This window comes from Triticum urartu, chromosome 2 (assembly GCF_003073215.2).
Source record: "Triticum urartu cultivar G1812 chromosome 2, Tu2.1, whole genome shotgun sequence".
NCBI classification, from domain to species: domain Eukaryota; kingdom Viridiplantae; phylum Streptophyta; class Magnoliopsida; order Poales; family Poaceae; genus Triticum; species Triticum urartu.
The window spans coordinates 569,299,210-569,443,388 of NC_053023.1; positions in this window are offsets into that span (position 1 = coordinate 569,299,210).

The following is a 144,179-nucleotide window of genomic DNA, read 5'->3' on the forward strand; positions in this document are numbered from 1 at the left end:
ACAAATTTACCCAGGCGCGACAATACTCCAACCCGTGCGCGGGAATCACCTGGTTGTGTATGTGTCTGTCAGGGCCTGGTGTGTGCGCGTGCACGTGTAGGTTAAGCACTTGAGCGTGAGAGTGTGTGTTGGTCATGTGCTTGTGAGTGTTGCGTGCGTGCGTGGCTGCGTGTGTACGTGTGAGTGTTGCGTGCGTGCGTGGCTGCGTGTGTACGTGTGAGTGTTGCGTGCATGCAGTTCGTGTGCATGCGTGCGTGTGTGTATAATCACCACACCAGCTCCTGTGTGTTAAAACAGATGGCTTAGCATACCAATACAAGGCCACCTTGTCCGCCGTGCCCGCGGTCATGACTTCGAACCACCGTCCAATATTTTTTTGTCGTTTGTTTTCATTCTTACTAGCAAGATGCCCGTGCGTTGCACGTAACATCAAGATGCATTTTTATGACTAGTTTATCTTGTCAGAGAAAAGGATGAACGAGGGAAGGCCTTATTTGCAAATGTCGAGAGGTGTGTGGGTACCCCGACCCCGACCCGTAGTAGCTCCGAAATTTAAGAGGGGGTAAAGTTTGTACTTTCCCCAAATTTCAAACAAGTGCGTCCCATATGTTCAAAAAAGCCAAAAACAAGTGCATCCCAGACCGAAACATGGTTCTCCCTTAGCTCCCCCCGCGCCCCGTCTGATTCCCCATTCGTACTCCATGGGCGCCAAAACTACCTCTCCACCAGCCGCGAAACGCCAGCGTCCTCCGTCCGCCACCCCATCCCACCCATCAACCGCCGCCCTCCTCCATCACGCTGGAGCCGATACCCCGACGTCGTCGTCCACCGCAACCTCAACCGCAACGCCCTCCACGGCTAGTAGTTGAAGCTGAGGCCGAGCCGTCCGTAGCCGAGCCAGTTCAACCATGCCGTCATGCGCCTCACCGCTGCCGCTCCAACTTCGCCACCGTCCACCGCACCGGAGCTGTTCCTGCTATGCCGTCCTTCACCACCTCGGATCTGCTTCCCCTCCCCCGACATATGGCCACATCAACACAGTCAACAATTTGGCCATGGGTTCGTCCAAGCCTGCACCCTCCCCCAGGACATCGGTTTCCCCGGCAAAAAGAAGAAGATCGGTTTGACATGTGGAGGCGACCACACCGGCAACCAAAAATGGTACTCCTCTTCGCTTATTCGTGCAAATCTTATGTGTCTGCTTGCATGGTATTCATCCCACAAAAGACACTAGTTTACCGCTTCTTCTTGATACTAGATGTTCCTAGTTACTCGTGATGCACAAGGTTTCTCCTTGTATACTATTTCACCTTAGCTAGAGGTTCGTCGCCCCCTGGATTTCAATTCCTGGTCAGTTGATTCCCAATTAACGGAAGCATTCCCCGGCATAACAGGTGCTAGTCTGCCTATTACACCGGGGAAGCAGCGCCTCGGTGTTTATCTTAGGGGCGTGTGGGGCCTAGAGCTGCTGGTGCCTGATCTAGAGGTCGGCCGAGATTAAAGGGATGGCCTGGGGGCGCTGCCAAGCACGGCGGTGGTGTGAGGTCGAGGGGAGGGCGGGGCGGCGGAGGCAGGGGTCTGGGCCGGTGGTCGCTGGCGGTTCGAGAAAGATCGTTAATAGTGACTGGCCGGGGGTAGATGAAGGCCCTCTGCCTGTTCCTTATAGATTGGACGGTTCATTAAAAATCGACTGTCCTATTTATTTTGAGTCGACTGTTATCTTGATAGGACCACATGTGGTGGTGTGCTGGAGGAGTACCTGCATTTCCTGTGCTCATATATTACAAAATCATACGGAGTAGAATCTAATTTTCTTTGCCATGCAATGTTGTAGAGCTATCATATGTCTCCTGTCATTTGTTTTTCAGCCACCTGCTATCTGCTACTTTTACAGTGCACTAGTTCTGCACACTTCACCCATACTCTCACTATTGTGTTTTTATGCAAGGGTATTTCAGACCCTGCCTTGAAGAAGCAGAAAAGATAAGAGAGAAGTCGCTCTAGCGTGGTACGCGGCTAAGTCAGACATGTTTCAAGACTTTAAAGGGTGTAGTGTCAGCAGATGGAGACGGGGAACGTAGCTCTAGAGTTGATGATCTCGCTCGCCGTGAACCACCATCCCAGGTGCTTGCTTTAACTTCCCGGTGTCATATGTGGTTGCATGTTGCATATGGTGTCTAGCTTGTATTCGAAAGCCCGAAGTCGGTCTTTATCAAGATAAGGAAAGATATTTTTTACATGAACCACCATCCCGGGAGCACCAGAAGACAAATAGCTAGTCAGGGCACTGGCCGAGCCAGTGACAAGCCTAGCACAGACATGCATCACCTGGAAGCCAACTAAAAAGCCATGATGGTGGCGAAGCAGCCCGCCTCCCACCAGGCTCTCAGGTCCTAGATGATCATGCTCACCACTCCAGCCGGATGTCTAGCTTGTATTGCTTCCAATTTGGTTAAATTGCATCTGCTTAGCTTACACACTATACCTTTGAATATGACACGCCTTCCTGTTTTTGGTACATACTAGTACATCTGTCTATTAACCATGTTCTTACATCAAACTAATGTTCTTGTGTATCCCTCATCAATCACTTATGATGAGGCAGTCAGGCAAGTGGACTACTGTGAGAAAATATCCTCATTTAAAGAATGCAGCGTCAGCCTCCCCACATGATTCTCAAGAAACAACAAGGCTAGATGAAGATAGTGAACGTAGCTCTATAGTTGATTACCGCATTTCCCCTACACTAGCATCACAGGTGCTTGCTCTAATTTGGCAGCATGATATGTGGTTGCATGTTGCATATGGTGTCTAGATTGTAATTCTTCTAATCTAGTTAGGGTACGAACTCGACCCCTTTGTGCGTTCTTTCATTCTGATTCTTGCACAAAGATCATTGCCATTATTCTTACCACAAACGAGATCAATCTATCCACCGATAAGTTCCCTTAGAATAGATTTGATGCAAAACTTAGGGTTAGGTTTCCGCCGAACTCATCTCGGACCGACCGATATGAGGATCTCGGTCTCACCAGTTTGGCTCAGGCCATTGCACAAGTACAACTCGGTCTGACCGAAGCATACTAATCGGTGTGACCGAAATCACTTACTCTGTAAAATCCTAGCATCTCGGAGTCACCGAAGTACATTTCGGTCTGACCGAAATTGCATGTTTAGATTTTGTTAATGCTTCAGTGTCACCGAGTTTGTCATATCGGTAGCTCCGAAATGCTTTCTGCAGAAAACTAAAGTTAAGTTTTTGTCTCAATGTTTTTTGCAAAATAGATGTGCTTTGTGATGCTCATCCACTCTACCTATACCTATCTATTCACAGGGTCGGTTTCAGAGATGTCAGAGGGCAGTGACAGTCAGAGCAGGTCAGAGGAGCAGGTGAATCTTAGTGAGGGCACTAGTCCCTCCAACATCAGCTATGATGAAGGTAGCAGAAGTACACCAAGCAACTTGCCAAAGGCAGCAACAAGGACAAGAAAGAAGAGAACCTCATAATATGAAGATGAGGACTTTGTTGTTGATCACGAAGTGACCTAAAAGAAAAAGGTGCTCAAGAAGGAGTATGTGGTTGCTGCTCCAACCAAGCCTGGTATGCAAAAGAAGGCCCCTGCAAGGAGGAAGCCTATGTCCAAAGTCAGAGCCTCCACTCAAGAAACTATGAAGTTCACTTTGGAACAATCTGATGATGATGAGGCTGCTGGCAAGAAGAAGAAGAGGGCAAGAACAACTACTGCCAAGGTTCTTGGAAGACCTACCATGATGGAAAATGTAGAAGAAGAGGAGGAGGAAGAGCCAGCTGCACCACCTCCAAAGTATCATAAGCTCATGGGGGATGCCATAAAGTTTGGGGCTGCTCCATCTAAGCCCATGACAACCCCCAAGCCTCGAACTCAAGCTTAAGCTCCAAAACCTTCTGCACCCAAGAGATCCACTAGGAACATTTCCGCTTCTGAGAAGAACAAGGCCCAGTGCCTGAAGTTCAAGAGGATGAAGAGCAACAAGTGCTCAGAAAGTTGAAGACAAAGATTCCTGATCATAATGATGATCATCCTGTTGTTGAGAACATGAAGGAAAGGAAGGATGCAGGTCTCAGATTGTGGAGACAGACTGATCCCTATGCCACTAGGAGAAGGACTGGTGTAGATTATCGTTTCCACACCAAGGAACAACAGGTTCTATGAAACTGTCTTGCTAGGCAAGAAGCCTATTGTCAGTGATATGAGATGGGTTGATTGGACATACATCAATGACAATGAGGACTACTTACTAGGTGTGCATGAGAGCTTCAGGATGAATGGATTCGATAAGTTTGTTGGTCAAAATTTGACAAAATGGAATGATGAAATGATTATGCAATTCTACTCCATTGCTCATTTCTATCCAGATGGCAAGATAGTCTGGATGACAGAAGGAACCAGATATCAATCTTCAATTGTTGAATGGGCCAAGTTGATCAATGTCCCCGAGGAAGATGAAAATGACACGGATGTATATGCCAAGCCAATGAAGGATCACAACTCCATGGCAAACATGTACAAGACCATTCCAGAGGATGCCTTGGAGACTCACAAGCTTGGGCCCATGTACTATCTGCTAGCAGGTTTGACCACCATCAACACCATCTTGAGGCACACTATTGCCCAAGTCAGGAGATCATAGGATGATCTGTGGTCACTCCATCAACTTGCTCCATATGTTTGATGTGCCAGAGAAGTTCAAAGTGATGAGCTTAATAGTTGAAATAGTAAAGAGAAATGCAGCTGATTAGAAGAGATCATGTGGATATGCCCCTCACATACAGATGCTAATCAACTCCAAGATGGGGGCAGGGATATATCTTCTTGATAAAGAGCATCTTCCTGTGAGGCCAGGATTTGAGGACAATGAGATTCTCGTGGATGAATCTCATCCAACCAGTGCAAAAGCCTAGGAGAAGAGAGAGAGAGATAGAGAGAGAGGAAAGGCTGCTAAAGCAGCAAGGGCAGCTAGTGTACCAGATGTTTCACAAGTGATGCTCAAGACCAAGCAAGATCAACTTAGTTATCTGCTTGAGGCTACTGTGAGGATTGAGAAGGGCTTGGACACCCTAACTCGGAATCAAGAAAGTCTTGAGAGGACCATTGAGACCAAATTCCATGATCTAGATGTGAAGGTTACAGAGATCTAGACTACTGTGGAGAAGCTCCAGGAAGAAGTTGAGGATAGGAGTGACAGACCAACCACTGATGCTTTCAAGCGAGTGCCAAGGGCACAAAGGTCTACAGCTGGGCCAGTTGTCAGTGACATGAGGACTACACTCTCAGCACCTGCAGCAACTGCCACTTTTGTACCTCCAGTTTCAACTCCTCTAGCTCCACACATGTCAGCTGAAGCTTTTGCAGACGGACTCCTCTCCACGCCATCTACGCACACCGGAGCAACCAGCCAGAAGACCACTTCAGGAGCTCCCAGAGATCGTGCCTAGAGTGCCGCATAACACTATGCATTTTAGAGCTTTTTGGTAACTTGTTGCCAAAGGGGGAGAAAGTGTATACATCATTAGGATTCGAGAGAGAGTGTGTGTTTTGCCTTTTGTTGCCTCTCTTGCTACTTTGATCATTTGCTTTGCTCGTTTTCTCCTTTGCTTCCTATGCTACAATATATGTGCTTGTTTGTGAGATACCCTTGTGATCATGTGTTTGATCATATTATACTTTAATGTGTGCTTGCATGATGATATCTTGATATTTCTGTATTCCCTTGGTGATGAATGCATGTTCTTTATATCTTATCATTTTGAGCGCTCCACCTAGATGTATGTGACATGGAGGAGTGACCCATGATCCTAATCGATTGTGCATTTGCATTCAAAAGAAAATTTTAAATAATGAACAAATTTAGGGGGAGCTCTTGCTTATCACATACTTCTCAAAGCGACGATGTATTTCATTCATATTATCATTTATCGAAGCTTTGATCTATATGTTGTCATCAATTACCAAAAAGGGGAAGATTGAAAGTGCAACTAATCCCTAGGTGGTTTTGGTAATTCATAACAACATATAGCTCATTGAACTAATATCCATTCAAGCTAAATATTTCAGAAATTTCAATGATTGGCATGGCATGGACTAGAGATGTGGACCCCTCAAAAATGGTAAGGACAAAGATTGGCAAAGGCTCAAGACTCTTCATTTTCATTTTAGTGATCCAAGATCACATTGAGTCCATAGGAAAGCCAATACTATTAAAAGGTGACGAGGTGTTGCTTAATGATCTACTTGCTCAAAGTACTTAGTGATATTGCTCCAAAACCCTCAGCCACTTTCTCATTTCCACATATGTCCAAAACCTAAAGTCAAACTCGGCCCCACCGATTTGATCTATCTGGTGCCTAATGTCTAATACGCAACTTTATTCTTGTAGACACATGTTGGGCCTCCAAGCGCAGAGTTTTGTAGGACAGTATCAATTTTCCCTCAAGTGGATGACCTAAGTTTTATCAATCCGTGGGAGGCGTAGGATGAAGATGGTCTCTCTCAAACAACCCTGGAACCAAATAATAAAAAGTCTCTTGTGTCCCCAACACACCAAATACAATGGTAATTTGTATAGGTGCAATAGTTCAGCGAAGAGATGGTCATACAAGTGTAATATGGATAGTAGATATTAATGTTTGTAATAAGAACAATAAAAAACAGCAAGGTAGCAATTGATAAAATGGAGCACAAATGGTACTGCAATGCTTGAAAATGTAGCCTAGGGTACGTACTTTCGCTAGTGCAATCTCTCGACTATGCTAATATAATTGGAACACATAACCATCGCTCAACGTGCGATGAAGAATCACTCCAAAGTTCCTATCTAGCGGAGAACATAAGAAGAAATCATTTGTAGGGTACGAAACCACCTCGAAGCTATTCTTTCTGATCGATCAATCCAAGAGTTCGTACTAAAATAGCAACAAATAATTTCAGATTCATAATACTTAATCAAACAGAAAGAACCTCAAAGAGTGCCCCAAGATTTCTACCGAGAAACAAAGACAAGAACGTGCATCAACCCCTATGCGTAGATTACCCCAATGTCACCTCGGGAATCCGCGAGTTGAGTGCCAAAACACATATCAAGTGAATCAATATGATTCCCCATTGTCATCACGAGTATTCATATGCAAGACATATATCAAGTGTTCTTAAATCCATAAAAGTATTCAATCCGATAAACCGAAATCTCAAAGGGAAAACTCAATTCATCACAACAAGATAGAGAGGGGAAAACACCATATGATCCGATTATATTAACAAAGCCCGCGATACAACAAGATCGTGACATCTCAAGAAAACAAGAGAGAGAGAGAGATTAAACACATAGCTACTGGTACAAACCCTCAGCCCCGGGGGTGGACTACTCCCTCCTCATCATGGTGGCCGCCGGGATGATGAATATGGCCACCGTCGATGAACTCCCCCTCCGGCGGAGTGCCAAAACGGGGTCTAGATTGGTTTCTCGTGGCTACAGCGGCTTGCGGTGGTGGAACTTCTGATCTAGGGTTACCCCGAGGGTTTTTGGAATATTTGGGAATTTATAGGGTGAAGAGGCGGTGTGGGAGGCCACGGAGGTGGGCATAACCCACCTGGGCCCCCAGGCGCGCCCTGGTGGGTTGTGCTCTCTGTGGAGCTCCCCTCTGGTACTTCATTGGCCCACCGGGTGTCTTCTGGTCCATAAAAATCTCCAAAAAGTTTTGCTGCGTTTGGACTCCGTTTGGTATTGACTTTCTGTGATGTAAAAAAAGCAAAAAACTGCAATTGGCACTGGGCACTATGTCAATAGGTTAGTCCCAAAAAATGATATAAATTTGCTATAAGATGATTGTAAACATCCAAGAATGATAATATAATGGCATGAATACTTTATAAATTATAGATACGTTGGAGATGTATCAACGCCACCGAGTTCTTTTGACATAGGCACTGCTAGAAACCCTAGACAACTCGGTCTCACCGATACGGATCTCGCTCTCACTGAGATGGCATTGCAAACTCTTTGTGTCCCTTCGTAATGTTTGAGTCTTATCGAAATGAGCAATCGGTCCCACCGAGTTCGCGTTGCAAACTCTCTGTTTCCCTTCGTAATGTTTTAGTCTTACCAAAATGAGCGATCGGTCCCACCGAGTTTGCCTAACTAACCCTCTGTTAACTCATTGCTGAAATCGATCTCACCGAGTTCATGCAATCGGTCACACCGAGTTGAGGTTTTTCCCTAGACCTAGCACATCGGTCCCACCGAGTTGATCATGTCGGTCCCACCGAGATTCCTAACGTTCACATTTTGAACTGAATCGGTCTCACCGAGTTCTTCTATTCGGTCTGACCGAGTTGGATCAAATGTGTGTAACAGTTGGATTTTTGTCGAGGCTATATATACCCATCCACCCCCTTCTCCATTTGAGAGAGAGCCATCAGAACGTGCCTACACTTCCACTACTCATTTTCTGAGAGAGAACCACCTACTCATGTGTTGAGACCAAGACATTCCAATCCAACTACAAGAATCTTGATCTCTAGCCTTCCCCAAGTTTCTTTCCACTCAAATCATCTTTCCACCATAGCCAAATCTGTGAGAGAGAGTTGAGTGTTGGGGAGACTATCATTTGAAGCACAAGAGCAAGGAGTTCAACATCATCACACCATCTATTACCTTTTGGAGAGTGGTGTCGCTTTCATTATCGCAGTAGAGTGGCAAATGCTTCATGTTGATGCCATAGTCCTTGAGAGCTTGCTTCATCCAGAGAAGCTAAGCGCAGCAAGATCCAGCAGCAATGTATTCGGACTCAGCAGTGAAGAGTGATACATGTCTCAGATTGTGGAGACAGACTGATCCCTATGCCACTAGGAGAAGGACTGGTGTAGATTATCGTTTCCACACCAAGGAACAACAGGTTCTATGAAACTATCTTGCTAGGCAAGAAGCCTATTGTCAGTGATATGAGATGGGTTGATTGGACATACATCAATGACAATGAGGGCTACTTACTAGGTGTGCATGAGAGCTTCAGGATGAATGGATTCGATAAGTTTGTTGGTCAAAAGTTGACAAAATGGAATGATGAAATGATTATGCAATTCTACTCCACTGCTCATTTCTATCCAGATGGCAAGATAGTCTGGATGATAGAAGGAACCAGATATCAATCTTCAGTTGTTGAATGGGCCAAGTTGATCAATGTCCCCGAGGAAGATGAAAATGACACGGATGTATATGCCAAGCCAAGGAAGGATCACAACTCCATGGCAAACATGTACAAGACCATTCCAGAGGATGCCTTGGAGACTCACAAGCTTGGGCCCATATACTATCTGCTAGCAGGTTTGACCACCATCAACACCATCTTGAGGCACACTATGTTGCCCAAGTCAGGAGATCATAGGATGATCTGTGGTCACTCCATCAACTTGCTCCATATGTTTGATGTGCCAGAGAAGTTCAAAGTGATGAGCTTAATAGTTGAAATAGTAAAGAGAAATGCAGCTGATTAGAAGAGATCATGTGGATATGCCCCTCACATACAGATTGCTAATCAACTCCAAGATGGGGGCAGGGATATATCTTCTTGATAAAGAGCATCTTCCTGTGAGGCCAGGATTTGAGGACAATGAGATTCTCGTGGATGAATCTCATCCAACCAGTGCAAAAGCCTAGGAGAAGAGAGAGAGAGATAGAGAGAGAGGAAAGTCTGCTAAAGCAGCAAGGGCAGCTAGTGTACCAGATGTTTCACAAGTGATGCTCAAGACCAAGCAAGATCAACTTAGTTATCTGCTTGAGGCTACTGTGAGGATTGAGAAGGGCTTGGACACCCTAACTCAGAATCAAGAAAGTCTTGAGAGGACCATTGAGACCAAATTCCATGATCTAGATGTGAAGGTTACAGAGATCTAGACTACTGTGGAGAAGCTCCAGGAAGAAGTTGAGGATAGGAGTGACAGACCAACCACTGATGCTTTCAAGCGAGTGCCAAGGGCACAAAGGTCTACAGCTGGGCCAGTTGTCAGTGACATGAGGACTACACTCTCAGCACCTGCAGCAACTGCCACTTTTGTACCTCCAGTTTCAACTCCTCTAGCTCCACACATGTCAGCTGAAGCTTTTGCAGACGGACTCCTCTCCACGCCATCTACGCACACCGGAGCAACCAGCCAGAAGACCACTTCAGGAGCTCCCAGAGATCGTGCCTAGAGTGCCGCATAACACTATGCATTTTAGAGCTTTTTGGTAACTTGTTGCCAAAGGGGGAGAAAGTGTATACATCATTAGGATTCGAGAGAGAGTGTGTGTTTTGCCTTTTGTTGCCTCTCTTGCTACTTTGATCATTTGCTTTGCTCGTTTTCTCCTTTGATTCCTATGCTACAATATATGTGCTTGTGTGTGAGATACCCTTGTGATCATGTGTTTGATCATATTATACTTTAATGTGTGCTTGCATGATGATATCTTGATATTTCTGTATTCCCTTGGTGATGAATGCATGTTCTTTATATCTTATCATTTTGAGCGCTCCACCTAGATGTATGTGACATGGAGGAGTGACCCATGATCCTAATCGATTGTGCATTTGCATTCAAAAGAAAATTTTAAATAATGAACAAATTTAGGGGGAGCTCTTGGTTATCACATACTTTCTCAAAGCGACGATGTATTTCATTCATATTATTCATTTATCGAAGCTTTGATCTATATGTTGGTACGTACTTTCGCTAGTGCAATCTCTCGACTATGCTAATAATAATTGGAACACATATCCATCGTTCAACGTGCGATGAAGAATCACTCCAAAGTTCCTATCTAGCGGAGAACATAAGAAGAAATTGTTTGTAGGGTACGAAAACACCTTGAAGCTATTCTTTCCGATCGATCAATCCAAGAGTTCGTACTAAAATAGCACCAAATAATGTCAGATTCATAATACTCAATCCAACGGAAATAACCTCAAAGAGTGCCCCAAGATTTCTACCGGAGAAACAAAGACAAGAACGTGCATCAACCCCTATGCGTAGATTACCCCAATGTCACCTCGGGAATCTGCGAGTTGAGTGCCAAAACACATATCAAGTGAATCAATATGATTCCCCATTGTCATCACGAGTATTCATATGCAAGACATATATCAAGTGTTCTTAAATCCATAAAAGTATTCAATCCGATAAACCGAAATCTCAAAGGGAAAACTCAATTCATCACAACAAGATAGAGAGGGGAAAACACCATATGATCCGATTATATTAACAAAGCCCGCGATACAACAAGATCGTGACATCTCAAGAAAACAAGAGAGAGAGAGAGAGAGATTAAACACATAGCTACTGGTACAAACCCTCAGCCCCAGGGGTGGACTACTCCCTCCTCATCGTGGTGGCCGCCGGGATGATGAAGATGGCCACCGTCGCTAGTGCAATCTCTCGACTATGCTAATATAATTGGAACACATAACCATCGCTCAACGTGCGATGAAGAATCACTCCAAAGTTCCTATCTAGTGGAGAACATAAGAAGAAATTGTTTGCAGGGTACGAAAACACCTTGAAGCTATTCTTTCCGATCGATCAATCCAAGAGTTCGTACTAAAATGAGCGATCGGTCCCACCGAGTTTGCCTGACTAACTCTCTATTAACTCATTGCTGAAATCGATCTCACCGAGTTCATGCAATTGGTCACACCGAGATGAGGTTTTGCCCTAGACCTAGCACATCGGTCCCACCGAGTTGATCATGTCGGTCCCACCGAGATTCCTAACGTTCACATTTTGAACTGAATCGGTCTCACCGAGTTCTTCTATTCGGTCTCACCGAGTTGGGTCAAATGTGTGTAACAGTTGGATTTTGTGTGGAGGCTATATATACCCATCCACCCCCTTCTCCATTTGAGAGAGAGCCATCAAAATGTGCCTACACTTCCACTACTCATTTTCTGAGAGAGAACCACCTACTCATGTGTTGAGACCAAGACATTCCAATCCAACTACAAGAATCTTGATCTCTAGCCTTCCCCAAGTTGCTTTCCACTCAAATCATCTTTCCACCATAGCCAAATCTGTGAGAGAGAGTTGAGTGTTGGGGAGACTATCATTTGAAGCACAAGAGCAAGGAGTTCAACATCATCACACCATCTATTACCTTTTGGAGAGTGGTGTCGCTTTCATTGTCGCAGTAGAGTGGAACATGCTTCATGTTGATGCCATAGTCCTTGAGAGATTGCTTCATCCAGAGAAGCTGAGCGCAGCAATGTATTCGGATTCAGCAGTGGAGAGTGATACACAATTCTGCTTCTTTGAAGACGAACAAACAAGAGATCGTTCAAGAAAGTGACATGTGCTTGATGTGGACTTGCGATCAACCTTCTCACCAGCATAATCAGCATCTGAGAATCCAACTAGATCAAACTCTGAACCCTTTGGATACCATAATCCTAGTGTTGGGGTGTGAGCGAAATATCAAAGAATTCGCTTCACAGCTAAGTGATGTGATTCCTTTGGTGCCGCTTGGAATCGGGCACACATGCAAACGCAAAGAATTATATCAGGCCTAGATGCACATAAGTAGAGTAAAGAACCAATCATGGAGCGGTATACCTTTTGATCGAACTCTTTACCATTGTCGTCGGGGCCCAATTGGCCTTTGGTTGGCATTGGCGTCGTGTACCCTTTGTAGTCTTGCATTCCAAACTTCTTCAGGCAATCTTTGAGGTGCTTCTCTTGAGATATGAAGATGCCATTTCTCTGCTGACGAATTTGAAGACCAAGGAAGAACTTCAGCTCACCCATCATGGACATCTGATATTGCTCTTGCATCATATGCCCAAACTCATCACTATATCTCTTGTCAGTGCAGCCGAAGATAATGTCATCCACATACATTTGGCATACAAACAGTTCACCATCATATGTCTTCGTGAAGAGAGTGGGATCTAGAGAACCAGCTTTGAAGGCTTTGCTCTTCAAGAAGTCTTTGAGTGTGTCATACCAAGCGTGAGGTTCTTGTTTGAGGCCATAGAGTGCCTTGTTGAGCTTGTATACGATGTCAGGACGCTTTGGGTCTTCAAAACCAGGTGGTTGTGCCACATACAGTTCTTCTTCAATTTTGCTATTGAGGAAGGCACTCTTTACATCCATTTGGTATAGAAGAATGTTGTGGTTGTTGGCATAGGCTAGCAGTATGCGAATGGCTTCAAGCCTAGCCACATGAGCAAAGGTTTCATCGAAGTCAATCCCTTCAACTTCTGTGTAACCTTGAGCAATGAGACGACCTTGTTTCTGACAACTTGACCATGCTCATCTTGTTTGTTGCGATACATCCATTTGGTGCCGATGATATTATGCTTGCGAGGATCAGGACGCTTTACTAGCTCCCATACATTATTCATCTCAAACTATTGAAGCTCTTCTTGCATAGTTTGAATCCATTCAAGTTCCATGAAGGCTTCATCAACTTTCTTGGGTTCAGATATAGAGACAAATGCAAAGTGCCCACAGAAATTTGCTACCTGTGTTGCTCTTGAACGAGTGAGTGGACCAGGTGCATTGATGCTATCGATTATCTTCTCAATCTGGACTTCATTTGCAACGCGAGGATGTACTAGACAAAGATTTTTCCCTTGCTGATCATTGTCTTCATCTTCAGCATTGGCTTCCGGCTGAGCAATGTCTTCATGCTGATTAGGTGCAGAAATGATGATTTCCTCTTCAGCCTGTTCCTCTGTAGGTATGATTTCTCAAGTACCCATCAGCTTAATAGATTCACTTGGTGTAGCTTCATCTAGCACATTTGGCAGGTGCTCTCTTTGCGAGCCGTTAGTCTCATCGAACCGCACATCCATAGTTTCAACCACTTTGTAGTGAAAGAGGTTGAAGACTCTGTAGGAGTGTGAATCCTTTCTGTAACCAAGCATAAAACCTTCATGTGCTTTCGGTGCAAATTTTGACGTGTGATGCGGATCCTTGATCCAGCACCTAGCACCAAAGACTCTGAAATAGCTGACATTTGGCTTCTTACCAGTCAGGAGCTCATATGATGTCTTCTTTAGGAAATTGTGAAGATAAACACGATTGATGATGTGGCAAGCAGTATCAATGGCTTCAGGCCAGGATTTCCTTGGAGTCTTGTACTCATCAAGCACCGTACGTGCCATCTCAATGAGGGTTATGTTCTTGCGCTCCATGATGCCATTTTGCTGAGGTGTGTATGGAGCAAAGAACTCATGTGTGATGCCCAATGTATCAAGATAAGGGTCGAGGCTGGTGTTCTTGAAGTATGTGCCATTGTCACTTCAGATGTGCTTGATCTTGATGCCATAGTTGGTCATGGCACGATTGGCGAATCGTCTGAAGACATCCTGCACTTCAGTCTTGTAGAGAATTATGTGCACCCATGTATATCTTGAGTAATCATCAACAATGATGAAGCCATAGAGGCATGTAGTGGTAGTAAGGGTAGAGTAGTGATGTAACACCCCGTATGTAACTTGCCATATTTGTATTCCAACTCTTGCCATTTCTGGCACTAAGTTATGTTATTTCCTCGTTGTCGGGTTTTTGTCTTCATGTGCTTTTGTCTTTGTCATGCATCTCATATCATGTCATCATGTGCACCACATTTGCATACATGTTCCTCTCATGCATTCGAGCATTTTCCCTGTTGTCCGTTTTGCATTCCGGTGCTCCTATGTCCTCCGGTGTCCCTTTCTACCTCTTTTCGTGTGCGGGTATTAAACGTTCTCGGATTGGACCGAGACTTGCCAAGCGGCCTTGGTTTACTACCGGTAGACCGCCTGTCAACTTTCGTGCCATTTGTACTTTGTTTGATACTCCAACGGTTAACCGAGGAACCGAGAAGGCCTCGTGTGTGTTGCAGCCCAACACCTCTCCAAAGTGGCCCAAAACCCACCTAAACCCCTTCCATCATCTAGGTCGTTCCATCACGATCGCGTGGCAGAAAACCATGCTCAATTTGGAGCCTCCTAGCTCCTCATATCTATAAAAGGCCCTCCCCTTCCAAATCCCGGGTCATTTCGCACCCTAATCCTTGGTCTCCACCGCCGCCCGCAGCGCCCGCGGCCGCCTCTTCTCCTCCGCCGTTGCGCTCTTCCCCTCGCTGGTCGCCGCGCCTCCCCGACGCGTGCGACCACCGCCGTCGTCCCTGGCTCGTCGCACCGCCGACCTCCTCCGCGCCGGTGCCACCACGTCCGCCTCGTTGCTCCCCGCGCCGCGGTTGCCGCCCTCCACTGTCCCGTTGCCGGCCTCCTTCGCCCGCGCCGGATCCGGTCTCCCCTGCCCTCCGGCGTACGGCTTCCTCGACTCCGGCACAACTCCGACGAGCGCCTCGAAATTCGTGCCCCGATCCGGATCCAGATCTGGAAACCCTAACCTCAGTTGACTTTTTGCCTCCGTTTCAGTAACTTTTCGCATATTTCATCGCATCATAACTCTGCAACCGTGGCTCCATTTTGGGCGTGTAGCATATCCAATTGTTCGTCTCGACGAGTACTTCATTTCATCTCATTGCATCATGTTCATTTCAGCTCATGCTGATGCCCTAAATGCTGTTGCAAGAGTGCTAGTTTATATTAGTTTCAGGTTCTTATCAGCAATTGGACTTTTGTCATTTTTGCCATGATTGATGTGTGACTCCTATGAACTTGAGCCCTACATGAGTTTTAAAGTATGTCATGCCATCTTTACAGGGGTGTATGCGATGTATTTTTGTGACATCTGTGGTGACTGTCGGCGTTCTGGGAACGGGGGTCCCCAGACTTGCCTGCTTGCGGCCTGCGGCGTGGCTCAAAGGGGGGCCCAGCACGGCCCATCTTCATCAACACAGACCCAAGACCCTCGCAAGGGGCCAAGCCTCGTGGGGCGGATGACACGGAGCTTCCTCAGGCATGGCCTCATCAGGCTGGCTCGCGATGAGGCGGAGAGATCAAGGCGGGGTACCTCACGAGGTGCCCGTGACACAAGCCATGATGACCAAAGGCGCCAGGCGGGCGCCAGCCCGCGCAGTGTCCTCCTTTTCCTCTTTGGTGCAAAGGGGGCAAGCGCAGCCGCGGAGTACCGAGGCATCAGGCAAAGGTTGCCATTTTGGTGCAACAAGACCAAGACCAGGAGGACTGCAAGACGGAGGTCATCGTGCAGCCCAAGACGGCGTCACCACCAGAGCTTTGTGCAGGTGAAGACTACTTTTGTCAGGATAGCTAGTACTAGCTGTCCCCCTTCAAATTAGCCCGCCATTGTTGGCTCCCTTCCCGCTCGATATTTGGGAAGAGGACCAGGGCCTCTATAAATAGGACCAGCCACCCACAAGGTAGAGGTAGAAGGAGAGGGGAGGACGAAGAAGAGAAGATCGAGATCCGAGAGAGAGAGAAGGGTGACTGAACTCCCCCTAGCAGTTCGTCCCCCCAGCCAAGAACAGACCCTCGCGAGGCTGTTCTTCCTTGTATTGTTCATCATCATCAGCCCAAGAGGCAATCCACCACACCACACACTGGAGTAGGGTATTACACCACAATGGTGGCCCGAACTAGTATAAATCCTGTGTCTCTTGTGTCGTTCTTCCCATAGCTTAGATCTTAGCGAGGCGGAGGGGTGCAGGTAGGTAGGAGGCGAAATCTCCACGCGCACCCCAGTGTTCGAACCTCAAGGGTCAGCAGGAACCCGAAATCCGACATTTGGCGCGCCAGGTAGGGGTGCGCCGGCATCCACCTTCTACCGCTTCGCGCCCCGTCACGTCGTCATCATCATGTCCGGCGACCAGGCGGGCAACCTAGATCCATGGGCGGCGTGGCCCGCCCGCGGAGAGCCGCTCGCCTCGGGTGACCCCGTGCCCTAGGCAGCTCGCGGTCCGCAGGGCGCTGCGGGCTGCGGGCGACGCGGACAGGCTTCGACAGCTCTCACACCGCGCCAGGCGCGTCGGCAGCAAGGGCCTCCAATCACGCCGCGATGACGACACCGTACACCCACCGGGAGCAGGCGAACTCGAGGGCCGCACTCACGGTGGCCCGAGAGCTGCTGCAGTGCAGGCTGCTGGAGGGCGGCCGCGATGTGCTGCTGGAGCGGGTGGCAGAGCTCCTGGGCTTCGCCGCCTCGGGGGCTCACCCCTTCTGCACCCAGCTCCCATCTCAAGCCCAGGGCGGCACGCGCGGGGGCTCCGCACGCGCCCGCGGGCTCCAAGGCTACTCGAATGCCAGCGAAGCTGTCAGTACCAGACCGGCGGCGGCGCTGCCCCCGCTCCCGGTCCGGGAAGAAGGAGGGCGCGACGCGACCCACGGCCGCAGTGGACAGCTGCGCTACCACCCCACGGTGAGCGCGTCAAGCAGAGCTGCGTGGCTCACGGAGCACCACGGCACGGCCTTCGGGATGACGGCACCAGAAGTATACGTGCCCCTCATGATGGACCAAGGACACCCTCACGAGGGCGAACAAGGCTCGCCCCTCAGCCCAAGCTGGGGGGACGAGGCGCCAGAAGTTGAGCCCTTCCAGGAGTCCCGGGACGGTCCCACTGGGCACGCTGGAGGCAACGATTATCGGGTACCGCTAATTCTTCAGGAGCAGGCATACGCTAACCATGGATCACAGGAGGTGCAGGTCGCCACAGTGAGCAGCTTCCCCGCTCCCACAGTCTCCTACCCCTCGGGAGGAGGGCGCAGGGGGCTGCAGGAGAGGGGCCGAGATCCGACATCACCACCGCGGCGTTCGGAGCAAGGTGTTCTCAGGGGTAGGCCCTCCGCTGGGGAGGTGCCTCAGGGCCTGCCCCTGGGGGAGGACCCGTGGTCGTCGGGGGAACCGCTGGCTACCGCTCTACCCCATCGTCGGCGTCCTGGTTTCCGGTCGTCATTGATGGCACTAGAGTGTGGCGCAAGGCAGGGCCCTCGTCTGGCGATATGAAGCAAGGCCGGTACCTGTGAAGAAGGCCCAGTGCCTGTGAAGCTCGCCGCCCCGTGACACTCTCACGTAATAATGAGTGGGGCTGTACACGACCCAGAGTCTCAGGGGTGCCGACCTCAGGCCCTGGGGCTCCCTCCCACGCCCAGTGGCAGCACTTAGCTCCGCGCTGGTGAGAAGACGTCCAAGACTAGATTAGGTGCCGGATGCGGCCTTTTGTCTGCTTTCATTGCTCTTCCCTTTGGTTGTCGCTTTCCCCCGCTGGATTCAAGTTGGATTCAAATTTGAGATTTGCGTGTGTTCGGGGAAGGGGTGCTTAGTCTTGTTCAAGCAATTTCTCGCGTTTTGGTTACCACTTCGCCTCAGCTGCCTCCCCGCGTGAGCCCCTCGCGAGCCGGGTCAGGCCTAGCTTGCGCGCAGCCCAGACTGCCGCCGCCGCGTCCTCTCAGGAGGGTGTTTTACTGCAGACCCTATGGGTTCAATCAGGGAACACTCAGGACACCGCAGCCTCCCACGGGCTACCTCAGGGCCAGCACGGGACAAAGGTAAACTAGCCGACCAGCGCGTCGCTTAAGCCAACCACTTGGCGTGGGCGCATGGGCAATGTAGCGTCTACTAATACGATGAACACAAGTTTTACATAAGGGGCTCCCCCTCCAAAATGCTCTCACCGCCATCAGCCCAAAACCTGAGTTCTATTCATGCAGGGTAAGGAAGTAGGAACGATGCACAATCAGTCGGATAAATCCCCCAATGCGTCCTCTGGAGCACCACCCGAGCCGTTGCTGGCATAGCTGAACTCGCCATCGCTGTCCGCGTCGCCGCCAGCAGCGTCAGGGCCGTTCAACACACCGCCCTCGTCGGCAGCCACGATCACGCTGTCGTTTTCTGAAGCGAAGGCCCTGATAAGAGCATCCACATTGTCTTCCACCCAGTGCGCCAGATCGTCTCGGACGGCCTGGGGGACTGGGGCGATGGCGGCGTCGAAATCGAAGTGGGGATCCATGTTCTGGAGATGGCTGAAGACGCGAGAAAAGGCGCGCCCGAGCAGGGCGCGGCTCCTCTCTTCCACCAACCGGTCAGCCCTAACTGACCGCGCCTCTAGCTGCGTCACCACGTCAGTGAAGAACTGAAGATTGCCGGCGTAGTTGAATGCATGCGGCTCGCCAACAGCCGCCTCGCAGATGTTGCCCAAGGCTGCGTGGGCTCTCTCCCAGAGCATGGTGAGCATGGGGCCGTGCTCATGCTCCAGGATCCGCCGCTGACGTATCTCGTCCGCATTCTGGCGCGCAACGACCTCAGCCTCCTCCACCCGCTGGTGGAGAAGGAGCACCTCGGCCTGGGAGGTGGTTAACTCACCTTGCGCCACCTCAAGGGCGGCCCGGAAAGCATCGGCCCGCCACGTCGCCTCCTCCAGCTTGGCCCTCAAGGCAGCAGTCCTGCCTTCAGCCTTGGCCCGAATCAACCCCAGCTTCTCTTCAAACTCTTGCTCGAGGTTCAAATGCGCCATCGCCACCCGATGTCCGACCTCCTCCAGGACACGGGCTTCCTGTGCAGCGACATCATCCTCCGCCTACGTCACCAAGCGCTCCCTCGTCTCCAGACGCTCGTACTCACGGGTACGTTCGGCGGCTTCCAGCATCAGCGCCTCCTCACGCTTCTAGAGCTCTGCTGAGTCGCCAGAGGCCACCTTCATCGACGCGAGGGCTGCCTCGCGCAGCTCCACCTGCTCCTCCAGTGAGTGGCACGAGGCCAGGAGCTCCCGAGCCCGCTCCTCCGCCGCCGTTCGCCGCCGGTCAGCTTCCCGGGCCTCCTCGGCGGCCCAAGATCGGGCCTCCCAAGAGGCCACCAGCGACGCCTTGGCCTCTGCGTCATCAAGATCGCGCTGACGGCGCGCAAGGGCGATGGCACCCTCCAGCTCGCGCCTCTCTACAGCTAGGCGCAGGCCCTCGGCCTCAAGGCGCGCGTCTTCATTAGCAAGCTCCTCGCGAAGCAGGCTTACCTCGTCAGCCGCCCTTCGAAGGAATCCTTGGCGGAGAGCGCGACGCTCCCGAGCGTGCTCGAGCACATCTTCCACACCATCATCTGCCCCAAGCAAGCACCGGGGGCCACGAATCAGCACTCCCCCTTCGGGCAGGGGGCTGGCACCCTCGCGACGGTCGGGCACGCCACGCCAGAAGCCTGGCCTGGAGCCAGCCCATCCCCAGGTGAAGAGCGCAGGGAGCGCCTCAGCCAATCACAGTCCACGACCAGGCGAGAAGCCCACGGCAGGCTGGCTATGCCACGAGAAGGCCCGCGAAGGAGGATCGCGAGGTGCGCAGGGCCACAATGCGCCTTGAGACGGTTCGCCTCTCCGATCGCCCTCACCAAAAGGCCTCTGCTGCTAGGAGCGCTTGAGGAAGGTGGAGGGGCGAAGCCAAGGGGGATGGCACCTTAGCCGTCTCCGCGAGCTCGGCTGGAAGGGGCCTACGGAGCAAGGGTCAGTAAAAGCAACAGAAGGATCGGGAGATGGGAAAGAAGAAGGCTTACTCATCAGTGGCGAAGTACTTCCTACACTTCAGCAAGCGACAAGGGTAATCGTCGCCCAGGGCCTCCCTTCTCTTCCGGAGGGCCTCAAAGTCCACGCAGAAGCGGCCCAAGAGTTGGGCGCATGGATCAACCTGCGATGAAGACGGAGCGCCAAGGCGATCTGCGTCAGAGGCGCCCGCCTGATGCGCGCTGCCAATCGCCTCGCCAAGAGAAGCAGATGGAGCCTCAGGGGCCTCATTCGCAGGCACTGAGGGCAGCTGCTTGCAACCCTCAGCCTCAGCGGCGCGGGCCCCAAGAGCTACTCCCTCATGAGCATCGCCTTGCGATGTCACCCCGCCGGGAGCCCCCTCGGCCTCTGGCGCCTCATGCCTCCCTGCTCCGCCGCTTGAGGAAGAGTGGCCGTGGCCGACTGGAAGGGCAGTCACCATCACTGGGTTCTCGCGAGGTCCCTGGAGGCCGGCGGGGCGCGACCCCCACTCATCAAAGATAGGCATCTGCTTCACAAAATCTCCCCTGCTCTGGCAGAGGTACAGCAAGGCCCCTCCCTGCTGGATGCTGCCAGGGTTGGGGTCCCCAGTCAGGGTCAAGAGCGCTGTCATCAGCACTTCAGGCATCTGGTCCTCTTCCTGGAGCCTCATACGATCATCGCGCCCGCTGAAGGCCCACATCCGGCGGGAGTGGCGTTGGAGAGTAGCAACGCGGCGCAGAAGGAACTCCTTCACCACCTTGGGCGCTGTCATGCCAAGCGACCTCAAGAACGCAAAGCGGTGCCAGACGAAGACGAGCCGGGGGCTCTCCAGCGTCTCTTGGCCCAGCCCGAATTGGGGACAGCAGGCGAAGTTGGCTCCGATAGCAGGGGGCTGGGCACCCTGCATCCACATACAGCCACCGCTCGCGGAACCCAGCCGCGGGTAGAGGGAGCTTGAAGTCAATCCCAGAGGCCGCTATCTCAGACGCGGCAATGAAGCTCACGCACGCCTAGCGTTGGGTAGGGTCGACAAGGCGCAGCAAGAAGAAGTGGCGCGGCAAGGCAACCGAAGGAAGGATGCCCATCATAGCCTCGCAAACAAAGGTGAAGACCGAAAGGAGGGTGATGGATTCAGGACCCAGATGCATCATGTGGATCTGATAGTGGGAAAGCACGGCATTGATGAAATCAGAAAAGGGAGGAACCAGACCCGCCCACTGGGCGTCGGCGAAATACGGGACCTCGGTGACTATCCTGTCGATGGAGAAGTGGGACGCGGGCCAGGCCGTCGTCCTCCCACATTCGTTGAAGATAGTGGCCAGAGCCAAGTTGACCTTGCCCAAGCCCTCGGCGGGGGCCACCAACGGCGGCGGGCAAGGCGGAGGCACGGGTTTCTTCCCTCTTCCCTTCTTTGTTGGAGCCATGGCGATGGGAAGGGGGGGGGAGTTTTAGATTGGGTTGAAAACAGAAGCTGGAGTTCGAGTGGAGGAAGGACAGAGGGCGCTCGAGCGACAAAAAGGGGAGCGACTGTGTACAACTAAGAGTCCTCCTAGCATGGCGCAAACTAAGGGGGGCGTGGGGGAACAGTGCCGCCCACGTCCAATCAACCGCGATGCGGCGCCCAAGGCCGCAGGCTGTTAGGGCCCGCGGCGCTTTGCCCTCGCCCTTCCGCCTCCCTGCACGGCCAAGTCCGGGCGCGCCTTGGGCCCGGGGGCTACTGTCGGCGTTCTGGGAACGGGGGTCCCCAGACTTGCCTACCTGCGGCCTACGGCGTGGCTCAAAGGGGGGCCCAGCATGGCTCATCTTCATCAACACAGACCCAAGACACTCGCGAGGGGCCAAGCCTCGCGGGGCAGACGACACGGAGCTTCCTCAGGCACGGCCTCATTAGGCTGGCTCGCGAGGAGGCGGAGAGATCAAGGCGGGGTACCTCACGAGGTGCCCGTGACGCAAGCCATGACGACCAAAGGCGCCAGGCGGGCGCCAGCCCGTGCAGTGTCCTCCTTTTCCTCTTTGGTGCAAAGGGGGCAAGCGCAGCCGCGGAGTACCGAGGCATCAGGCAAAGGTTGCCATTTCGGTGCAACAAGACCAAGACCAGGAGGACAGCAAGACGGAGGTCATCGTGGAGCCCAAGACAGCGTCACCACCAGAGCTTTGTGCAGGCGAAGACTACTTTTGTCAGGATAGCTAGTACTAGCTGTCCCCCTTCAAATTAGCCCGCCATTGTTGGCTCCCTTCCCGCTCAATATTTGGGAAGAGGACCAGGGCCTCTTTAAATAGGACCAGCCACCCACAAGGTAGAGGTAGAAGGAGAGGGGAGGACGAAGAAGAGAAGATCGAGATCCGAGAGAGAGAGAAGGGTGACTGAATTCCCCCTAGCAGTTCGTCCCCCCAGCCAAGAACAGACCCTCGCGAGGCTGTTCTTCCTTGTATTGTTCATCATGATCAGCCCAAGAGGCAATCCACCACACCACACACTGGAGTAGGGTATTACACCACAATGGTGGCCCGAACTAGTATAAATCCTGTATCTCTTGTGTCGTTCTTCCCATAGCTTAGATCTTAGCGAGGCGGAGGGGTGCAGGTAGGTAGGAGGCGAAATCTCCGCGCGCACCCCAGTGTTCGAACCTCAAGGTTCAGCAGGAACCCGAAATCCGACAGTGACTAGCACAAGCATGCAAAGTAGCTCTCGTAATTTTGCTGATTTCAGGGACTTAGAAATCTTCTAAGTCATTTCCCTGTCAATATTTTTATGCCATGTATTCATGTTGCTACAGAGTGATCCATGCCTCTTTTGAGCATGATCAGTAAGTATGTTTTGTAGATATTGTTGTGCTCTATCCATCCATGTCTTTGTTTGAAATTATGGACATGTTAAGCAATTTTGCCGAGCTTGTTGTAGTTGATCCATGCATGCTATGATGTTGCTCTTGCCATGTTTAGCTTCTATGCCATGTCTACTTGTTGGGTGTATGATTAGTTTATCATGCAATGCCTTGTGGTGAGTGCATCGATCTCGTAAACATGCCTACTTAATATCTGTTTTGACATGTTCCAGTTTTCTACTAAGTCTGAATCTGTTAACGATAATTGCTATGTTCACATGGTTGCCATTGTATTTTCTAATCCCTTTTGGCTTATGGTCAGTAAGGGGCTTTTGTTGTATGCTTTGAGTAGCTTCATTCCATGCCTTGCTTTGCCATGATATATTCCTGTAGCATGTTGTTATCGTGCTCTAAACATTGCTTCCTAATGTTAAATTCCTGACATGTTATTTTCACTAAGTCTGTAACCTGTTATCTTTTGCACTTTTTCCATGCTTGTTTGAACCTGCTATTGAGTGAATTAGCCGTAGCTCAGTGTTAATATTTTGTCAAGCATCTTGAGTGGATCCCTGCCATGTATTTTGTTGCCATGTTAGAGTGTTGTAGCATGTTGTTCTTGATGCATTTAGATGGCCTCGTGCTGTTAATTGCAGATCGGTGTCATATTTGTTTTGCTTGCCATTTGCAAACCGTGCATACGATTCCGGTGATCTTTATATCGATTTCGACCGAAATCAACTCCTCTTTCCAGTGGCACTCTTGCTTTTCCAATTTGAGTCCAGGTTCAATCTTTCCTTTCCGAAACATGCATATGCATCTCATACCGCATCCCGCATATCATGCCATGTTTTGCATTATGTTGTTTGTGCATTGCACGTGGTTGATTGTGTCTCCCTTTGCTTGTGTTCTTGCTTTGGGTAGAGCCGGGAGACGAGTACATGATCGAGGAGCCTGTTGAGTATGCTTACGAGGATCAAGCTAACATCAACTCAGAGAACTTTGCAGGCAAGATGACCATACCCTCGAAATCACTTCTATCTTTGCTTGCTAGATGCTCGCTCTTTGCCTATTCCTATGCTACGATACCTACCACTTGCTTATCATGCCTCCCATATTGCCATATCAAACCTCTAACCCACCTTATCCTAGCAAACCATTGTTTGGCTATGTTACCGCTTTGCTCAGCCCCTCTTATAGCGTTGCTAGTTGCAGGTGAAGATTGGAGTTTGTTCCTTGTTGGAACATGTTTATTGTTCTGATATCATTATTATATCTTGTCTATCTTAATGCACCTATATACTTGGTAAAGGGTGAAAGGCTCGGCCTTATGCCTGGTGTTTTGTTCCACTCTTTCCGCCCTAGTTTCCGTCATACCGGTGTTATGTTCCTTGATTTTGCATTCCTTACACGGTTGGGTTATAATGGGAACCCCTTGACAGTTTGCCTTGAATAAAACTCCTCCAGCAAGGCCCAACCTTGGTTATACCATTCACCACCTAGCCTTTTTCCCTTGGGTTTCACGGATTCAAGGGTCATCTTTATTTTACCCCCCCGGGCCAGTGCTTCTCTAAGTGTTGGTCCAACCTGAGCGATGTCCAGGGCTACCAGCGGCAACTCTGGGCTGGCCTACCCGACGTCTGGCTCATCCGATGTGCCCTAAGAACGAGATATGTACAGCTCCTATCGGGATTTGTTGGCACATTCGGGTGGCTTTGCTTGTTTAGTTTTACCATTGTCGAGATGTCTTGTAACTGGGACTCAGAGTCTGATCGGATTGTCTTGGGAGAAGGAATATCCTTCATTGGCCGTGAGAGCTTGTGATGGTCTAAGTTGGGACACCCTTGCAGGGTTTTGAACTTTTGAAAGCCATGCCCGCGGTTATGGGCAGATGGGAATTTGTTAATGTCCGGTTGTAGAAAACCTGAAACTTAACTTAATTAAAATGAATCAACTGAGTGTGTGGCCGTGATGGTCTCTTTTCGGTGGAGTCCGGGAAGAGAACACGGTCTCGTGTTATGCTTGAACGTAGGTTGTTCTAGGATCACTTCTTGATCATAGTTTCTCGATCGTGCCTTTGCCTTCTCTTCTCGCTCTCTTTTGCGTATGTTAGCCACCATATATGTTAGTGCTTGCTGCAGCTCCACCTCATACCTTTTACCCTTCCTATAAGCTTAAATAGTCTTGATCGCGAGGGTGTGAGATTGCTGAGTCCCCGTGACTCACAGATTACTTCCAAAACCAGATGCAGGGACCGATGATACCGCTCCAGGAGATTCGACTAAGCTCAAGTGGGAGTTCGATGAGGACTCAGGATGATACTACGTTTCCTTTCCAGACGATCAGTAGTGGTGCCCAGTCGGGGCGATCGGGGACTTTGTTGCATTTGGGTTTGTTCTTTATTTTGGTTCCGTAGTCGGACCTTGATTGTATCTGGATCAATGTAATGATATTTATGTTATTGTGTGACGTGGCGAGTGTAAGCCAACTATGTACCTCTTTTCCTTATTCATTACATGGGTTGTTGTGAAGATTACCCCACTTGCAACATTGCTTACAATGCAGTTATGCCTCTAAGTTGTGCTTCGACACGTGGGAGATATAGCCGCATCGTGGGCGTTACAATGAGTAGGGCCAAATAAGTCCATGTGTAGCAGCTCGAAGGGACGTGTTGTTGTCATGATTGTCTTCGAGGGATGCTTGGCCTAGTCATCTTTCCAGCTTCACAGGCACAACAGATGATCCTTCTTGAACTTGACGCCCTCGATGCCAATGACATGCTTCTTCTTCGCGAGAGTGTGCAAGTTCCTCATGCCCGCATGCCCTAGCCTCCGATGCCGAAGCCAGCACTCTTGAAGCTTTTGCTAGAAGACATACGGCAAGCTCTGGTCCTAAGGAGAAATCTACCTGTAGGATCGAAAGTATTTCTAGAGGGGGGTGATTAGACTACTTGACCAAATAAAAATCTAGCCTTTTCCCAATTTTGAAGTCTTGGCAGATTTTAGCAACTTTGCACAAGTCAAGCAATCAACCTACACATGCAATTCTAAGAGTATAGCAGTAAAATGTAAAACAATTGCATATGAAGGTAAAGGGAGGAGTTTGAGGGAGCAAACACAATGTAGACACGGAGATTTTTTATCCGTGGTTCTAATAGGTGGTGCTATCGTACATCCATGCTGATGGAGACTTCAACCCACGAAGGGTAACGGTTGCGCGAGTGAACGGAGGGCTCCACCCACGAAGGGTCCACGAAGAAGCAACCTTGTCTATGCCACCATGGCCATCGCCCACGAAGGACTTGCCTCACTAGGGTAGAGCTTCATGAAGTAGGCGATCTCCTTGCCTGTACAATCTCCTAGATGCAACGCCACAATCTTGACGGAGGCTCCCAATTGACACTTAACCAATCTAGGAGACACCACTCTCCAAAAGGTAATAGATGGTGTGTTGATGATGAACTCCTTGCTCTTGTGCTTCAAATGATAGTCTCCCCAACACTCAACTCTCTCTCATAGAATTGGATTTGGTGGAAAGATGATTTGAGTGGAAAGCAACTTGGGGAAGGATAGAGATCAAGATTTATGTGGTTGGAATGGAATATCTTGACCTCAACACAAGTGTAGGTGGTTCTCTCTCAGAAAATGTATGTTGGAAGTGTAGGCATGTTCTGATGGATCTCTGCGCAAATGAAGAGTGGGTGGAGGGGTATATATAGCCTCCACACAAAAACTAACTGTTACACACAATTTTACCAAACTCGGTGGGACCGAATTAGAAAACTCGGTCAGACTGATTCAGTTCATAATGTGACCGCTAGGCTTTTTGGTGGGACCGACATGTCAACTCGGTGGGACCGATTTCATTAGGGTTAGGGCATTACGTAATCTCAGTGAGACCGATTACACAAACTCGGTGGGACCGATTTTGGTAATAAGCTAACCAGAGAGTTGGTCAGGCAAACTCGATGGGACCGATTCGCTCATCTCAGTTGGACCGAAACGTTACGAAGGGGAAACAGAGAGTTTGCATTGCGAACTCGATGGGACCGATCGCTCATCTCGGTTAGACCGAAACGTTACGAAGGAAAACCAAGAGTTTGCAATCCCATCTCGGTGAGACCGAGATTCCTATCGGTGAGACCGAAATGACTAGGGTTTGGCAGTGGCTATGTCAAGTGATAAAGTAAAGCATTACAGCGCGATTGCATTGCATACAATAAAGCGACAACCATATGGCTCCTGCCAGTTGCCGATAACTGGTTACAAAACATGATCATCTCATACAATAAAATTTAGCATCATGTCTTGACCATATCACATCACAACATGCCCTGCAAAAACAAGTTAGACGTCCTCTACTTTGTTGTTGCAAGTTTTACGTGGCTGCTACGGGCTTAGCAAGAACCGTTCTTACCTACGCATCAAAACCACAATGATAGTTTGTCAAGTTGATGTTGTTTTAACCTTCGCAAGGACCGGGCGTAGCCACACTCGGTTCAACTAAAGTTGGAGAAACTGACACCCGCCAGCCACCTGTGTGCAAAGCACGTCGGTAGAACCAGTCTCGCGTAAGCGTACGCGTAATGTCGGTCCGGGCCGCTTCATCCAACAATACCGCCGAACCAAAGTATGACATGCTGGTAAGCAGTATGACTTATATCGCCCACAACTCACTTGTGTTCTACTCGTGCATATGACATCAACGCATAAAACCAGGCTCGGATGCCACTGTTGGGGAACGTAGTAATTTCAAAAAAATTCCTATGCACACGCAAGATCATGGTGATGCATAGCAACGAGAGGGGAGAGTGTTGTCCACGTACCCTCGTAGACCGAAAGCGGAAGCGTTAGCACAACGCGGTTGATGTAGTCGTACGTCTTCACGATCCGACCGATCAAGTACCGAACGGCACCTCCGAGTTCAGCACACGTTCAGCCGATGACGTCCCTCGAACTCCGATCCAGCCGAGTGTTGAGGGAGAGTTTTGTCAGCACGACGGCGTGGTGACGATGATGATGTTCTACCGACGCAGGGCTTCGCCTAAGCACCGCTACAGTATTATCGAGGTGGACTATGGTGGAGGGGGGCACCGCACACGGCTAAAAGATCAAACGATCAATTGTTGTGTCTCTAGGGTGCCCCCTGCCCCCGTATATAAAGGAGCAAGGGGGAGGTGCGGCCGGCCAGGAGGAGGCGCGCCAGGAGGAGTCCTACTCCCACCGGGAGTAGGACTCCCTCCCTTTCCTTGTTGGATTAGGAGAAGAGGGAAGGAGAGAGAGGGGGAAAGGAAAGGGGGGGCGCCGCCCCCCTCTTTGTCCAATTCGGACTTGGGGGAGGGGCGCGCGGCTGCCCCTTGGCCGCCTCTCCTCTTCCACCAATTGGGCCCATGAGGCCCAATAACCTCCGGGGGTTCCGGTAACCCCCCGGTACTCCGGTATATATCCGATAACCCCCGGAACCATTCCGGTGTCCGAATATAGTCGTCCAATATATCAATCTTCATGTCTCGACCATTTCGAGACTCCTCGTCATGTCCGTGATCACATCCGGGACTCCGAAAACCTTCGGTACATCAAAACTCATAAACTCATAATATAACCGTCATCGTAACTTTAAGCGTGCGGACCCTACGGGTTCGAGAACTATGTAGACATGACCGAGACACGTCTTCAGATAACCAATAGCGGAACCTGGATGCTCATATTGGCTCCCTACATATTCTACGAAGATCTTTATCGGTCAGACCGCATAACAACATACGTTGTTCCCTTTGTCATCGGTATGTTACTTGCCCGAGATTCGATCGTCGGTATCTCAATACCTAGTTCAATCTCGTTACCGGCAAGTCTCTTTACTCGTTCCGTAATACATCATCCGCAACTGACTCATTAGTTGCAATGCTTGCAAGGCTTAAGTGTGATGTGCATTACCGAGAGGGCCCAGAGATACCTCTCCGAAAAATCGGAGTGACAAATCATAATCTCGAAATACGCCAACCCAACATGTACCTTTAGAGACACCTGTAGAGCACCTTTATAATCACCCAGTTACGTTGTGACATTTGGTAGGACACAAAGTGTTCCTCCGGTAAACGGGAGTTGCATAATCTCATAGTCATAGGAACATGTATAAGTCATGAAGAAAGCAATAGTAACATACTAAACGATCGAGGGCTAAGCTAACGGAATGGGTCAGGTCAATTACATCATTCTCCTAATGATGTGATCCCGTTAATCAAATGACAACTCATGTCAATGGCTAGGAAACATGACCATCTTTGATCAACGAGCTAGTCAAGTAGAGGCATACTAGAGACACTCTGTTTTTCTATGTATCACAGAAGTATTATGTTTCCGATTAATACAATTCCAGCATGAATAATAAACATTTATCATGATATAAGGAAATAAATAATAACTTTATTATTGCCTCTAGGGCATATTTCCTTCACCACCACCGCCGTCGAGGCTCGCAGGCTAAGCCTGTGCGCTGCAGCGGTGGCGACGATGCTTCTTCCCGGCCAGATCTGATCAGGGAGCGGCGGTCCACGCCGGCCAGACATCTGGTAGTGGCGCAGGGTGGCGATGGCCAGTTTCGGCATGCATGGTGGTGGCGTATGGCGAAGGGTCATGCAGCGGCGGCTTGGGTGCCCGATCTGATCCCAGATGGGCTTCGGTGGGTCGCACAAGCTGCTATCGTGTACCATCCTTGTTCCCTCAATGGCATGCTGCCACTGGGCTCGACCTCCAACACGAGGATGTCGGGGGCTCTAGCCCTGGACGTGGTGGTGGCGGCCACCTCCTTCGTCGAAGGTAGTCGACCTGAGGCTAGATGGTTGGATCTCAAGATCTGTCATCTAGTCCCGGTTGTGAGTTGGGGAGACATAGTTGCCAGTGAAAACCAAGGCGTTGGCGGGCGATGGTGGCGTTTTGTGTCATTACCTTGATGAAGGCATCATCGTGTAACTATTGTCGACCCACTCATGTTGCTTTGAGGGAAACCTTCGGATCGGACAATGGCGGTACTGTAGAGCCGTTTCTCTCGCATGTGGTCCTAGACCATGCTTGTATTTCCAATGTTGTAATTTGTCTGACATGCATACAAACAAATGGTTCGTTTAAAGTTTCACTTTGCCTCCACTACGTGTCGCTTTCCATCTTAGTTTTGACATCCCATTCGGTTCATGCCCCGACACATCTTGACGAGATCGATTGATGTTGAGAGGTCAATTTGCATGTCGTGTAAGGAGATAAAGGTTTGGTTTGTTTCTATGAAGAAATGACCTGCGGGAGGTGTCTGTGGGATCAGAGGGAGTATATTGTACGTTCATAAGCAAACGAACGTATTATATACTCCCTCTTTCAATCGAATCTCCGAGATGAAATCGAGAGAGACGAGTGGTGCATGTGTGATACATAAGGCAGATTCGAAATTTGAACCCGGTGATCATAGCATCCAAATCATATATAAAGGGTATTCAATGTTGTTTCGCTCTTGAACGTAACAATATTACTCCCTCTGATCCTTTCTAGGTAGTTTACATATAAGTTTTATATGTAGTCAAGTATCTTCTACTTTGATCAAAACTTACAGAAAAAAGTATCAACATTCAACATAGCCCCAATCAATATTGTTAGATTCATACGTACTCCTAGATTTTTATTCAAACAGACATGGTTTCCCAATTTGTTTTCAACCACTGTGAATGTGCTTGTTCTCGGCGCATGCTCTTCCTACTAGGATTTCGCCACGTATAGCCCAGTCAATAGTAACTTTTTTTTAAGCTCCCTACTTTTTTTAAGCTCCCTATCTCGTGAGTATCTTTGGACCTGTCGGCGTTCTGGGAACGGGGGTCCCCAGACTTGCCTGCCTGCGGCCTGCGGCGTGGCTCAAAGGGGGGCCCAGCACGGCCCGTCTTCATCAACACAGACCCAAGACCCTCGCGAGGGGCCAAGCCTCGCGGGGTGGACGACGCGGAGCTTCCTCAGGCACGGCCTCACCAGGCTGTCTCGCGAGGAGGCGGAGAGATCAAGGCGGGGTACCTCACAAGGTGCCCGTGACGCAAGCCATGACGACCAAGGGCGCCAGGCGGGCGCCAACCCGCGCAGTGTCCTCCTTTCCCCTTTGGTGCGAAGGGGGCAAGCGCAGCCGCGGGGTACCGAGGCATCAGGCAAAGGTTGCCATTTCGGTGCAACAAGACCAAGACTAGGAGGACTGCAAGACGGAGGTCATGGTGGAGCCCAAGACGGCGTCACCACTAGAGCTTTGTGCAGGCGAGGACCAACTTTAGTCAGGATAAGTGTACCAGACGTTCCCCTTCAAAATGGCCAATTGTTGGCGCCCATCCCGCTCAATATTTGGGAAGAGGCCCAGGGCCATTGCCTATAAGTAGGACCAGCCGCCCACAGTGAGGGAGGGCGGAGATCGAGGATCAAGGATCGGATCGAGATCAGAGAGAGAAGGGTGACTGAACTCCTCCTAGCAGTTCGTCCCCCCAGCCAAGAACAGACCCTCGGGAGGCTGTTCTTCCTTGTATTGTTCATCATCATCAGCCGAAGAGGCAATCCACCACACCACACACTGGAGTAGGGTATTACACCACAATGGTGGCCCGAACCAGTATAAACCCTGTGTCTCTTGTGTTGTTCTTTCCATAGCTTAGATCTTAGCGAGGCGGAGGGGTGCAGGTAGGTAGAAGGCGAAATCTCCGCGCGCACCCCAGTGTTCGAACCTCAAGGGTCTGCTGATACCCGAAATCCGACATTTGGCGCGCCAGGTAGGGGTGCGCCGGAATCCACCTTCTACCGCTTCGTGCCCCGCCGCATCGTCGTCACCATGTCCGGCGACCAGGCGGGCAACCCAGATCCATGGGCGGCGTGGCCCGCCCGCGCAGAGCCGTTCGCCTTGGGCGACCCCGTGCCCCAGGCAGCTTGCGGTCCGCAGGGCGCTGCGGGCCGCGAGCGACGCGGACAGGCTTTGAAAACACTCACACCGCGGGAGGCGCGGTCGGCAGCAAGGGCCTCCAATCATGCCGCGACCACGACACCGTACACCCGCCGGGAGCAGGCGAACTCGAGGGCCGCGCTCACGGTGGCCCGAGAGCTGCTGCAGTGCAGGCTGCTGGAGGGCAGCCGCGACGTGCTACTGGAGCAGGTGGCAGAGCTCCTGGGCTTCGCCGCATCGGGGGCTCACCCCTTCTGCACCCAGCTCCCATCTCAAGCCCAGGGCGGCCCGCGCGGGGGCTTCGCGCGCGCCCGTGGGCTCCAAGGCTACTCCAACGCTAGCGAAGCTATCAGCACCGGACCGGCGGCGGCGCTGCCCCCGCTCTCGGTCCGCGAAGAAGAAGGACTCGACGTGACCCGCGGCCCCAGTGGACAGCTGCGCTGCCACCCCACGTCGGTGAAGAACTGAAGATTGCCGGCGTAGTTGACTGCGTGCGGCTCGCCAATAGCCGCCTCGCAGATGTTGCCCAAGGCTGTGTTGGCTCTCTCCCGGAGCGTGGTGAGCATGGGGCCGTGCTCATGCTCCAGGATCCGCCGCTGACGTATCTCGTCCGCATTCTGGCGCGCAACGACCTCAGCCTCGTCCACCCGCTGGCGAAGAAGGAGCACCTCGGCCTGGGAGGTGGTTAACTCACCTTGCGCCACCTCAAGGGCGGCCCGGAAAGCATCGGCCCGCCGCGTCGCCTCCTCCAGCTTGGCCCTCAAGGCAGCAGTCCTGCCTTCAGCCTCGGCCCGGATCAACCCCAGCTTCTCCTCGAACTCGTGCTCGAGGTTCAAACGCGCCATTGCCACCTGGCGACCGACCTTCTCCAGGACACGGGCTTCATGTGCAGCGACATCATCCTCCGCCTGCGTCACCAAGCGCTCCCTCATCTCCAGACGCTCGTACTCGCGGGTACGTTCGGCAGCCTCCAGCGTCAGCGCCTCCTCACGCTTCTGGAGCTTTGCTGAGTCGCCAGAGGCCACCTTCATCGACGCGAGGGCTGCCTCGTGCAGCTCCACCTGCTCCTCCAGTGAGTGGCACCAGGCCAGGAGCTCCCGAGCCCACTCCTCCACCGCCTTTCGTCGCCGGTCAGCTTCCCGGGCCTCCTCAGCGGCCCAAGATCGGGCCTCCCGAGAGGCCACCAGCGACTTCTTGGCCTCTGCGTCGTCAAGATCACGCTGACGGCGCGCAAGGCGATGACGCCCTCCTGCTTGCGCCTCTCTGCAGCCAGGCGCAGGCCCTTGGCCTCAAGGCGCGCGTCTTCATCAGCAAGCTCCTCACCAAGCAGGCTCACCACGTCAGCTGCCCTTCGAAGGAATCCTTGGCGAACAACGCGACGCTCCCGGGCGCGCTCGAGCACGTCTTCCACACCATCATCTGCCCCGAGCAAGCGCCGGGGGCCACGAATCAGCACTCCCCCTCCGGGCAGGGGGCTGGGGGCTGGCACCCTCGCGACAGCCGGGCACGCCCCGCCAGAAGCCCGGCCTGGAGCCAGCCCGTCCCCAGATGAAGAGCGCAGGGAGCGCCTCAGCCAATCGCAGTCCACGACCAGGCGAGAAGCCCACGGCGGGCTGGCTATGCCACGAGAAGGCTCGCGAAGGAGGATCGCGAGGTGCGCAGGGCCACAATGCGCCTCGGGACGGTTCGCCTCTCCGATCACCCTAACCACAAGGGCTCTGCTGCTCGGAGCGCTTGAGGACGGTGGAGGGGGCGAAGCCAAGGGGGACGGCACCTCAGCCGTCTCCGTGAGCTCGGCTGGAAGGGGCCTGCGGAGCAAGGATCAGTAAAAGCAACAGAAGGATCGGGAGCCGGGAAAGGAGAAGGCTTACTCATCAGTGGCAAAGTACTTCCTACGCTTCAGCAGGCGACAAGAGTAATCGTCGCCCAGGGCCTCCCTTCTCTTCCGGAGGGCCTCAAAATCCACGCGGAAGTGGCCCAAGAGTTGAGCGCAGGGTTCAACCTGCGACGAAGATGGAGCGTCAAGGCGATCTGCGTCAGGGGCGCCTGCCTGATGCGCGCTGCCAATCGCCTCGCCAAGAGAAGCAGCTGGAGCCTCAGGGGCCTCAGTCGCAGGCGCTAAGGGCAGCTGCTTGTCACCCTCAGCCTCAGTGGCACGGGCCCCGAGAGCTGCTCCCTCATGAGCATCGCCTGGCGCTGCCACCCCGCCGGGAGCCCCCTCGGCCTCTGGCGCCTCATGCCTCCCTGCTCCGCCATTTGAGGAAGAGTCGCCTTGGCCGACTGGAAGGGCAGTCAGCATCACTGGGTTATCGCGAGGTCCCTGGAGGCCGGCGGGGTGCGGCCCCCACTCATCAAAGATAGGCATCTGATTCACAAAATCGCCCCTGCTCTGGCAGAGGTACAGCAAGGCCCCTCCTTGCCGGATGCTGCCAGGGTTGGGGCCCCCAGTCAGGGTCAAGAGCGTTGTCCTCAGCACTTCAGGCGTCAGGTCCTCTTCCTGGAGCCTCATACGATCATCGCGCCCGCTGAAGGCCCACATCCGATGGGAGTGGCGTTGGAGAGGAGCAACGCGGTGTAGCAGGAACTCCTTCACCACCTTGGGCGCTGTCACGCCAAGAGACCTCAAGAACGCGAAGCGGTGCCAGACGAAGACGAGCTGGGGGCTCTCAAGCGTCTCCTGGCCCCAGCCTGAATTGGGGACAACAGGCAAAGTTGGCTCCGATAGCAGGGGGCTGGGCACCCCTGCATCCACATACAGCCACCGCTCGCGGAACCCAGCCGCGGGCAGAGGGAGCTTGAAGTCAATCCCAGAGGCCGCTGTCTCAGACGCGGCAATGAAGCTCACGCACGCCCAGCATTGGGTAGGATCGACAAGGCGCAGCAAGAAGAAGTGGCACAGCAAGGCAACCGAAGGAAGGATGCCCATCATAGCCTCGCAAACAAAGGCGAAGACCGAAAGGAGGGTGATGGATTCAGGACCCAGATGCATCATGTGGATCTGATAGTGGGAAAGCACGACATTGAAGAAATCAGAAAAGGGAGGAACCAGACCCGCCCACAGGGCATCGGCAAAATACTTGACCTCGGTGACTATCCTGTCGATGGAGAAGTGGGACACGGGCCAGGCCGTCGTCCTCCCGCATTCGTTGAAGATAGTGGCCAGAGCCGAGCTGACCTTGCCCAAGCCCTCGGCGGGGGCAACCAACGGCGGCGGGCAAGGCGGAGGAACGGGATTCTTCCCTCTTCCCTTCTTCGTCGGAGCCACGGTGATGGGAAGGGGGGGGGAAGGTTCGAGATTGGGTTGAAAACAGAAGCTGGAGTTCGATCGGAGGAAGGACAGAGGGCGCTCGAGCAACAGAAAGGGGAGCGGCTGTGTACGACCACGAGTCCGCCTAGCATGGCGCAAAATAAGGGGGGCGTGGGGGAACAGTGCCGCCCATGTCCAATCGACCGCCACGCGGCGCCCAAGGCCGCAGGCTGTTAGGGCCCGCGGTGCTTCGCTCTTGCCCTTCCGCCTCCCTGCACGGCCAAGTCCGGGCGCGCCTAGGGCCCGGGGACTACTGTCGGCGTTCTGGGAACGGGGGTCCCCAGACTTGCCTGCCTGCGGCCTGCGGCGTGGCTCAAAGGGGGGCCCAGCATGGCCCGTCTTCATCAACACAGACCCAAGACCCTCGCGAGGGGCCAAGCCTCGCGGGGCAGATGACGCGGAGCTTCCTCAGGCACGGCCTCACCAGGCTGGCTCGCGAGGAGGCGGAGAGATCAAGGCGGGGTACCTCATGAGGTGCCCGTGACGCAAGCCATGACGACCAAGGGCGCCAGGCGGGCGCCAACCCACGCAGTGTCCTCCTTTCCCCTTTGGTGCAAAGGGGGCAAGCGCAGCTGCAGGGTACCGAGGCATCAGGCAAAGGTTGCCATTTCGGTGCAACAAGACCAAGACCAGGAGGACTGCAAGACGGAGGTCATCGTGGAGCCCAAGACGGCGTCACCACCAGAGCTTTGTGCAGGCGAGGACCAACTTTAGTCAGGATAAGTGTACCAGACGTTCCCCTTCAAAATGTCCAATTGTTGGCGCCCTTCCCGCTCAATATTTGGGAAGAGGCCCAGGGCCATTGCCTATAAGTAGGACCAGCCGCCCACAGTGAGGGAGGGCGGAGATCGAGGATCAAGGATCGGATCGAGATCAGAGAGAGAAGGGTGACTGAACTCCTCCTAGCAGTTCGTCCCCCCAGCCAAGAACAGACCTTCGGGAGGCTGTTCTTCTTTGTATTGTTCATCATCATCAGCCCAAGAGGCAATCCACCACACCACACACTGGAGTAGGGTATTACACCACAATGGTGGCCTGAACCAGTATAAACCCTGTGTCTCTTGTGTTGTTCTTTCCATAGCTTAGATCTTAGCGAGGCGGAGGGGTGCAGGTAGGTAGAAGGCGAAATCTTCGCGCGCACCCCAGTGTTCGAACCTCAAGGGTCTGCCGGAACCCGAAATCCGACAGGACCCTAAAGAGTTGTATAAGTTGGAAAATGGAGATTTGCCTGTGGCATTGGCCGTTGCGCTTCTAGCTATTGCATTTGAAGGCTCCACATAAAGAACCCGCAGGTACTATTACGATAGGTGACTTCGAATCCAGTTTGTTAGTCGTTTGCATCTCGGTTAACAAAAATAAGCTTGAATCTCTCCATTCGTAGATCAATCAGCTAAAGGTGTTAAAACAATAGTACTAGTGGAGTACTGATAACATATGTAGTAGAGTATGCAGTGCTCATAGTACTCCCTCCTTCCATTTATATAGGGCCTATGTGGAGGAGAGAGATGTGAAAAAGTAAAGGGAGTGAGCCCTCATGTAAGAGCCTAGCTATATACGCATTCCTAGTTAAATACAATAAATATGAAGAAAGAGATAGAGAGGAGATGCAAAAAAGTACTAATACAATAGCCAACCTTATATATTTTTGTGCTGGAAATAGCCCACACTACTGTATGAGTGCATATAGATGATGGCTATAGATGACATGGCAGTTCCTTATAGCCATCAGTTGGCTATATTATCAACCATGCTCTAATGCGTTTTTTCAAAACCGCCTTTGACTAGTGACAAGATTAATAGTACATGAGATGTATAATGTTAAAATTATATCATTGGAAGCTCCTTTCACATACAAATTTGACGGTATGCTTTGTGTAAGTTGCATGTCATATATTATTACTCTAACATTTGGTCAAAGTTGGCCTCGAAAAACGCATTAGGCCCTGTAGATGGAAGGAGGGAGTAGTAGTGGAAGTGGATCCTCTAACGTAGGTATCCCTGCCTTACCCTCCCTTTCATTCACTTACTAGCAGACCCCATGCTTGCTAGGCCCCGCATGTCAGTTATTCAATGGGTTCGACCACGTCAGGGGATCCTCATCCGTAGTATACTCCCTCTGTTTTTATTTACTCCGCATAAAACAGAGGGAGTGGTAGTATAAATGACGCGGGCGGGGGAGGGGGAGGGACGTCGGTTTGCACTCTATTGTGGTCCCACAAGCGAGCGAAAACACAAGATGAAGCGCGTTCCATTCGATGAGCGACGTGGACGGGCCAGCATGCCGGGATGCAACGCGAACGCGACAAGAGCAATGTATAGTCAAAACCGATTGATCGGTCGTCACCGGAACCACTATTCACACCAGAACCTTCGCTGCTCAGCATACGCCAGCCACTGCCCCAAAACCACACCTCCTCTCCAGCCCAGCCCCCACCTTTCGATCCCCTAGCCCGCATCAAGTGTCCCCTAGTTCGTAGGGAAGCCATAGTGCGCCGCAAGATCACGTACTACAAGATGCTGACGCCGGAGCGCCGCGCAGAAATCGCGGCGGCGGTCGGTGCCACAGACCTCCGTTCCCAAGCTCGCTTTGCGGCGAGCCAATCCCGAGTTCTCTTGAGCCAAGCAACGAGGAGGAGGAAGCCGATCCAATGTTAATGGTGGAGGTCGCAGCGTAGAAGGCCCCCGATGGGTATGAGACGATGGATGTCGACTTCGTGCCGGCGTCCGGGTCCCCCATGGTGCAGGCGGACCAACGGTTCAACCTGGCGATACTAAAGGAGGACCGAGAGGCAGAGGCTCAACTCGACGCAAAGCGCGTGCATGCCGCTGCCATCGAGGCTCTCCTGTAGGCGGAACTGGATGTCGTGGATGTGAATCGGGCGGCAGAGGCTCAACTTGAGGCGGAGCGCGCGGATGCCGCTGCCATCGAGGCCCTCCTGCAGGCAAAACCGGACGTCCTCAACTTGAACTGGGCGGCGGAGGCTCAACTCGACACGGAGCACGCAGATGCCGCTGCCATCGAGGCCCTCCTGCAAACGGAACCGGGCGGCGAGGCTCAACTCGAGGCGAAGCACGCGGATGCCGCTGCCATCGAGGCCCTCCTGCAGGCGGAACCGGACGTCCTCAACTTGAACCGGGTGGTGCTCTTGTCCATGCAAAGCGCCCGCACGCTCCGTGTGAACAAGTAGTTGGAGGCCGAGGACAACCACGGTGCGGAGACACACGTCGGCAGCTACGGCTGGTTCACGCCGCCAGCCAAAGACGACGAGGCCATCTCGTTCCACGAGCAGTGATAGTTTTTCTTTATATTGTTGTTTTTAGGGATCTTTTGCTGTGTAAAAACGTATATTGTTATGCAAGTCGCCTGACTTTCATCATTTGGTCCAGTCTACCATTTCAGGATGTTGGATGAATATCCTACATCTCCTAACCCGTCTTCCCAACCTCTTCTCTTCCCCAACAGACCACCGCACGGGCCGTACGGATCCTCCCCAACATGCGGTTGGATAAACAAACTGTATGAACGAAAATTATGTGTCAGTGGTAGGATGGCTGAGTTTGGTTTGTTCACATGCGGTAGCACGTATCGGGAAGATATCACATGATACCATGATACCATGTTTAAAAACACAATTTTTGGTATTTCAAAAAATTCCGAGAAAAATCATGAATGTGTAGAAGACATGTTCCTACAAACCCTAAAAATTTCAGATCCAAAATCGAAATATACATGGAGAAACAAAAAAGATAATTCCAAATGTGAATAGTGACATTTCTGGTTTTGTCTTTTGTGACACTATTCATGTTGAATTTTTCTTTTTTATTTATCAATGTGTATTTCGAATTTGAATTTGAATTTCTTAGGGCTAGTAGACATATGTCTAGTGAACATTTACAATTTTTCTTAGAATTTTTTGAAGGATGCAAATTTGATTTTTATGACATAGTATCATGGTATCATGTTATAATTTGTATCATGGGATATTTTCCCAGCACGTGTCAGTGAGGGTGCATTCCCTTGGTTGGGTTTGTGGCGTGCAGGATCGACTGTGTGAGGGTGCGGTGCGAACTCGACAGCCATGTGCAAGTGTACCTCCTTTTCATTTTGAAAACTTTAGGCAAGCTTGGCAAAAATGTGTGGCGAAGTATGGCAATGCAAGGCCTAGACCCAAACATGATAAGTACGTACGTACTAGGAGTACTGGCGTTAATAAAGAAAGGCGGGGTTTTCCTTCATGGGATTAATCAATACAAATCCCCGTTTGACATGTCAATTAATGCGTATTTTTTTCTCCAAAGCCCAAAGAACTAACCATCTCACTCCTCGTCGCTTGATTAATGCAGCGCCATGCAAACCAACCTTCTCACTTCCGGATGCATGCAAGGGTATATTAATGTCCTTGGTTACTAGTACGAGGCAAAACTCATCAATTTTGCCTCGATTAGTGTTAGTGGCCTTTTGCAAATTGTAGTTTTGATATACTGGCCTTGTGTGCAAAAACTGGAGGTAGTAACTATTTGACTTCCTTCCCCATTGCGGTGACGTCAACGATATCTCGAACGTTGTGGTTTGACAAAGTGCATTCGATGGAGAACACCGTTGAGGGAGACCACCAGACGCAAGTGCTGCCTGCAAGCCGAGACAACCGCCTTATTTGCATTCAGGAAGTCCATTGAACCAAAGGACGCGTAAATGTACTAGTACTACTAGTACACGACATCGACGTTTGTCCAACTTAGTGCGGTGAGGTGGTTTCTCGAAGAAGATGATGGAGAAGCAGAGTCGACGAAGAGTGAAATGATGGTTGCTTCGTCCATGCTTTGTGATTTGACGCCTCAATGCTTTGTGATTTGTGATAGAAGGGACAGGGGAGTAGACTCTATGCTCTATATTGCATTCTTCTATTCCTTGAATCAATCAATCAGGGAGCTTCGGTTCCATCTTTTTGGCTTTGGCAGCACCGTCCATAATGGTTCCCATCGATGCCAAAAGCTATTTTCACATTTGGCTACACATTGTGGATGCCCTTAACCTACCACTTGGTTTTGCTCCTGTGTGCTATCTATACAAATCCCAATTATATTGATCTCAAAAATTATAGAATCAAGATTAGTAAAAAGGAGGTGATTTTGTCACGCGGATGGCGGGGGAGGTTTCTTATTTTTAGAGGACGTTGGCCGGTTGGTTTGCTAAAATGCGGTCCCCCATGTCAGTGCTTTGCCAAGCCGATCCACGGCCCACATGAGGCTGAACAACGGCAGAAGCAACACATGGTTAACTTGAAGAAGATCTTATTGAAAAAAAACATGAAGAATATGAGGGAGAAACGGATTCAGCAACGAGTGAAATGATGGTTGCTTCGTCCCTCCAACTTCTTTTTTTAGCATTATTACTTCGTCCCTCCAACTTAACTGAGGGAAAGGTGCAGCTTTGTGATTTGACGCCTCATTGTTCATTACTATGCCGACGCCATGACTGGGGTGCTTCAACCCTGCTGCTTTGCACTGTATTTCGGTATGGCACGTGGACCCGGTAGCATGATGTCCCACATGTCGGGGAACGGGACTAGAACACTTATGAAAGCGATCTCTCCACTCTTACGACGGAGGAGTACACGACACGGCGGCCCCGTGAACTGTCGCTTGTACTGTATAGTACTATAGTTTTGCTGTTTCGCACGATCCATTGATACAAACCCGATTAAACAGGAAAGGGCGGGATTTTTCCCGCGCGGTAGATGATACTGGCCATACATTTCAAAGGCAATTTTAATGTATGCAAACTGAATAATTAAGTAACAATATTATATCTAGTAAAATTAAAAACACATATGATTTATTGTGTTAGAGTGTAGTAGTAGTGTTGTATTGCATAGTTGTTAGATGCAACATGTGAGAACATGTAGAGATGTAGTTTTGGAGGGCCTACAGAGAGAAAAGCGTAATACGGTCACCGAACTTCAGAATACACTCATTACGGTCACTATATACATTTTGCGGTGATTATACGATCACTTTCTCACCGTTTAGCATCAGATTGCACTCTGTTGACCAGCCCAATAGGCTGACTGACACCATGTTGACTAGTTAAAATGACCACGTTCCTTGTGGGCCCCGCATGTCAGTTCACATAGGAAAAAGGTCAGATAAACACAAATTTACCCAGGCGCGACAAGACTCCAACCCGTGCACGGGAATCACCTGGTTGTGTATGTGTCTGTTAGGGCCTGGTGTGTGCGCGTGCACGTGTAGGTTAAGCACTTGAGCGTGAGAGTGTGTGTTGGTCGTGTGGTGTGTGCGTGCATGTGTGCGTGTGTGTTGCGTGCGTGGCTGCGTGTGTATGTGTGAGTGTTGCGTGCGTGCGTGGCTGCATGTGTTCGTGTGAGTGTTGCGTGCATGCAGTTTGTGTGCATGCGTGCGTGTGTGTATAATCACCACACCAGCTCCTGTGTGTTAAAACAGATGGCTTAGCATACCAATACAAGGCCACCTTGTCCGCCGTGCCCGCGGTCATGACTTCGAACCACCGTCCAATATTTGTTGTCGTTTGTTTTCATTCTTACTAGCAAGATGCCCGTGCGTTGCACGTAACATCAAGATGCATTTGTATGACTAGTTTATCTTGTGAGAGAAAATGATGAACGAGGGAAGGCCTTATTTGCAAATGTCAAGAGGAGTGTGGGTACTTTTTTGCAAAATTGCCATAGTTTCCTTCCTATCCGTCAGATATAAATCGGACGGCCTATGTTGCAGGATGGCAGGAACACCATCATCACCAACTCTGTTTTTTATAAGAGTGTAGAAGAGTAGATATAAGCTGACAGGTGGGCCCAATGGTAGTGAGATAATGTGATGCAACACTAGAGGTGCAACGTGGAGCGTTTAACTGGTCAACTAGTCGTGTCTTGAGCAAATACAGAGCTGTACGGTGAGCCCGTGACTATATAATAACCACAAAACGTAAATGGTGACCGTAATGAGTGGATTCTTAAGTCCAATGTACGTATCGTGCTTTCGCTCCAAATACAATGATCGTCACTGTATATATCCTGAGAGAAAGATGAAACATGCGTGAATGTGCTGGGGGCTTACTTCTAGAGGACCTGGAGATAGTTTGTGTGCATACGTGAAAGGGTCGTAGAGGGGGTGTATGCGATGGGGAGAGAGATGCTCTTCATTTCTCTTTATTATGACTAACTTTATATATAGTATAAAAATATAAAAATTCATAGTGCGGAATGCAATGCAAATTAACGTTCATACTCCTCCATATAACTTTGTAATGTTGTATATATATAGAAATTCTAAAATAATTTTTTGGCCACACTTTATTCAAAAGGAATGTTGTATGCGAAATAGACATGAAGAGAGGGCTTTTTAGATCAATGGGGTACATGATGTAACATGTGTGAATGTGTAGTTGATGTATTTGGCAGGGCCTAGAGAGGTATGTGTGTGTATTACGTATTGGAGAGAGGCATGGATAGAGGGGCCGCGGGGGGAGGGGGAGCGTGGGAGAGATAGCACGAGAATGAGATAGGTCTAGAGAGGGAGAGACTAATATATGATGTCACGGCGAGAGATTCCCTTGAGTGTGTATATGCAAGGGGGGTATAGAGGCACAAGGAGATTTTTTTGTGTGGTGTCTGTGTTCGTATGTGTGGGTGTGAGAAGATAACGAGACCTGGGGGCAGAGGTGAGGCCCTTGATTTGGTTTCGTCCTGTGCCGCATTGGTCGGCCCATGACGCATTTAGGGAGACCCATGGATGACTTGTCGTACAAGACAATGATAGCAGAATTGTGAAGGACTCTGTGTCCACTGACAAAGCCGGCTAGGATTTGTAACCCTGGGTTATCAGACTAAGGTAACCCCTTATCTCTGATATTACTACTCATCCAACCTAACTTTAAGGGGCATCCTACAGAATGCTCTACTAGAATCATACTCGTCGATTAGGAAGAGAGGTGTGAGACAATGTGTGAGAGACAGGCCTAAAGGTAATGTGCGTACAGGAGACACGTAGGTAGGTCTATGTGTATATAAAGGGTCGATGGGGATTGTGCGTGTGTGTGCTTGTGAGAGGAAGAGTGCTTGTGATAAAGGTTAGTGAAAACAGTCGTAAATGGTTACGAGAGGGAGGGAGGGTTATATCGAGAGCATGTCTGCCAGAAAGACACCTTAGGAGAGTGTGTGTGTGCATGTGTGAGAGACCACCGATGGAGAGTGAAACTACACGTAAAAGACTGATGTACACATTGATTAAAGATATAAATTGTATCCAAATATTAGGATGGGATCATGATATTTGCAATTCACGTAAGGAACGGTCATTGATCCATCAGACATCTAGATTCTATCGAATTTGAGCATGTCTATGTTATTATTCGACATAATTGATCCACATAGTTAGTATTTTGAACTCCACACAATGCATCGCTTTAGCAATCGAATATAAACGTGCGTATAGTTCATGTTGTGTGTGTAAAGCACATTATACATACGAAAGTTACACAATGAGCATTATAAATAGCTAGCTATGAACTAGCATACATTTGAATTCAACCTAAGGTGGTTTAAAAAAATCGAATTCAACATGAAGTCCATTCAATTATTTGAATTCGATATCATGGCATTTGTAAATCATACCTATGTTATGGGGCACCAATCTTTGCTCTGATTTTGTACATAATAGCATATATAGTCATGTACAAAATAGATTCAAATTTAGCTCCTCCATTCCAAAATAATCGTAGTTATAGGATTTTCAAGTGTCAAAATTTCAAAAAGAAGCGGATAATTTAATGAGGTTTTCAAACATACAAGGTCAAATTTAACGTTGTCTATTTAGGTCAATCCTGAAAGTTCAAGAGTACTCTAAACGTGAATGCTTCTGTTTCAAAATTTCGAATGAAGTGCAAAAAGAGCATCTACTCACCCGAAACCACGTGAGACCAATGTTTGGTAGTAGAAGGAAATTACTTTTCTAACTCCGACCCGTGAAACCTACCGGCCCGATGTCCAAAGGTCTAAACCGTGGTAGGTTTGTAGCTTCATCTAGACGCCATGCAACCGCCTCCAAAAAACATTCATACACAATGGTCGCCTAAGCACACATGCGCGCGGCCGAAATCACTCCCGCCTACTATTTGGGACACCTGGGATTACCATCCGACCCCGACCCGTAGTAGGTCCGAAATTTAAGAGGGGGTAAAGTTTGTACTTTCCCCAAATTTCAAACAAGTGCGTCCCATCTGTTCAAAAAAGCCAAAAACAAGCGCATCCCAGACCGAAACATGGTTCTCCCTTAGCTCCCCCCGCCCCCCGTCTAATTCCCCATTCGTACTCCATGGGCGCCAAAACTACCTCTCTACCAGCCGTGAAACGCCAGCGTCCTCCGTCCGCCACCCCATCCCACCCATCAACTGCCAGCCTCCTCCATCACGCTGGAGCCGATACCCCAACGTCGTCGTCCACCGCAACCTCAACCGCAATGCCCTCCACGGCTAGTAGTTGAAGCTGAGGCCGAGCCGTCCATAGCCGAGCCAGTTCAACCATGCCGTCCTGCGCCTCACCGCTGCCGCTCCAACTTCGCCACCGTCCACCGCACCGGAGCTGTTCCTGCTATGCCGTCCTTCACCACCTTGGGTCTGCTTCCCCTCCGCCGACATACGGCCATGGCCACACAGTCAACAATTTGGCCATGGGTTCGTCCAAGCCTACAACCTCCCCCAGAACATCGGTTTCCCCGGCAAAAAGAAGAAGATCAGCGCGACATGTGGAGGCGACCACACCGGCAACCAAAAATGGAACTCCTCTTCCCTTATCCGTGCAAATCTTATGTGTCTGCTTGCATGGTATTCATCCCACAAAAGACACTAGTTTACCGCTTCTTCTTGATACTAGATGTTCCTAGTTACTCGCGATGCAAAAGGTTTCTCCTTGTATACTATTTCACCTTAGCTAGAGGTTCGTCGCCCCCTGGATTTCAATTCCTGGTCAGTTGATTCCCAATTAACGGAAGCATTCCCCGGCATAACAGGTGCTAGTCTGCATATTACACCAGGGAAGCAGCGCCTCGGTGTTTATCTTAGGGGCGTGTGGGGCCTAGAGCTGCTGGCGCCTGATCTAGAGGTCGGCCGAGATTAAAGGGATGGCCTGGGGGCGCTGCCAAGCACGGCAGTGGTGTGAGGTCGAGGGGAGGGCGGGGCGGCGGAGGCAGGGGTCTGGGCCGGTGGTCGCTGGCGGTTCAAGAAAGATCGTTAACAGTGACTAGCCGGGGGTAGATGAAGGCCATCTGCCCGTTCCTTATAGATCGGACGGTTCATTAAAAATCGACTGTCCTATTTATTTTCAGTCGACAATTATCTTGATAGGACCACATGTGGTGGTGTGCTGGAGGAGTACCTGCATTTCCTATGCTCATATATTACAAAATCATACGGAGTAGAATCTAATTTTCTTTGCCATGCAATGTTGTAGAGCTATCATATGTCTCCTGTCATTTGTTTTTCAGCCACCTGCTATCTGCTACTTTTACAGTGCACTAGTTCTGCACACTTCACCCATACTCTCACTATTGTGTTTTTATGCAAGGGTATTTCAGACCCTCCCTTGACAGAAGCAAAAAAGATAAGAGAGAAGTCGCTCTAGCGTGGTACGCGGCTAAGTCAGACACGTTTCAAGACTTTAAAGGGTGTAGTGTCAGCAGATGGAGACGGGGAACGTAGCTCTCGAGTTGATGATCTCGCTCATCGTGAACCACCATCCCAGGTGCTTGCTTTAACCTCACGGTGTCATATGTGGTTACATGTTGCATATGGTGTCTAGCTTGTATTCGAAAGCCCGAAGTCGGTCTTTATCAAGATAAGGAAAGATATTTTTTACATGAACCACCATCCCGGGAGCACCAGAAGACAAATAGCTAGTCAGGGCACTGGCCGAGCTAGTGACAAGCCTAGCACAGACATGCATCACCTGGAAGCCAACTAAAAAGCCACGATGGTGGCGAGGCAGCCCGCCTCCCACCAGGCTCTCAGGTCCTAGATGATCATGCTCACCACTCCAGCCGGATGTCTAGCTTGTATTGCTTCCAATTTGGTTAAACTGCATCTGCTTAGCTTACACACTATACCTTTGAACATGACACGCCTTCCTCTTTTTGGTACATAGTAGTACATCTGTCTATTATCCATGTTCTTACATCAAACTAATGTTCTTGTGTATCCCTCATCAATCACTTATGATGAGGCAGTCAGGCAAGTGGACTACAATGAGAAAATATCCTCATTTAAAGAATGCAGCGCCAGCCTCCCCACATGATTCTCAAGAACAGCAAGGCTAGATGAAGATAGTGAACGTAGCTCTATAGTTGATTACCGCATTTCCCCTACACTAGCATCACAGGTGCTTGCTCTAATTTGGCAGCATGATATGTGGTTGCATGTTGCATATGGTGTCTAGATTGTAATTCTTCTAATCTAGTTAGGGTACAAACTCGACCCCTTTGTGCGTTCTTTCATTCTGATTCTTCACAAAGATCATTGCCATTATTCTTACCACAAACGAGATCAATCTATCCACCGATAAGTTCCCTTAGAATATATTTGATGCAAAACTTAGGGTTAGGTTTCCGCCGAACTCATCTCGGACCAACCGATATGACGATCTCGGTCTCACCAATTTGGCTCAGGCCATTGCACAAGTACAACTCGGTCTGACCGAAGCATACTAATCGGTGTGACCGAAATCACTTACTCTGTGAAATCCAAGCATCTTGGAGTCACCGAAGTACATTTCGGTCGGACCGAAATTGCATGTTTAGATTTTGTTAATGCTTTGGTATCACCGAGTTTGTCATATCGGTAGCTCCGAAATGCTTTATGCAGAAAACTAAAGTTAAGTTTTTGTCTCAATGTTTTTTGCAAAATAGATGTGCTTTGTGATGCTCATCCACTCTACCTATACCTATCTATTCACAGGGTCGGTTTCAGAGATGTCAGAGGGCAGTGATAGTCAAAGCAGGTCAGAGGAGCAGGTGAATCTTAGTGAGGGCACTAGTCCCTCCAACATCAGCTATGATGAAGGTAGCAGAAGTACACCAAGCAACTTGACAAAGGCAGCAACAAGGACAAGAAAGAAGAGAACCTCATAATATGAAGATGAGGACTTTGTTGTTGATCACGAAGTGACCTAAAAGAAAAAGGTGCTCAAGAAGGAGTATGATGTTGCTGCTGCAGCCAAGCCTGGTATGCAAAAGAAGGCCCCTGCAAGGAGGAAGCCTATGTCCAAAGTCAGAGCCTCCACTCAAGAAACTATGAAACTCACTTTGGAACAATCTGATGATGATGAGGCTGCTGGCAAGAAGAAGAAGAGGGCAAGAACCACTACTGCCAAGGTGCTTGGAAGACCTACCATGATGGAAAATGTAGAAGAAGAGGAGGAGGAAGAACCAGCTGCACCACCTCCAAAGTATCATAAGCTCATGGGGGATGCCATAAAGCTTGGGGCTGCTCCATCTAAGCCCAAGACAACCCCCAAGCCTCCAACTCAAGCTCAAGCTCCAAAACCTTCTGCACCCAAGAGACCCACTAGGAACATTTCCGCTTCTAAGAAGAACAAGGCCCAGTGCCTGAAGTTCAAGAGGATGAAGAGCAACAAGTGCTTAGAAAGTTGAAGACAAAGATTCCTGATCATAATGATGATCATCCTGTTGTTGAGAACATGAAGGAAAGGAAGGATGCAGGTCTCAGATTGTGGAGACAAACTGATCCCTATGCCACCAGGAGAAGGACTGATGTAGATTATCATTTCCACACCAAGTAACAACAGGACTTCTATGAAACTGTCTTGCTAGGCAAGAAACCTATTGTCAGTGATATGAGATGGGTTGATTGGACATACATCAATGACAATGAGGACTACTTACTAGGTGTACATGAGAGCTTCAGGATGAATGGATTCGATAAGTTTGTTGGTCAAAAGTTGACAAAATGGAATGATGAAATGATTATGCAATTCTACTCCACTGCTCATTTCTATCCAGATGGCAAGATAGTCTGGATGACAAAAGGAACCAGATATCAATCTTCAATTGTTGAATGGGCCAAGTTGATCAATGCCCCCGAGGAAGATGAAAATGACACGGATGTATATGCCAAGCCAAGGAAGGATCACAACTCCATGGCAAACATGTACAAGACCATTCCAGAGAATGCCTTGGAGACTCACAAGCTTGGGTCCATATACTATCTGCTAGCAGGTTTGACCACCATCAACACCATCTTGAGGCACACTGTGTTGCCCAAGTCAGGAGATCATAGGATGATCTGTGGTCACTCCATCAACTTGCTCCATATGTTTGATGTGCCAGAGAAGTTCAAAGTGATGAGCTTAATAGTTGAAATAGTAAAGAGAAATGCAGCTGATTAGAAGAGATCATGTGGATATGCCCCTCACATACAGATGCTAATCAACTCCAAGATGGGGACAGGGATATATCTTCTTCATAAAGAGCATCTTCCCGTGACGCCAGAATTTGAGGACAATGAGATTGTCATGGATGAATCTCATCCAACCAGTGCAAAAGCCTAGGAGAAGAGAGAGAGAGGTAGAGAGAGAGAGAGAGAGAGAGAGCAAAGGCTGCTAAAGCAGCAAGGGCAGCTAGTGTACCAGATGTTTCACAAGTGATGCTCAAGACCAAGCAAGATCAACTCAGTTATCTGCCTGAGGCTACTGTGAGGATTGAGAAGGGCTTGGCCACCCTGACTTAGAATCAAGAAAGTCTTGAGAGGATCATTGAGACCAAATTCCATGATCTAGATGTGAAGGTCATAGAGATCTAGACTACTGTGGAGAAGCTCAAGGAAGAAGTTGAGGATAGGAGTGACAGACCAACCACTGATGATTTCAAGCGAGTGCCATGGGCACAAAGGTCTACAGTTGTGCCAGTTGTCAGTGACACGAGGACTACACTCTCAGCACCTGCAGCAACTTCCACTTTTGTACCTCCAGTTTCAACTCCTCCAGCTCCACAAACGTCAGCTAAAGCTTTTGCAGACGGACTCCTCTCCACGCCATCTATGCACACCGGAGCAACCAGCCAGAAGACCACTTCAGGAGCTCCCAGAGATCATGCCTAGAGTGCCGCATAACACTATGCATTTTAGAGCTTTTTGGTAACTTTTTGCCAAAGGGGGAGAAAGTGTATAGATCATTAGGCTTCGAGAGAGAGTGTGTGTTTTGCCTTTTGTTGCCTCTCTTGCTACTTTGATCATTTGCTTTGCTCGTTTTCTCCTTTGCTTCCTATGCTACAATATATGTGCTTGTTTGTGAGATACCCTAGTGATCATGTGTTTGATCATATTATACTTTAATGTGTGCTTGCATGATGATATCTTGATATTTGTGTATTCCCTTGGTGGTGAGTGCATGTTCTTTATATCTTATTATTTTGAGCACTCCACCAAGATGTATGTGACATGGAAGAGTGACCCATGATCCTAATCGATTGTGCATTTGCATTCAAAACCAAATTTTAAATAATGCACAAATTTAGGGGGAGCTCTTGGTTATCACATACTTCTCAAAGCGACGATGTATTTCATTCATATTATCATTTATCAAAGCTTTGATCTATATGTTGTCATCAATTACCAAAAAGGGGAAGATTGAAAGTGCAACTAATCCCTAGGTGGTTTTGGTAATTCGTAACAACATATAGCTCATTGAACTAATATCCATTCAAGTTAAATATTACAAAAAGTTCAATTATTGGCATGGCATGGACTAGAGATGTGGACCCCTCAAAAATGCTAAGGACAAAGATTGGCAAAGGCTCAAGACTCTTCATTTTCATTTTAGTGATCCAAGATCACATTGAGTCCATAGGAAAGCCAATACTATTAAAAGGGGACGAGGTGTTGCTTAATGATCTACTTGCTCAAAGTGCTTAGTGATATTGCTCCAAAACCCTCAGCCACTTTCTCATTTCCACATATGTCCAAAACCTAAAGTCAAACTCGGCCCAACCGATTTGATCTATCTGGCACCTGATGTCTACTACGCAACTTTATTCTTGTAGACACGTGTTGGGCCTCCAAGCGCAGAGTTTTGTAGGACAGTAGCAATTTTCCCTCAAGTGGATGACCTAAGTTTTATCAATCCGTGGGAGGCGTAGGATGAAGATGGTCTCTCTCAAACAACCTGGAAACCAAATAATAAAAAGTCACTTGTGTCCCCAGCACACCAAATACAATGGTAATTTATATAGGTGCACTAGTTCGGCGAAGAGATGGTGATACAAGTGTAATATGGATAGTAGATATTAATGTTTGTAATAAGAACAATAAAAAACAGCAAGGTAGCAATTGATAAAATGGAGCACAAATGGTATTGCAATGCTTGAAAATGTAGCCTAGGGTACGTACTTTCGCTAGTGCAATCTCTCGACTATGCTAATATAATTGGAACACATAACCATCGCTCAACGTGCGATGAAGAATCACTCCAAAGTTCCTATCTAGCGGAGAACATAAGAAGAAATCATTTGTAGGGTACGAAACCACCTCGAAGCTATTCTTTCTGATCGATCAATCCAAGAGTTCGTACTAAAATAGCACCAAATAATTTCAGATTCATAATACTTAATCAAACAGAAAGAACCTCAAAGAGTGCCCCAAGATTTCTACCGAGAAACAAAGACAAGAACGTGCATCAACCCCTATGCGTAGATTACCCCAATGTCACCTCGGGAATCCGCGAGTTGAGTGCCAAAACACATATCAAGTGAATCAATATGATACCCCATTGTCACCACAAGTATTCATATGCAAGACATATATCAAGTGTTCTTAAATCCATAAAAGTATTCAATCCGATAAACCGAAATCTCAAAGGGAAAACTCAATTCATCACAACAAGATAGAGAGGGGAAAACACCATATGATCCGATTATATTAACAAAGCCCGCGATACAACAAGATCGTGACATCTCAAGAAACAAGAGAGAGAGAGAGAAGAGAGATTAAACACATAGCTACTGGTACAAACCCTCAGCCCCGAGAGTGGACTACTCCCTCCTCATCATGGTGGCGCCGGGATGATGAAGATGGCCACCGTCGATGAACTCCCCCTCCGGCGAAGTGCCAAAAGGGGACTAGATTGGTTTCTCGTGGCTACAGAGGCTTGCGGTGGTGGAACTTCTGATCTAGGGTTACCCCGAGGGTTTTTGGAATATTTGGGAATTTATAGGGTGAAGAAGCGGTGCAGGAGGCCACCGAGGTGGGCACAACCCACCTGGGCCCCCAGGCGCGCCCTGGTGGGTTGTGCTCTCTGTGGAGCTCCCCTCTGGTACTACATTGGCCCACCGGGCGTCTTCTGGTCCAGAAAAATCTCCAAAAAGTTTCGCTGCGTTTGGACTCCATTTGGTATTGACTTTCTGTGATGTAAAAAAGCAAAAAACAGCAACTGGCACTGGGCACGATGTCAATAGGTTAGTCCCAAAAATGATATAAATTTGCTATAAAATGATTGTAAACATCCAAGAATGATAATATAATGGCATGAATACTTTAGAAATTATAGATACGTTGGAGACGTATCAGCGCCACCGAGTTCTTTTGACATAGGCACTGCCAGAAACCCTAGACAAATCGGTCTCACCGATACGGATCTCGCTCTCACCGAGATGGCATTACAAACTCTTTGTTTCCCTTCGTAATGTTTGAGTCTTACCGAAATGAGCAATCGCTCCCACCGAGTTCGCATTGCAAACTCTCTGTTTCCCTTCGTAACGTTTCAGTCTTACCAAAATGAGCGATCGGTCCCACCGAGTTTGCCTGACTAACTCTCTATTAACTCATTGCTGAAATCGATCTCACCGAGTTCATGCAATCGGTCACACCGAGATGAGATTTTGCCCTAGACCTAGCACATCGGTCCCACCGAGTTGATCATGTCGGTCCCACCGAGATTCCTAACGTTCACATTTTGAACTGAATCGGTCTCACCGAGTTCTTCTATTCGGTCTCACCGAGTTGGGTCAAATGTGTGTAACAGTTGGATTTTGTGTGGAGGCTATATATACCCATCCACCCCCTTCTCCATTTGAGAGAGAGCCATCAAAACGTGCCTACACTTCCACTACTCATTTTCTGAGAGAGAACCACCTACTCATGTGTTGAGACCAAGACATTCCAATCCAACTACAAGAATCTTGATCTCTAGCCTTCCCCAAGTTGCTTTCCACTCCAAATCATCTTTCCACCATAGCCAAATCTGTGAGAGAGAGTTGAGTGTTGGTGAGACTATCATTTGAAGCACAAGAGCAAGGAGTTCAACATCATCACACCATCTATTACCTTTTGGAGAGTGGTGTCGCTTTCATTGTCGCAGTAGAGTGGCACATGCTTCATGTTGATGCCATAGTCCTTGAGAGCTTGCTTCATCCAGAGAAGCTGAGCGCAGCAATGTATTCGGATTCAGTAGTGGAGAGTGATACACAATTATGCTTCTTTGAAGACCAACAAACAAGAGATCGTTCAAGAAAGTGACATGTGCTTGATGTGGACTTGCGATCAACCTTCTCACCGGCATAATCAGCATCTGACAATCCAACTAGATCAAACTCTGAACCCTTTGGATACCATAATCCTAGTGTTGGGGTGTGAGCGAAATATCAAAGAATTCGCTTCACAGCTAAGTGATGTGATTCCTTTGGTGCCGCTTGGAATCGGGCACACATGCAAACGCTAAGCATTATATCAGGCCTAGATGCACATAAGTAGAGTAAAGAACCAATCATGGAGCGGTATACCTTTTGATCGAACTCTTTACCATTGTCGTCGGGGCCCAATTGGCCTTTGGTTGGCATTGGCGTTGTGTACCCTTTGTAGTCTTGCATTCCATACTTCTTCAGGCAATCTTTGAGGTGCTTCTCTTGAGATATGAAGATGCCATTTCTCTGCTGACGAATTTGAAGACCAAGGAAGAACTTCAGCTCACCCATCATGGACATCTGATATTGCTCTTGCATCATATGCCCAAACTCATCACTATATCTCTTGTTAGTGCAGCCGAAGATAATGTCATCCACATACATTTGGCATAAAAACAGTTCACCATCATATGTCTTCGTGAAGAGAGTGGGATCTAGAGAACCAGGTTTGAAGGCTTTGCTCTTCAGGAAGTCTTTGAGTGTGTCATACCAAGTGTGAGGTGCTTGTTTGAGGCCATAGAGTGCCTTGTTGAGCTTGTATACGATGTCAGGATGCTTTGGGTCTTCAAAACCATGTGGTTGTGCCACATACACTTCTTCTTCAATTTTGCTGTTGAGGAAGGCACTCTTTACATCCATTTGGTATAGAAGAATGTTGTGGTTGTTGGCATAGGCTAGCAGTATGTGAATGGCTTCAAGCCTAGCCACAGGAGCAAAGGTTTCATCGAAGTCAATCCCTTCAACTTGTGTGTAACCCTGAGCAATGAGACGACCTTGTTTCTGACAACTTGACCATGCTCATCTTGTTTGTTGCGATAGATCCATTTGGTGCCGATGATATTGTGCTTGCGAGGATCAGGACGCTTTACTAGCTCCCATACATTATTCAGCTCAAACTATTGAAGCTCTTCTTGCATAGCTTGAATCCATTCAGGTTCCATGAAGGCTTCATCAACTTTCTTGGGTTCAGATATAGAGACAAATGCAAAGTGCCCATAGAAATTTGCTAGCTGTGCTGCTCTTGAACGAGTGAGTGGACCAGGTGCATTGATGCTATCGATTATCTTCTCAATCTGGACTACATTTGCAACACGAGGATGTACGGGACGAAGATTTTGCCCTTGCTGATAATTGTCTTCATCTTCAGCATTGGCTTCAGGCTGAGCAATGTCTTCATGCTGATTAGGTGCAGAAATGATGATTTCCTCTTCAGCATGTTCCTTTGTAGGTATGATTTCTCTAGTACCCATCATCTTAATAGATTCACTTGGTGTAGCTTCATCTAGCACATTTGGCAGGTGCTCTCTTTGCGAGTCGTTAGTCTCATCGAACCGCACATCCATAGTTTCAACCACTTTGTAGTGAAAGAGGTTGAAGACTCTGTAGGAGTGCGAATCCTTTCTGTAACCAAGCATAAAACCATCATGTGCTTTCGGTGCAAATTTTGACGTGTGATGTGGATCCTTGATCCAGCACCTAGCACCAAAGACTCTGAAATAGCTGACATTTGGCTTCTTACCAGTCAGGAGCTCATATGATGTCTTCTTGAGGAAATTGTGAAGATAAACACGATTGATGATGTGGCAAGCAGTATCAATGGCTTCAGGCCAGAATTTCCTTGGAGTCTTGTACTCATCAAGCACCGTACGTGCCATCTCAATGAGGGTTATGTTCTTGCACTCCACGATGCCATTCTGCTGAGGTGCGTATGGAGCAAAGAACTCATGTGTGATGCCCAATGTTTCAAGATAAGGGTCGAGGCCGGTGTTCTTGAAGTATGTGCCATTATCACTTCAGATGTGCTTGATCTTGATGCCATAGTTGGTCATGGCATGATTGGCGAATCGTCTAAAAACATCCTGCACTTCAGTCTTGTAGAGAATTATGTGCACCCATGTATATCTTGAGTAATCATCAACAATGATGAAGCCATAGAGGCATGTAGTGGTAGTAAGGGTAGAGTAGTGATGTAACACCCCGTATGTAACTTGCCATATTTGTATTCCAACTCTTGCCATTTCTGGCACTAAGTTATGTTATTTCCTCGTTGTCGGGTTTTTGTCTTCGTGTGCTTTCGTCTTTGTCATGCATCTCATATCATGTCATCATGTGCACCGCATTTGCATACATGTTCGTCTCATGCATTCGAGCATTTTCCCCGTTGTCCGTTTTGCATTCCGGCGCTCCTATGTCCTCCAGTGTCCCTTTCTACCTCTTTTCATGTGCGGGTATTAAACGTTCTCGGATTGGACCGAGACTTGCCAAGCGGCCTTGGTTTACTACCGGTAGACCGCCTGTCAACTTTCGTGCCATTTGTACTTTGTTTGATACTCCAACGGTTAACCGAGGAACCGAGAAGGCCTCGTGTGTGTTGCAGCCCAACACCTCTCCAAAGTGGCCCAAAACCCACCTAAACCCCTTCCATCATCTAGCGTTCGATCACGATCGCGTGGCCGCAAACCGTGCTCAATTTGGAGCCTCCTAGCTCCTCCTACCTATAAAAAGGCCCTCCCCTTCCAAATCCTGGGTCATTTCGCACCCTAACCCTAAAAATCCGCATCTCCGCGTGTCGGACATGTCTGTTTCTCGCCGGACACGCCACGCCACCTGAAAGTGCGTTATATCGACTAGAGGGGGGGTGAATAGGCGATTTTTATGAAAGTCTTCAAAACGTGAGAGTTATGAAGACAAACAGTGAAGATTATGCCTATTACTAAGCAGCGGAAGTTAGATTACACTAGGGCAGCCATGGTCATGTATTCAATTGAGTGAAAGCACAATGACAAACAGCTTCAGTGTAATAAGGATCAGGTAGGAAGAAGTTATGAAGCCAAACAGATCATACATTCATGTTGTGAAGATAAAAGATAAAGCAAGCATGCAATGGCTTCACAATGAATAACAGTAAGTCAAAGGAAGTGAAGATGAAACCAGTGACACGTTGAAGACAATGATTTGTTGGACCAGTTCCAGTTGCTGTGACAACTGTACGTCTGGTTGGAGCGGCTAGGTATTTAAACCAAAGGACACACAGTCCCGGACACCCAGTCAAGGACACTTAGTCCAAGACACCCAGTCCTCACCGTTTTCTCCTTGAGCTAAGGTCACACAGACCTCGCCCAATCACTCTGGTAAGTCTTCAAGGTAGACTCCCAAACCTTCACAGACTTCGTTCACTGACAATCCACAATTTCTCTTGGATGCTCAGAACGCGACGCCTAACCGTCTGGAGGATGCACAGTCCTCAAGTGTAATAAGTCTTCAAATCACACAGACACGAAGACTTAAGTGATGCCCAATTTACTCTGGCTCTGGGTGGTTAGGGCTTTTCTCCTCGCTAGGAATTTTTTCTCAAAGGCTTCGAGGTGGGTTGCTCTTCAAACGACAAAAGCCGTGCACTGAAATCTGAGCAGCCAACCGTTTATGGTTGTGGGGGTGGGCTATTTATAGCCACTTGGCAACCCGACCCTGATTTGTCCGAAATGACCCTGGGTCACTAAGGAACTGACACGTGTACCAGCGGTCGAATTTTGAACTCACACGGCAACTTTACTTGGGGTACAAGTAAAGCTGACTTGTCTGACTCTGGACAAGATTTGCTCTCATAGTCTTCGCTCGAAGACATAGGATTTGAATTAGGCATCACTTCAGTCATTCTGACTGGTTCTCTTGGACCCCACTTAACAGTACGGTGGTTCCTATGACACAACATAAATGAAATGAAACTACGAAGGATCTAAGTCTCTGAGTTCCATAAGCTTCATAGGGAGTCTTCTCATGTCATTGTCTTCAATATGAATATCTTCATAAACCACCATTGTCTTCAATGTCTTCGTACATTTTTAGGGGTCATCTCTGGTAGTGAAAACCGAATCAATGAGGGACTTCTACCTGTGTTTTCCTGCAATTCTCACAAACACATTAGTCCCTCAACTAGGTTTGTCGTCAATACTCCAAAACCAACTAGGGGTGGCACTAGATGCACTTACAATCTCCCCTTTTTGGTGATTGATGACAAACTAGTTGAAGTTTTCAACGGGGAACATAATTTGTGAATTGTAAAGGAATTGTCTTCATAAGTTGCAAGGCTCCCCTGAAAGATGTGCATAATAAGTAATTTTTGCTCTTGAATGCAATGCACATGGCAGGTTGACTATGTGGAGATCCACTTCAAACTTATGATGGACAATTCACTATGCATGTGAAAGTATATGAAGATATGACATGCATAATGGAAAATGGACGGCTGCAGGAATGAGATGAGTGCGGAATTTAATCGTCACAATATGCGGAATTTATCTTCGCAAAACGGAAGTGACAAACAGGTAGCAGACGACCATCAAGGCTAAGTGTTACAACTCATGAAGCAATGTAGCAAAAATGGGAGTTGTAAGCACGAGCAAAAATGTAGCAAAAATATGAAGGGCACCCGCCCATAGTGACCCGCTGAAGCTATAACATCATATGCTTCTCCCCCTTTTGTCAGTGATGACCAAAAAGGTTTGAAGACATAGAGGTTTCTACGCGTTCCCAGGCGCAGCAGGGTCGGTGGAGTTGTTTGGTGGCGGTGCAGACGAGCTTGGTGCAGATTCGACGCGTGTTGAAGCAGGTGGAGATGATGTCGCGTCGTCTTCTTCTTCAATAATCCGGGCAGACACGGTGGCAGCAGAAGAAGAGAACTCTGACTCTTCAAGTGATGGTGTGCTTCGCATCACAGCTCTTCTTGGAGGCGTGGAGTCAAATTTGAATCTCTCTTTGAAGCCATCCTCATGCAGGTCAGCTTCAGTGCACATCATGGTGAGGCCTTTCCAAGTGCGGCGACAGGTCTCGTGTGCGACAAATGCATTCTTGGTTGCCAGATTTCTGATGCGATTGACGTCTTGCATGATGCTTCTCATCTGCCTCTTGAGCCAGTCGTGATGCCTATCTTGCTTTTGGTGAAGAGCCACAAGAAGCTCTCGGTCATTGAGTGCACGAGCGCGCTTCTTGGGTCTCTTTGCAGCTGTGCTGTTAGTGGCTTCAGTTGATGCAGGGGCACGTGTGGTGCCAGCCATTGGATACACTCGGGAGAGAGCTTCAACACCTTCAATATTTTGAGTGAAGCTCTGGTGTTCTGCATTCTGAAGACTTAATGGTTGCTTGGCAGGCTCTGGATATATTGCTTCAGCAGATGTGTCCACATCTGGCAAAAATATCCTATTGATTGCGGGCTGAGGGTTGATAGGAGATTGCAGAGTGAAGCTTGATCAGCCTCATAACCCAAGGAGCATAGAACTTCAATCCAAACAATTCTGAGGCAGACGCTGCAAGTTGACGGATGAAGAGATCCTGTGCGTTGAAGCATTTGCCATGAAGAATGCAGAAGATGAGAGTCTTCATTGCACCTTCAATTGTTGCATATCGAGAGTGTCCCTTTACGGGCCAGAGAGTCCGCCTTATGATGTGATATATTGTTCTGGGCAGGTACTCTAAGTCTTCAACGAAGAACCTAGTTGGATAGGGTGCATTAGGAGGCAATGGCTTCATCATTGAGAGCATCTGACTCATATCTGGCTCAGGACGCTGAAATATGCTCTCAATTGCTTCAGCATGGAGTTGGCAGCCTTCTTCAAAGAATTCGCCAGGAGTGGGAAGGCCGGTAAGCTCAATTATGTCGAAAGCATTGGCTTCATGATGGACATTGCCGGTCATCCACTCCAGGATCCATGTCTTCGGATCTCTGTTATAGCCTTTGATATGCAGGGTGGCATAGAACTGGAGCAGAAGCTCTTCGTTCCAGTGCTCTTCATCGGTGATAAATGGCAGCAGACCCACTTGCTTGAAGCAATCCAGTGCTTCTTCCAGACCAGGCAGACCAGCAACAGCTTCAACCTCAAGGCGCTTGTGAGGAAAGATGCGGCCTTGGTTGTATAGGATGCATGAATAATAGCTGCGCTGTTGATAGCTCCAGAACCTATCTGATACAATCCGTTCCCTTGAATAAGGGTTCTTGGAGCTGTTGAAAAACGTGTTGTCTGCCTGAAGCCGTTGATGTTGAAGGAGCCAGGAGCTGATGCAGGACCTGGGAACCTTGGCAGTCGTGGGATCGGCTTCTGGACCTGGGGCCTGTGCGCAATATGATAGTTGAATTGGGGACCCGCAGCAGACTCAGGCACAGAAGGTTCAGGAGCAGTAGCTTCAGTGTCTTCTGAAGCTGTTGTTGGGGAGGGCTCCACATTTGCTTCGGCGTTGTTTGTGGCAGCCTCAACATTTGCCGCCTCCACACGTGTAGTGGGAGGGACGAACTCAGGCACGTTCTCCTGGAGAACTGCTTCTTGTTGGTGCGGGGGAGTTGGAGCTTGTGGTATTTCTGCATGCTCTTCGGCTGATGCAGCCGGAATGTCGTCAGCAGCCTGAGCCCTTGGCCCTTTGCGAAGCCTACGGAATGTAGGCGACGCCGGTGGAGTTGCAGTGGGCTGGGGCTCATTATCTTCCTCCTGTGGGCGATCTGCCCACGATGCATCTTGTGTGATTGGCGTCAATGGACGACCAATGCTGATCAGTTCGCTTGTCTCAAGCTGAGGAAGGGCTGCATCACCTTGGTAACATTGTCTTGGAGACCAATGTCTTCAGCAGCGTTGGGTCGGCTGCTGGAATGTCTTCAGCGTGCGGAGCCTCTGTGAAGCAGGCTCATGCACAGTTAACTGACGATCTGCGTCAGGATAGCGGACGGAGAGGGGTTCAACTATCAAGGGCTCTGTGGGAGCAGCCCGAGATTTCTTGGTCTTGCGCTTCTTGATGGGGTTCAGAAGGAGAGGCTTCAGAGTGTTTCTCTTCTTAGCTTCAGCCTCTGCAGTCCGTGTCTTCTTGAGCTGTGAGGCGGTTGATCGACTCTTTGGCTTCGAGCCAGTCGTTGCAGTGGGGAAGACAATCGGAGCAGTTTCTGACCTTGGCGCTTCTGGTTCAGGCAGCAGGCTTCTTTTTCTTCTTCGCGGCCATCCTGGGGTCAATGCCGGGACGCCCAAGTGCCTTGCGCTTCTCGGCCTCATTGTAGGCCTGCACGCAGCGATCAGCCAGAGTCTTCATGCGCTCTCGCGAGCCTTGAGCTTCGGCACGCGTCTTCAGAAAGTTCTCTTTCAGCTCGTGCAACATGATCTTGAAGTTTTTCACTTCTTGCACGCTGAGCTTGGCCACGTGCTTCTTGAACTGAGCCTTTTCAAAATCAATTTTCTGCTTCAGTTCAACAATGCGCTGGGCTATTGCAAGTTCTGAAGCAATTGCGCCTTGAAAGGCAACGCTGAGGCCTATGGGCAGCTGCAGATCGTCGAAGCTGATGTCCGGTGAGGCAAACCATTCATCGATGAAGTTGTGGATGATGGCGACATCAAACAGAGGCAGATTGTTGAAGATTTCAGCCTCCTCCTTGCTCTTGATGAGCTGCTCAAGAGCATCATCTCCAAGATCTTCATCGCTTGATAGATCAATGGTTTCGCACGCAGAATGGCAGCAGCTGTGAGCTCTTTGCCTGTGTGTGGCTGAGGCTTCTTGGCTTCTTGGGGCTTGGAGACTCGTGATAAGTCTTCAGACTGCACACTGGCTTCAGGAGGTGCAGTTGCCAATGGCTTCGCTCTTGAGATTTTGGGAGAAGCGGCTGGCTTTGAAGCTTTTGGCTTCTTCTGCTTTGGCTTCGGCGCAGCAGGGGCGTCATCAGACTCAGTATCTGCTGGAGGGTCATTCACGGCAGTCCCTTGGACTAGGATGCGGGTGATGAGGCCTGCAAGATTGGCATACGGCCCGATGATATTGGGATCGGCGTCGCGTGTGCCATCTGCCCTTGGTGAGGAGGGACCAGGGTTGAAGTCAAGCCCAAATTTCTTCTTGTTTTGCTTTGCAGAGTTCTGAGCAAATTGGAAGTTGCGCTTGAACAGATTGTCATCGCGACACCAGAGAAGTGATGACGGATGTGCTTCAGCTGGCTGTGGTCCTCTCACCATGCATGGATAGAAGCCTTGAGCAATGGCTTCGTCTCTGGACCTGGGTACGAGATTTTTGTATAATACGTCTCCCCACGGTCTCTTGATGGCGCACTTTTCGCATACTCCTGAGTGACGAAGCGGTATTGAAACCATTGCTCTGCCCAATATCTTCGAATCCATTGGATTCGTGTCTTGCGCTGACCATAGCTTTCTTCAGGATCAGTTTTGTACATCTCTGCCAATTCATCAGGCAGATCTTTGGACGTTCCACCACGTCGCTGTCTGCCTCCCTTCCTTGCTGCTGTTTCTGAAGCCATGAATCTTAACTTGGAAGGCTTCAAGATGTTCAAAGGCTTCAAAGGCTTCCTTTTGCTTGACCAACAAGAACTGGCTTCAGGAGAGTTGATGTGATGCTGCAAGTACTCTGCAAATGAATGCAGACTATGAGAACCAAAGGATTCTCCCACGGACATGTACCTGTGACAGCATTAAGGTGCGAGGGAAGGGGAAGAGGTCATATGCATTCTCAGAAGATTTTGAAGATAAATCGGTTTAGAAGACATTGACCTCATTGTGCGAAGACATTCACTTATAGATAAGAAGTTGGTTCCAGATTTGTACGAACCCATAGATCAGTACAAGTGAGGAATCTAACTACTTTATGAAGCACAAGTGAATATACTAGGCATGTTATGAGATGCAGCGAGAGATCTAACTGGTGTGAAGAGAAACTTCTTATGGTTAGAAAGTGACAGAACCAAGAGATCAAAAGAGCTGTAAAAAAGAGTTTTATTTAACCCACATGGAACTGCTAGACGGAAGGAAGTTGGGATGCCGAGCAGTTCAGTCCTCCGTGCCCTAACTTGGCGGACGGAAAGGACACCTACGGCGACGGCAGAGACGATGTCCGCTCGGTCGCGTGAAACGGCGTCGGAGAGGTTGCGGCAGATGAAGCGCTTCGTCGGCCGGTCGTCGAGTGCTAGCGGTTGGCGCTAGGGTTCGTGCGAGGGTGGAAGAAGGAGATAATGACCGCAGTGAATCGTGTATTTATAGGGATAGAGGCGGCACTGCGCTATTACGCAGGTGCCCCTGGCGGTTCGCATTTGAGGCACGAGTGGCCAGTTAGAGGAAAATTGGGGTTTGTTCCACGTCCCACGCATGCCTAAATTGTCAGGCGGTCGTTCCTGCTTCTCCAGATCTTATGTGGAGGAATGAGCATTAAAAACGGACTTTTATGGTTGTCTCTGTCTTCAGCTGACGAGGACACAGTGAAGACATTCGACAGTTTCAACAGAATGCATATGACTTGGAGAGATAGAGTTTGAGATAGAAAGCATAGAGAGGTTAGGGTCCAATCACATTCACTTAGTTCAAAAGATTCAACCAAGAAGACATAGCTATAAGTGAATGCTGTAGAGGACAGGACATCAGTGTATATATATATATCCATATAATCAACGTAGTGAAGATAATCATGAAGACATGTTGAGTTCAAAGCCAAACCAAATGTGAAGACATTGCGAGGTAACGCCATGAGAGAAACACTTCAAACTGGAATGTTTGGTGGTGGCGTTACCCACCGTATAGGAAGTATTAGACCCAGACACGGCGCACAATTATCGTGGCGCTCCGAAGTCAAATTCCACATTAATGTATTCACACTTAGAATGTATGTCTTCATTGATTGAAGATATACGTTACTTCGTGTGTTGCACATCTAAGTCATCAATATGCATAAGTGTTAGGATGTGTGCCTGATCACAGGACATTTGAGGATTCCAGGATATTTAGCTCACACCGTAACTTGCAAAACCTCTTCTCATCCAAGGGCTTGGTGAAGATATCTGCCAATTGCTCTTCAGTGCTGACGTGTATGATATCAATGTCTTCCTTCACAACGTGATCTCTGAGAAAGTGATGGCGAATTTCAATGTGCTTTGTCTTCGAGTGCTGAACTGGGTTGTTGGCAATCTTGATGGCGCTTTCGTTGTCGCAGTAAAGTGGCACTTGCTTCAGATGAATGCCATAATCCTTGAGTGTTTGCTTCATCCACAGAAGCTGAGCGCAGCAAGATCCAGCAGCAATGTATTCAGATTCAGCAGTGGAGAGAGATACACAGTTCTGCTTCTTTGAAGACCAACATACAAGTGATCGTCCCAGAAAGTGACATGTGCCTGATGTAGACTTGCGATCAACTTTGTCACCAGCATAATTAGCATCCGAAAATCCAACCAAATCAAACTCTGAGCCCTTTGGATACCATAATCCTAGAGTTGGGGTGTGAGCCAAATATCTAAGAATTCGCTTCACAGCCAAGTGATGCGACTCCTTTGGTGCTGCTTGAAATCGAGCACACATGCAAACACTAAGCATGATATCTGGCCTAGATGCACATAAATAAAGCAAAGACCCAATCATGGAGCGGTATACCTTTTGATCGAACTCTTTACCATTGTCGTCAGGACCTAGATGATGTTTGGCTGGCATTGGTGTTGTGAAGCCTTTGCAATCTTGCATACTGAACTTCTTCAGGCACTCTTTAAGATATTTCTCTTGAGATATGAAGATGCCGTTGCGTTGTTGCCGTATCTGAAGACCGAGGAAGAACTTCAGCTCCCCCATCATGGACATCTGATATTGCTCTTGCATCATATATCCAAACTCTTCACTATACTTCTGATTGGTGCAGCCGAAGATAATGTCATCCACATATATTTGGCACACAAACAGTTCACCATCATATATCTTCGTGAAAAGAGTGGGATCCAGGGAACCAGGTATGAAGCCTTTGCTCTTCAGAAAGTACTTGTGTGTATCATACCAGGCCCTAGGGGCTTGTTTGAGGCCATACAGTGCCTTGTTGAGCTTGTATACCATATCAGGATGTTTTGGATTTTCAAAGCCAGGTGGTTGTGCAACATACACTTCTTCTTCAATCTTGCCATTGAGAAAGGCACTTTTCACATCCATTTGATATAGAAGTATGTTATGATGATTTGCATAGGCCAGCAGTATGCGTATGGCTTCAAGCCTAGCCACAGGAGCAAATGTTTCATCGAAGTCAATGCCCTCCACTTGAGTATATCCTTGAGCAACGAGACGAGCTTTGTTTCTGACAACTTGACCATGCTCATCTTGCTTGTTGCGGTATATCCATTTGGTGCCTATTATGTTGTGCTTCCGTGGATCAGGACGCTTAACCAGTTCCCATACATTATTCAGCTCAAACTGTTGAAGCTCTTCTTGCATAGCTTGAATCCATTCAGGTTCCATGAAGGCTTCTTCAACTTTCTTGGGTTCTGATATTGAGGCGAATGCGAAATGCCCACAGAAGTTTGCTAGCTGAGTTGCCCTTGAACGAGTGAGTGGACCAGGTGCATTGATGCTGTCAAGTATTCTGTCAATCTGTACTTCATTTGCAACACGAGGATGTAAAGGGCGAAGACTTTGCTCTTGCTGATCGTGTTGTCATTTGGAGGTATATCTTCAGGCTGAGCATTGTCTTCATGTGGATCAGGTGCTGAGATGATAAGTTCTTCTTCAGGATGAGCTTCAGAAGGTATAATCTCTCCAGTTCCCATAAGCTTGATTGATTCACTAGCTGGAACTTCATCTAGCACATTTGGTAATTGCTCCCTTTGTGATCCATTGGTTTCATCGAACCGCACATCCCCAGTTTCAACCACTTTGTAGTGGAAGAGATTGAAGACTCTGTAGGAGTGCGAATCCTTTCCATATCCAAGCATGAATCCCTCATGTGCTTTTGGTGCAAACTTTGAGGTGTGGTGTGGGTCCTTGATCCAGCATTTTGCGCCAAATACTCTGAAGTAACTGACATTTGGCTTCTTGCCAGTTAGGAGTTCATAGGATGTCTTGTTCAGAAGCTTGTGAAGATAAACACGATTGATTGTATGGCATGCAGTATCAATGGCTTCAGTCCAGAATTTTCTTGGAGTCTTGTATTCATCTAGCATTGTTCTGGCCATCTCAATGAGTGTTCTGTTCTTGCGTTCGACGACGCCATTTTGCTGTGGCGTGTATGGAGCTGAGAATTCATGTGTGATGCCCAAGGTGTCCAGATATGTATCAAGGCCAGTGTTCTTGAATTCAGTGCCATTGTCACTTCTGATGTGCTTTATCTTGGCGCCAAAATTGTTCATGGCTCGATTGGCGAAGCATCTGAAGACATCCTGCACTTCAGTCTTGTAAAGGATTATGTGTACCCAAGTATATCTAGAGTAATCATCAACAATGACGAAGCCATAGAGGCAAGCAGAAGTAGTAAAAGTTGAGTAGTGAGTGGGACCGAAAAGATCCATGTGAAGCAGTTCGAAGGGTTGTGTAGTAGTCATGATTGTCTTCGAAGGATGTTTTGCCCTTGTCATTTTCCCTGCTTCACAGGCACCGCATAAATGATCTTTCTTGAACTTGACACCCTCGATGCCTATGACGTGCTTTTTCTTCGCAAGGGTGTGGAGGTTCCTCATGCCAGCATGCCCAAGCCTTCGATGCCAAAGCCAGCATTCTGAAGCTTTTGCAAGAAGACATACTGCAAGTTGTGGTCCTGCTGAGAAATCTACCATGTACAAATCACCTTTCCGATACCCTTCAAACACTAGAGATTTGTCAGATTCCATTAGCACCAGGCAACGATATTTTCCAAACATTACAATCATATTCAAATCGCAAAGCATTGGGACAGACATTAAGTTGAAGCCAAGGGATTCAACAAGCATGACTTTATCCATGTGTTGATCCTTTGAGATTGCAACTCTACCTAGACCCAATACCTTACTTTTACCAGTGTCAGCAAATGTGATGTGACTCTTATCGGATGGACGTAAAGTTGAGTCCATAAGAAGGCTTCTTCTGCCAGTCATGTGATTTGTACAGCCACTGTCAATAATCCATTCTGAAGACTTTGAAGTCGCTGGTGTCGTACCCTACAGTGCAGTTAGGGGGATAGGCTTCACGAAGAGAGTTGTGAAGCATAAACATTTGACGAACCAGTGGGTTATGAAAACTTAGATCCAGATTAGGACTAATAGGGAGAGTAGCATGCGATTCAGGAGCAAAGTACATAATGATGCCATTCGGGCATTTTATCTTGTGCCCTACAAGATTTTTAAGGTCCCCAGCAATAGCATCAGAAGATTTTGTTTTTCTGCTGGAGACCTTTCCCTGCAAAAGAGAGTTAAGCTTTCTTAACCACCCACATCTTCAAGGGTGGCTTAGAAGCAATAAGTCTAAGTGCAGCATCTGAGAATTTTGGCTTTGAAGCCCTAGCAAACAGTCTAGCAGGGGGACAATAATACTCATATGAATAAGCAGAATAATTTTTGGTCATATGAACATGACGGTTCGATGAACCGCTCTCATATTCATATGCCTTAGTCTGGTTTCCCTGCAAAACATTTGCGTTAGTATGACTCTGGTGAGTCCTCTGTCTGTATGAAGCCTTTGGACCATATGAAGCCTTTGGTCTGAGGTTTGTCTTCTTCAAGTGAGGTGTCAAGAAGACATTCATAGGAAGATTTTTTAGACATGTTTTCGGAACCCAGATCTTCTTCAAAGGCGATCCATTCCTGCAGTTAGTACCAATGTACCTGGCAAATACTTCACCATTCTGACTCTTAAACAGTTTGTAGTTTGCATCAAAGGATTCATCAATGATAATAGGGTTAGCACAAGTGAAGCCAGACAGATTGGATGGATCTGCTGAGGATTCCTTTGCAGCAACCCATGTGGTTTTGGGGTACTGCTCAGGTTTCCAGTAAGAGCCATCTGCATTAATTTTCCTCACGAACCCAACACCCTCTTTCCTAGGGTTTCGGTTCAGAATCTGCTTCTTAAGGACATCACATAGTGTCTGATGCCCTTTCAGACTTTTGTACATTCCTGTTTCAAGCAATGTCTTCAACCTAGCATTCTCATCAGCAATAGCAGTGGTATCCTCAGGAGAGGGGTTAGTTACCACGTCAACAGTTGAAGATATTGCAACAGTAGTAGCAGTGGAACATTCAGCAACAGAATTAGCATTATCACGCTCAATGCATTTAAGACATGGTGGTTCAAATCCTTCCTGAGCGGGACTGATCTGTTCGGAGCGAAGTGACTCATTTTCCTTTTGAAGATCTTCATGATCCGCTCTCAACTTCTCAAGATCTTGCTTCTTTTGAAGATAATCATAGGAGAGCTTTTCATGAGTAGTTGAGAGAGTCTCAAGACGATCTTCAAGTTCCTGATACTTAACGTGAAGATTTTTTATGTCTTCAATTAAGGATTCAGAACGAGTCATTTCGGCACCCAACAGATCATCGCTTCTGTCTAACAGTTTTTGAATATGTTCCATAGCTTTCTGTTATTCAGTTGCAATTTTAGCAAGTGTTCTGTAGCTAGGTTTTGAATCACATTCAGAGTCATCGTCACTAGATGTTTCATAGAGAGTAGTGCGTGTGTTTACCTTGGCACCACGTGCCATGAAGCAGTAGGTAGGAGTGGAGTCGTTCTTGTCATTTGCGTCGGTGTCGGTGATGCAGTCATTGTCTTCAGTGTTGAAGATGGACTTGGCGACGTATGCTGTAGCCAGACTCGCAATGCCAGAATCAGACTCCTCCTCAGACTCCACCTCTGTCTCCTCAGATGCGGACTCCTCCTCTGAATCCATCTCCTTTCCAACAAACGCACGTGCCTTGCCAGATGAGCTCTTCTTGTGTGATGAAGACTTTGATGAAGACTTGGACGAAGACTTTGAGTGTTTCTTCTTCTTCTTGTCGTCAGAATCATATTCCTTGCTCTTCTTCTTCCTTCTGTTCTCATTGTCCCACTGTGGACACTCAGAGATGAAGTGCCCAGTTTTCTTGCACTTGTGACATGTTTTCTTCTTGTAGTCATGAGCAGAAGCTTCATCATTCCTTGAGCTTGATCGTGAAGATTTTCTGAAGCCTTTCTTCTTGGTGAATTTTTGGAACTTCTTCACTAGCATTGCAAGTTCTCTTCCAATGTCTTCAGGATCATCAGAACTGTAGTCAGATTCTTCTTCAGATGAGGAGACAGCTTTTGCCTTCAAGGCTCGAGTTCGCCCATAGTTTGGACCGTAGATATCTCTTTTCTCAGAAAGCTGAAACTCATGTGTGTTGAGCCTCTCAAGTATGTCAGACGGATCGAGTGTCTTGAAATCAGGACGTTCTTGAATCATCAGGGCCAGGATGTCAAACGAACTATCAAGTGATCTCAGCAGCGTCTTGACGATTTCATGTTTGGTGATCTCAGTGGCGCCAAGGGCTTGAAGCTCGTTTGTGATGTCAGTAAGTCTGTCAAATGTGTGCTGGACATTCTCATTGTCATTTCGCTTGAAGTGGTTGAAGAGATTGTGAAGGACACTGATTCTTTGATCTCTCTGGGTTGAGATGCCTTCATTAGCTTTGGAGACACCCAGTCCTCACCATATTCTCCTTGAACTAAGGTCACACAGACCTCGTCCAATCACTCGTGGTAAGTCTTCAGGCAACTTCCAAACCTTCACAGACTTCGTTCACTGGCAATCCACAATTTCTCTTGGATGCTCGGAACACGACGCCTAACCGTCTAGAGGATGCACAGTCCTCAAGTGTAATAAGTCTTCAGATCACTCAGACACGAAGACTTAAGTGATGCCCAATTTACTCCGGCTCTGGGTGGTTAGGGCTTTTCTCCTCGCTAGGAATTTTCTCTCAAAGGCTTCGAGGTGGGTTGCTCTCAAACGACAAAAGCCATGCACTGAAATCTGAGCAGCCAACCGTTTATGGTTGTGGGGGTGGGCTATTTATAGCCACTTGGCAACCCGACCTGATTTGTCCGAAATGACCCTGGGTCACTAAGGAACTGACACGTGTACCAACGGTCGAATTTTGAACTCACACGGCAACTTTACTTGGGCTACAAGTAAAGCTGACTTGTCTGATTCTGGACAAGATTTTCTCTCATAGTCTTCGCTCGAAGAGATAGGATTTGAATTGGGCATCACTTCAGTCATTCTGACTGGTTCTCTTGGACCCCACTTAACAGTACGGTGGTTCCTACGACACAACATAAATGAAATGAAACTACGAAGGATCTAAGTCTTCGAGTTCCATAAGCTTCATAGGGAGTCTTCTCATGTCATTGTCCTCAATATGAATATCTTCATAAACCACCATTGTCTTCAATGTCTTCGTACATTTTAGGGGTCATCTCTGGTAGTAAAATCGAATCAATGAGGGACTTCTACCTGTGTTTTCCTGCAATTCTCACAAACACATTAGTCCCTCAACTAGGTTTGTCGTCAATACTCCAAAACCAACTAGGGGTGGCACTAGATGCACTTACACCACCACCCCGAGCCAGTGAGCGAGTGACACGTGGCATGCCGGCCACCTCCCACCGCGCGGCCCGCCGGAGCCCGCGCAGGCCCTCCCGGCCCGCTTCGTCTCCACCGCCGCCCGCGGCCGCCTCTTCTCCTCCGCCGCCACGCTCTTCCCCTCGCCGGCCGCCGCGCCTCCCCGACGCCGGCGACCGCCGCCGTCGTCCCCGGCTCGCCGCGCCGGCGCCATCTCGTCTGCCTCGTTGCTCCCCGCGCCGCGGTTGCCGCCCTCCACCGTCCCGTCGCAGGCCTCCTTCGCCCGCGCTGGATCCGGTCTCCCCTGCCCTCCGGTGTATCTCCGGCGTACGGCTTCCTCGACTCCGGCGCAACTCCGGTGAGCGCCTCGAAGTCCGTGCCCCGATCCAGATCCAGATCTGGAAACCCTAACTTCGGTTGACTTTTTGCCTCCATTTCAGTAACTTTTCGCATATTTCATCGCATCATTACTCTGCAACCGTGGCTCCGTTTTGGGCGTGTAGCATATCAAATTGTTCGTTTCAACGAGTACTTCATTTCATCTCACTGCATCATGTTCATTTGAGCTCATCTTGATGCCCTAAATGCTGTTGCAAGAGTGCTAGTTTATATTAGTTTCAGATTCTTATCAGCAATTGGACTTTTGTCATTTTTGCCATGATTGATGTGTGACTCCTATGAACTTGAGCCCTAAATGAGTTTTGAAGTATGTCATGCCATCTTTACAGGGGTGTATATCGTGTATTTTTGTGATCTCTGTGGTGACTAGCACAAGCATGCAAAGTAGCTCTCGTAATGTTGCTAATTTCAGGGACTTAGAAATCTTCTAAGTCATTTCCCTGTCAATATTTTTATGCCATGTATTCATGTTGCTACAGAGTGATCCATGCCTCTTTTGAGCATAATCAGTAAGGATATATTGTAGATATTGTTGTGATCTATCCATCCATGTCTTTGTTTGCAATTATGGAGCACCCTAGCTTGACTCAATCGAGCTCTACTTTTGCTATAAAATGTTCCTGGCAGATTGTTTACATGTTAAGCAATTTTGCCGAGCTTGTTGTAGTTGATCCATGCATGCTATGATGTTGCTCTTGCCATGTTTAGCTTCTATGCCATGTATACTTGCTGGGTGTATGATTAGTTTATCATGCAATGCCTTGTGGTGAGTGCATCGAGCTCATAAACATGCCTACTTAATATCTGTTTTGACATGTTCCAGTTTTCTACTAAGTCCGAATCTGTTAACGATAATTGCTATGTTCACATGGTTGCCATTGTATTTTCTGATCCCTTTTGGCTTATGGTCAGTAAGGGACTTTTGTTGTATGCTTTGAGTAGCTTAATTTAATGCCTTGCTTTGCCATGATATATTCCTGTAGCATGTTGTTATCGTGCTCTAAACATTGCTTCCTGATGTTAAATTCCTGACATGTTGTTATTTTCACTAAGTCTGTAACCTGTTATCTTTTGCACTTTTGCCATGCTTGTTTGAACCTACTATTGAACGAATTAGCCGTAGATCAGTGTTCATCTTTTGTCAAGCATCTTGATTGGATCCTTGCCATGTATTTTGTTGCTATGTTAGAGTGCTGTAGCACGTTGTTCTTGATGCATTTAGATGGCCTCGTGTTGTTAATCGCATATCGGTGCCATATTTGTTTTGCTTGCCATTTGCAAACCGTGCATCCGATTCCGGTGATCTTTATATCGATTTCGACCGAAATTAACTCCTCTTTCCAGTGGCACTCTTGGTTTTCCAAGTTGAGGCCAGGTTCAATCTTTCCTTTCTGAAACATGCATATGCATAGCATACCGCATCCCGCATATCATGCCATGTTTTGCATCATGTTGTTTGTGCATTGCACGTGGTTGATTGTGTCTCCCTTTGGTTGTGTTCTTGCTTTGGGTAGAGCCGGGAGACGAGTACGTGATCGAGGAGCCCGTTGAGTACGCTTATGAGGATCAAGCTAACGTCAACTCAGAGAACTTTGCAGGCAAGATGACCATACCCTCGAAATCACTTCTATCTTTGCTTGCTAGATGTTCGCTCTTTTGCAATGCCTATGCTACGATACCTACCCCTTGCTTATCATGCCTCCCATATTTCCATGTCAAACCTCTAACCCACCTTGTCCTAGCAAACCGTTGTTTGGCTATGTTACCGCTTTGCTCAGCCCCTCTTATAGCGTTGCTAGTTGCAGGTGAAGATTGGAGTTTGTTCCTTGTTGGAACATGTTTATTGTTGGGATATCATTATTATATCTTGTCCATCTTAATGCACCTATATACTTGGTAAAGGGTGGAAGGCTCGGCCTTATGCCTGGTGTTTTGTTCCACTCTTGCCGTCCTAGTTTCCGTCATACCGGTGTTATGTTCCTTGATTTTGCGTTCCTTACGTGGTTGGTGTTGGGGATATTACTACTGGACGTAAACCGGCCTTATGTAGCTGGGTTGACTCTTTGAATATTAGAAGCCCATGAATATGTAAAGATGATGGCGCTTTACGGAAGGCCCAAAGGCGGGTTATATTTTGTAAATGTAAACCGGCCTAGTCATGTAACTTGTATAGTAAGATAGAAAGAGAGAGGCCGAACCGGATACGTTTATAAACTGGCTTAGGGACTCTGTAGCCCGGCGGGCATCAACCTATGTATAAAAAGGGACGACCCGGCCGCGGTTTAGAGACAGACAACAACAACTCGAGAGCCAGACAAAGCGGATTCGCTCCCTGGCCTTCGAAACCCTAGCAATTCCAATCACAACTAGACATAGGCTTTTACCTTCATCGAAGGGGCCGAACCAGTATAAATTCCTGTGTCCCCTTGTCCGGTTTAACCCCTTTAAGCTTACCCATTGCGATGGCTCCACGACTAAGTCCTTTCACGAGGACATCTGCCGTGACAAACCCACGACAGTTGGCGCCCACCATGGGGCTATCGCACGATGGTTTCGAGTTCTTGAAGGGCAGCTTCGATGGACTTAAGGGATATGACAAAGAGTCGCCGTGGCAAGCTCTACATCGACACACAGTATGGGGTCCCGAGGCCGATTGAATCGAATACGGGTATCGGGTCCCCTTTGGTGGGATTCACGTCTTCATCGGCAAGATCGGCAAACCGGCCCCCGAGCTGGACATCTACACTGACATCATCGAAACGGCTCGGCGTGCAAGTTCTTCGCCGGTTCAGCCCGAGGCAAGGCACGTTTTTGTAGGTGTCGTCGATGGATCAGGGCACGAGGACGGACCGGTGTCCGATGGAGAAACCATAGTCTGCTCTGATGACGAATCTTCTGGAGAAACCGAATCGCTTTACCAGTTGCAGGACGGCCGGATTGAGGGAGGATCCGAGGGCAACAGTATTCCGGATTCCCCTAGTCTATCAAACGGGGCCGCCATGTTCATGGCCGGCACACAATCGGCGCCTCATTCATCTACCGCCGCAGCAATGCTCTCCGGTTCAACGACGGCCACACCAGCAGGGGCAGGAAGCTCGACGCCACCTCCGGCCCAAGTCTTGTCTGATTTGTTTGACGCTCTGGCCACATTGATGTCCGCGGAGGTAGACGTGGCAGCCAGGGATCAGCATGATGCGGAGATTGCAAAGGTGAAAGATCAGATAGCCCAGGCTAAAGCGGACCTGGCAGCAGAGAACGCCAGGATGGCTACGGAGCGGGCCAAGTTGGAAGCACAGGCTTACCGGATTAGACTGGAGCAGAATGCTTCAGAGGAAGTCATGAGAAGAAGGTACCGGTCACGTCTCCCGTCGGTTTATTAGCCGCAGAATCTTTTCAACACGCCAGGTGCAAGAGCTGGTAACCAACCCACGCTAAACCGGGCGGGGGCGCCAGGAGCAGGAGCGCCGGTTCAGCCGCGCACAACGGACCTGCCTCGCCAGAACAACGTTGTATCGTCAACGCCGCCCGGGCATTATTCCAACCCATTGCGATGGCTCCACGACTAAGTCCTTTCACAAGGACATCTACCGTGACAAACCCATTGGACAACATTGTGGCCGCCGCTTCACGCCTGGCGGCCCTCCCAACCGACGGCGAGTCACTAGTTGCAGTGGAAGCACGTCGGGCCAGGGATCTCCTTCAGACAGCACTAAATCAACAGTAAGCATATTCACACAGCCGCGAGAGGATTCATTCCACTCCCCGTCCAAGCCGGAGTTATAGCAGACACATGGAAGATGAACCGGCCGTGTCTAGTAGTGCACGCCGCCGAAATTCTCCACGAGGGAACAACCCGGCTGGGGGAGGTGCTAATGCGCAAGATGTTGTGGACCATGGTCGCGCACGTCGAGAGGCCGAGTTGACAGCTCGACACGAGGCACGATAGCATACTCCAGTTCACCCCACCGCCTCCGTGGAGCCAGGGGCGATGTTCAGTTCCTTAGGGGTGCCGTGTTTAAGTCCTGCTTTGCGTAATGTGCGACTACCCAAGGATTTCAAGGGACCTCGTAAGGTACCAAATTATACCGTTGATTTGCAGCCAGAGGCGTGGGTGGAGAGCTATGAGATGGCAATGGAGATGTTAGATGTGGATGAGGCGGTGTGTGCTAAATACTTCACCATGATGTTGGAAGGAACAACTCGCACTTGGTTGAAGAGCTTGCCGACCAACTCTATTGGATCATGGGCCGAACTGAAGCACCGGTTTATCCAGAACTTCAAGGATACGTGTAACCAGCCAATGTCAATTGTAGATCTGGCCGCTTGTGTCCAAGACGAAGGGGAGTCCACGACCCATTGGGTCAAACGGGTCTCGGCGATTTTGCATTCATCAGATCATATCAACGCAAACACCGCAGTGCTAACGTTAGAGGGTAATTGCCGTTTCAAACCGTTGAAACAGAAGTTGGGAAGGCTCAAACGTCACTACAACAATATGTCAACACTCATGGCTGCTTTGATTAAATACGCCGATTCAGATAATACCAAGGATCCGGATTCAGAGGAAGACAAACCGGAGAAGGGTAAGAAGACCGGCAATGCCAAAGGCCAACAACACAATCCGGCAGGCCATGGAAACGCTGGTAAGCGCAAGGCCGACAGTGGTTTGGACTTTGTCGCAAATACCAATGCTCGGGAGAATGGCCAGCGCCGTAAAGGCAAGCAGCCCTAGAGGGGTGGAGGTCCAGGCAACAATTTGGAGCGTTTGTTAAATCAGCCCTGTCCAAAGCATGGATCGAAGGAGAAACCGGCATCACATCTCTGGAAAGATTGTTATATCATGCCGGATTTCAAGAATTCCAATATGTTCCAATATGACAACGGCCTGCCCGGCGGTTCAGGAGGAGGTTTCCACAGGTCGGGTTACGGAGGCGGTGGTTCCGGTTCAGGGTTTCCAGGCAATCAAACCGGACACGTCAATCAAGGACACCAAGGCAACCAGGGAGGTTACAACCATCAGGGGAGTCAGCAGTAGCAGCAGTCGGGTTATCAGAGCAATCCCAAACAGCTGAACAACGGGCAATATCATGTCTTCACTACTAGTTTGTGCAAACGTGATCAGAAGCTTCACAAAAGGGTAGTCAACTCTGTTGAGCCGGTAGTACCTTAGTATTTACGCTGGTCGGAGCAACCTATTTTGTGGAGCAGAGGGGATCACCCGCCCCGGGTTGATAATCCAGGTCATTTGGCCTTGGTGGTAGCCCCTCAAGTTGGGGGATACAAGTTCACTAAAGTGCTCATGGATGGGGGAAGTAGTATCAATATTTTGTATTATGATACATTCCGCCGTATGGGGTTGACAGATAAGGATCTTAAGCCGTCGAATATGGTATTTCATGGTATGGTGCCTGGTAAGTCTGCATATCCTGTTGGTAAGATAGCTTTGGAGGTAGCTTTTGGAGATGACTACGATTCAAGGTCAGAAACATTGACATTTGAGGTGGTGAAGATCAAAAGTCCGTACCACGCCTTGTTTGGGCGGCCGGTTTATGCTAAGTTTATGGCAAGGCCATGTTATGTTTACCTACAGCTTAAAATGCTAGGTCATAAGGGGACTATCACAGTACATGGAAGTAGAAAGATTGCTTTGGAGTGTGAAGAAGGCGATGCGGCTTATGCTGAGTCGGTTTGTGCCACGGAGGAGTTAAAATTCTATAAGGAGCAAGTTGATCCGGCAGACATGACCTCCTTAAAAAAACCAACCACGGAACATGATCTAGCATTGAAGTTCAAATCAGCTACAGACACTAAGATGGTTGACTTTGTCCCTGGCGATTCATCCAAACAGTTCAGCATCAGCGCTAACCTGGATCCCAAATAGGAAAGCACGCTCATCGAGTTCATCCATGAGAATCGGGACATCTTTGCATGGAAACCTTCTAACATGCCAGGTGTACCGAGAGAACTCGTTGAGCACACACTCAACATTGATCCAAAATTCAAACCGGTCCGACAGTTCCTCCGCCACTTCAACGAGGAAAGGCGCAAGGCTATAGGTGAAGAGGTGAAGAGGTCGCCCATTTGTTGGCTGTTGGGTTTATTGTTGAAGTTTTTCATCCAGAGTGGTTAGCCAATCCGGTGCTGGTTCTTAAGAAAAACAGCACTTGGCGCATGTGTGTGGACTACACAGATTTAAACAAGGCTTGCCCTGCAGACCCCTTTGCTCTCCCTCGCATTGATCAGATAATTGATGCCACGGCGGGTTGTGACCGTTTGTGTTTTTTGGATGCTTACTCTGGTTATCATTAGATCAAAATGGCAGTTAAGGAACAGGAGAAGACAGCCATTATAACTCCCTTTGGAGCCTTCTGCTATGTTTCCATGCCCTTTGGACTCAAAAGTGCCCAGGCAACTTACCAGCGATGTGTTCAGAATTGCCTTCATAAGAAAATTGGGCGCAATGTCCATGCGTATGTAGATGATATTGTGGTCAAATCCAGAAAGGAGGAGACTTTGATAGATGATCTACGGGAAACTTTTAACAATCTCCGGGTTTAGAAGATGATGCTCAATCTGGAGAAGTGTGTTTTCGGTGTCCCGGCAGGCAAGCTCTTAGGCTTTCTGGTTTCAAACAGAGGCATTGAGGCTAATCCGGAAAAGATTGCAGCGATTACGTCCTTGGCTAAACCGGCGTGTATTAACGATGTGCAATGTCTGGCCGGCCAGATTACAGCCTTGAGCCAGTTTATCAGCCGCCTTGGAGAGAAGGCCATCCCCTTATATCAGATGCTCAAGAAAACGGATAACTTTGTCTGGAGTGAAGCAGCTGATAAGGCGTTTGAAGATCTGAAGAAACAGCTCATGGAACTGCCCATGCTGGCAGCACCGATCGATAAAGAGCCATTATTATTATATGTGGATGCTAATGCCCGGGCTGTCAGCATAGCCATTGTGGTAGAGCGCAAGGAGCCTGGCAAAAAGTATCCGGTTCAACGGCCGGTTTATTATATCAGTGAGGTGCTCATTGAGTCAAAGCAGAGGTATCCGCATTGGCAGAAACTGGTGTATGGGGTGTTTATGGCAAGCCGGAAGCTCAAACACTATTTTCAGGGCCATCCTATCACAGTAGTCAGTTCAGCTCCGCTGGGCGACATCATTCAAAACAGAGAGGCAACTGGCCGGATTGCCAAGTGGGCCATTGAGCTTGGACCCCACGGGCTCAAATATATACCCCACACGACGATCAAGTCCCAGGCACTCATCTATTTCATCAACGATTGGACGGAGTTACAGGCACCTGAGGAGAAAACAGATAATACATATTGGACTATTCATTTTGATGGGTCCAGACAGCTAGAGGGTTCGGGGGCTGGAGTCGTATTAACTTCCCCACGAGGTGATAAGTTTTGTTATGTCCTTCGTTTAATGTTCTCTTGTACTAACAATGCAACTGAATATGAGGCTTTACTCCAGGGTCTTCGGATGGCTAAAGAGATGAATTTGAGCCGGGTTAAGTGCTTCGGCGATTCAGATCTAGTGGCTCAGCAAGTGTCTGGCACTTGGGATTCTAAGGACCCACTCACGGCTGCATATCGGCGAGAGGTGGACGCAGTGGCTGGTCACTTTAAAGGTTATCAGGTGGACCAGATAGACTGGCGGAAGAATGAAGCGGCGGACGCTTTAAGTCATCTTGGTTCCCAACGTAAACCGGTTCCGCCCAATGTCTTTCTTCATGTATTGCACAATCCGTCAGTCAAAATACCAACCGAAGAAGATTTGGATATTCCTGATCCGGAGGCTCAGTTGGTGGCAGCTCTGCATGCCATACCGGATTGGACGATCCCATATCTGGATTACATGAGCCGGGGTGAGTTACTAGCTAAGGAAATGTTGGCTCGACAGATAATCCGGCGTTCCAAGTCCATGACCATACTCAATAGGGAGTTACATCGTTACAGTGTTTCAGGAGCAATTCAACGATGTGTTTCTCCTCAAGAAGGTTATGAGATTTTGCGAGAAATTCACGAAGGGGATTGCGGTCACCATGCCGGTTCAAAGTCGTTGGTTGCTAAAGCCTTTCGCCACGGTTTTTACTGGTTGACGGTGCATGCTGATGCGGAGGATTTAGTCAAAAGATGTGATGGATGTCAAAAGTTTTCCCGCCGTGCGCACGTTCCGGCTCAAGAATTGCGGATGATTCCAATTACGTGGCTGTTTGCCACTTGGGGGCTGGATATGGTTGGGCCCTTCAAGCGCTCCAAGGACAAGAAGACCCATCTGTTAGTAGCAGTTGGTAAATTCACTAAATGGGTAGAGGCAGAGCCAGTCAGCAAGTGTGATGCAGCCACGGCGGTTCAATTCATCAAAAAGGTGATATTCCGGTTTGGCTTTCCACATAGCATTATAACAGATAATGGCACTAACTTGTCAAAAGGAGAGATGGAGGAATTCTGTCAACGTGAGCACATCCGGCTTGATCTAGCATCAGTGGCTCACCCCCAATCTAATTGTCAAGCGGAAAGGGCGAATCAAGAAATTCTACGGGGTATCAAACCAAGGCTTATGGTTCCATTAAAGCGGACGCCGGGTTGTTGGGTCCAGGAGCTACCTTCTGTGTTATGGAGCATCAACACCACACCCAATAGGTCTATGGGTTACACGCCTTTCTTCATGGTTTATGGAGCAGAGGCGGTTCTTCCTAGTGACATCCGTCACGATTCGCCCCGTGTGGCAGCTTATGTTGAAGCTGATAATGAGAAGGCACATTAGGATTCTCTGGACCTGTTGGATGAAGAGCGGGATCTTGCAGCTGCGCGTTCGGCAATTTATCAACAAGATCTTCGACGTTATCACAGCTGCCGGGTTAAAACCTGAACCTTTCAAGAAGGTGACTTGGTGCTCCGGCTCATCCAGGATCAGACTGATATGCACAAGTTATCCCCCCTTGGGAAGGACCCTTTGTGGTCAGCAAAAATCTGCACAACGGATCCTACTACCTCATTGATGTTCGAGAGCATGAAGACTCACGTCAATCGGAGGAGGAGACAAAGCGGCCATGGAACATAGCTCTCCTTCCGCCTTACTATACTTGAAGCCATAGGCTCTTCACCTGTACATATTTATGACAGTGTATATACCATATAATAAACCGGAGCCTCCATTATAAGCGGGGTATCTGTTCTTTCTTATATCATGTGTGTGCTTTTCCAAGTTAACGGTCAAAGCGGAGCCTTTGTTAAACCGGCTTTAGCAGCTGCATAAAGATAAAGAAAATCACTAGCGGGGTTGGTCATGCTTGAACCATAGCTACACCTCTTGATAGGCATTTCAGCCGCACAAGGAAAAATCTGTGGAGCCAAAGAGAGTATTGTACACAGTACAAACTCAAACATAGGCACACGCTGAGCATCGCTCACAAAGTTACTTGGGGGCTCTTTTTTGCAAACCAACAAAGAGTTTGAAAGGACCCTTGTAGCTGGCTATCAAGCCACGGCTTGGAAGCCTGGTGTATTCACCTAAAACCCCGGGTTAACCTGCCTTCATCAAGTAAGCCACTCCTATCCAGGTAATCCTGGCATGACCCATCGAACGTTTGACAAGTCAATCTTTTACAAACCCTGAACTTGTCATAGTTAAAACGGTGATTGGTTAATTGGAGGCCCATCTTAAAAGGCTTTGTTAAATGGTTTAACTCAGAGGCCTGACAGCCCATGAAAAGCCTCAATTTGGAGCCTGGCAGCTCGTAAAAAGCCTCGCATATTTTCCTATTTGAATTTTGTTTGTTGACAATCATAAGTATTTTTTGATAAACCGGCGTCCTTGACCCGGCTTGCTTTCCAACCACCAGTTGTTGGCACATGATCAATTATAAACGATGGTCATTGACCTGGTCTGGTTTGATTAAATCACCAGTGTTATAAAGAAAATCCGGTAGTTATACCGGTCCGGTTTAATAGATAGACCAGCATTATGAAGATGCAATTATCAAACGTATCGGGTTGGTGTTAAACACCTTTGCTGTATACACGTTTGGTCAATCAATGAGGTATGTTCTGTACATTGTTTTTTGTACAAACACTTGATTATTCAGCTGAAAATACTATATACTTCTTGGATATTATGACATGTTTAGCGGTAAACCACTAGACACTTTTAAGTTTTTTGGACCCAGGAAGGCAAGTCATCATAGGCTATGCATAAAATATATCCTGAAGGACGGCACAGATTGTCACAAAGCGTTATGAAACATGCTCGATGGCATGGCAGATAAACAAAGTTTTAGCTATCCTATTACATGAAGCTTTAAAGCGGCTCAACGGTGCCATTGTTTTTCACAGTAGCCATATAAACCGGCGACCGGATCAGGATTCTTCATCATGACGGTTTGACGGTTGCGGATCAGTTGGTGTAGGCACTTTTTCATCCCTCCCCAGCCACTGGAAATTAGCCGTTGACCAATCGATTCCGGTTAAAGCTTGGAACACTGCTTCCACATGGATAAGATCAGAAGGGTTAATATCAGGGGCATAAGTGTGCTTACGAATCGGAGGCACAAGTTCTTCGACTTCATGGATCTCGGCCGGCTGTCTTTTCCCTTCTGCATCATAAAACAGTTGAAAATGGGACAAATCGGTGTCCTCAGCCAATTTGCTGGCCGCTGGTCTCATCTGTTTGGTCAACCGCCGAAGATCATCATTGTCAAAGTTTGAACCATCTTCTTTAACGCCTGGATACCCTTTAATGATATCCTCCGCTTCAAGATCTGGAATCCAGGCCTTGGCTCGAATAAGGGCAGTTAATGCTCCGGCTCTTGCAGCGGCTCTTTTCAACTCGGCAATACGCGTTGGTAACATGCCCAGCTTCTTAAGGGTCTCCTTAATCAACGTTGGCGCCGGTTTGTTATAAGCTGCTGTACTAATGGCTCGTTGAGATCCAGAGTATAGCTGCTCAACCAATGTATATGCCGCTTTGAGCTTCATCCGCATATCTGCACCAAGATGAGTGATCCGAGTTCCTGCCAAAGATTTTATCAACATTTTGGTCAGTTTTAAGATTCACTGACTGATGCAACATACATAAGCAGATACTTACCAAAGATAGCAGACGTCATAGCGTTGATTTGGCGCTTCAAACCGGCTAGTTCTTCAACCACCGGTTTCAGGGCTTCCTCGGCATCTACAGCTCTTTTGGTCAAACCGGCTTTTTCGGTTTCCCATGCAGCACGATCTTGATTGAAGGATTCTTTCAATTTTTCCATTCCGGCCAAGGCCTGGGTCAGCTCCTCTTTGGCTTTTGCAGCTTCGGCTTGTTGCGACTGCACATTTTCTTGCAAGTCAGAGTTTTGGGCATCTTTGCTTCTCAGTTCAGCCTGCAACATTGAAGGTATCTTCAACAAAACAACACATATATGCACTAAGTATAAAGCATATAACAAGTTATCCACTTCATACTTGGGGGCTAATGCTTATTTGCTCTCAAATACTACCTTCTATGCAAGTCTCCAGAACAATGCAAGCATTATCCTTGACACTTGGGGGCTAATGTACGTTTGTTCTAAACCGGCAGTGTGGATTAAAAACCGGATTAACTTGCCAAGTTAAACCGGCCTTTGGGGGCTATGCTACAGAACATTATCTAATTTTTCAAACATGAGTCTTATCTATGATTGAAGACACGCCTTGGCAAGGATTAATGATGCGATGCTTAATGTGTTACAAAGACCCGGTTTATGATTGACAATCATAAAACGGCTCTAGGGGACTACTTGGAATAGTATTTCAGCTATAAATCAATGTGTAAGGGAGAAGAATTTACCTCATATCCTTCTTTCATCAAATTCACCAAACCGGCTTCATAATCCCGGTTTGAGTGCAGACGCTTCAAGAAACCGGAATGAAGCTCATCAGCGTTAAGATGAGCATAGTTTGATAAGTCACTGCTCCATTTACCTTTATCCCTGACAATTTGCTCTTCTTTGGCACTATGCTGTGGCCTGCTCCAGTAATAATAACGCCATCACCTTGGCCTTCAGGATTTTGGGCGGATGATGATGGAATTTCAGTGTCTTTCATTGGATTAGCCCGGTTTGGTTCTGCCGGTTCAGTATCAGGGGCGGCAGGCTCAACATCTGTTGGTTCGTCAGTATGTTGGCCGTCAAGGGGCGGATCATCAAAAGTTGTTTCAGGATGGAGGCCTTCCGGTTCACCTGTTTGCTCCGGTTCACCTCTTGGTTCTTCTTCTTCTTCTTCGGCAACAGGGTCTTCTGGCGGATTGGTGACCCGAGCTTTCTTGCTGGGTCTAGCTTTGGCCCTGCAAACAGAATAAAAATGGATTAATGTCCTGTTCAAAAGATGTAGGGCGCATTGAAAGGAAAGGTTTTTTGTAACTCACCCAGCCACAGTTTTCAAAGGGGGGAGTTGAGTTGCTGTCGATTCACCAGAAGAGGAAGGAGGTGTCACCTGATAATTTGAATCGGACGGATTAAGAGGCTGTCTGAAATAACCTGCCTTGGGGTAAGAATGGTCAGAAGTAGGAGAGACCTCAGACCGGCGCTTCCGAACCGGAGTATCAAGTAAACCGGTAGAGGTGACCTGTTGGCCACTGTGCCGGGTTGTCCAGCGAGCTTCATGCTGTTGAGTCTTCAAAATAAATGTTGGATCCAAGTGAGCAAGAGGATGAGAAAAGCTTACTTTCCGGATTGTTTGGCGAGTTTTTTGTGTTGGCATAGAGTCTGAACTGGAGGAAAGGGTAATTACCTCTACGTCCTCAGCCTGACTAGCTTCTGCCTCCTCCTGAGGAAGATCATTGTTAACAAGATGCATAAAAAGAGAGCCATGTGAGTCAAGTTCTACCTCAACTTCTGGGTCATCCCTATCATCATCAAGTTCCATAGTGATCCGGTCAGCCGTTTTCCGCTTCGACGTTCGTTTTACGGCTTTGGTCTTCGGGCGGGGTGGTTTGACCGCTTTATCTCCAGTTGGCTTTGCCGCTTTCTCTATGGATTTTCGTTTCCAGAAAGGGTCATCACCCTATACATATAAAGAAGAAGGGTTACAGCTTGTATAAGTCATAGATATTAGAGATAAAGAGGAAGTGTAATGCTTACAGCAGGCGGTTTGATCTTGGTGTAGAAGGGATTCAGACCGGTTTGACTACAGACCAGTTCCGATTCATTCAGAATTTTCTTTACACCTTCAGTAACTTCTTCATCAGATAAGTGGATGTTGCAGTGGCATTGAGGATCGTCAACTTCACCGGTATATTCGCACATTAAACCGGGACGCCGGCTTAGCGGCAAGATACTCCAGGATATCCAACAGCGTACAAAATCCATACCTGTTAAACCGTTTGCCATAAAGGCCTGGAGCTTGGCGATTTGAGGAGCATATTTTTCCCTTTCTGAAGAGCTCAGGCGTTGTGGCATTGGGTGAGTATTGGATAATCTATGATCATGGAAGCCGGGGAGGGGATTTTCATCCTCAGGCGAAGTGTCTCTGCAATAGAACCATGTTTGGTTCCATTCCTTTGGGTGGCTATGGTGTTTGGCATAAGGAAATTCCACTTCTTTCTGCTTTTGAATCGAGACACCACCAAGCTCTGTGTTCGGGCCATTCACAAACTCTGTGCGCTGGTTTAAGTGAAAGAAATCCCGGAACAATTCTGCAGTTGGTTCTTCTTGTAAATAGGCTTCACAGAAGACTTGGAAATTACATAAGTTGGAGACTGAGTTGGGACCAATAACTTGTGGATGCAATTGGAAGCTGGCAAGTACATCTCCATAAAATTTTGACCCTGGCGGTTTGAAACCACGGCCTATATGGTCAACAAAGATTAACACCTCGCCTTGTCTTGGGGTTGGAGGATTCTCTGTTAATGGAACTCGCCATTTGATCTCAGTTTTCTTAGGCAGAGAGCCGATGCTAACCATCTCATTCAATTGATCCTCAGTAACCCGGGAACGAGCCCAGTTGCAGGCAGTGAATTGTTTGGCCATTGCAAGGCGAACAAACTGAAAATGAAAGGCCGGTTTATAAACTATGCATGATCATACACAAGAGAGAAGGGAGTAAGAAACGTACTGATATAATAAATGGTACAACCCGGAGACTAGTATAATGAGAAAGAAAGGTAATGCTAGCACAAGATTGATCAGACACTGTTAAACCGGAGCATAATTGTGAAGGTAACATGGTCTTCCGGTTTATCAGAGGGCTAATAGCATAGACTATTTATCCAATGTCAAATCGCTTATATTGGTACGAGGAGAAACAGATCTCACAGTGATGTATAAAACTTTCGTATCTAGAGATAAGACAGAAAAGCAAAAATAATTCGATCTTGAAGGGGTACAGAATTGAAGCAATTTTTGACAGACAGATCAGTTCTTTGCGCATAAGGATTTGTGATGACCATGGTAGGTAAGCTACGGCAAGAGATGCATCAAGCATGAAGTGTCCATCTATTAAAGGAAGAACATGGAAGAATAGCACTGATGAACTTCGGAAGAACTGCGAAGAATGTCGAAACCCTAGAAAAGATCTATGGTGAAAAAAGCAGAGAACTTACCGGAGCTGGTGAGGAAACGAAAGGGCACCGCAGTTTTCTGGTGCGTTCAGGGCGATGCAGCGGCCAAGGTCGGAGCAGAGATGGCGGTCGACGGTGGCGGCAGAGTTCCAGAAGCTGAGTGGCGCGAGGAAGACGACGCGACAAGGCACAGGGGGAAACAGTGAAAATGACCCCTCGGTCCTATTTATAAGGCAAAGTGAAAAAATGGCAAGTACGGGAATCGAGGAGCCCAAAAAATGGATAAGTTAATAAAGGTGTCGCCTCGATGACTGGATATGTATTAAATGAAGGAAATCTCCGACATCAACGGATGGATGACGTCAGGACGGTTTATCGTAATTTTGAAGTATGACATCACGGCGGTTTACAAGATAAAAAATGAAGATAAGAGAGAAGATTTTTTCTAAAGTATGGAAGATTGACATGAACAAGTTCAAACCAATCTGGGGCCTAATGTTGGGGATATTACTACTGGACGTAAACCGGCCTTATGTAGCCGGGTTGACTCTTTGAAGATTAGAAGCCCATGAAGATGTAAAGATGATGGCGCTTTACGGAAGGCCCAAAGGCGGGTTATAGTTTGTAAATGTAAATCGGCCTAGTCATGTAACTTGTATAGTAAGATAGAAAGAGAGAGGCCGAACCGGATACGTTTATAAACCGGCTTCGGGACTCTGTAGCCCGGCGGGCATCAACCTATGTATATAAAGGGACGACCCAGCCACGGTTTAGAGACAGACAACAACAACTCGAGAGCCAGACAAAGCGGACTCGCTCCCTGGCCTTCGAAACCCTAGCAATTCCAATCGCAACTAGACGGAGGCTTTTACCTTCATCGAAGGGGCCGAACTAGTATAAATTCACGTGTCCCCTTATCCGGTTTAACCCCTTTAAGCTAACCCGTTGCGATGGCTCCACGACTAAGTCCTTTCACAAGGACATCTGCCGTGACAGACCCACGACAGTTGGGTTATAATGGGAACCCCTTGACAGTTCGCCTTGAATAAAACTCCTCCAGCAAGGCCCAACCTTGGTTTTACCATTCCCCACCTAGCCTTTTTCCCTTGGGTTTCGCGGACTCAAGGTTACCCCCCCCCCCCCCGGGCAGTGCTTCTCAAGTGTTGTCCAACCTGAGCGATGTCCGGGGCTACCAAGGGGCAACTCTGGGCTGGCTACCCGACGTCTGGCTCATCCGATGTGCCCTGAGAACGAGATATGTGCAGCTCCTATCGGGATTTGTGCGGCACATTCGGGTGGCTTTGCTGGTTTAGTTTACCATTGTCGAGATGTCTTGTAACCGGGATTCGAGTCTGATCGGATTGTCTTGGAGAAGGAATATCCTTCGTTGGCCGTGAGAGCTTGTGATGGGCTAAGTTGGGACACCCCTGCAGGGTTTGAACTTTCGAAAGCCGTGGCCCGGTTATGGGCAGATGGGAATTTGTTAATGTCCGGTTGTAGAAAACCTGAAACTTAACTTAATTAAAATGAATCAACTGAGTGTGTGGCTGTGATGGTCTCTTTTCGATGGAGTCCGGGAAGAGAACACGGTCTCCTGTTATGCTTGAACGTAGGTTGTTCTAGGATCACTTCTTGATCATAGTTTCTCGACCGTGCCTTTGCCTTCTCTTCTCGCTCTCTTTTGCGTATGTTAGCCACCATATATGCTAGTGCTTGCTGTAGCTCCACCTCATACCTTTTACCCTTCCTATAAGCTTCAATAGTCTTGATCCCGAGGGTGTGAGATTGCTGGGTCCCCGTGACTCACAGATTACTTCCAAAACCAGATGTGGGGACCGATGCTATCGCTCCAGGAGATTCGACTGAGCTCAAGTGGGAGTTCGATGAGGACTTAGGACGATACTACGTTTCCTTTCCAGACGATCAGTAGTGGTGCCCTCGGGTCGATCGGGGACTTTGTTGCATTTGGGGTTATTCTTTATTTTTGGTCCATAGTCGGACCTTGATTGTATCTGGATCAATGTAATGATATTTATGTTATTCTATGACGTGGCGAGTGTAAGCCAACTATGTACCTCTTTTCCTTATTCATTACATGGGTTGTTGTGAAGATTACCCCACTTGCGACATTGCTTACAATGCGGTTATGCCTCTAAGTCATGCTTCGACACGTGGGAGATATAGCCGCATCGTGGGCGTTTACAAATGAGTAGGGACAAATAAGTTCCATGTGAAGCAGCTCGAAGGGACATGTTGTTGTCATGATTGTCTTCGAGGGATGCTTGGCCTAGTAATCTTTCCAGCTTCACAGGCACCACACAGATGATCCTTCTTGAACTTTATGCCCTTGATGCCAATGACATGCTTCTTCTTCGCGAGAGTGTGCAAGTTCCTCATGCCCGCATGCCCTAGCCTCCGATGCCACAGCCAGCACTCTGAAGCTTTTGCTAGAAGACATACGGCAAGCTGTGGTCCTATGGAGAAATCTACCTGTAGGATCGAAAGTATTTCTAGAGGGGGGTGATTAGACTACTTGACCAAATAAAAATCTAGCCTTTTCCCAATTTTGAAGTCTTGGCAGATTTTAGCAACTTTGCACAAGTCAAGCAATCAACCTACACATGCAATTCTAAGAGTATAGCAGTAAAATGTAAAACAATTGCATATGAAGGTAAAGGGAGGAGTTTGAGGGAGCAAACACAATGTAGACACGGAGATTTTTTATCCGTGGTTCTAATAGGTGGTGCTATCGTACATCCATGCTGATGGAGACTTCAACCCACGAAGGGTAACGGTTGCGCGAGTGAACGGAGGGCTCCACCCACGAAGGGTCCACGAAGAAGCAACCTTGTCTATGCCACCATGGCCATCGCCCACGAAGGACTTGCCTCACTAGGGTAGAGCTTCATGAAGTAGGCGATCTCCTTGCCTGTACAATCTCCTAGATGCAACGCCACAATCTTGACGGAGGCTCCCAATTGACACTTAACCAATCTAGGAGACACCACTCTCCAAAAGGTAATAGATGGTGTGTTGATGATGAACTCCTTGCTCTTGTGCTTCAAATGATAGTCTCCCCAACACTCAACTCTCTCTCATAGAATTGGATTTGGTGGAAAGATGATTTGAGTGGAAAGCAACTTGGGGAAGGATAGAGATCAAGATTTATGTGGTTGGAATGGAATATCTTGACCTCAACACAAGTGTAGGTGGTTCTCTCTCAGAAAATGTATGTTGGAAGTGTAGGCATGTTCTGATGGATCTCTGCGCAAATGAAGAGTGGGTGGAGGGGTATATATAGCCTCCACACAAAAACTAACTGTTACACACAATTTTACCAAACTCGGTGGGACCGAATTAGAAAACTCGGTCAGACTGATTCAGTTCATAATGTGACCGCTAGGCTTTTTGGTGGGACCGACATGTCAACTCGGTGGGACCGATTTCATTAGGGTTAGGGCATTACGTAATCTCAGTGAGACCGATTACACAAACTCGGTGGGACCGATTTTGGTAATAAGCTAACCAGAGAGTTGGTCAGGCAAACTCGATGGGACCGATTCGCTCATCTCAGTTGGACCGAAACGTTACGAAGGGGAAACAGAGAGTTTGCATTGCGAACTCGATGGGACCGATCGCTCATCTCGGTTAGACCGAAACGTTACGAAGGAAAACCAAGAGTTTGCAATCCCATCTCGGTGAGACCGAGATTCCTATTGGTGAGACCGAAATGACTAGGGTTTGGCAGTGGCTATGTCAAGTGATAAAGTAAAGCATTACAGGGCGATTGCATTGCATACAATAAAGCGACAACCATATGGCTCCTGCCAGTTGCCAATAACTTGGTTACAAAACATGATCATCTCATACAATAAAATTTAGCGTCATGTCTTGACCATATCACATCAGAACATGCCCTGCAAAAACAAGTTAGACGTCCTCTACTTTGTTGTTACAAGTTTTACGTGGCTGCTACGGGCTTAGAAAGAACCGTTCTTACCTACGCATCAAAACCACAACGATAGTTTGTCAAGTTGATGCTGTTTTAACCTTCGCAAGGACCGGGCATAGCCACACTCGGTTCAACTAAAGTTGGAGAAATTGACACCCCAGCCACCTGTGTGCAAAGCACGTCGGTAGAACCAGTCTCGCGTAAGCGTACGCGTAATGTCGGTCCGGGCTGCTTCATCCAACAATAACGCCGAACCAAAGTATGACATGCTGGTAAGCAGTATGACTTATATCACCCACAACTCACTTGTGTTCTACTCGTGCATATGACATCTATGCATAAAACCAGGCTCGGATGCCACTGTTGGGGAACATAGTAATTTCAAAAAAAATCCTACGCACACGCAAGATCATGGTGATGCATAGCAACAAGAGGGGAGAGTTTTGTTCACATACCCTTGTAGACCAAAAGCGGAAGCGTTAGCACAACGCGGTTGATGTAGTTGTATGTCTTCACGATCCGACCAATCAAGTACCGAACGCACGGCACCTCCGAGTTCAGCACACGCTCAGCCTGATGACGTCCCGCGAACTCCGATCCAGCTGAGTGTTGAGGGAGAGTTTTGTCAGCACGATGGCGAGGTGACGATGATGATGTTCTACCGACGCAGGGCTTCGCCTAAGCACGGCTACAGTATTATCGAGGTGGACTATGGTGGAGGGGGGCACCGCACACGGCTAAAAGATCAAACGATCAATTGTTGTGTCTCTAGGGTGCCCCCTGCCCCTGTATATAAAGGAGCAAGGGGGGAGGTGCGGCCGGCCAGGAGGAGGCGCGCCAGGAGGAGTCCTACTCCCACTGGGAGTAGGACTCCCTCACTTTCCTTGTTGGATTAGGAGAAGGGGGAAGGAGGAGAGAGGGTCAAAGGAAAGGGGGCGCCGCCCCCCCCTCTTTGTCCAATTCAGACTTGGGGGGGAGGGGCACGCAGCTGCCCCTTGGCCGCCTCTCCTCTTCCACCAATTGGGCCCATGAGGCCCAATAGCCTCCGGGGGGTTCCGGTAAGGTATATATCCGATAACCCCCGGAACCATTCCGGTGTTTGAATATAGTTGTCCAATATATCAATCTTCATGTCTCGACCATTTCAAGACTCCTCGTCATGTCCGTGATTCACTCCGGGACCGCGAACAACCTTCGGTACATCAAAACTCATAAACTCATAATATAACCGTCATCGTAACTTTAAGCGTGTAGACCCTACGGGTTCGAGAACTATGTAGACATGACCGAGACATGTCTCCGGCCAATAAACAATAGTGGAACCTGGATGCTCATATTGGCTCCCACATATTCTATGAAGATCTTAATCGGTTAGACCGCATAACAACATACGTTGTTCCCTTTGTCATCAGTATGTTACTTGCTCGAGATTCGATCGTCGGTATCTCAATACCTAATTCCATCTCATTACCAGCAAGTCTCTTTACTCGTTCTGTAATATATCATGCCGCAACTAACTCATTAGTTGCAATGCGTGCAAGGCTTAAGTGATGTGCATTACCGAGTGGGCCCAGAGATACCTCTCCGACAATCGAAGTGACAAATCATAATCTCGAAATACGCCAACCCAACATGTACCTTCGGAGACACCTGTAGAGCACCTTTATAATCACCCAGTTACGTTGTGACGTTTGGTAGAACACAAAGTGTTCCTCCGGTAAACGGGAGTTGCATAATCTCATAGTCATAGGAACATGTATAAGGCATGAAGAAAGCAATAGCAACATACTAAATGATCGAGTGCTAAGCTAACTGAATGGGTCAGGTCAATCACATCATTCTCCTAATGATGTGATCCCATTAATCAAATGACAACTCATGTCAATGGCTAGGAAACATGACCATCTTTGATCAATGAGCTAGTCAAGTAGAGGCATACTAGTGACACTCTGTTTGTCTATGTATTCACACAAGTATTATGTTTCCGGTTAATACAATTCTAGCATGAATAATAAACATTTATCATGATATAAGGAAATAAATAATAACTTTATTATTGCCTCTAGGGCATATTTCCTTCACCACCACCGCCGACGGGGCTCGCAGGCTAAGCCTATGTGCGCTGCAGCGGTGGCGACGACGCTTCCTCCGGCCAGATCTGATCAGGGAGCGGCGGTCCACGCCGGCCAGACATACGGCAGTGGCGCGGGGCGGCGGTGGCCAGTTTCGGCATGCAGGGCGGCGGCTTGGGTGCCCGATCTGATCCCAGATGGGCTTCGGTGGGTCGCACAAGCTGCTGTCGTGTACCATCCTTGTTCCCTCAATGGCATGCTGCCACTGGGCTCGACCTCCAACACGAGGATGTCGGGGGCTCTAGCCCTGGACGTGGTGGTGGCGGCCACCACCTTCGTCGAAGGTAGTCGACCTGAGGCTGGATGGTCGGATCTCAAGATCTGTCATCTAGTCCCGGCTGTGAGTTGGGGAGACATAGTTGCCGGTGAAAACCAAGGCGTTGGCGGGCGATGGTGGCGTTTTGTGTCATTACCTTGATGAAGGCATCATCGTGTAACTATTGTCGACCCACTCATGTTGCTTCGAGGGAAACCTTCGGATCGGACAATGGCGGTACTGTAGAGCCGTTTCTCTCGCATGTGGTCCTAGACCATGCTTGTATTTCCAATGTTGTAATTTGTCTGACATGCATACAAACAAATGGTTCGTTTAAAGTTTCACTTTGCCTCCACTACGTGTCGCTTTCCATCTTAGTTTTGACATCCCATTCGGTTCATGCCCCGACACATCTTGACGAGATCGATTGATGTTGAGAGGTCAATTTGCATGTCGTGTAAGGAGATAAAGGTTTGGTTTGTTTCTATGAAGAAATGACCTGCGGGAGGTGTCTATGGGGATCAGAGGGACTATATTGTAGGTTCATAAGAAAAACGAACATATTGTACCCACCCTAGTCCTCTTTCAATCGATCTCCGGACCCCGAGATGAAATCAAAAGAAAACGAGTGGGTGCATGTGTGATACGTAAGGCAGATTCGAAATTTTGAACCAGTGATCATAACATCCACAAATCATATATAAAGGGTATTCAATGTTCGTTTCGCTCTTGAACGTACAATATACTCCCTCCGATCCTTTCTAGTAGTTTACATATAAGTTTTATGTGTAGTCAAAGTATCTCTACTTTGATCAAACTTACAGAAAAAAGTATCAACATTCAACAAAGCCCAATCAATTTTGTTACATTCATACGTACTCCTAGATTTGTATTCAAACAGACATGGTTTCCAATTTGTTTTCAACCACGTGAATGTGCTTGTTCTCGCGCATGCTCTTCCTACTAGGATTTCGCCACGTATAGCCAGTCCAATAGTAACTTTTTTAAGCTCCCTGTCTCGCGAGTAGATTTGGACCCTAAAGAGTTGTATAAGTTGGAAAATGGAGATTTGCCTGTGGCATTGGCCGTTGGGAAGCTAGCTATTGCATTTGAAGGCTCCACATAGAGAACCCGCATGTACTATTACGACAGGTGACTTCGAATCCAGTTTGTTAGTCGTTTGCATCTCGGTTAACAGAAATAAGCTTGAATCGCTCCATTCGTAGATCAATTAGCTAAAGGTGTTAAAACAATAGTACTAGTGGAGTACTGATAACATGTGTAGTAGAGTACTTAGGGAAGTGACAAGGACGGGGGCAAGGTACACTTGGACTAACAAGCAACAAGCCCCGGTGCGAACCGTCTTGGATCGTGCTTTCATGTCTCCGGAATGGGAAGTGGTGTTTCCATTATGCTCGCTCCTTGCGGAAACAAGGATCGGCTCGGATCACGTTCCACTCATCTTATCTTGAGGGGAAGACAAGATACGTCGCAGCCCATGTTTCTGTTGGAAATATGCCCTAGAGGCAATAATAAATTAGTTATTATTATATTATATTTCATTTTTCATGATAATTGTTTATTATCCATGCTAAAATTTGTATTGATAGGAAACTCAGATACATGTGTGGATACATAGACAACACCATGTCCCTAGTAAGCCTCTAGTTGACTAGCTCGTTGATCAATAGATGGTTACGGTTTCCTGACCATGGACATTGGATGTCGTTGATAACGGGATCACATCATTAGGAGAATGATGTGATGGACAAGACCCAATCCTAAGCCTAGCACAAGATCATGTAGTTCGTATGCTAAAGCTGTATCATTTCCTTAGACCATGAGATTGTGCAACTCCAGGATACCGTAGGAATGCTTTGGGTGTACCAAACGTCACAACGTAACTGGGTGGCTATAAAGGTTCACTACAGGTATCTCCGAAAGTGTCTGTTGGGTTGGCACGAATCAAGACTGGGATTTGTCACTCCGTGTAAACGGAGAGGTATCTCTGGGCCCACTCGGTAGGACATCATCATAATGTGCACAATGTGATCAAGGAGTTTATCACGGGATGATGTGTTACAGAACGAGTAAAGAGACTTGTCGGTAACGAGATTGAACAAGGTATCGGGATACCAACGATCGAATCCCGGGCAAGTATCGTACTGATGGACAAAGGGAATTGAATACGGGATTGATTGAATCCTCGACATCATGGTTCATCCGATGAGATCATCATGGAACATGTGGGAGCCAACATGGGTATCCAGATCCCGCTGTTGGTTATTGGCCGGATAGTTGTCTCGGTCATGTCTGCATGGTTCCTGAACCCGTAGGGTCTACACACTTAAGGTTCGATGACGCTAGGGTTATTAGGAAGACTTGTATGTGATTACCAAATGTTGTTCGGAGCCCCGGATGAGATCCCGGACGTCACGAGGAGTTCCGGAATGGTCCGGAGGTAAAGATTTATATATGGAAAGTTGTTGTTCGGGTTCCGGGAAAAGTTTGGTTTTTTCCGGTATTGTACCGGGAAGCTTCCGGAAGGTTCCGGAGGATTCCGGAGGGGTCCAGAGGTCCGAAAAATGTTCCACCATGTCCATACAGCATCATGGGCTGTAAGGGGGCGCCCTAACCTTAATGGGCCAAGGGCACCAGCCCCCCAAGGCCCATGCGCATGGGAGAGGGGAAACCCTAAAGGGGAGGGCCTCCACTTGACTTGGGAGGCACTCCTCCCCCCTTGGCCGCCGCCCCCAACCCTAGATGGGATCTAAGGGGGCCGGGCCCCCTCTCTCCCCACCTATAAATAGTGGAGGGGTGGGAGGGATGCCACACCCTTGAACCTGGCGCAGCCCCTCCCCTCCAATACCTCTCCTCCTCCGCGTGAGCTTGGCGAAGCCCTGCTGGAGAACTGCCACTCCATCACCACCACGCCGTCGTGCTGCTGTTGGACTCTCTTCCTCAACCTCTCCTTTCTCCTTGCTGGATCAAGGCGTGGGAGATGTCTCCGTTCCGTATGTGTGTTGAACGCGGAGGTGCCGTCCGTTCGGCGCTAGGATCATCGGTGATTTGGATCACGATGAGTACGACTCCATCAACCCCGTTCACTTGAACGCTTCCGCTTAGCGATTTACAAGGGTATGTAGATGCACTCTCCTTCCCCTCGTTGCTAGATTACTCCATAGATTGATCTTGGTGATGCATAGAAAATTTTAAATTTCTGCTACGATCCCCAAAAGTGGCATCATGAGCTAGGTCTATGCGTAGTTTATATGCACAAGTAGAACACAAAGAAGTTGTGGGCGTCGATATTGTCAATTTACTTGCCGTTACTAGTCTTATCTTGATTCGGTGGCATCGTGGGATGAAGCGGCCCGGACCGACCTTACACGTACTCTTACGTTAGACTGGTTCCACCGACTGACATGCACTAGTTGCACAAGGTGGCTAGCGGGTGTCTGTCTCTCCCACTTTAGTCGGATCGGATTCGATGAAAAGGGTCCTTATGAAGGGTAAATAGAAATTGGCATATCACGTTGTGGTTTTGGCGTAGGTAAGAAACGTTCTTGCTAGAAACCTATAGCATCCACGTAAAAACTTGCCACAACAATTGGAGGACATCTAACTTGTTTTTGCAGCATATGCCTTGTGATGTGATATGGCCAAAAGGATGTGATGAATGATATATGTGATGTATGAGATTGATCATGTTCTTGTAATAGGAATCACGACTTGCATGTCAATGAGTATGACAAGCGGCAGGAGCCATAGGAGTTGTCTTAATTTATTTATGACCTGCGTGTCAACATAAACGTCATGTAATTACTTTACTTTATTGCTAAAGCGTTATCCATAGTAGTAGAAGTAATAGATGACGAGACAACTTCAAGAAAACACGATGATGGAGATCATGATGATGGAGATCATGGTGTCATGCCGGTGACAATGATGATCATGGAGCCCCAAAGATGGAGATCAAAAGGAGCAAAATGATATTGGCCATATCATGTCACTATTTGATTGCATGTGATGTTTATCATGTTTTACATCTTATTTGCTTAGAACGACGGTAGCATAAATAAGATGATCCCTCACTAAAATTTCAAGAAAAGTGTTCCCCCTAACTGTGCACCGTTGCGAAGGTTCGTTGTTTCGAAGCACCACGTGATGATCGGGTGTGATAGATTCTAACGTTCGAATACAACGGGTGTTGATGAGCCTAGCATGTACAGACATGGCCTCGGGACACATGCGAAACACTTAGGTTGACTTGACGAGCCTAGCATGTACAGACATGGCCTCGGAACACGGAAGACCGAAAGATCGAACATGAGTCGTATAGAAGATACGATCAACATGAGATGTTCACCGTTGATGACTAGTCCGTCTCACGTGATGATCGGACACGGCCTAGTCGATTCGGATCATGTTTCACTTAGATGACTAGAGGGATGTCTATCTGAGTGAGAGTTCATTAAATAATTTGATTAGACGAACTCAATTATCATGAGCATAGTCTAAATTGTCTTTGCAAATATGTTGTAGATAAATAGCTCACGTTGTAGCTCCCTGTTTCAATACGTTCCTAGAGAAAGATTAAGTTGAAAGATATTGTAAGCAATGATGCGGACTAGGTCCGTAGTCCGAGGAGTGTCCTCACTGCTACACAGAAGGCTTACATCTTTGATGCACCGCTCGATGTGCAAACCCCTACAACATCGTCTGTGGATGTTGTGAACACCTGACAGACACATCCTGATGACTACATGGTAGTTTAGTGCACCATACTTTACGGCTTAGAATCGGGATTCCAATGACGTTTTGAATGCCATAGAACATATGAGATGTTCCAAGAGCTAAAATTGGGATTTCAGGCTCATGCCCGTGTTGAGAGGTGTGAGACCCCTGACAAGTTCTTTTGCCAAGAAGATGGAGGAGAATAGGTCAGCTAATAAGCATGTGCTCAGAATGTCTAGGTGCTACAATCACTTAAATCAAGTGGGAGTTAAACTTCCAGATAAGATAGTGATTGATAGAGTTCTCTAGCCACTATCACTAAGCTCCTAGATCTTCGTGATAACTATGACATGCAAGGGATGTAGTTGATCCCGGAGCTGTTCGCGGTGCTTAAGACCGCAAAAGGTAGAAATCAAAGAAGGAGCATCAAGTGTTGATGGTTTAACAAGACCACTGGTTTCAAGAAGGGCAAGGGCTAGAAGGGAAACTTCATGGATGGCAAACCAGTTGCCGCTCCAGTGAAGGAACCCAAGGTTGAACCCAAACCCGAGACTGAGTGCTTCTATTGTATGGGGAACGATCACTGGTAGCGGAATTACCCCAAATGCATGGTAGATTAGAAGGCTGGCAACTTCAAAGTATATACGTGTTATTAATGTGTACCTCACTAGTACTCCTGGTAGCACCTGGGTATTGGATACCGGTTCAGTTGCTATTATTGGTGACTTGAAGCAAAAGCTATGGACTAAATGGAGACTGGCTAAGGGTGAGGTGACGATGTGTGTTGGAAGTGTTTCCAAAGTTGATGAGATCACCATCTCACACTCCATCTGCCTTCGGGATTAGTATTGAACCTAGATAAATGTTATCAGGTGTCTACGTTGAGCATGAATATGATTAGATCATGTTCATTGCAATACGGTCATTCACTTAAGTTAGAGAATAATGGTTATTCTGTTTACATGAATGATACCTTTCATGGTCATGCACCCTATGTGAATGGTTCATTGAATCTCGGTCGTGGTAATACACATGTTCATGCCAAAAGATGTAGAGTTAATAATGATAGTACCACTTTCTCGTGGCACTGCCGCTTAGGTCATATTGGCGTAAGATGCATGAAGAAACTCCATGTCGATGGATGTTTGGAGTCACTTGATTTTGAATCACTTGACACATGCGAGCCATGCCTCATGGGCAGGATGACTAAGACCCCGTTTTCAGGTACAATGAGACAGGCAAGTGACTTGTTGGAAATCATGCGTGCTGATGCGTGTGATCCAATGAGAATTGAAGCATGCGGTGGATATCTCTATTTTCTCATCTTCACTGACGATTTGGGTAGATATAGGTATATCTACTTAATGAAGCACAAGTCTGAAACGTTTAAAAAGTTCAAGCGATTTCAGAGTGAAGTTAAGAATCATCATAACAATAAGATCATGTTCCTATGATCTGATCAAAAGGGGATTTTCTGAGTTATGAGTTTGGCAATCACTTAAGACATTGTGGAATTGTTTCACAGTTGAAGCCACCTGGAACACCACAAGGTAATGGTGTGTCCGGACGTCGTAACCGAACCCTATGAGATATGGTGCGATCTATGATGTCTCTTACCAATCTACCGTTTTCATTTGAGGTTATGCGTTAGAGACAGCTGCATTCACTTTAGATAGGACACCATCTAAGTCCGTTGAGACGACGTCATATGAACATTGGTTTGGCAAGAAACCAAAGTTGTCGTTTCTTAATGTTTGGGGATGCGATGCTTAGGGCTTCAGCCGGAGAAGCTCGAACCCAAAGCAGACAAACACATCTTCATAGGATACCCAAGGGTGGCAGTTGGGTGTACCTTCTATCTCAGATCCGAGGGCAAATTGTTTGTCGCTCAGAACGGGTCCTTTCTCGAGAAGGAGTTTCTCTCGAAAGAATTGAGTGGGAGGAAGATAGAACTTGATGAGGTTGTCGAACCTTTACTTCAACCAGAGAGTGATGCAACACAGAAAGATGTTTTCTATGGCGCATACGCCTGTTGAAGAGGAAGTTAATGATAGTGATCATGAAGCTTCGGATCAAGTTGCTATCGAACCTTGTAGGTCGACAAGGATATGTACTACTCCTGAGTGGTACGGTAATCCTGTCTTAGATATCATGTTGTTAGACAACAATGAACCTACGAGCTATGGAGAAGCGATGGTGGGCCCGTATTCCGACAAATGGTTAGAAGCCATGAAATCCGAGATAGGATCCATATATCAGAACAAAGTATGGACTTTGGTGGACTTGCCCGTTGATTGGCAAGCCATTGAGATAAATGGATCTTTAAGAAGAAGACGGACGTGGGCGGTAATGTTACCGTCTATGAAGCTCTACTTGTGGGAAAGAGTCTTTTCACAAGTTCAAGGAGTTGACTACGATGAGAATTTCTCACCCGTAGCGATGCTTAAGTTCGTCGGAATCATGTTAGCATTAGCTGTATTTTTCGATTATGAAATCTTACAGATGGATGTCAAAACAAGTTTTCTTACCAGTTTTCGTAAGAAAAGTTGTATGTGGTATAATAAAAGGTTTTGTCGATCTAAGGATGCTAAAAGGTATGCTGGCTCCAGCAATCCTTCTATGGACTAGAGCAAGCATCTCGGAATCGGAATATATGTTTTGATGGAGTGATCAAAGCTTTTAGGTTTATACAATGTTTGCTAGAAACTTGTATTTACAAGAAAGTGAGTGGGAGCACTACAACATTTCTGATAAGTATATGTAGATGACATATTGTAGATCCGAAATAATGTAGAATTTTTGGAAAGCATAAACGGTTGTTTGAAGAGTGTTTTTCAAAGGAAGACCTGGATAAATCTGCTTACATATTGGGCATCAAGATCTATAGAGATAGATCAAGACGCCTGATGGTGCTTTCAAAGAACGCACACCTTGACATGTTTTTGAAGGAGTTCAAAATAGATCAGTCAAAGAAGGGGTTCTTACCTGAGTTGTGAGGTGTGAAGTTGAGTAAGACTCAAAGCTAGACGATGGCAGAAGAAAGAGGAAGGACGAAGGTTGTCCCCTATGCTTTTGTCATAGGCTCTATACCGTATGGCATGCTGAAGTACCACACCTAATGTGTGCCTTGCCACATGTCTGGCAAGAGGGTACAAAGGTGATCTAGGAGTAGATCACCAGATAGCGGTCAAAATTATCCTTAGAGGAATAAGGAAATGTTTCTCGGTTATGGAGGTGATAAAGAGTTCGACGTAAAGAGTTATGTCGATGCAAGCTTAACACCTATCAGGATAGCTCTGAGTAGAGATACCGGATACGTATAATGGAGCAACAATTTGGAATAGCTCCAAGTGGAACATGGTAGCAGCATCTATGATATGACATAAAGTTTTTCAAAATACATAGGGATCTGAATATGGCAAGACCCGTTGACTACAACCTCTCTCACAGGCATAACATGATCAAACCCATAACTCTTTGAGTGTTTATCACATAGTGATGTGAACTAGATCATTGAGTCTAGTAGACTCTTGGATGTTGGTCACATGGCGATGTGACCTGTGAGTGTTAATCACATGGCGATGTGAACTAGATTATTGACTCTAGTGCAAGTGGGAGACTGTTGGAAATATGCCCTAGAGGCAATAATAAATTAGTTATTATTATATTATATTTCATTGTTCATGATAATCGTTTATTATCCATGCTAGAATTGTATTGATAGGAAAGTCAGATATATGTGTGGATACATAGACAACACCATGTCCCTAGTAAGCCTCTAGTTGACTAGCTCATTGATCAATAGATGGTTACGGTTTCCTGACCATGGACATTGGATGTCGTTGATAACGGGATCACATCATTAGGAGAATGATGTGATGGATAAGACCCAATCCTAAGCCTAGCACAAGATCGTGTAGTTCGTATGCTAAAGCTTTTCTAATGTCATGTATCATTTCCTTAGACCATGAGATTGTGCAACTCCCGGATACCGTAGGAATGCTTTGGGTGTACCAAACGTCACAACGTAACTGGGTGGCTATAAAGGCTCACTACAGGTATCTCCGAAAGTGTCTGTTGAGTTGGCACGAATCGAGACTGGGATTTGTCAATCTGTGTAAACGGAGAGGTATCTCTGGGCCCACTCGTTAGGACATCATCATAATGTGCACAATGTGATCAAGGAGTTGATCACGGGATGATGTGTTACGGAACGAGTAAAGAGACTTGCCGGTAACGAGATTGAACAAGGTATCGGGATACCGATGATCGAATCTCGAGCAAGTATCATACTGATGGACAAAGGGAATTGAATACGGGATTGATTGAATCCTCGACATCGTGGTTCATCCGATGAGATCATTGTGGAGCATGTGGGAGCCAACATGGGTATCCAGATCCCGTTGTTGGTTATTGGCTGGAGAGTTGTCTCGGTCATGTCTGCATGGTTCCCGAACCCGTAGGGTCTACACACTTAAGGTTCGATGACGCTAGGGTTATTAGGAAGACTTGTATGTGATTACCGAATGTTGTTCGGAGTCCCGGATGAGATCCCGGACGTCACGAGGAGTTCCGGAATGGTCCGGAGGTAAAGATTTATATATGGAAAGTTGTTGTTCGGGTTCCGGGAAAAGTTCGGTTTTTTCCGGTATTGTACCAGGAAGCTTCCAGAAGTTCCAGAGGATTCCGAAGGGGTCCGGAGGTCCGGAAAATGTTCCACCACGTCCAATACAACAGCATGGGCTGTAAGGGGGCGCCCGAACCTTAATGGGCCAAGGGCACCAGCCCCCCAAAGGCCCATGCGCATGGGAGAGGGGAAACCCTAAAGGGAGGGCCTCCACTTGACTTGGGAGGCACTCCTCCCCCCTTGGCCGCCGCCCCCAACCCTAGATGGGATCTAAGGGGGCCGGCCCCCCTCTCTCCCCAACTATAAATAGTGGAGGGGTGGGAGGGCGGCCACACCCTTGAACCTGGCGCAGCCCCTCCCCTCCAATACCTCTCCTCCTCCTCCGCGTGAGCTTGGCGAAGCCCTGCTGGAGAACTGCCACTCCATCACCACCACACCGTCGTGCTGTTGTTGGACTCTCTTCCTCAACCTCTCCTTCCTCCTTGCTGGATCAAGGCGTGGGAGACGTCTCCATTCCTTATGTGTGTTGAACGCGGAGGTGCCGTCCATTCGGCGCTAGGATCATCGGTGATTTGGATCACGACGAGTACGACTCCATCAACCCCGTTCACTTGAACGCTTCCGCTAAGCGATCTACAAGGGCATGTAGATGCACTCTCCTTCCCCTCGTTGCTAGATTACTCCATAGATTGATCTTGGTGATGCGTAGAAAATTTTAAATTTTTGCTACGATCCCCAATAGTTTATTCTTCGAAATAGCATGGTTCGAGGTCCCTGACTTCGACAATATCTTTAGGGAAAGATGGCTGAGATGTGTTCAAGCCACGGGCCAGCAGCACGGCTCTATTGAGTTTTGGACAGCGGCCAGGGGATGCCTGCGTGCAAGCCTCAAGGGATGGGGCGCGAACCAGGGGCGTGACGACAAAGTATTGAGGGTGAGACTTCTCGACGAGATTGCACTCCTTGATACTCAAGCAGACTCGCGCCCTTTCTCGGAGCAAGAATGGGCGCATCGATATGCCTTAGAAGGGCAAGTCGAGGCGTCGCTTCGATCCGAGGAGGAATATTGGAGGCGTAGAGGAGGCCTTAAGTGGACGCTCAAGGGCGATGCGAACACTGGTTATTTCCACACGTACGCGAATGGCCGACGCAGGAAATGCCTAATCCTTAGACTACAGACGGAGCAGGGGCTCCTCCTCTAGCAATCGGAGATTTGCAAACACATCTACGACTTTTACATCAGCCTGACCGGGACTGACGAGCCTCGGCGCGCAAGGCTGCGCGAGGATGTTTGGCTCCCAGCACAAAAAGTATTTGAGTCAGAGAACGAAGAGCTGGGGCTCGCGTTTCTCCCCAAGGAGATTGACGCTGCACTCCAAAGCATGAAAACAGACATGGCCCCGGGGCCCGACGGGTGGCCGGTGGTGATGTTTAAACACTTCTGGCCATTGTTGCATGATCCCATCTTCGCGATGGCTTCATGCGTGGCTTCGTGGACATTGCTAGGCTAAATTACGGAGTGCTTTCGCTAATCCCGAAGGTGTCGGGTGCGGATAATATCCGCCAGTATAGACCAATAGCGCTTATTAACGTACCTTTCAAGATCTGCGCCAAAGGGTGTGCCGCTCGGCTTACTCCGATCGCCCACCACACCATCAGCCGTTCCCAATCTTCTTTCATCCGCGGTAGAAACATTTTGGAGGGACCATTAGCATTGCAAGAGACCCTCCACGAACTTAGACGCACGCACGAGCCGGCGATTTTACCAAAATTAGACTTTGAAAAGGCTTACGACCGCGTCAACTAGGATTTCCTTAGACAAATCCTCACTAGACGAGGCTTCTTGCCGGTGTGGGTGCACAGAGTCATGCAGCTGGTCTTGGGGGGCCAAACTGCGGTCTCGGTGAACGAAGAAGTAGGGCACTTCTTCAGGAACAAGCGTGGCTTACGCCAGGGTGACCCCATGTCACCGCTCTTGTTCAACTTCGTGGCAGATGCACTAGCGGCCTTGCTACGAAAAGCAACGGAGGCAGGCCATATCAAAGGGGTGTTGGGACACCTCATCCCAGGGGGGATTTCGCATCTTCAATATGCGGACGACACGCTTCTGTTGTTCCAACCGGACCTACACAGTGTGGCCACGATCAAAGCTCTGTAGATTAGCTTTGAACTTATGTCGGGGCTCAAGATCAACTTCCACAAATGCGAAGTGATGCCCATGGGGCTCGATCCGTCCGAAAGTAGACGAATCGCGGACCAGCTCAATTGCAAACTAGGCAAACTCCCGTTTACCTACCTTGGCCTCCCGTTGGATGCCAAACGTATCTTGATTAATGGCTGGGCCCCGCTTTGGACCAAGGTGGGAGGGCGGGTTTGTCCGTGGAGGGGGAAGTTCCTCTCCTCTGCAGCTCATCTAGTACTCACGAATGCGAGCCTATCCTCGCTGCCGCAGTTCGCGATGGGGTTGTTCCTCCTGGCAGAAGGGGTTCATGCCAAGATGGACACACCCAGGTCCCGATTCTTTTGGGAAGGGGCGGGACCCAAGTGCAAGTACCATATGGTCAGATGGGATGCGGTGTATCGACCCAAGGACCTAGGGGGGCTAGGGATCACAAACACACGGATCCTAAACATTGCACTAATGTGCAAATGGATTTGGAAGCTGTCGCAGGGGGCGACGGGTATGTGGGTTGATCTTTTGCGCGCTAAATATATCCCGAATGGGAACTTTTTCGAAGGAAGGGCGCGGGGCTCACCCTTCTGAAACGATCTACAAGCGGTGCATCCGGCCTTTGCCCTTGGCGCCAAGTTCGTTGTTGGCAATGGCCGCTCGGTCCGCTTTTGGCTTGACCTTTGGTTGGGAGCGGACCCCTTTGGGCCCAATTTCAGGACCTGTACGTCCTGGCGGTCAACCCGGAGATGACGGACACGACGACACTTGCCTCCAACCCTCCGGCGATCCACTTCCGTAGAGAGCTAACGGGCCCTGAACAAGCACATTTAGAGGAGCTGCTTGGCCTGATACAATCGGTGATGTTGTCCACTTCCGTTGACACGGTCACCTGGGCTCTCACCCCGTCCGGAAAGTTCACGGTCAAGTCACTATACCGTAGGCTATGCCAGGGCCAGGGGCCGGCCTTCCCGATGCCGACGGGCATGTGGAACACACGTATTCCGCTTAAGGCAAGGTGTTCTTTTGGCAACTATTCCGCAATAGACTTCCCACATCTGCTAATGTTGCTAAACGCAAAGGCCCGTCTTCCGGTTTATGTGCCATATGCAACACCATGGAAGATGCGAACCATGTGTTCTTCTGCTGCCCTCTAGCACGTTTTGCCTGGAGTGTAGTCCGAGAAGCCACCAACACCACTTGGGACCCGCACTCGGCCGCCGACCTTGCGGCCATAGTTGCTTCGATGACTGGTGGCAGTAAGCGCATGCTTTGGAGCTGCCTAGGCGCCTTAGCCTGGGCTATGTGGCTTACCAGGAACAAACTTGCCATCGAGGGAATCTTCCCATCACACCCTGCTAATATTCTTTACAAATGCAACATTCTTCTGCAGAAGTGGAGTCCGTTGGCGAAGCGGAAGGATGCTGAGAGGATGAAGCAAGCTCAAGATCGTCTTCGCCAAGTCTACGTTTTGGCTAGGGAGCCGTCCGCCACTTCTACGACGTGAAGTGGTTCCTTTTGTCTCGTGAGCGAGCCTGCGTGCTCTAAGCTCTTGGCCTTCGGCCTGTAATATACTCGGTGTGACTGCCTTTGGCCTATGGCCTGCCGTTAACTTACTGTGCTTTCGCGCCAGCGTGGCCTGAGCCTCCGTGCTTGTTCCATTTGTCCTAGACCCGTCTGTAAACGCTACCTAAGTTGTGGGCTTTATAAATTTAAAGCCGGACACCTCTAGCGTCTTCGTTCCTATAAAAAGAGTATGCAGTGCTCATAGTACTCCCTCCTTCCATTTATATAGGGCCTATGTGGAGGAGAGATATGTGAAAAAGTAAAGGGAGTGGGCCCTCATGCAAGAGCCTAGCTATATACGCATTCCTAGTTAGGAGATGGAAAAAAGTACTAATACAATAGCCAACCTTATATATTTTTGTGCGGGAAATAGCCCACACTACTGTACGAGTGCATATAGATGATGGCTAGACATGGCAGTTCCTTATAGCCATCGGCTGGCTATATTATTAACCATGCTCTAATGTATTTTTTTCAAAACGGCCTTTGACTAGTGACAAGATTAATAGTACATGAGATGTATAATGTGAAAATTATATCATTGGAAGCTCCTTTCACATACAAATTTGACTGTATGCTTTGTGTAAGTTGCATGTCATATATTATTACTCTAACATTTGGTTAAAGTTAGCCTCGAAAAACGCATTAGGCCCTGTAGATGGAAGGAGGGAGTAGTAGTGGAAGTGGATCCTCTGACGTAGGTATCTCTGCCTTACCCTCCCTTTCGTTCACTTACTAGCAGACCCCATGCTTGCTAGGCCCCGCATGTCAGTTATTCAATGGGTTCGACCACGTCAGGGGATCCTCATCCGTAGTATACTCCCTCTGTTTTTATTTACTCCACATAAAACGGAGGGAGTGGTAGTATAAATAACGCGGGCGGGGGAGGGGGAGGGACGTCGGTTTGTTCTCAACTGTGGTCCCACAAGCGAGCGAAAACACAAGACGAAGCGCGTTCCATTCGATGAGCGACATGGAGGGTCCAGCATGCTGGGATGCAACGCGAATGCGACAAGAGCGATGTACAGTCAAAACCGATTGACCGGTCGTCACCGGAACCACTATTCACACCAGAACCTTCGCTGCTCAGCATACGCCAGCCACTGCCCCAAAATCACACCTCCTCTCCAGCCCAGCCCCCACATTTCGATCCCCTAGCCCGCATCAAGTGTCCCCTAGTTCATCGGGAAGCCATAGTGCACCGCAAGATCACATACTACAAGATGCTGATGCCGGAGCGCCGCAGAAATCGCTCCGGCGGTCGGCGCCACAGACCTCCATTCCCAAGCTCGCGTTGCGGCGAGCCAATCCCGAGTTCTCTGGAGCCAAGCTATGATGAGGAGGAAGCCGATCCAATGTTCATGGTGGAGGTCGCGGCGTAGAAGGCCCCTGATGGGTATGAGACGATGGACGTCGACTTCGTGCCGACGTCCGGGTCCCCCATGGTGTAGGCGGACCAACGGTTCAACCTGGCGATACTAAAGGAGGACCGGGAGGCAGAGGCTCAACTCGACGCAGAGCACATGCATGCCGCTACCATCGAGGCTCTCCTGCAGGCGGAACCGGTTGTCGTGGATGTGAATCGGGCGGCGGAGGCTAAACTTGAGGCGGAGCGCGCGGATGCCGCTGCCATCGAGGCCCTCCTACAGGCGGAACCGGACGTCCTCAACTTGAACTGGGCGGCGGAGGCTCAACTCGACACGGAGCACGCGGATGCCGCTGCCATCAAGGCCCTCCTGCAAGCGGAACCGAGTGGCGAGGCTCAACTCGACGCGGAGCACGCGGATGCCGCTGCCATCGAGGCCCTCCTGCAGGCGGAACCAGACGTCCTCGACTTGAACCGGGCAGTGCTCTCGTCTGTGCAAAGCACCCGCACGCTCCGTATGAACGAGTAGCTGGAGGCCGAGGACAACCACGGTGCGGAGACACACGTCGGCAGCTACGGCTGGTTCACGCCGCCAGCCAAAGACGACGAGGCCATCTCGTTCCACGAGCAGTGATAGTTTTTCTTTATGTTGTTATTTTTAGGGATCTTTTGCTGTGTAAAAACGTATATTATTATGCAAGTCGCCTGAATTTCATCATTTGGTCCAGTCTACCATTTCAGGCTGTTGGATGAATATCCTACATCTCCTAACCCTTCTTCCTAACCTCTTCTTCTTACCCATCAGACCACCGCACGGGCCGTACGAATCCTCCCCAACATGCGGTTGGATAAACATACAGTATGAACGAAAATTATGTGTCAGTGGTAGGATGGCTGAGTTTGGTTTGTTCACATGCGGTAGCACGTATCGGGAAGATATTACATGATACCAACCATCACAAGATACCATGTTTAAAAACACAATTTTTTGGTATTTCAAAAAATTCCGAGAAAGATCATGAATGTGTAGAAGACATGTTCCTACAAACCATAAAAATTTCAGATCCAAAATCGAAATATACATGGAGAAACAAAAAAGATAAATCCAAATGTGAATAGTGACATTTCTGGTTTTGTCTTTTGTGACACTATTCATGTTGAATTTGTCTTTTTTATTTCTCAATGTGTATTTCGAATTTGAATTTGAATTTTTTAGGGCTAGTAGACATGTGTCTAGTGAACATTCAAAATTTTTCTTAGAATTTTTTGAAGGATGAAAATTTGATTTTTATGACATGGTATCATGGTATCATGTGATAGTTTGTATCATGGGATATTTTCCCAGCACGTGTCAGTGAGGGTGCGTTCCCTTGGTTGGGTTTGCGGCGTGCAGGAGCGATTGTGTGAGGGTGCGGTGCAACCGTGTGAGGGTGCGGCGTGAACGCGACAGCCGTGCACAAGTGTACCTCCTTTTCATTTTGAAAACTTTAGGCAAGCTTGGCAAAAATGTGTGGCGAAGTATGGCAATGCAAGGCCTAGACCCAAACATGATAAGTATGTACGTACTAGGAGTACTGGCGTTAATAAAGAAAGGCGGGGTTTTCCTTCGTGGGATTAATCAATACAAATCCCCGTTTGACGTGTCAATTAATGCGTATTTTTTTCTCCAAATCCCAGAGATCTAGCCATCTCACTCCTCATCGCTTGATTAATGCAGCGCCATGCAAACCAACCTTCTCACTTCCGCATTCATGCAAGGGTATATTAATGTCCTTGGTTGCTAGTACGAGGCGAACCCCATCAATTTGCCTCGATTAGTGTTAGTGGCCTTTTGCAAATTGTAATTTTGATATACTGGCCTTGTGTACAAAAAATGGAGGTAGTAACTATTTGACTTCCTTCCGCATTGCGGTGATGTCAACGATATCTCGAACGTTGTGGTTTGACGAAGTGCATTCGACGGAGAACACCGTTGAGGGAGACCACCAGACGCAAGTGCTGCCTGCAAGCCGAGACAACCGCCTTATTTGCATTCAGGAAGTCCATTGAACCAAAGGACGCGTAAATGTACTAGTACTACTAGTACACAACATCATCGTGCGTCCAACTTAGTGCAGTGAGGTGGTTTCTTGAAGATGACGATGGAGAAGCAGAGTCGGCGAAGAGTGAAATGATGGTTGCTTCATCCATGCTTTGTGATTTGATGCCTCAATGCTTTGTAATTTGTGATAGAAGGGACAGGGGAGTAGACTCTATGCTCTATACTGTACATACGTCCAAGCACGGGAGCAAGAGGAGAGACATTGCATTTTTCTATTCCTTCAATTAATCAATCAGGAGCTTCGGTTCCATCTTTTTGGCTTTGGCAGCACCGTCCATAATGGTTCCCATCGATGCCAAAAGCTATTTTCACATTTGGCTACACATTGTGGATGCCCTTAACCTACCACTTGGTTTTACTCCTATGTGCTATCTATACAAATCTCAATTATATTGATCTAAAAAATTATAGAATCAAGATTAGTAAAAAGGAGGTGATATTGCCGCGCGGATGGCGGGGGAGGTTTCTTATTTTTAGAGCACGTTGGCCTGGCGGTTTGCTAACATGCGGTCCCACATGTCAGTGCTTTACCAAGCTGACCCACGTCCCACATGAGGCTGAACAACGGCAGAAGCAGCACGTGGTTAACTTGAAGAAGATCTTATCAAAAAAACTTGAAGAATATGAGCGAGAAGCGGATTCAGGAACGAGTGAAATGATGGTTTCTTCGTCCCTCCAACTTCTTTTTTTAGCATTATTACTTCGTCCCTCCAACTTAACTGCAGGAAAGGTGCAGCTTCGTGATTTGACGCCTCATTGTTCATTACTATGCCGACGCCATGACTGGGGTGCTTCACCCCTGCTGCTCTGCACTGTATTTCGGTATGGCACGTGGACCCGGTAGCATGATGTCCCACATGTCAGCGAACGGGACTAGAACATTTATGAAAGTGAGCGCTCCACTCTTACGACGGAGGAGTACATGACACGGCGGCCCCGTGAGCTGTCACTTGTACTGTATAGTACTATAGTTTTGCTGTTTCACACGATCCATCGATACAAACACGATTAAACAGGAAAGGGTGGGATTTTTCCCGCGTGGTAGATGATACTGGGCATACATTTCAAAGGAAATTTTAATGTATGCAAACTGAATAATTAAGTAACAATATGATATCTAGTAAAATTAAAAACACATATGATTTATTGTGTTAGAGTGTAGTAGTAGTGTTGTATTGCATAGTTGTTAGATGTAACATGCAATAACGTGTAGAGATGTAGTTTTGGAGGGCCTATAGAGAGAAAAGCGTAATACGCTCACCGAACTTCAGAATACGCTCATTACAGTCACTATATACATTTTGCGGTGATTATATGATCACTTTCTCACCGTTCAGCATCAGATTGCACTCTTTTGACCGGCCAAATAGTCTGACTGGCACCATGTTGACTAGTTAAACTGACCATGTTCCTTGTGGGTCCCACATGTCAGTTCACATAGCAAAAAGTTCAGATAAACACAAATTTACCCAGGCGCGACAATACTCCAACCCGTGCGCGGGAATCACCTGGTTGTGTATGTGTCTGTCAGGGCCTGGTGTGTGCGCGTGCACGTGTAGGTTAAGCACTTGAGCGTGAGAGTGTGTGTTGGTCATGTGCTTGTGAGTGTTGCGTGCGTGCGTGGCTGCGTGTGTACGTGTGAGTGTTGCGTGCGTGCGTGGCTGCGTGTGTACGTGTGAGTGTTGCGTGCATGCAGTTCGTGTGCATGCGTGCGTGTGTGTATAATCACCACACCAGCTCCTGTGTGTTAAAACAGATGGCTTAGCATACCAATACAAGGCCACCTTGTCCGCCGTGCCCGCGGTCATGACTTCGAACCACCGTCCAATATTTTTTTGTCGTTTGTTTTCATTCTTACTAGCAAGATGCCCGTGCGTTGCACGTAACATCAAGATGCATTTTTATGACTAGTTTATCTTGTCAGAGAAAAGGATGAACGAGGGAAGGCCTTATTTGCAAATGTCGAGAGGTGTGTGGGTACCCCGACCCCGACCCGTAGTAGCTCCGAAATTTAAGAGGGGGTAAAGTTTGTACTTTCCCCAAATTTCAAACAAGTGCGTCCCATATGTTCAAAAAAGCCAAAAACAAGTGCATCCCAGACCGAAACATGGTTCTCCCTTAGCTCCCCCCGCGCCCCGTCTGATTCCCCATTCGTACTCCATGGGCGCCAAAACTACCTCTCCACCAGCCGCGAAACGCCAGCGTCCTCCGTCCGCCACCCCATCCCACCCATCAACCGCCGCCCTCCTCCATCACGCTGGAGCCGATACCCCGACGTCGTCGTCCACCGCAACCTCAACCGCAACGCCCTCCACGGCTAGTAGTTGAAGCTGAGGCCGAGCCGTCCGTAGCCGAGCCAGTTCAACCATGCCGTCATGCGCCTCACCGCTGCCGCTCCAACTTCGCCACCGTCCACCGCACCGGAGCTGTTCCTGCTATGCCGTCCTTCACCACCTCGGATCTGCTTCCCCTCCCCCGACATATGGCCACATCAACACAGTCAACAATTTGGCCATGGGTTCGTCCAAGCCTGCACCCTCCCCCAGGACATCGGTTTCCCCGGCAAAAAGAAGAAGATCGGCTTGACATGTGGAGGCGACCACACCGGCAACCAAAAATGGTACTCCTCTTCCCTTATTCGTGCAAATCTTATGTGTCTGCTTGCACGGTATTCATCCCACAAAAGACACTAGTTGACCGCTTCTTCTTGATACTAGATGTTCCTAGTTACTCGTGATGCACAAGGTTTCTCCTCGTATACTATTTCACCTTAGCTAGAGGTTCGTCGCCCCCTGGATTTCAATTCCTGGTCAGTTGATTCCCAATTAACGGAAGCATTCCCCGGCATAACAGGCGCTAGTCCGCCTATTACACCGGGGAAGCAGCGCCTCAGTGTTTATCTTAGGGGCGTGTGGGGCCTAGAGCTGCTGGTGCCTGATCTAGAGGTCAGACGAGATTAAAGGGATGGCCTGGGGGCGCTGCCAAGCACGGCAGTGGTGTGAGGTCGAGCGGAGGGCGGGGCGGCGGAGGCAGGGGTCTGGGCCGGTGGTCACTGGCGATTCGAGAAAGATCGTTAATAGTGACTGGCCGGGGGTAGACGAAGGCCCTCTGCCTATTCCTTATAGATTGGACGGTTCATAAAAAATCGAATGACCTATTTATTTTCAGTCGACTGTTATCTTGATAGGACCACATGTGGTGGTGTGCTGGAGGAGTACCTGCATTTCCTGTGCTCATATATTACAAAATCATACGGAGTAGAATCTAATTTTCTTTGCCATGCAATGTTGTAGAGCTATCATATGTCTCCTGTCATTTATTTTTCAGCCACCTGCTATCTGCTACTTTTACAGTGCACTAGTTCTGCACACACTTCACCCATACTCTCACTATTGTGTTTTTATGCAAGGGTATTTCACACCCTGCCTTGAAGGAAGCAGAAAAGATAAGAGAGAAGTCGCTCCAGCATGGTACACGGCTAAGTCAGACATGTTTCAAGACTTTAAAGGGTGTAGTGTCAGCAGATGGAGACGGGGAACGTAGCTCTAGAGTTGATGATCTCGCTCGCTGTGAACCACCATCCCAGGTGCTTGCTTTAACTTCCCGGTGCCATATGTGGTTGCATGTTGCATATGGTGTCTAGCTTGTATTCGAAAGCCCGAAGTCGGTCTTTATCAAGATAAGGAAAGATATTTTTTACATGAACCACCATCTCGGGAGCACCAGAAGACAAATAGCTAGTCAGGGCACTGGCCGAGCCAGTGAAAAGCCTAGCACAGACATGCATCACCTGGAAGCCAACTAAAAAGCCATGATGGTAGCGAAGCAGCCCGCCTCCCACCAGGCTCTCAGGTCCTAGATGATCATGCTCACCACTCCAGCCGGATGTCTAGCTTGTATTGCTTCCAATTTGGTCAAATTGCATCTGCTTAGCTTACACACTATACTTTTGAATATGACACGCCTTCCTGTTTTTGGTACATACTAGTACATCTGTCTATTAACCATGTTCTTAGATCAAACTAATGTTCTTGTGTATCCCTCATCAATCACTTATGATGAGGCAGTCAGGCAAGTGGACTACTGTGAGAAAATATCCTCATTTAAAGAATGTAGCATCAGCCTCCCCACATGATTCTCAACAAACATCAAGGCTAGATGAAGATAGTGAACGTAGCTCTATAGTTGAGTACCGCATTTCCCCTACACTAGCATCACAGGTGCTTGCTCTAATTTGGCAGCGTGATATGTGGTTGCATGTTGCATATGGTGTCTAGATTGTAATTCTTCTAATCTAGTTAGGGTACGAACTCGACCCCTTTGTGCGTTCTTTCATTCTGATTCTTGCACAAAGATCATTGCCATTATTCTTACCACAAACGAGATCAATCTATCCACCGATAAGTTCCCTTAGAATAGATTTGATGCAAAACTTAGGGTTAGGTTTCCGCCGAACTCATCTCGGACCGACCGATATGAGGATCTCGGTCTCACCAGTTTGGCTCAGGCCATTGCACAAGAACAACTCGATCTGACCGAAGTGTACTAATCGGTGTGACCAAAATCACTTACTCTGTAAAATCCTAGCATCTCGGAGTCACCGAAGTACATTTCAGTCTGACCGAAATTGCATGTTTAGATTTTGTTAATGCTTCAGTGTCACCGAGTATGTCATATCGGTAGCTCCGAAATGCTTTCTGCAGAAAACTAAAGTTAAGTTTTTGTCTCAATGTTTTTTGCCAAATAGATGTGCTTTGTGATGCTCATCCACTCTACCTATACCTATCTATTCACAGGGTCGGTTTCAGAGATGTTAGAGGGCAGTGACAGTCAGAGCAGGTCAGAGGAGCAGGTGAATCTTAGTGAGGGCACTAGTCCCTCCAACATCAGCTATGATGAAGGTAGCAGAAGTACACCAAGCAACTTGCCAAAGGCAGCAACAAGGACAAGAAAGAAGAGAACCTCATAATATGAAGATGAGGACTTTGTTGTTGATGAGGAAGTGACCTCAAAGAAAAAGGTGCTCAAGAAGGAGTATGTGGTTGCTGCTCCAACCAAGCCTGGTATGTAAAAGAAGGCCCCTGCAAGGAGGAAGCCTATGTCCAAAGTCAGAGCCTTCACTCAAGAAACTATGAAGTTCACTTTGGAACAATCTGATGATGATGAGGCTGCTGGCAAGAAGAAGAAGAGGGCAAGAACCACTACTGCCAAGGTGCTTGGAAGACCTACCATGATGGAAAATGTAGAAGAAGAGGAGGAGGAAGAGCCAGCTCCACCACCTCCAAAGTATCAGAAGCTCATGGGGGATGCCATAAAGTTTGGGGCTGCTCCATCTAAGCCCAAGACAACCCCCAAGCCTCCAACTCAAGCTCAAGCTCCAAAACCTTCTGCACCCAAGAGATCCACTAGGAACATTTCCGCTTCTGAGAAGAACAAGGCCCAGTGCCTGAAGTTCAAGAGGATGGAGAGCAACAAGTGCTCATAAAGTTGAAGACAAAGATTCCTGATCATAATGATGATCATCCGGTTGTTGAGAACATGAAGGAAAGGAAGGATGCAGGTCTTAGATTGTGGAGACAGACTGATCCCTATGCCACCAGGAGAAGGACTGATGTAGATTATCGTTTCCACACCAAGGAACAACAGGTTCTATGAAACTGTCTTGCTAGGCAAGAAGCCTATTGTCAGTGATATGAGATGGGTTGATTGGACATACATCAATGACAATGAGGACTACTTACTAGGTGTGCATGAGAGCTTCAGGATGAATGGATTCGATAAGTTTGTTGGTCAAAAGTTGACAAAATGGAATGATAAAATGATTATGCAATTCTACTCCATTGCTCATTTCTAGCCAGATGGCAAGATAGTCTGGATGACAGAAGGAACCAGATATCAATCTTCAATTGTTGAATGGGCCAAGTTGATCAATGTCCCCGAGGAAGATGAAAATGACACGGATGTATATGCCAAGCCAAGGAAGGATCACAACTCCATGGCAAACATGTACAAGACCATTCCAGAGGATGCCTTGGAGACTCACAAGCTTGGGCCCATGTACTATCTGCTAGCAGGTTTGACCACCATCAACACCATCTTGAGGCACACAATTGCCCAAGTCAGGAGATCATAGGATGATCTGTGGTCACTCCATCAACTTGCTCCATATGTTTGATGTGCCAGAGAAGTTCAAAGTGATGAGCTTAATAGTTGAAATAGTAAAGAGAAATGCAGCTGATCAGAAGAGATCATGTGGATATGCCCCTCACATACAGATGCTAATCAACTCCAAGATGGGGACAGGGATATATCTTCTTGATAAAGAGCATCTTCCCGTGAGGCCAGAATTTGAGGACAATGAGATTGTCATGGATGAATCTCATCCAACCAGTGCAAAAGCCTAGGAGAAGAGAGAGAGAGAGAGGGAGAGAGAGAGAGAGAGAAAGGCTGCTAAAGCAGCAAGGGCAGCTAGTGTGCCAGTTGTTTCACAAGTGATGCTCAATACTAAGCAAGATCAACTCAGTTATCTGCTTGAGGCTACTGTGAGGATTAAGAAGGACTTGGCCACCCTGACTCAGAATCAAGAAAGTCTTGAGAGGATCATTGAGACCAAATTCCATGATCTAGATGTGAAGGTCACAGAGATCTAGACTACTGTGGACAAGCTCCAGGAAGAAGTTGAGGATAGGAGTGACAGACCAACCACTAATGCTTTCAAGTGAGTGCCAAGGGCACAAAGGTCTACAGCTGTGCGAGTTGTTAGTGACACAAGGACTACACTCTCAGCACCTGCCACTTTTGTACCTCCAGTTTCAACTCCTCCAGCTCCACACACGTCAGCTGAAGCTTTTGAAGACGGACTCCTCTCCACGCCATCTACGCACACCAGAGCAACCAGCCAGAAGACCACTTCAGGAGCTCCCAGAGATCATGCCTAGAGTGCCGCATAACACTATGCATTTTAGAGCTTTTTGGTAACTTGTTGCCAAAGGGGGAGAAAGTGTATAGATCATTAGGCTTCGAGAGAGAGTGTGTGTTTTGCCTTTTGTTGCCTCTCTTGCTACTTTGATCATTTGCTTTGCTCGTTTTCTCCTTTGATTCCTATGCTACAATATCTGTGCTTGTTTGTGAGATACCCTTGTGATCATGTGTTTGACCATATTATACTTTAATGTGTGCTTGCATGATGATATCTTGATATTTGTGCATTCCCTTGGTGATGGGTGCATGTTCTTTATATCTTATCATTTTGAGCACTCCACCAAGATGTATGTGACATGGAAGAGTGACCCATGATCCTAATCGATTGTGCATTTGCATTCAAAGCAATTTTTAAATAATGCACAAATTTTATGGGGAGCTGTTGCTTATCCTATACTTCTCAAAGTGACGATGTATTTCATTCATATTATCATTTATCGAAGCTTTGATCTATATGTTGTCATCAATTACCAAAATGGGGAAGATTGAAAGTGCAACTAATCCCTAGGTGGTTTTGGTAATTCATAACAACATATAGCTCACTGAACTAATATCCATTCAAGTTAAATATTTCAGAAAGTTCAATGATTGTCATGGCATGGACTAGAGATGTGGACCCCTCAAAATGCTAAGGACAAAGATTGCCAAAGGATCAAGACTCCTCATTTTCATTTTAGTGATCCAAGATCACATTGAGTCCATAGGAAAGCCAATACTATTAAAAGGGGACGAGGTGTTGCTTAATGATCTACTTGCTCAAAGTGCTTAGTGATATTGCTCCAAAACCCTCAGCCACATTCTCATTTCCACATATGTCCAAAACCTAAAGTCAAACTCGGCCCAACCGATTTGATCTATCTCGCACCTGATGTCTACTACGCAACTTTATTCTTGTAGACACGTGTTGGGCCTCCAAGCGCAGAGTTCTGTAGGACAGTAGCAATTTTCCCTCAAGTGGATGACCTAAGTTTTATCAATCCGTGGGAGGCGTAGGATGAAGATGGTCTCTCTCAAACAACCCTGCAACCAAATAATAAAAAGTGTCTTGTGTTCCCAACACACCAAATACAATGGTAATTTGTATAGGTGCACTAGTTCGGCGAAGAGATGGTGATACAAGTGTAATATGGATAATCGATATTAATGTTTGTAATAAGAACAATAAAAAAAAACAAGCTAGCAATTGATAAAATGGAGCACAAACGGTATTGCAATGCTTGAAAATGAGGCCTAGGATCCATACTTTCGCTAGTGCAATCTCTCGACTATGCTAATATAATTGGATCACATAACCATCCCTCAACGTGCGATGAAGAATCACTCCAAAGTTCCTATCTAGCGGAGAACATAAGAAGAAATCGTTTGTAGGGTACGAAAACACCTCGAAGCTATTCTTTCCGATTGATCAATCCAAGAGTTCGTACTGAAATAGCACCAAATAATTTCAGATTCATAATACTCAATCCAATGGAAAGAACCTCAAAGAGTGCCCTAAGATTTCTACCAGAGAAACAAAGACAAGACCGTGCATCAACCCCTACGCGTAGATTACCCCAATGTCACCTCGGGAATCCGCGAGTTGAGTGCCAAAACACATATCAAGTGAATCAATATGATACCCCATTGTCACCACAAGTATTCATATGCAAGACATATATCAAGTTTTCTTCAATCCATAAAAGTATTCAATCCAATAAAACGAAATCTCAAAGGGAAAACTAAATTCATCACAACAAGATAGAGAGGGGAAAACACCATATGATCCGATTATATGAACAAAGCCCGCGATACATCAAGATTGTGACATCTCAAGAACACAAGAGAGAGAGAGAGAAAGAGAGATTAAACACATAGCTACTGGTACAAACCCTCAGCCCTGAGAGTGGACTACTCCCTCCTCATCGTGGTGGCGTCGGGATGATGAAGATGGCCACCGTTGATGAACTCCCCCTCCGGCGAAGTGCCAAAAGGGGTCTAGATTGGTTTCTCGTGGCTACAGAGGCTTGCGGTGGTGGAACTTCTGATCTAGGGTTACCTCGAGGGTTTTTGGAATATTTGGGAATTTATAGGGTGAAGAGGCGGTGCAGGAGGCCACCGAGGTGGGCACAACCCACCTGGGCCCCCAGGCGCGCCCTGGTGGGTTGTGCTCTCTGTGGAGCTCCCCTCTGGTACTACATTGGCCCACCGGGCGTCTTCTGGTCCAGAAAAATCTCCAAAAAGTTTTGCCGCGTTTGGACTCCGTTTTGGTATTGACTTTCTATGATGTAAAAAAAGCAAAAAACTGCAATTGGCACTGGGCACGATGTCAATAGGTTAGTCCCAAAAAATGATATAAATTTGCTATAAAATGATTGTAAACATCCAATAATGATAATATAATGGCATGAATACTTTAGAAATTATAGATACGTTGGAGACGTATCAGCGCCACCGAGTTCTTTTGACATAGGCACTGCTAGAAACCCTAGACAAATCGGTCTCACCGATACGGATCTCGCTCTCACCGAGATGGCATTGCAAACTCTTTGTTTCCCTTTGTAATGTTTGAGTCTTACCGAAATGAGCAATCGGTCCCACCGAGTTCGCATTGCAAACTCTCTGTTTCCCTTCGTAACGTTTCAGTCTTACCAAAATGAGCTATCGGTCCCACCGAGTTTGCCTGACTAACTCTCTATTAACTCATTGCTGAAATCGATCTCACCGAGTTCATGCAATTGGTCACACCGAGATGAGGTTTTGCCCTAGACCTAGCACATCGGTCCCACCGAGTTGATCATGTCGGTCCCACCGAGATTCCTAACGTTCACATTTTGAACTGAATCGGTCTCACCGAGTTCTTCTATTCGGTCTCACCGAGTTGGGTCAAATGTGTGTAACAGTTGGATTTTGTGTGGAGGCTATATATACCCATCCACCCCCTTCTCCATTTGAGAGAGAGCCATCAAAATGTGCCTACACTTCCACTACTCATTTTCTGAGAGAGAACCACCTACTCATGTGTTGAGACCAAGACATTCCAATCCAACTACAAGAATCTTGATCTCTAGCCTTCCCCAAGTTGCTTTCCACTCAAATCATCTTTCCACCATAGCCAAATCTGTGAGAGAGAGTTGAGTGTTGGGGAGACTATCATTTGAAGCACAAGAGCAAGGAGTTCAACATCATCACACCATCTATTACCTTTTGGAGAGTGGTGTCGCTTTCATTGTCGCAGTAGAGTGGCACATGCTTCATGTTGATGCCATAGTCCTTGAGAGATTGCTTCATCCAGAGAAGCTGAGCGCAGCAATGTATTCGGATTCAGCAGTGGAGAGTGATACACAATTCTGCTTCTTTGAAGACGAACAAACAAGAGATCGTTCAAGAAAGTGACATGTGCTTGATGTGGACTTGCGATCAACCTTCTCACCGGCATAATCAGCATCTGACAATCCAACTAGATCAAACTCTGAACCCTTTGGATACCATAATCCTAGTGTTGGGGTGTGAGCGAAATATCAAAGAATTCGCTTCACAGCTAAGTGATGTGATTCCTTTGGTGCCGCTTGGAATCGGGCACACATGCAAACGCTAAGAATTATATCAGGCCTAGATGCACATAATTAGAGTAAAGAACCAATCATGGAGCGGTATACCTTTTGATCGAACTCTTTCCCATTGTCGTCGGGGCCCAATTGGCCTTTGGTTGGCATTGGCGTTGTGTACCCTTTGTAGTCTTGCATTCCATACTTCTTCAGGCAATCTTTGAGGTGCTTCTCTTGAGATATGAAGATGCCATTTCTCTGCTGACGAATTTGAAGACCAAGGAAGAACTTCAGCTCACCCATCATGGACATCTGATATTGCTCTTGCATCATATGCCCAAACTCATCACTATATCTCTTGTTAGTGCAGCCGAAGATAATGTCATCCACATACATTTGGCATAAAAACAGTTCACCATCATATGTCTTCGTGAAGAGAGTGGGATCTAGAGAACCAGGTTTGAAGGCTTTGCTCTTCAGGAAGTCTTTGAGTGTGTCATACCAAGTGTGAGGTGCTTGTTTGAGGCCATAGAGTGCCTTGTTGAGCTTGTATACGATGTCAGGATGCTTTGGGTCTTCAAAACCATGTGGTTGTGCCACATACACTTCTTCTTCAATTTTGCTGTTGAGGAAGGCACTCTTTACATCCATTTGGTATAGAAGAATGTTGTGGTTGTTGGCATAGGCTAGCAGTATGTGAATGGCTTCAAGCCTAGCCACAGGAGCAAAGGTTTCATCGAAGTCAATCCCTTCAACTTGTGTGTAACCCTGAGCAATGAGACGACCTTGTTTCTGACAACTTGACCATGCTCATCTTGTTTGTTGCGATAGATCCATTTGGTGCCGATGATATTGTGCTTGCGAGGATCAGGACGCTTTACTAGCTCCCATACATTATTCAGCTCAAACTATTGAAGCTCTTCTTGCATAGCTTGAATCCATTCAGGTTCCATGAAGGCTTCATCAACTTTCTTGGGTTCAGATATAGAGACAAATGCAAAGTGCCCATAGAAATTTGCTAGCTGTGCTGCTCTTGAACGAGTGAGTGGACCAGGTGCATTGATGCTATCGATTATCTTCTCAATCTGGACTACATTTGCAACACGAGGATGTACGGGACGAAGATTTTGCCCTTGCTGATAATTGTCTTCATCTTCAGCATTGGCTTCAGGCTGAGCAATGTCTTCATGCTGATTAGGTGCAGAAATGATGATTTCCTCTTCAGCATGTTCCTTTGTAGGTATGATTTCTCTAGTACCCATCATCTTAATAGATTCACTTGGTGTAGCTTCATCTAGCACATTTGGCAGGTGCTCTCTTTGCGAGTCGTTAGTCTCATCGAACCGCACATCCATAGTTTCAACCACTTTGTAGTGAAAGAGGTTGAAGACTCTGTAGGAGTGCGAATCCTTTCTGTAACCAAGCATAAAACCATCATGTGCTTTCGGTGCAAATTTTGACGTGTGATGTGGATCCTTGATCCAGCACCTAGCACCAAAGACTCTGAAATAGCTGACATTTGGCTTCTTACCAGTCAGGAGCTCATATGATGTCTTCTTTAGGAAATTTTGAAGATAAACACGATTGATGATGTGGCAAGCAGTATCAATGGCTTCAGGCCAGAATTTCCTTGGAGTCTTGTACTCATCAAGCACCGTACGTGCCATCTCAATGAGGGTTATGTTCTTGCACTCCACGATGCCATTCTGCTGAGGTGCGTATGGAGCAAAGAACTCATGTGTGATGCCCAATGTTTCAAGATAAGGGTCGAGGCCGGTGTTCTTGAAGTATGTGCCATTATCACTTCAGATGTGCTTGATCTTGATGCCATAGTTGGTCATGGCATGATTGGCGAATCGTCTAAAAACATCCTGCACTTCAGTCTTGTAGAGAATTATGTGCACCCATGTATATCTTGAGTAATCATCAACAATGATGAAGCCATAGAGGCATGTAGTGGTAGTAAGGGTAGAGTAGTGATGTAACACCCCGTATGTAACTTGCCATATTTGTATTCCAACTCTTGCCATTTCTGGCACTAAGTTATGTTATTTCCTCGTTGTCGGGTTTTTGTCTTCGTGTGCTTTCGTCTTTGTCATGCATCTCATATCATGTCATCATGTGCACCGCATTTGCATACATGTTCGTCTCATGCATTCGAGCATTTTCCCCGTTGTCCGTTTTGCATTCCGGCGCTCCTATGTCCTCCAGTGTCCCTTTCTACCTCTTTTCATGTGCGGGTATTAAACGTTCTCGGATTGGACCGAGACTTGCCAAGCGGCCTTGGTTTACTACCGGTAGACCGCCTGTTAAGTTTCGTGCCATTTGGACTTCGTTTGATACTCCAAAGGTTAACCGAGGAACCGAGAAGGCCTCGTGTGTGTTGCAGCCCAACACCTCTCCAAAGTGGCCCAAAACCCACCAAAACCCCTTCCATCATCTAGTTCGTTCGATCACGATCGCGTGGCCGAAAACCGTGCTCAATTTGGAGCCTCCTAGCTCCTCCTACCTATAAAAAGGCCCTCCCCTTCCAAATCCTGGGTCATTTCGCACCCTAACCCTAAAAATCCGCATCTCCGCGTGTCGGACATGTCTGTTTCTCGCCGGACACGCCACGCCACCTGAAAGTGCGTTATATCGACTAGAGGGGGGGTGAATAGGCGATTTTTATGAAAGTCTTCAAAACGTGAGAGTTATGAAGACAAACTGTGAAGATTATGCCTATTACTAAGCAGCGGAAGTTAGATTACACTAGGGCAGCCATGGTCATGTATTCAATTGAGTGAAAGCACAATGACAAACAGCTTCAGTGTAATAAGGATCAGGTAGGAAGAAGTTATGAAGCCAAACAAATCATACATTCATGTTGTGAAGATAAAAGATAAAGCAAGCATGCAATGGCTTCACAATGAATAACAGTAAGTCAAAGGAAGTGAAGATGAAACCAGTGACACGTTGAAGACAATGATTTGTTGGACCAGTTCCAGTTGCTGTGACAACTGTACGTCTGGTTGGAGCGGCTAGGTATTTAAACCAAAGGACACACAATCCCGGACACCCAGTCAAGGACACTTAGTCCAAGACACCCAGTCCTCACCGTATTCTCCTTGAACTAAGGTCACACAGACCTCGTCCAATCACTCGTGGTAAGTCTTCAGGCGACTTCCAAACCTTCACAGACTTCGTTCACTGGCAATCCACAATTTCTCTTGGATGCTCGGAACGCGACGCCTAACCGTCTAGAGGATGCACAGTCCTCAAGTGTAATAAGTCTTCAGATCACTCAGACACGAAGACTTAAGTGATGCCCAATTTACTCTGGCTCTGGGTGGTTAGGGCTTTTCTCCTCGCTAGGAATTTTCTCTCAAAGGCTTCGAGGTGGGTTGCTCTCAAACGACAAAAGCCGTGCACTGAAATCTGAGCAGCCAACCGTTTATGGTTGTGGGGGTGGGCTATTTATAGCCACTTGGCAACCCGACCTGATTTGTCCGAAATGACCCTGGGTCACTAAGGAACTGACACGTGTACCAACGGTCGAATTTTGAACTCACACGGAAACTTTACTTGGGCTACAAGTAAAGCTGACTTGTCTGATTCTGGACAAGATTTGCTCTCATAGTCTTCGCTCGAAGACATAGGATTTGAATTGGGCATCACTTCAGTCATTCTGACTGGTTCTCTTGGACCCCACTTAACAGTACGGTGGTTCCTATGACACAACATAAATGAAATGAAACTACGAAGGATCTAAGTCTTCGAGTTCCATAAGCTTCATAGGGAGTCTTCTCATGTCATTGTCCTCAATATGAATATCTTCATAAATCACCATTGTCTTCAATGACTTCGTACATTTTAGGGGTCATCTCTGGTAGTAAAACCGAATCAATGAGGGACTTCTACCTGTGTTTTCCTGCAATTCTCACAAACACATTAGTCCCTCAACTAGGTTTGTCGTCAATACTCCAAAACCAACTAGGGGTGGCACTAGATGCACTTACAATCTCCCCCTTTTTGGTGATTGATGACAAACTAGTTGAAGTTTTCAACGGGGAACATAATTTGTGAAATTGTAAAGGAATTGTCTTCATAAGTTTCAAGGGCTCCCCCTGAAGATGTGCATATAAGTAATTTGCTTCTTGAATGCAAATGCACATGGCAGGTTGTACTTGTGGAGATCCACTTCAACTTATGATGACAATCCACCATGCATGTGAAAGTATATGAAGATAATGACATGCATAATGGAAAATGGACGTCTGCAGAATGAGATGAGTGCGGAATTTATCGTCGCACATGCGGAATTTATCTTCACAAAACGGAGTGACAAACAGGTATCAGACGACCATCAAGGCTAAGTGTTACAACTCAATGAAGCAAATGTAGCAAAAACGGGAGTTGTAAGCACGAAGCAAAATGTAGCAAAAATATGAAGGCACCCGCCCATAGTGACCCGCTTGAAGACTATAAACATCATATGCTTCTCCCCCTTTTGTCAGTGATGACCAAAAAGGTTTGAAGACATAGAGGTTTCTACGCGTTCCCAGGCGCAGCAGGGTCAGTGGAGTTGTTTGGTGGCGGTGCAGACGAGCTCGGTGCAGATTCAACGCGTGTTGAAGCAGGTGGAGATGATGTCGCGTCGTCTTCTTCTTCAATAATCCGGGCAGACACGGTGGCAGCAGAAGAAGAGAACTCTGACTCTTCAAGTGATGGTGTGCTTCGCATCACAGCTTTTCTTGGAGGCATGGAGTCAAATTTGAATCTCTCTTTGAAGCCATCCTCATGCAGGTCAGCTTCAGTGCACATCATGGTGAGGCCTTTCCAAGTGCGGCGATAGGTCTCGTGTGCGACAAATGCATTCTTGGTTGCCAGATTTCTGATGCGATTGACGTCTTGCATGATGCTTCTCATCTGCCTCTTGAGCCAGTCGTGATGCCTATCGTGCTTTTGGTGAAGAGCCACAAGAAGCTCTCGGTCATTGAGTGCACGAGCGCGCTTCCTGGGTCTCTTTGCAGCTGTGCTGTTAGTGGCATCAGTTGATGCAGGGGCACGTGTGGTGCCAGCCATTGGATACACTCGGGAGAGAGCTTCAACACCTTCAATATTTTGAGTGAAGATCTGGTGTTCTGCATTCTGAAGACTTAATGGTTGCTTGGCAGGTTCTGGATATATTGCTTCAGCAGATGTGTCCACATCTGGCAAAAATATCCTATGATTGCGGGCTGAGGGTTGATAGGAGATTGCAGAGTGAAGCTTGATCAGCCTCATAACCCAAGGAGCATAGAACTTCAATCCAAACAATTCTGAGGCAGACGCTGCAAGTTGACGGATGAAGAGATCCTGTGCGTTGAAGCATTTGCCATGAAGAATGCAGAAGATGAGAGTCTTCATTGCACCTTCAATCGTTGCATATCGAGAGTGTCCCTTTACGGGCCAGAGAGTCCGCCTTATGATGTGATATATTGTTCTGGGCAGGTACTCTAAGTCTTCAACGAAGAACCTAGTTGGATAGGGTGCATTAGGAGGCAATGGCTTCATCATTGAGAGCATCTGACTCATATCTGGCTCAGGACGCTGAAATATGCTCTCAATTGCTTCAGCATGGAGTTGGCAGCCTTCTTCAAAGAATTCGCCAGGAGTGGGAAGGCCGGTAAGCTCAATTATGTCGAAAGCATTGGCTTCATGATGGACATTGCCGGTCATCCACTCCAGGATCCATGTCTTCGGATCTCTGTTATAGCCTTTGATATGCAGGGTGGCACAGAACTGGAGCAGAAGCTCTTCGTTCCAGTGCTCTTCATCGGTGATAAATGGCAGCAGTCCCACTTGCTTGAAGCAATCCAGTGCTTCTTCCAGACCAGGCAGACCAGCAACAGCTTCAACCTCAAGGCGCTTGTGAGGAAAGATGCGGCCTTGGTTGTATAGGATGCATGAATAATAGCTGCGCTGTTGATAGCTCCAGAACCTATCTGATACAATTCGTTCCCTTGAATAAGGGTTCTTGGAGCTGTTGAAAAACGTGTTGTCTGTCCTGAAGCCGTTGATGTTGAAGGAGCCAGGAGCTGATGCAGAACCTGGGAACCTTGGCAGTCGTGGGATCGGCTTCTGGACCTGGGGCCTGTGCGCAATATGATAGTTGAATTGGGGACCCGCAGCAGACTCAGGCACAGAAGGTTCAGGAGCAGTAGCTTCAGTGTCTTCTGAAGCTGTTGTTGGGGAGGGCTCCACATTTGCTTCGGCGTTGTTTGTGGTAGCCTCAACATTTGCCGCCTCCACACGTGTAGTGGGAGGGACGAACTCAGGCACGTTCTCCTGGAGAACTGCTTCTTGTTGGTGCGGGGGAGTTGGAGCTTGTGGTATTTCTGCATGCTCTTCGGCTGATGCAGCCGGAATGTCGTCAGCAGCCTGAGCCCTTGGCCCTTTGCGAAGCCTACGGAATGTAGGCGACGCCGGTGGAGTTGCAGTGGGCTGGGGCTCATTATCTTCCTCCTGTGGGCGATCTGCCCACGATGCATCTTGTGTGATTGGCGTCAATGGACGACCAATGCTGATCAGTTCGCTTGTCTCAAGCTGAGGAAGGGCTGCATCACCTTGTACATTGTCTTGGAGACCAATGTCTTCAGCAGCGTTGTGGTCGGCTGCTGGAATGTCTTCAGCGTGCGGAGCCTCTGTGAAGGCAGGCTCATGCACAGTTAACTGACGATCTGCGTCCGGATAGCGGACGGAGAGGGGTTCAACTATCAAGGGCTCTGTGGGAGCAGCCCGAGATTTCTTGGTCTTGCGCTTCTTGATGGTGGGTTCAGAAGGAGAGGCTTCAGAGTGTTTCCTCTTCTTAGCTTCAGCCTCTGCAGTTCGTGTCTTCTTGAGCTGTGAGGCGGTTGATCGACTCTTTGGCTTCGAGCCAGTCGTTGCAGTGGGGAAGACAATCGGAGCAGTTTCTGACCTTGGCGCCTCTGGTTCAGGCACAGCAGGCTTCTTTTTCTTCTTCGAGGCCATCCTGGGGTCAATGCCGGGACGCCCAAGTGCCTTGCCCTTCTCGGCCTCATTGTAGGCCTACACGCAGCGATCAGCCAGGGTCTTCATGCGCTCTCGCGAGCCTTGAGCTTCGGCACGCGTCTTCAGAAAGTTCTCTTTCATCTCGTGCAACATGATCTTGAAGTTTTTCACTTCTTGCACGCTGAGCTTGGCTACGTGCTTCTTGAACTGAGCCTTTTCAAAATCAATTTTCTGCTTCAGTTCAACAATGCGCTGGGCTATTGCAAGTTCTGAAGCAATTGCGCCTTGAAAGGCAACGCTGAGGCCTATGGGCAGCTGTAGATCGTCGAAGCTGATGTCCGGTGAGGCAAACCATTCATCGATGAAGTTGTGGATGATGGCGACATCAAACAGAGGCAGATTGTTGAAGATTTCAGCCTCCTCCTTGCTCTTGATGAGCTGCTCAAGAGCATCATCTCCAAGATCTTCATCGCTTGAGAGATCAATGGTTTCGCACCGCAGAATGGCAGCAGCTTAGAGCTCTTTACCTGTGTGTGGCTGAGGCTTCTTGGCTTCTTGGGGCTTGGAGACTCGTGATAAGTCTTCAGACTGCACACTGGCTTCAGGAGGTGCAGTTGCCAATGGCTTCGCTCTTGAGATCTTGGGAGAAGCGGCTGGCTTTGAAGCTTTTGGCTTCTTCTACTTTGGCTTCGGCGCAGCAGGGGCGTCATCAGACTCAGTATCTGCTGGAGGGTCATTCACGGCAGTCCCTTGGACTAGGATGCGGGTGATGAGGCCTGCAAGATTGGCATACGGCCCGATGATATTGGGATCGGCGTCGCGTGTGCCATCTGCCCTTGGTGAGGAGGGACTAGGGTTGAAGTCAAGCCCAAATTTCTTCTTGTTTTGCTTTGCAGAGTTCTGAGAAAATTGGAAGTTGCGCTTGAACAGATTGTCATCGCGACACCAGAGAAGTGATGACGGATGTGCTTCAGCTGGCTGTGGTCCTCTCACCATGCATGGATAGAAGCCTTGAGCAATGGCTTCGTCTGTGGACCTGGGTACGAGATTTTTGTATAATACGTCTCCCCATGGTCTCTTGATGGCGCACTTTTCGGCATATTCCTGAGTGACGAAGCGGTATTGAAACCATTGCTCTGCCCAATATCTTCGAATCCATTGGATTCGTGTCTTGCGCTGACCATAGCTTTCTTCAGGATCAGTTTTGTACATCTCTGCCAATTCATCAGGCAGATCTTTGGACGTTCCACCACGTCGCTGTCTGCCTCCCTTCCTTGCTGCTGTTTCTAAAGCCATGAATCTTAACTTGGAAGACTTCAAGATGTTCAAAGGCTTCAAAGGCTTCCTTTTGCTTGACCAACAAGAACTGGCTTCAGGAGAGTTGATGTGATGCTGCAAGTACTCTGCAAATGAATGTAGACTATGAGATCCAAAGGATTCTCCCACGGACATGTACCTGTGACAGCATTAAGGTGCGAGGGAAGGGGAAGAGGTCATATGCATTCTCAGAAGATTTTGAAGATAAATCGGTTTAGAAGACATTGACCTCATTGTGCGAAGACATTCACTTATAGATAAGAAGTTGGTTCCAGATTTGTACGAACCCATAGATCAGTACAAGTGAGGAATCTAACTGCTTTATGAAGCACAAGTGAATATACTAGGCATGTTATGAGATGCAGCGAGAGATCTAACTGGTGTGAAGAGAAACTTCTTATGGTAGAAAGTGACAGAACCAAGAGATCAAAAGAGGCTGTAAAAAGAAGTTTTATTTACCACACTGGAACTGCTAGACGGAAGGAAGTTGATGCCGAGCAGTTCAGTCCTCCGTGCCCTAACTTGGCGACGGAAGACACCTACGGCGACGGCAGAGAGGACGATGTCCGCGGTCGGCGTGAGGACGGCGTTGGAGAGGTTGCGGCAGTGAAGCGCTTCGTCTCCGGCGTCGTCGAGTGCTAGCGGTGGCGCTAGGGTTCGTGCGAGGGTGGAAGAAGGAGATAATGACCGCGGTAAGTGTGAATTTATAGACTTAGAGGCGGCACTGTGCTATTACGCAGGTGCCCCTGGCGGTTCGCATTTGAGGCACGCGTGGCCAGTTAGAGGAAGATTGGGGTTTGTTCCACGTCCCACGCACGCCTAAATTGTCGGGCGGTCGTTCCTGCTTCTCCGGATCTTATGTGGAGGAATGAGCATTAAAAACGGACTTTTATGGTTGTCTCTATGTCTTCGTCTGACAAGGACACAGTGAAGACATTCGACAGTTTCAACAGAATGCATATGACTTGGAGAGATAGAGTTCGTATGGAGCAAAGAACTCATGTGTGATGCCCAATGTTTCAAGATAAGGGTCGAGGCCGGTGTTCTTGAAGTATGTGCCATTATCACTTCAGATGTGCTTGATCTTGATGCCATAGTTGGTCATGGCATGATTGGCGAATCGTCTAAAAACATCCTGCACTTCAGTCTTGTAGAGAATTATGTGCACCCATGTATATCTTGAGTAATCATCAACAATGATGAAGCCATAGAGGCATGTAGTGGTAGTAAGGGTAGAGTAGTGATGTAACACCCCGTATGTAACTTGCCATATTTGTATTCCAACTCTTGCCATTTCTGGCACTAAGTTATGTTATTTCCTCGTTGTCGGGTTTTTGTCTTCGTGTGCTTTCGTCTTTGTCATGCATCTCATATCATGTCATCATGTGCACCGCATTTGCATACATGTTCGTCTCATGCATTCGAGCATTTTCCCCGTTGTCCGTTTTGCATTGGCGATGCTCCTATGTCCTCCGGTGTCCCTTTCTACCTCTTTTCATGTGCGGGTATTAAACATTCTCGGATTGTACCGAGACCTACAAGAGGCCTTGGTTTACTACCGGTAGACCTCCTGTCAAGTTTCGTGTCATTTTGGACTTCGTTTGATACTCCAACTGTTAACCGAGGAACCGAGAAGGCCTCGTGTGTGTTGCAGCCCAACACCTCTCCAAAGTGGCCCAAAACCCACCTAAACCCTTCCATCATCTAGTTCGTTCGATCACGATCGCGTGGCCGAAAACCGTGCTCAATTTGGAGCCTCCTAGCTCCTCCTACCTATAAAAAGGCCCTCCCCTTCCAAATCCTGGGTCATTTCGCACCCTAACCCTAAAAATCCGCATCTCCGCGTGTCGGACATGTCTGTTTCTCGCCGGACACGCCGCGCCGCCGCCCCGACCCAGTGAGCGAGTGACACATGGCACGCCGGCCACCTCCCACTGCGCGGCCCGCAGGAGCCCGCCGCGGGCCCTCCTGGCCCGCTTGGTCTCCACCACCGCCCGCAGCGCCCGCAGCCGCCTCTTCTCCTCCGCCGTCGCGCTCTTCCCCTCGCCAGCCCCCGCGCCTCCCCGACGCCGGCGACCGCCGCCGTCGTCCCTGGCTCGCCGCGCCGCCGCCCTGCTCCGCGCCGGTGTCGCCCCGTCCGCCTCGTTGCTCCCCGCGCCGCGGTTGCCGCCCTCCACCGTCCCGTCGCCGGGCTCCTCCGCCCGCGCCGGATCCGGTCTCCCCTGCCCTCCAGCGTATCTCCGGCGTACGGCTTCCTCGACTTCGGCACAACTCCGGCGAGCGCCTCGAAGTCCATGCCCCGATCCGGATCCAGATCTAGAAACCCTAACCTCGGTTGACTTTTTGCCTCCGTTTCAGTAACTTTTCGCATATTTCATCGCATCGTAACTCTGCAACCGTGGCTCCGTTTTGGGCATGTAGCATATCAAATTGTTCGTCTCGACGAGTACTTCATTTCATCTCATTGCATCATGTTGATTTGAGCTCCTGTTGATGCCCTAAATGCTGTTGCAAGAGTGCTAGTTTATATTAGTTTCAGGTTCTTATCAGCAATTGGACTTTTGTCATTTTTGCCATGATTGATATGTGACTCCTATTTACAGGGGTGTATGCCATGTATTTTTGTGATCTCTGTGGTGACTAGCACAAGCATGCAAAGTAGCTATCGTAATGTTGCTGATTTCAGGGACTTAGAAATCTTCTAAGTCATTTCCCTGTCAATATTTTTATGCCATGTATTCATGTTGCTACAGAGTGATCCATGCCTCTTTTGAGCATAATCAGTAAGGATGTTTTGTAGATATTGTTGTGATCTATCCATCCATGTCCTTGTTTGCAATTATGGAGCACCCTAGCTTGACTCAATCGAGCTCTACTTTTTCTATAAAATGTTCCTGGCAGATTGTTTACATGTTAAGCAATTTTGCCGAGCTTGTTGTAGTTGATCCATGCATGCTATGATGTTGCTCTTGCCATGTTTAGCTTCTATGCCATGTATACTTGCTGGGTGTATGATTAGTTTATCATGCAATGCCTTGTGGTGAGTGCATCGAGCTCATAAACATGCCTACTTAATATCTGTTTTGACATGTTCCAGTTTTCTACCAAGTCTGAATCTGTTAACGATAATTGCTATGTTCACATGGTTGCCATTGTATTTTCTGATCCCTTTTGCTTATGGTCAGTAAGGGACCTTTGTTGTATGCTTTGAGTAGCTTCATTCCATGCCTTGCTTTGCCATGATATATTCCTGTACCATGTTGTTATCGTGCTCTAAACATTGCTTCCTGATGTTAAATTCCTAACATGTTATTTTCACGAAGTCTGTAACGTGTTATCTTTTGCACTTTTGCCATGCTTATTTGAACCTGCTATTGAGTGAATTAGCTGTAGCTCAGTGTTCATATTTTGTCAAGCATATTGATGGGATCCCTGCCATGTATTTTTTTTCTATGTTAGAGTGTTGTAGCATGTTGTTCTTGATGCATTTAGATGGCCTCGTGCTGTTAATCGCAGATCGGTGCCATATTTGTTTTGCTTGCCATTTGCAAACCGTGCATCCGATTCTGGTGATCTTTATATTGATTTCTACCGAAATCAACTCCTATTTCCAGTGGAACTCTTGGTTTTCCACATTGAGGCCAGGTTCAATCTTTCCTTTCTGAAACATGCATATGCATCGCATACCGCATCCCGCATATCATGCCATGTTTTGCATCATGTTGTTTGTGCATTGCACGTGGTTGATTGTGTCTCCCTTTGCTTGTGTTCTTGCTTTGGGTAGAGCTGGAGATGAGTACGTGATCGAGGAGCCCGTTGAGTATGCTTACGAGGATCAAGCTAACGTCAACTCAGAGAACTTTGCAGGCAAGATGACCATACCCTTGAAATCACTTCTATCTTTGCTTGCTAGATGCTCGCTCTTTTGCTATGCCTATGCTACGATACCTACCACTTGCTTATCATGCCTCCCATATTGCCATGTCAAACCTCTAACCCACCTTGTCCTAGCAAACCGTTGTTTGGCTATGTTACCGCTTTGCTCAACCCCTCTTATAGCGTTGCTAGTTGCATGTAAAGATTGGAGTTTGTTCCTTGTTGGAACATGTTTATTGTTGGGATATCATTATTATATCTTGTCTATCTTAATGCACCTATATACTTGGTAAAGGGTGGAAGGCTTGGCCTTATGCCTGGTGTTTTGTTCCACTCTTGCCGCCCTAGTTTTCGTCATACCGGTGTTATGTTCCTTGATTTTGCGTTCCTTACACAGTTGGGTTATAATGGGAACCCCTTGACAGTTCGCTTGAATAAAACACCTCCAGCAAGGCCCAACCTTGGTTTTACCATTCACCACCTAGCCTTTTTCCTTGGGTTTCGTAGACTCAAGGGTCATCTTTATTTTAACCCCCCCCCCCCCCCCCCCCCGCCCCCCCCCGTATTGGTCCAACCTGAGCGATGTCCGGGGCTACCAAGGGCAACTCTGGGCTGGCCTACCCGACGTCTGGCTCATCTGATGTGCCCTGAGAACGAGATATGTGCAGCTCCTATCGGGATTTGTCCGCACATTCGAGTGGCTTTGCTGGTTTAGTTTTACCATTGTCGAGATGTCTTGTAACCGGGATTCCGAGTCTGATCGGATTGTCTTGGGAGAAGGAATATCCTTCGTTGGCCGTGAGAGCTTGTGATGGGCTAAGTTGGGACACCCCTGCATGGTTTTGAACTTTTGAAAGCCGTGCCCGCGGTTATGGGCAGATGGGAATTTGTTAATGTCCGGTTGTAGAAAACCTGAAACTTAACTTAATTAAAATGAATCAACTGAGTGTGTGGCCGTGATGGTCTCTTTTCGGTGGAGTCCGGAAAGAGAACACGGTCTCGTGTTATGCTTGAACGTAGGTTGTTCTAGGATCACTTCTTGATCATAGTTTCTCGACCGTGCATTTGCCTCTCTTCTCGCTCTCTTTTGCGTATGTTAGCCACCATATATGCTAGTGCTTGCTGCAGCTCCACCTCATACCTTTTACCCTTCCTATAAGCTTAAATAGTATTGATCGCGAGGTTGTGAGATTGCCGAGTCCCCGTGCATAGATTACTTCCAAAACCAGATGCAGGGACCAATGATACCGTTCCAGGAGATTCGACTAAGCTCAAGTGGGAGTTCAATGAGGACTCAAGACGATACTACGTTTCCTTTACAGACGATCAGTAGTGGTGCCCACTCGGGTCGATCGGGGACTTTGTTGCATTTGGGGTTATTCTTTATTTTTGGTCCATAGTCGGACCTTGATTGTATCTGGATCAATGTAATGATATTTATGTTATTCTATGACGTGGCGAGTGTAAGCCAACTATGTACCTCTTTTCCTTATTCATTACATGGGTTGTTGTGAAGATTACCCCACTTGCAACATTGCTTACAATGCAGTTATGCCTCTAAGTCATGCTTCGACACGTGGGAGATATAGCCGCATCGTGGGCGTTAGAAGTGAGTAGGGCCAAATAATTCCATGTGAAGCAGCTCGAAGGGACATGTTGTTGTCATGATTGTCTTCGAGGGATGCTTGGCCTAGTCATCTTTCCAGCTTCACAGGCACCACACAGATGATCCTTCTTGAACTTGACGCCCTTGATGCCAATGACATGCTTCTTCTTCGCGAGAGTGTGCAAGTTCCTCATGCCCGTATGCCCTAGCCTCCGATGCCAGAGCCAGCACTCTGAAGCTTTTGCTAGAAGACATACGGCAAGCTGTGGTCCTATGGAGAAATCTACATGTAGGATCGAAAGTATGTCTAGAGGGGGGTGATTAGACTACTTGACCAAATATAAATCTAGCCTTTTCCCAATTTTGAAGTGTTGGCAGATTTTAGCAACTTTGCACAAGTCAAGCAATCAACCTACACATGCAATTCTAAGAGTATAGCAGCGGAATGTAAAACAATTGCACATGAAGGTAAAGGGAGGAGTTTGAGGGAGCAAGCACAATGTAGACACGGAGATTTTTTATCCGTGGTTCCGATAGGTGGTGCTATCGTACGTCCATGTTGATGGAGACTTCAACCCACGAAGGGTAACGGTTGAGCGAGTCCACGGAGGGCTCCACCCACGAACGGTCCACAAAGAAGCAACCTTGTCTATCCCACCATGGACATCGCCCACGAAGGACTTGCCTCACTAGGGTAGATCTTCACGAAGTAGGCGATCTCCTTGCCTGTACAAACTCCTTGGTTCAACTCCACAATCTTGATGGAGGCTCCCAAGTGACACTTAACCAATCTAGGAGACACCACTCTCCAAAAGGTAATAGATGGTGTGTTGATGATGAACTCCTTGCTCTTGTGCTTCAAATGATAGTCTCCCCAACACCTAACTCTCTCTCATATAATTGGATTTGGTGGAAAGATGATTTGAGTGGAAAGCAACTTGGGGAAGGCTAGAGATCAAGATTTATGTGGTTGGAATGGAATATCTTGACCTCAACACAAGTGTAGCTGGTTCTTTCTCAGAAGATGTATGTTGGAAGTGTAGGCATGTTCTGATGGATCTCTCCGCAAATGAAGAGTGGGTGGAGGGGTATATATAGCCTCCACACAAAAACTAACCATTACACACAATTTTACCAAACTCGGTGGGACCGAATTAGAAAACTCGGTCAGACCGATTCAGTTCATAATGTGACCGTTAGGCTTTTCGGTGGGACCGACATGTCAACTCGGTGGGACCGATTTCATTAGGGTTAGGGCATAACGTAATCTCGGTGAGACCGATTACACAAACTCGGTGGGACCGATTTTTGTAATAAGCTAACCAAAGAGTTGGTCAGGCAAACTCGGTGGGACCGATTCGCTCATCTCAGTTGGACCGAAACGTTACGAAGGGGAAACAGAGAGTTTGCATTGCGAACTCGATGGGACCGATCGCTCATCTCGGTTAGACCGAAACGTTACGAAGGAAAACAGAGAGTTTGCAATCCCATCTCGGTGATACCGAGATCCCTATTGGTGAGACCGAAATGACTAGGGTTTGGCAGTGGCTATGTCAAGTGATAAAGTAAAGCATTACAGGGTGATTGCATTGCATACAATAAAGCGACAACCATATGGCTCCTGCCAGTTGCCGATAACTTGGTTACAAAACATGATCATCTCATACAATAAAATTTAGCATCATGTCTTGACCATATCACATCAGAACATGCCCTGCAAAAACAAGTTTTACGTGGCTGCTACGGGCTTAGCAAGAACCGTTCTTACCTACGCAGCAAAACCACAACGATAGTTTGTCAAGTTGATGCTGTTTTAACCTTCGCAAGGACCGAGCGTAGCCACACTCGGTTCAACTAAAGTTGGAGAAACTAACACCCGCCAGCCACCTGTGTGCAAAGCACGTCGGTAGAACCAGTCTCGCGTAAGCGTACGCGTAATGTCGGTCCGGGCTGCTTCATCCAACAATAACGCCGAACCAAAGTATGACATGCTGGTAAGCAGTATGACTTATATCACCCACAACTCACTTGTGTTCTACTCGTGCATATGACATCTATGCATAAAACCAGGCTCGGATGCCACTGTTGGGGAACATAGTAATTTCAAAAAAAATCCTACGCACACGCAAGATCATGGTGATGCATAGCAACAAGAGGGGAGAGTGTTGTCCATGTACCCTCGTCGACCGAAAGCGGAAGCGTTAGCAAAACGTGGTTGATGTTGTCGTACGTCTTCACGATCCGACCGATCAAGTACCGAACGCACGGCACCTCCGAGTTCAGCACACGCTCAGCCCGATGACATCCCTCGAACTCCGATCCAGCCGAGTGTTGAGGGAGAGTTTTGTCAGCACGACGGTGTGGTGATGATGATGATGATGTTCTACCGATGTAGGGCTTCGCCTAAGCACCGCTAAAGTATTATCGAGGTGGACTATGGTGGAGGGGGCACCACACATCGCTAAAAGATCAAACGATCAATTGTTGTGTCTCTAGAGTGCCCCCTGCCCCCGTATATAAAGGAGCAAGGGGGGGGGTGCGGCCGGCCATGAGGAGGCATGCCAGGAGGAGTCCTACTCCCATCGGGAGTAGGACTCCCTCCCTTTCCTTGTTGGATTAGGAGAAGGGGGAGGAGGAGAGAGGGGGAAAGGAAAGGGGGGGCGCCGCCCCCCTCTTTGTTCAATTCAGACTTGGGGGGGGGGGCACGCGGCTGCCCCTTGGCCGCCTCACGTCTTCCACCAATTGGGCCCATGAGGCCCAATAGCCTCCGGGGGGTTCCGGTGAACCCCCGGTACTCCGGTATATATCCGATAACCCCTGGAACCATTCCGGTGTCCGAGTATAGTTGTCCAATATGTCAATCTTCATGTCTCGACCATTTCGAGACACCTCGTCATGTCCGTGTTCACATCTGGGACTCCGAACAACCTTCGGTACATCAAAACTCATAAACTCATAATATAACCGTCATCGTAACTTTAAGCGTGCGGACCCTACGGGTTCAAGAACTATGTAGACATGACCGAGACACGTCTCCGGCCAATAACCAATACAGGAACCTGGATGCTCATATTGGCTCCCACATATTCTACGAAGATCTTTATCGATCAGACTGCATAACAACATACGTTGTTCCCTTTGTCATCGGTATGTTACTTGCCTGAGATTCGATCGTCGGTATCTCAATACCTAGTTCAATTCATTACCGGCAAGTCTCTTTACTCGTTCCGTAATATATCATCCCGCAACTAACTCATTAGTTGCAATGCTTGCAAGGCATAAGTGATGTGCATTACCGAGTGGACCCAGAGATACCTCTCCGACAATCGGAGTGACAAATCATAATCTCAAAATACGCCAACCCAACATGTACCTTCGGAGACACCTGTAGAGCACCTTTATAATCACCCAGTTACGTTGTGACGTTTGGTAGCACACAAAGTGTTCCTCCGGTAAACGGGAGATGCATAATCTCATAGTCATAGGAACATGTATAAGTCATGAAGAAAGCAATAGCAACATACTAAATGATCGAGTGCTAAGCTAACGGAATGGGTCAGGTCAATCACATCATTCTCCTAATGATGTGATCCCGTTAATCAAATGACAACTCATGTCAATGGCTAGGAAACATGACCATCTTTGATCAATGAGCTAGTCAAGTAGAGGCATACTAGTGACACTCTGTTTGTCTATGTATTCACACAAGTATTATGTTTCCGGTTAATACAATTCTAGCATGAATAATAAACATTTATCATGATATAAGGAAATAAATAATAACTTTATTATTGCCTCTAGGGCATATTTCCTTCACCACCACCGCCGACGGGGCTCGCAGGCTAAGCCTATGTGCTGCAGCGGTGGCGACGACGCTTCCTCCCGGCCAGATCTGATCAGGGAGCGGCGGTCCACGCCGGCCAGACATACGGCAGTGGCGCGGGGCGGCGGTGGCCAGTTTCGGCATGCAGGGCGGCGGCTTGGGTGCCCGATCTGATCCCAGATGGGCTTCGGTGGGTCGCACAAGCTGCTGTCGTGTACCATCCTTGTTCCCTCAATGGCATGCTGCCACTGGGCTCGACCTCCAACACGAGGATGTCGGGGGCTCTAGCCCTGGACGTGGTGGTGGCGGCCACCACCTTCGTCGAAGGTAGTCGACCTGAGGCTGGATGGTCGGATCTCAAGATCTGTCATCTAGTCCCGGCTGTGAGTTGGGGAGACATAGTTGCCGGTGAAAACCAAGGCGTTGGCGGGCGATGGTGGCGTTTTGTGTCATTACCTTGATGAAGGCATCATCGTGTAACTATTGTCGACCCACTCATGTTGCTTCGAGGGAAACCTTCGGATCGGACAATGGCGGTACTGTAGAGCCGTTTCTCTCGCATGTGGTCCTAGACCATGCTTGTATTTCCAATGTTGTAATTTGTCTGACATGCATACAAACAAATGGTTCGTTTAAAGTTTCACTTTGCCTCCACTACGTGTCGCTTTCCATCTTAGTTTTGACATCCCATTCGGTTCATGCCCCGACACATCTTGACGAGATCGATTGATGTTGAGAGGTCAATTTGCATGTCGTGTAAGGAGATAAAGGTTTGGTTTGTTTCTATGAAGAAATGACCTGCGGGAGGTGTCTATGGGGATCAGAGGGACTATATTGTAGGTTCATAAGAAAAACGAACATATTGTACCCACCCTAGTCCTCTTTCAATCGATCTCCGGACCCCGAGATGAAATCAAAAGAAAACGAGTGGGTGCATGTGTGATACGTAAGGCAGATTCGAAATTTTGAACCAGTGATCATAACATCCACAAATCATATATAAAGGGTATTCAATGTTCGTTTCGCTCTTGAACGTACAATATACTCCCTCCGATCCTTTCTAGTAGTTTACATATAAGTTTTATGTGTAGTCAAAGTATCTCTACTTTGATCAAACTTACAGAAAAAAGTATCAACATTCAACAAAGCCCAATCAATTTTGTTACATTCATACGTACTCCTAGATTTGTATTCAAACAGACATGGTTTCCAATTTGTTTTCAACCACGTGAATGTGCTTGTTCTCGCGCATGCTCTTCCTACTAGGATTTCGCCACGTATAGCCAGTCCAATAGTAACTTTTTTAAGCTCCCTGTCTCGCGAGTAGATTTGGACCCTAAAGAGTTGTATAAGTTGGAAAATGGAGATTTGCCTGTGGCATTGGCCGTTGGGAAGCTAGCTATTGCATTTGAAGGCTCCACATAGAGAACCCGCATGTACTATTACGACAGGTGACTTCGAATCCAGTTTGTTAGTCGTTTGCATCTCGGTTAACAGAAATAAGCTTGAATCGCTCCATTCGTAGATCAATTAGCTAAAGGTGTTAAAACAATAGTACTAGTGGAAAGGTTACTGACACATATGTAGTTAGAGTATGCAGGTCATAGTACTCCCTCCTTCCATTTATATAGGGCCTATGTGGAGAGAGAGATGTAAAAAAGTAAGGGAGTGAGCCTCATTGCATGAGCCTAAACTATATACGCACATTCCTAGTTAATACAATAAATTATGAGAAGAGCATAGAGGAGGATGGACAAAAAGTACTAATACAATAGGCAACTTATATATTTTTTGTGCGGGAATAGCCCACACTACTGTATGAGTGCATATAGATGATGCTATAGATGACCATGGCAGTTCCTTATAGCCATCAGTTGGCTATATTATCAACCATGCTCTAATGCGTTTTTTCAAAACCGCCTTTGACTAGTGACAAGATTAATAGTACATGAGATGTATAATGTTAAAATTATATCATTGGAAGCTCCTTTCACATACAAATTTGACGTATGCTTTGTGTAAGTTGCATGTCATATATTATTACTCTAACATTTTGGTCAAAGTTAGCCTCGAAAAACGCATTAGGCCCTGTAGATGGAAGGAGGGAGTAGTAGTGGAAGTGGATCCTCTAACGTAGGTATCCCTGCCTTACCCTCCCTTTCATTCACTTACTAGCAGACCCCATGCTTGCTAGGCCCCGCATGTCAGTTATTCAATGGGTTCGACCACGTCAGGGGATCCTCATCCGTAGTATACTCCCTCTGTTTTTATTTACTCCGCATAAAACAGAGGGAGTGGTAGTATAAATGACGCGGGCGGGGGAGGGGGAGGGACGCCGGTTTGCACTCTATTGTGGTCCCACAAGCGAGCGAAAACACAAGATGAAGCGCGTTCCATTCGATGAGCGACGTGGACGGGCCAGCATGCCGGGATGCAACGCGAACGCGACAAGAGCAATGTATAGTCAAAACCGATTGATCGGTCGTCACCGGAACCACTATTCACACCAGAACCTTCGCTGCTCAGCATACGCCAGCCACTGCCCCAAAACCACACCTCCTCTCCAGCCCAGCCCCCACCTTTCGATCCCCTAGCCCGCATCAAGTGTCCCCTAGTTCGTAGGGAAGCCATAGTGCGCCGCAAGATCACGTACTACAAGATGCTGACGCCGGAGCACCGCGCAGAAATCGCGTCGGCGGTCGGTGCCACAGACCTCCGTTCCCAAGCTCGCTTTGCGGCGAGCCAATCCCGAGTTCTCTTGAGCCAAGCAACGAGGAGGAGGAAGCCGATCCAATGTTAATGGTGGAGGTCGCAGCGTAGAAGGCCCCCGATGGGTATGAGACGATGGATGTCAACTTCGTGCCGGCGTCCGGGTCCCCCATGGTGCAGGCGGACCAACGGTTCAACCTGGCGATACTAAAGGAGGACCGAGAGGCAGAGGCTCAACTCGACGCAAAGCGCGTGCATGCCGCTGCCATCGAGGCTCTCCTGTAGGCGGAACTGGATGTCGTGGATGTGAATCGGGCGGCAGAGGCTCAACTTGAGGCGGAGCGCGCGGATGCCGCTGCCATCGAGGCCCTCCTGCAGGCAAAACCGGACATCCTCAACTTGAACTGGGCGGCGGAGGCTCAACTCGACACGGAGCACGCAGATGCCGCTGCCATCGAGGCCCTCCTGCAAACGGAACCGGGCGGCGAGGCTCAACTCGAGGCGAAGCACGCGCATGCCGCTGCCATCGAGGCCCTCCTGCAGGCGGAACCGGACGTCCTCAACTTGAACCGGGTGGTGCTCTTGTCCATGCAAAGCGCTAGCACGCTCCGTGTGAACAAGTAGTTGGAGGCTGAGGACAACCACGGTGCGGAGACACACATCGGCAGCTACGGCCGGGTTGGTTCACGCCGCCAGCCAAAGACTATGAGGCCATTTCGTTCCACGAGCAGTGATAGTTTTTCTTTATATTGTTGTTTTTAGGGATATTTTGCTGTGTAAAAACGTATATTGTTATGCAAGTCGCCTGACTTTCATCATTTGGTCCAGTCTACCATTTCAGGATGTTGGATGAATATCCTACATCTCCTAACCCTTCTTCCTAACCTCTTCTCTTCCCCAACAGACCACCGCACGGGCCGTACGGATCCTCCCCAACATGCGGTTGGATAAACAAACTATATGAACGAAAATTATGTGTCAGTGGTAGGATATCTGAGTTTGGTTTGTTCACATGCGGTAGCACGTATCGGGAAGATATCACATGATACCATGATACCATGTTTAAAAACACAATTTTTGGTATTTCAAAAAATTCCGAGAAAAATCATGAATGTGTAGAAGACATGTTCCTACAAACCCTAAAAATTTCAGATCCAAAATCGAAATATACATGGAGAAACAAAAAAGATAATTCCAAATGTGAATAGTGACATTTCTGGTTTTGTCTTTTGTGACACTATTCATGTTGAATTTTTCTTTTTTATTTATCAATGTGTATTTCGAATTTGAATTTGAATTTTTTAGGGCTAGTAGACATATGTCTAGTGAACATTTACAATTTTTCTTTGAATTTTTTGAAGGATGCAAATTTAATTTTTATGACATAGTATCATGGTATCATGTTATAATTTGTATCATGGGATATTTTCCCAGCACATGTCAGTGAGGGTGCATTCCCTTGGTTGGGTTTGTGGCGTGCAGGATCGACTGTGTGAGGGTGCGGTGCGAACTCGATAGCCATGTGCAAGTGTACCTCCTTTTCATTTTGAAAACTTTAGGCAAGCTTGGCAAAAATGTGTGGCGAAGTATGGCAATGCAAGGCCTAGACCCAAACATGATAAGTACGTACGTACTAGGAGTACTGGCGTTAATAAAGAAAGGCGGGATTTTCCTTCATGGGATTAATCAATACAAATCCCCGTTTGACATGTCAATTAATGCATATTTTTTTCTCCAAAGCCAAAAGAACTAACCATCTCACTCCTCATCGCTTGATTAATGCAGCGCCATGCAAACCAACCTTCTCACTTCCGCATGCATGCAAGGGTATATTAATGTCCTTGGTTACTAGTACGAGGCAAAACTCATCAATTTTGCCTCGATTAGTGTTAGTGGCCTTTTGCAAATTGTAATTTTGATATACTGGCCTTGTGTGCAAAAAATGGAGGTAGTAACTATTTGACTTCCTTCCCCATTGCGGTGACGTCAACGATATCTCGAACGTTGTGGTTTGACAAAGTGCATTCGATGGAGAACACCGTTGAGGGAGACCACCAGACGCAAGTGCTGCCTGCAAGCCGAGACAACCGCCTTATTTGCATTCAGGAAGTCCATTGAACCAAAGGACGCATAAATGTACTAGTACTACTAGTACACAACATCGACGTTTGTCCAACTTAGTGCGGTGAGGTGGTTTCTCGAAGAAGATGATGGAGAAGCAGAGTCGACGAAGAGTGAAATGATGGTTGCTTCGTCCATGCTTTGTGATTTGATGCCTCAATGCTTTGTGATTTGTGATAGAAGGGATAGGGGAGTAGACTCTATGCTCTATATTGCATTCTTCTATTCCTTCAATCAATCAATCAGGGAGCTTCGGTTCCATCTTTTTGGATTTGGCAGCACCGTCCATAATGGTTCCCATCGATGCCAAAAGCTATTTTCACATTTGGCTACACATTGTGGATGCCCTTAACCTACCACTTGGTTTTGCTCCTGTGTGCTATCTATACAAATCCCAATTATATTGATCTAAAAAATTATAGAATCAAGATTAGTAAAAAGGAGGTGTGTCGGTGTCAAAACCGGCGGATCTCGGGTAGGGTCCCGAACTGTGCGTCTAGGCGGATGGTAACAGGAGGCAGGGGACACGATGTTTTACCCAGGTTCGGGCCCTCTTGATGGAGGTAAAACCCTACGTCCTGCTTGATTAATATTGATGATATGGGTAGTACAAGAGTAGATCTACCACGAGATCAGAGAGGCTAAACCCTAGAAGCTAGCCTATGGTATGATTGTTGTTCGTCCTATGACTAAAACCCTCCGGTTTATATAGACACCGGAGAGGGCTAGGGTTACACAGAGTCGGTTACAATGGTAGGAGATCTACATATCCGTATCGCCAAGCTTGCCTTCCACGCCAAGGAAAGTCCCTTCCGGACACGGGACGAAGTCTTCAATCTTGTATCTTCATAGTCCAGGAGTCCGGCCAAAGGTATAGTCCGGCTATCCGGACACCCCCTAATCCAGGACTCCCTCAGTAGCCCCTGAACCAGGCTTCAATGACGACGAGTCCGGCGCGCAGATTGTCTTCGGCATTGCAAGGCGGGTTCCTCCTCCAAGTACTTCATAGAAGATTTTGAACACAAAGGTAGTGTCCGGCTCTGCAAAATAAGTTTCCACATATTGCCATAGAGAGAATAATATTTACACAAATCTAATCTGCTGACGTATTCCGTAGCATGACATCACACCACGACCAAGTCTTTATTCGAATCGTTTTACTGTCCCACCTCAGCGCGTTTAGCGAGGCGGTTTCCTTGGCACGTCTTGTCAAAGCAGAGATCTGTGTCCCCTTATTCCGGGATTCTCATCAATACGGGCGTGGGTAACCCAACCGCGCCATTGATTACGGCGCTTGGGAGATAAGCGAGTTTTACCAGGCTGGTGGGGACGCATAGTCGTCCCACCCATATAAGGGGATAAGGATCCACCTTTTCATCCATGCCTTCTTCCTCCTTTGCCTATCCATTTCCGCGCACTCGAGCTCCAGCGCCCAAGTCCGCACACCCCACCTCAACCTTCTCCAGCCATGTCCGGAGCGGGAGGCAAGTGGATGGTCTCCTCCGTCACGGAGGGACACATCAAAAAACTGAGGAAGGCCGGATACTTGTCTAACGACATTGCGCACCGGCTTCCCGAAGAGGGGCAGCTCATCCCCACCCCTAGGCCCCATGAGAGGGTGGTGTTCCTCCCCCATTTCCTCCACCGGACTGGGCTTCCCTCTCCACCCATTTGTCCGGGGGCTCATGTTCTACTATGGCCTGGATTTCCACGATCTGGCCCCGAACTTTGTCCTCAACATCTCGGCGTTTATCGTCGTGTGCGAGGCTTCCTCTGCATCCGCCCCCATTTCGGCCTATGGCTCAAGACTTTCAATGTCAAGCCGAAGGTGGTGCGCGGCACCCAGGCGGAGTGCGGAGGCGCCATGGTGGGCAAGATGCCCAACGTCCTATGGCTCGAGGGCTCCTTCGTGGAGACCCTAAAGGGGTGGCAATCGGGGTGGTTTTACATCACCGAGCCGCGCGACCCTGAATGGGTCGCAGCCCCCGAGTTCCGATCCGGACCCCCTACGCGGCTCACCTCCTGGAAAGAGACGGGCCTGTCGTGGGGTAAAAAAGGAGAGCTGACCGGACTCCAAACATGCGTCCAAACCCTGGTGGACAAGAAGCTCAAACTTGTCAACGTAGTCCAGGTTATGCTCATCCGCCGGATCCTCCCGTGTCAACAACGGGCTTTCAACCTGTGGGAGTTCGACCCGGCGCAGCACCGAACTCTAAGCAGGCTCTTTGACACGACGTACGAAGATGCCTGGAAGGTGCTTTTCAAGGGCGCCGAGGCCCCCGCATCCGCTACCGAGGATCGCGGATTCAGCACGCAGCGTCGCGCTCGTCGGTAAGTTGTTTTACCTTTTACATGGTATTAGTTTTTCATAGTTTGACTCCATGCGGGATCTAAGCTCCCTTACCTTTGACAGGATTGGCAGGAGACGTCCGGACAGATCAACTGTTCGGCTCCTTTGCCGAAGGCCCAGCAGACGCTCGCTTGGCGAAGCTGCTGTTCCGGCACCCTATGTGGTGCCGGAGCAAGAAGGCCAAGAAGAAGGCCACGGGGACTCGAAAGAGTGCCCGGCGCCTGGGGGTGTCGGATTCATCATCCGACGACTCCAAGACGCACTCCTCCCGTGAAGACGAGGAGGAGGAAGAAGACCTCTCCCCTCCAGCGGGGGGAGAGAAGAAAAGGAAGGCTCGCCCCAACTGGGGAGCGAAGAGGTCCAAGAAGGGGAAACCCTTCCTCCGGATGGCTCCACCAACGCCGACGACGGCGAAGAGGAGTGGCCGCACAGGGCCAAGCCCCTGGCGAGATCGTAAGTATCCGGATACCAGAGTGATTCATAGTATTCCTCCATTGCAGCTTTTCCTTATGTCGAACATGTTTATGCAGTCCACCCAAAGACCGGCTCGACGTGTCGTCGAGCGGTTCCCTGGATTCGTCGGATGTGAATTCGCTTCCGATGGCTACCTCCCCCCACCCTACGGACGACGCCGAGGTGCTGTCCCAATAGTTCCAAGCCAGGAGGAGGTGGTCCTGGAGGCGCCGCAAGGCGACCTCCCGGAACTCCAGGCGCAAAGGGGATAAAACCCCCAAGGGCTCCGAGTCCGGCCTTGAGCCGAGCCGGAACCTTCAACGGTTCCGGACTCCGGTAGGCAGCCTCCTTCCAAGAGGAGCAAGCCTACCGAGCCGGTGACCTCCGTTCAACCGGAGGCACCAGACAATTTGCTGGAGGTGCTTAACGGCGCCTCCATCGACGAGGAGCACCGCACTATTATGAGTGCGGTGATCCAGAAGGTTCAGTCCGCCAAGAGCGGACTGACTGAAGCCTGTGCCAGCCTTCTAACAGGCTTTGAGGTAAGTAAAGAATATGTAAAAATATTACCGCATAGACAGTAGCCCCTGATGCTCTGTTCGGCGTTCGGAAAGAAAAGCCGAATAGAGGATCTAATAACATTCGCAGGAGTCTAACATAATCAAGTCAATATGCGTATGCAGGCTTCGCTGCTGGCCTCCGCCGCACTGACTGCGGAGGTGGATACGCTGAAGCAAAACCTCGCGCGGTCCGAGAACGAGCTCGGCCATGCCAAGAGGCAACTCGAGGAGAAGGAAGGTAAGTAATACCTTGCGCAAGTATATAGAGAAGATGTGGTTGCAAAAAATGACAGGATCAACGTGCTATTATAGGGGCCACGACCGAGGTGGCAACCCTTAAGCAAGCGCTGTCCGAGGCCGAAAACAGAGTGCCGCGGAGCGCACAGAGAGAGGGAAGCAGGAGGCGCGGGTGGAGGAGGTGCAGAAAGAGCTCCAGGCTCTCGTGAAAAAACACGAGAGTTTGGAGCTTGACTCAAAGACGCAAGCGTCCGAGCTTGCGGCAGCCCTCGAAAAGCGCGAAG